Source organism: Cricetulus griseus (assembly GCF_003668045.3).
Source record: "Cricetulus griseus strain 17A/GY chromosome 1 unlocalized genomic scaffold, alternate assembly CriGri-PICRH-1.0 chr1_1, whole genome shotgun sequence".
NCBI classification, from domain to species: domain Eukaryota; kingdom Metazoa; phylum Chordata; class Mammalia; order Rodentia; family Cricetidae; genus Cricetulus; species Cricetulus griseus.
The window spans coordinates 175446586-175590764 of NW_023276807.1; the positions used below are offsets into that span (position 1 = coordinate 175446586).

Sequence of the window (144179 nt, forward strand, 5' to 3'; positions counted from 1 at the left end):
AATGGAGCTCATAGTCTGTAATCCAACACACCCAAGGCTGAGACAGGAAGGTCATCCTGTGCTACAACAGTGAGTTCCACTGCAATCTGCACTATAGCATGAGACCCTACCTTAAAAACAAAAACAAACAATAATTGCAAGAAATTGGATATGTGGGTAGATAGATAGATAGACAGGCAGATAGAAGATAGATAGATAAATAGATAGATAGATAGATAGATAATACATATTTTCTTTTTGACTGCTTGTGGTTTTGGGTTTTCATTTTGTGTTTTCTGTTGTTTGAGACAGGCCTCCCTATAGAGCCTAGGCTGGCCTGTAACTTGCTGTCCTCTTGTCTCAGCCTCTTGTGGAGTCTATCACCACACCAGGCTCTCTCAACACAGTTTTTAAAACTTCTTTGTCGACAAATAGAAAAGATTTCCTTTTCCTGTCAAGCAAACAAAACCATCTTGTGTTTGGAATTTTACAAGGGTTTCTTCAAAGAGGAAATCACTGTGGGCTTCACTTTATAATCTCCCTTGGCCAAACAGTTTCATGGGCTTTTTGTTTATTTTCATTTTGTGTTTTTAAAAAATATTTATCTATGTGTGTGTGTGTATGCATTCTAGTGAGTGGTGTGCACATGTAGGGAAAGGAGGACAACTTGGGGGAGTCCGTCCTCCTCTCCTCCTACCGCAGGGACTGAACGTAGGCCATCTCAACCTTTACCTACTGAGCTGTCTCATGGGCCCTGAACAGTCTCTGGTTTAACAAGAAGACAGGGAATGGTCAAAACATAAAAGTCTATCTTCAGTTTTAGTTTTCTCATAGAAAGGGAGAGGTAGAGGGGGAGAGAAGAGGGGATGGGGTGGGGACTGACAGAGACTGACACTTAGGAGACCCTCCACCCCACCCCTCTGCTGGTCATGAAGGCTGCCACCACAGGAAGCTGGGACATAGGTTATTTTTCTACCACATGGAGGCATTGGACAACCGTGAGATTCTTAGAACTTACTAAGGCGTGATAAGAGTTTTATGTTCTCTCGGGTGAGGGGAAAAAGGTTTATTTACTGTCTGAAGGTGGAGCAGGAGCTGTCTCCTTTTTTTTAAGATTTTATTTATTATGTATACAGTATTCTGCCTATGTGTTTGCCTGCAGGACAGAGAGGGTACCAGATCTCATCATAGATGGCTGTGAGCCACCATGTGGTTGTTGGGAATTGAACTCAGGACCTTTGGAAGAGCAGCCAATGCTCTTAGCCCCTGAGCCATTTTTCCAGTCCAGGAGCTGTATTCTCCTGGACTGGAAATATAATTATATTATATTTATTAATATAAAATTCAGCATATTTCCTCTGGAAGACATTTCTAAAGTTTAGGCTTTACGTGTGCATGTGTGGTCATATGTGCATTTGTGTGTGTGTGTGTGTGTGTGTGTGTGTGTGTGTGTGTGTGTGTGTGTGTGTCTTGAGGGAATGTACGAGACACTCTGTGTCATCATGGGTAGCTTGGAATTCACTATGTATCCCAGGCTAATCTTAAACTCACAGAGATCACCTGCTTCTGCTTCCTAAGGACTGCTAAAGGCGAGCACCATCATACCTGGCTAAATTAAGCTTCTTCATCAAGGCAGAGTATGTTGGAATACACTGGGTATGGTAAGAGCAGTTCAATTTTCAAGCCTCTGAAATGTTTTTTTTCTAAATTTAGCACTTTTTCGGTTTACTGAAAATTGTGGGAAATTAAATAGTAACAGAGAAGACTCATTTCATTCAGGAGGCTTAGATGGAGGACTGTGTGGAACTTCAGGCCAGCCTGGGCTGCAGAGTGAGACTATTTCAAACAAAATGAAGAGCCAAAACAACCATTTCTTCCTTCTCCCAGAGTTTTATGATGTTTCTTAAAATTATTTAAATGTCTTTATGTATTATATATGCATGTGGTGGAGGACATATGTGCTACAGCATGTATATAAAAGTGAGGCAACAATTTTGACCAGTTGGTTCTCTCCTTCCACTGTGGGTCCTTGGGAACTCAAATCATCAGACATGGTGGCAGGCACCTTTGCCCTCTGAGCCATCTCACTGGCCCTCTGTGGTGTTTCTATATGTGGCAAATCTACCATCAGAGATCCAGTTTTGGCTCCAGCATTTTTGTTTGTTTGTTTGTTTGATTGATTGATTGATTGATTTTTCGAGACAGGATTTCTCTGTGTAGCTTTGGAGCCTGTCCGGGAACTAGCTCTTGTAGATCAGGCTGGCTTCGAACTCAGAGGTCCACCTGCCTCTGCCTCCCAAGTGCTGGGATAAAGGCATGCACCACCAACGCCCAGCCTGAATCCAACATTTTTTAAGATTGATTTATTTATGTGTATGTTTGTGTGTTTTGTGAAGTTATATATATTTAAATGCAGGTGCCTACAGAGGCCAGAAAAAGATAGCAAACCTATTGGAGCTGGAGTTATAGGCTGTTGTGAGGCACCCCAAGGGGGTCCTAGGAACCCCTCTGTAAAAGTACCAAGTATTCTTAACCACCCAGCTGTATCTCTAGCCCCTGAATCCATTTTTTTTCTCCAATAATTGTAAACTTCAGAGACAGCAGCAAAGATACCAGTATTTTGTCACTGATATTTTGAGACAGGATCTCATGTATCCCAGGTAGCCTCCAACTCTCAGTGTAACTGAAAGTGACCTTTAACTTCTGATTCTTTCACCTTTAGCTCAGGCATGAGCCATCATACCTGGTTGAAACTTAAGAAGAAAGAAAGAAAGAAAGAAAGAAAGAAAGAAAGAGGGCTTGATCCCAGCACTTGGGGAGGCAGAGGCAGGCAGAAGTCTGAGTTCAAGGCCAGCCTGGTCTACACAGTGAGTTCCAAACAGCCAGACTACACAGAGAAACCTTATCTTTGGGAGGATGGGGGTGAGGGGGTCAGGGAGACAGGGTATATGCCTATAATTCCAGTACTTTGGAGATGAGGCAGGAGAATCACAGATTCAATATTGGCTACAAAGTAAATTCAAGGTCAGTCTAGACTAAAAAGCCAGGCCTTATTTCTAAATAAATAAATATTTTAAAAATTAAATGTATATATACATTGCAAAACTATTTTTTAAAAGTTATTAAAACAAACAGAGGAGCTGGGTGGTGGTGGCACACACCTTTGATCCCAGCCCTTGGGAGTCAGAAGCAGGCAGATCTCTGTGAGTTCGAGACGAGCCTGGTCTTCAAGAGCTAGTTCCAGGACAGGCTCCAAAGCTACACAGACAAACCCTGTCTCAGAAAAACCAGAAAAAAAAAAAAAAAAAAACAAAAAACAGAGGAGCTGATAGAGATTGCTCAGAGGGCAAAAGGGCCTGCTGCTAAGCCTGAAGACCTGAATTTAATCCTTAGGACACACATAGTGGAAGAAGAGAGCCAATTCCTTCAAGTTGGTCCTCTGAACACACACACACACACACACACACACACACACACACACACACACACACACACACAAATTAATTAATTAATATACAGAGTCAAGCATGATTCTATCTATATGCCTCAGGAGTCTGAGGCAGTACAATTAGGAGTTCAAGATTTTCATTTGCTACACAGGGAGCTTGAGGGCAGCCTGGGCTATGGGAGAATTTGTCTCAGCAACAGCAAAACAAAGGAGTTTTTACCTGTCAAAATGGCACTGGCATGGAAGACAAAGGAAAATTAAGATTCTAGACTATAAGAGTCTAGACAGACAAGGGCACTAACTGTGACATGTGATCCAGGACCAGAGCCTCTGTTGGATGGGAAAATACCAACAGAAGTAGGCCAATTGAAAACATTAGAGTATGAAGTCAGATTAGATAAAAGTGCTGTATCAATATTTAATTTCCCAGCAGGTAATTTACTGATGATTTGTTTTGTTTTGTTTTTAGGAAATGCACACTAAAATCTTAAAGGGGAAGGAGGCATGGTGTATGGTGATATATTATTATGGTTTATTTAAGCTTGCCTGAGGAGTCAGAAAGCAAAGTCAGCCACAAGCCATAGAAGTTAGGCACATACCTTTAATCCCAGCAGCCAGAAGCTAGGAGGTGGTGGTGCTCACCTTTAATCCTAGGACTCAGGATTAAGAGGTAGGCGGATCTCTGAGTTCAAGGCCACCCAGAGATACATGAGATTGAATCAGTCTAAAACAGTAACAGATCACATGCCTTTTTGTTTCTCTGTGGCTTTGGAGGCTGACCTGGAACTCACTCTGTAGACCAGGCCGGTCTCGAACTCACAGAGATCCACCTGCCTCCTCCTCTTGAGTGCTAGGATTAAAGGCATGTGTCACCACCGCCCAGCCAGATCACATGCCTTTAATCCCAGTACTAGAGGGGTATAAAGATAGACTCAGGGTCTTCAGTATTCAGTAGGTGTCATTCATTCTCCAGCCACACTGAAGATAGAAAGGCTCATTATCAAGGAGGATAGGAAGACATTGAAGTCTCAGGATTCTCCAGCCACTCTGCCTGAAGCAGTTTGAAGCTTGGTGTTCATGCGTGGATCAGCCCTTTCAGCCTGGGGTAGTGGTAAGAGCTAGTGACCAGCTGCTTTGCTTTTCTATTCTTCAGCTTGAAGAAGTTTGAACCCCAATATTAGTCTCTGGGTCCTTTATTAATTCATGTTACAATGGTGTTCATTGACCTCGCCAAATCTTTAAGACCAATGAACCATGGATGTGCATGTATATGTCCATGCTCACACAAGCAACAGGGTATGTATCCAAATATAACAAACAGATTGGGAAATATAGGTCTAGGGTGTGTGAATGTCTTTGCAAAGTCACAGGACCCTCTCCTCTGTACTGCAAACCAGACATGGCAGGTACACCTGTCTGTAATGTCAGAATATGGTATAGAAAAGAATCAGAAATTTAAGGTCATCCTTGACTACATAGGAAGTTTGGGCAGTCTAGAATATGCAAGATCTTGTCTCAAAATAAACAAATAGTTGAAAAAGAGAACTTTAAAAACTTGAAGAAAGAAACTGAAGAGGACACCAGAAGATAGACCTCCCATGCACATGCATTGGTAGTACTAGTGTTGTGAAAATGGTTCTCCTACCAAACATACTCTATAGGTTCAATGAGATTCCCCATCAAAATTCCAAAGCAATTCTTCACATAAATTGCGAAGAAGAATTTTAAAATTCTTATGGGAACACAAAACGTCCCAGATACCTGAAAGAACCCTGACTAATAAAAAACATTACTAGAAATATCATGAACCCTGATTTCAAGTTATACTACTGAGTCATAGTAATGAAGACAGAATGAAATTGGCATGAAAACAGAAACACTGAATAATGAAACAAGACTGAGGACCCAGATATAAACCCACTCACAAAGATGCCAAATACTCATTAAAAAAAATATTGTCAACAAATGGTGCTGGGGAAACTAGATATCTAGGTGTAGAATAATGAAATTGAATCCTTCTCTCTGTCAGAATAAAGAATTCCAAATGGATCAAAAACCTCAATATTAGATGTGAACATTACAGAGAAAAGAGTGGCGAGTACACTCCAGGATGCAGGCCCAGCCAAGGAAGCTAGGTCATGCAGAAATAAGACCAAAATCAAAATGTATGAGCTTACAGAATTAAAAAGCTTCTGCACTGCCAAGACCCTCCCTTTAAATCAGTAATGTTTACCTATTATATTTATTGTTGGATATTTGAAAAGTAGAGAATACAAAAAGTGGGACATCGGAAATCTTTTGATTTCTGTTCTTTTCTTTCCACATTTCTCATTTTCATCACTTGAATTCTCTGAAACCATTTTTATTTAAGTCACTCACTGCTGGTGTAGTGGTATCATGCAAGACTCCCATAGAAGACTAAGGGCAGAGACAGCCTACGGATGGGAGAAAGTCTTTGTCAGTTCATATCTGACAAAGGATTCATGTCTTGAATATACAAAGAACAACAACAAAGAAACATAAAGAAAACAAACAGCCTGGCTGAAAAATGGACTGTAGAATTGAACAAAGAGTTCCCAAAGACATGCAAAATGCTGAAAGATATTTTACAAAGTGTTCAACATCCTTAGCTATCAGAGCAATGCAAGGTAAAACTACATTGAGATTTCATCTTATTCTAGCCCAAATGGTTAATTGATAAGGCAGCAAATGACAACAGATGATGGTGAGGGTGGAGGAGCCCTTATTCAGTGTTGATAGTATTGAAAACGGGGAAAATATGGATGTGAGTGTGAAGCTTCCTCCAGAAGCTAAAAACAGAGCTATCATCTGTCCTGGGTATACATGTAAAGGCATATCTATATCCTTTTTTTTGTTTTTTTGTTTTTTGAGACAGGGTTTCTCTGTGACTTTGGAGGCTGTCCTGGAACTAGCTCTTGTAGACCAGGCTGGTCTCGAACTCACAGAGATGTGCTCATCTGTGCTCACTGTTGCTGTATTCACAAGAGATAGGAAATGGAATCAGCCTAGATGTCCATCAACTAATGAATGGATTATGTGATATGTGTGTGTATTATTCACCTGTAAAGAAAGATTAAATTATATTATTTGTAGATAAATTTGTGGAACTGTAAGAAATTATACTGAGTGAAATAACCCAGACCTAGAGGACAAATGTTCCATGTTCTCTTTCACATGTAGATACTAGTTTTGAATCCTTAGATTTATATGTTTAATTTGGAGTACATGGAGGACAGGGACCTAGGAAGGAACATTGGACTGGGGAAGAAAGGTCTTAAGGGAGGGAGGATAGTAGCACCTAGGAGGTATGAAAGGTGATTATGGTGAGGAAGATTTAAGTGGGGAGGGGAATAGGAGGGTAGAGCAGAGGAGGGCTTGAAGGACAGATAACTAACACTAAGGGTATTTGAAAAAGCCATTTGGAGCCTACTATTTTATAAGCTTACTAAAAATTATAATTAAAGTTTGAATTGTAGTGCCCTACACAAGGGATAATGCTTCTTCCAGAAGCCATGGGTGAGTAAACAGAAGTCCTACTGGAAGGTAATTTTGAGATGCTAGGGGGCTTTCCAGAGTCCTCCCAGACAATAAGGCTATTTTTATTGTTGTTAGCTGTACATCAGAACTTGAAGGTAAGGCTTTCTTGCTGAACACACCATCCCATACTTTGGTCACAGGACTTAGTTAAATCAAGCTTCTGCTGACCTGGAAGCTTCCTCCCCGATGGCTAGTTTTCATAGCACCAAAGAAAGAAATGTAGGTTGTTGTCAAGGAAGGGCATTAGTGGTATTACCCAGCTGTGTATGCAGTGAGATACAATAACTACCAGCCTAGAAAGATGGACTTAATGTGGCATGAATGTTATGGGTGGAGTGCCAACCAACTGCCCTCTGATTAGATTTAAGGCCTATTCTATGGAGGAAACTCATGCCTCATACTCTAAACCTTGTCAAAGGACTTTTGGGAAGATCATAGGACTTAAGAGAATCTACTACTACTATTTTGTTAAATGGATATAGTATCAACTGCCTTCTTTATACACCCACTTGTCTCATACCCAAAGATAGTGCTCCTTTAAGACTTGTTAGAGATGTTTCTTTTTGCACAGACAGTAGTTAATTTACAGACTCACACCTGGTTAAAATCAGACACTAAGAGACTGTGGAGAGATAGATTCTAAATAGCATTTCTACATAATCCCCCACCCCCAAAACTCAAGGAACAGTACGGAGGAAGAAGCAAAAAGTGTGTGAGAGTTGGAGAAATTGGAGTAGATTTCTATGAAACAGCATCTTTGGACAGGACCTAGTCAATGAACCTATGAATTCACTGTACCTGTTGAAGACATTCACAAGATTACACAAGATTGGGCCTGTCAACATTTCATCATTAAAGGGCTCATGAGGCCCACAGCATCCCGAGGGAGTTAAAGGTAGCTAGGGGAATGATTATCACTTTCTGCAATGGAGTAACCATGGCTGAGTGCCCATGCTCCAGGAAGTAACCTCTATCATGCAGACCTATCTAAACTAAGTGGGTCATATACACACAAAACCGTAAGAGTAGGGCTGGAGAGATGGCTCAGTGGTTAAGAGCACTGGCTGCTCTTCTGGAGGTTCTGTGTTCAAGTCCCAGCAGCCACATGGTGGCTCACAACTATCTATAGTGGGATGTGATACCCTCTTCTGGCATAAAGTTGTACATACAGAAAAAGCAATTATGTGCATAAAATAAACAAATCTTAGAAAGTCCTTTTTAAAAGCTCATAAAAGTACTGGGAATCAAGTTCTAAGATAACAGAGAATTTATCTGCTTAGGACTAGTTTGGAATTCAGTAGGTATGCAATAAGTTTAATGAAGGCCACACATGATGGTGGGTACCTATAATCTTAGCTCTGGGGAAGCTAAAGCAGGAGGACCTCCATGAGTTCAAGACCAGCCTGGACTACATAGTAGTTTTCAAGCCTGGCCTGGCCTATACAGTGACCCTATCTATAAATAAACAAACAAACAAACAAACATGTAAATAAATAAATAAACAATTCATCCACAAATGAAGATAGAGAATGAGAGCCTTGTCTCAGTAGCTTCACACAGAAATGACAGGCAGTGGACAAGGAATTTGTGCAGTGCTTGCTGTTGTTCCCTGGGGGTAGAGGGCAGGTGTGACTCCAGGGATCCCCATCATGTAAAGAAGCCTTAACCTTGACATCAGAATTTCTGAGTTCTGAATTGGAAGCACTCAGAGATCACCGATGCGCCCCATTCTGCAGACAGACGAGGCTGGAGTATAAAGAGAAGGCGTGTCTTCTCTTTGGGGAACCAAAAGGGCTACAGGGATTTTAGGGCTCCAGACCTCTATACCTTGACTGTAGAGCAGTGGCCAGAGATTGCAGAAGCAGCAGATGACCTCCATGCTGCAGGGAATTTGAGCTGGTCCAGCTGCCTGGGGAGCTGGGCTGTCTCCTAGGGCTGGCCACTAGGCTGGGCATAGGTTCATCATACACATGTGTGTACAAAGAAATGTGTATGCACTCAGTCACACACGTGTGTATGTGTATACACTAACACTCTAATGTGCACACACATGCAAATATACACATTCATGCATACATAAACTTATGTGAATAGAAACACAAACACAATTGGGAACTATTTTATGTCTTACAACGAAGCACAGACAGCTACTGCCTGATGTGGCTGAGAGGACAGACTCTGAAATCCCCTTTCTCACCCTTCACTTGAGGTCTCTTTCTATCTCTGAGGAATAGTACTGAGAAAGGAAATAGTGGGTGTGAACACTTTGTGGCTGGCTTCCCCTCGGGTTGTCAGGTGCTGAGAGTGGAGGGGTGTCCTTGTCACTTGCTCCCTCTGCTCCATGTCTCTATTGTGCCATCTTGGGGAGGTGGGAAGCTTAGGGAGGGCTAAGAGAACACAGGACCTGAGTTCCCACAGTTCTCTGGCTCTTCCTGGCTGCACGTGCTTGGGTCAGTTTTTAATCCACTGAGCTTTCTCTTGATGCGGCACCACTATAACTCATTCCTGAGTGTTTTTGAGGTTAAATGAGAAACATCTTTGAAATGCTTAGTTGAACACCCGACACAGACAGAGAACCCGATAGCCACTAACATCACTGGAGTGATACTATACCCTATTGCCCTAACTTCAACCATGTATTGCATCCCAACAGTTTTTAAAATTGACTTTGAACTTCCTTTGGTTGTCCTGAAGTCAAATTAGAAGCTTACATGTGGTCAAATCTCACCTAGATACTACTTCATTCTGTTCACTATCAATTGAAAAATGCTAAGGAATAGCAGAAAGGATACCTCCCTGCCCAATTGCAGCTCAGCTCAGTGCTAAGTTCATACCAGAAGCCGAAGAACCATCTGCTGGCTGACAGCAGCCACGGGACTCTCCAAAAGCACAGAAGCCAGCAGGTGAGCTGGAAGGCATCAGCCTTGCAAGGAAGTGCCCTTCTGTTCTGCTGTGCAGAATGAGTTAGAATGGCCTGATAGGCACTGCTTCTGCAGAGGGTCTTTGGAAAACTCTTGGGAAAAGGATTTTTGCAGAGTATGTGCATCTACTCCCTAGAATTCAGTCTCTTTCCCTTGAGAGAAAGGGGAGCCTAACCTCTTAGAATTATTAAATTAAAAGATCTGGGGAAAGCTGATTGTTTGTGAAAGAAGGGGTTTTCAAAGAAATTAAAATGTAAAGAACATCTCTATGAAGATTGTTAAGTACAACACAGGCAAGCAAGGGGAATATAGCAAAGCTGTTCGTGTTCCTGGACATGCTGATTCTCCACCAGAGGTCTGCATGGTGGATTATTGGAAACAGTGAACCTGCTGCAATCAACATTCTTGAAAGTTCTGGTTTCTGAAGCATCTGTGAGACATTCAAGTTCACCTTTCCCCCATATTAAGAGTGTGTGTGTGTGTGTGTGTGTGTGTGTGTGTGTGTGTGTGTGTGTGTAGGGCACAGGACAATCTGTCAGAGCTGGTTCTCCCTTCTATCACGTGGGTCCCGGGCTTGGATTCAGATTGTGGGAAGTGCCTTTACTAATTGAGCCTCTTATTATCTTCTCAGTTCTCTTTTTCTGCTGTTGCTTTTCTTTCTTTGTTTCTTCCTTTATTCCTCTTATTCTTTGTTTTAAAAGATTTATTTAGTTTTAAATAAAATATATTTTATTTACTTTTAAATATAATAAACTGTTTTAAAAGATTTATTTAGTTTATTTTATCTCTATGAATGTTTTGCCCTCATTTTTGTACATGCATGCCTGAGGAAGTCAGAAGGTGCCAGATCCTCTGGAACTCAGGGTCTAGAATTACCCAGCCACCATGTGGGTGCTGGGATCCGAGCTCATGGCCTCTGGAAAAGCAGCAAGCTGATCTCGACCCCTGGGTCATCTCTCCAGCCCCATTTTAATTTTTCAGATAGACTCTCACTCTTAACCCTGAGATGGCCTGACACTCAGTGTGTGAACTCAGACTGCTCTCAAAATTATGGCCATCCTCTTGCCTCAGCCTCCCAAGTGCTGGTCACGCATCATCACACACAACTCAGGATATTTTGCATACATCAATTTCACTGCTTGTATAATTTTTTTCTAACTCAGAGTCCTGGTTATGCAGGGAAACACTCTACCACTGAGTGACAGTCCCAGCTCTTCTGTTCAAGTATTTTCTTTTTTTAATATTCAAGTTTGTATTTATCAGTGTGGGTATATGTGTGCACACATAATGTGTGTATTAGTCAGGGTTCTGTAAAGGAAAAGAATTGAATATATATATATATATATTATATATATATATATATATATATATATTCATTTAACAGGCCTATGTGATATATTCTGGGTAGTCTAGCAACGGCTGTCTCATAATGGAAAGGTCCAAGAATTCAGCAGTCGTTCAGTCCATGGGGCTGGATGTCTCAGCAGTCTCAGTCTGGTGCTGAAGGTCTGCAGGGTTCTTGGAGAGCTACTACTTTTCAGTCTGTGTTGGAATCCCAACGAAGTTGCTTTTGATCTCAGTGAAGGATTGCCTCAGTGACAAGATAGAACTTGCCAGTTAGACACTTAGAGGACAAGCAGGCAGGCAGCAAAGCTTCCTTCTTCCGTGTCCTGTAGGATGAATCTTTCTGTTTCAAATAATCTGATTAAGAAAATCCCAAAGACACACACCTTTAATCCCAGCACTAGGGAGGCAGAGGCAGGTGGACTTCTGTGAGTTCCAGGCCAGCCTGGTTTATGGAGCAAGTTCCAAGGACAGCCAGGGCTACACAGAGAAACCCTGTCTTGAAAAACCAAAAGAGAAAAATAAAATTCCTTATGGAATTGCCCAGCCCAGCAGCTTCGATGTCAGTTATTTCACAAGGAGGCAAACTGACGTCCAAGCGGAGCACCATGGATGTGTGGAGGTGGGGCATGCAAGTGGAGGTCCTAGTGGAGCTGATTATCTCTTTGTACTTTTATCTGGGATCTGGGAATTGAACTCAGCCTGTCAGGTTTGGGTGGCAAGTGCCTTACCTGCTGAGCCATGTCGCTGGCAAGATGGCTTATTCTAATCTAGAAAAGAGATTTAGACCCAGCTAATTTGTTAGAATTGTCTTCTTTGCCATACAGATTTTTTTTTTTTTTTAGCTGAATTGAGGGTCTTAGAGCCTCAATTGCTTTGCTTTGAAAAAAGATCCCCGCCCCCATGAAAAGTAAAGATTTCTATTTATCAAACCTGAGTCTTCCTCAAATTCAGGCTTGCGCCTTGGCACCATGGGGTCCTTGGCTATGCTAGGGGAACAGACCAGAAAGATCCTTTTTGCACTGAGATTTATGTTACAACACAGAGTTTACTTAGCTCTAGTCATCCTAGCTTAAAAATACACCCTTACAGTGGTGGGTTGGCCTGTAGAGGGATTTATTTGAGATGTTATTTTTGGAAACTGTTAAAGAATAAAATGAAAACTCGTGATTTCCCATGAACTTGGCTTGGAAGTAAAAATAAAAATTTTATGAACTTGCAGGTGAATGTATTTACTGTCTTTAGATGTTCTTGCTTGCCGGTTACTATAGGCCTCCCAGTTAGGAATTCAGATTTGACAGCATTCAACCACCCACTCCTCCTCCCTGCTCTGAACCCTACTACCCTTGGAGCCCCCAACCAAGCTGTATCCCTGCTTGTGGATCAGTCTTTACTAAAATCATCAACTATCCTTTTACAAAAAAAAAAAACAAAAAGTCATGCCTATAATCCTAGCATTTGGGGAAGCAAATGGAGGAACAGTACGGGAAGTTTAAGGTCAGCCTGCCTTACAGAGGGAGTTTGGGGTCATCCAGGGATACTTAGGAAAACCTTGTCTACATAAGAAGGGAGGATGGAGGAAGGGAAGGAAGGAAGGAATGAAAAGAATGAGTGATGGAGGGAGGAGGGGAGAGAGGGCACACCAGGTGTGGTGGTGTGATGGCACACACCTGCAATCCCAGAGCTCAAGAGGCTGAGAAACGAAGATTGCTGGACTGCACAGGAAGTGTCAAGGCTATGTAGCAAGACCCTATCTTAAAAACAAAACAAAACTGTAGGTATGACAATGCACTGCCATAACCCTGATACTCAGGAGGCTGGGGCAGAAGCATCACAAGTTCAGGTCCAGCCTAGGCCGCAGGCCCTCTAGCAAAAACCAACCAAGCAAATAAAATAGTACTTCTGCTTCTAGATTTTTTTCATTATAAACATGTTATTATTATGAACTGCAAAGTCCAGTGCAGAATATGTGTTTCTAAATTGGAGATTTATAAATAACAACAAAACTGACCCCATCCCATCATTCATTCTTTACAGATCTAAACACTATGCCAATCCAAATTAGCCGATTTAGTTTTCGACTTTCACAGAAATGACTGAAAAGGTTCTCTCTGTGGGTTTGAGGGTTTTTCCCCCTCCATTAAACAAAGGACTTTTGTGTCCCTCCTCATGAAATGACACACAAAACAACTCTTAATTGTGTAACATTCAGAAAGCACGACTGGTCTCCAACAGACATTTGGATAGGGGTGATGCCACTGAGGAAGGAGTGTGTTAACCCAAAACCTCACTTACAGCTACTGTGATCTAAAAACATGCCTATTTACTTTTTATTAGGAAAATTTCCAAATGCTCATTAAGGAGTTACAAAGCACAATGCAAGGGTACTATAGGCTGGCCCCAGCAGTCAAGAGCTGGTCCTATTTTGCTGTATTTGCTTAATTTTCAAATGTTACTGTCATGGTAACATTTGATGGTAAATTTCATGGTAGCTGGTGAGGTGGAGCATGTACATCCAGAGGACTGGTTTCTAGGATCCAGAGTTTGGTTTCTAGTACTCACTGTTAGGTAGTTCACAACTGTCTATAACTTTAGTGACAGTGACGCCTCTTCTGGTCTCAAAAGCCACCTGCACACAAATGTGTATATGCACATATACACATAATTAAAAAAACGTTTGTCACTTTTTTATTCATTTACTTTTTACATTCTAATCCCGGTTCCCCGTCCCTCCTCTCCTCCAGTTTCCCCCACTCCTCAGAGAAGGTAAGGCCTACCCTAGGAAGTCTACTAAGTCTGTCCCATCATCTCATTGAGGCAGGACAATGGCACCTCTCCACCCCCCACCGCCCCTGTGTCTAAGCTGATCAAGGTATCTCTCCATATAGAATGGGCTCCACTAAGTCAGTTTGTGCATTAGAGTTAGATCTTGGACCCACTGCCAGTGAACTCATATACTGTCCCAGCTGTGCCATTGTCACCTATATTAAGGGAGTCTGGTTCGGTCTTATGCAGGTTTTAATTTAAATTTTTTTATAATTTTATTATGTATACAACATTCTGCTTCCATGTATATCTGCATACCAAAAGAGGGCACCAGATCTTATAATGGATGGTTGTGAGCCACCATGTGGTTGCTGGGAATTGAACTCATGACCTCTGGAAAAGCAGTCAGCGTTTTTAACCTCTGAGCCATCTCTCCAGCTCCTAATTTAAATTTTTTAAAAAAATCTTTAAATTACAGGTATCGAGACAATTTATTCTTAAAAGTTTCAGTGTGTTTCTTCAAAAAAAAAAAAAACATATACTATGTTCACATCTAACAAAACTACCAATATTTTCTTTGTCTTTCTTAGTGTTCTGCTCATATTGAGTTGTGTAATGTAAGGTCAGATCGGCATCCTGCTATTGGCCAGGCACATCACTTTTGTTTGATGTGTCTCTTTCAACCTAGAACAATTTTCAAACTGCCCTGCCTCCACCACCCTCCTTCCTCGCTCTTTTGATTGCAGCGTTGACCTATTGAAAAGATGTGACCAGCTCATATTCCAGAGGGCTCTGAATTGGCTGGATTGTTCTGCCTTAAAGTGAGCCCTCTGTCTCTTCTGTCTTATAAATTTGAGGTTTCATAGAAAAATCATGATTTGATTGCAATTACGTTTTGTGGCAAGACAATCAAGCCAAGGATGACAGGACGTACCTCCTTTAGCATCACATCATGGAATAATGACTGTTTGTCCCTTCAAAGGCATGAGAAACAGAAATAGCTACCACTTCATACCTGTCTTAAAAAAGAAGGAAAGAAAAAAGAAGAAGAAATGAAAAGAAAAAGAAAGCCTCTGTGGTCAGGAATATAGTTTAGTGGTAGAACACTCTCCTAGCATAGTAGAATACTCTCCTAGCATGGTAGAACACTCTCCTAGCATGGTAGAATGCTCTACTAAGCATGGTAGCACACTTTCCTAGCATGGTAGAACACTCTCCTAACATGGTAGAACACACTCATAATATGGGCAAGTGGGATTTGATCCTCTGTTCTGTGAAGCAAGCAGGCCTTTGGATCTAAAGCTAGAATAGTGAGCTGCCGAATCTCCCTTACCCTCTGTTTTCTTGTTAGAGACAAAAGCACGCCAACTTCAGTAGTTGTGCAGGTTGCAGTCCCAAGGACTACAAAAGAAAACACCAGCACTCCAGTAGCTGTCATTTACTGAGCAATCCACTCTGCCAAGCCCTACACAAGAGCTTCCCATTCACTATCCAGCTGATGCTCACAAAAACCAAGACTACATGGTGCTATCATACCATATAGATAGAGGACACTGGGACAGAGAGATGAAGCAAATTGACCAAGGTGAAACAACTATTAAGGGTGTAGATAGTATGCACAGCTGACCAGATAGGCTACAAAGCCTGTTTAGGAAGTCATTATAAGTGGCAGGGAAAAATGAAGTATTGGACCTATGAAATGACTCAGTGGGAAAAAGCCTCATCCCACCTGAGTTCAATTCCTGGAGTCCATAGCAGAAGGATGAGAAGAGAACTGACTCTCAAAAGTTGTCCTCTGACTTCCAGATGTATGCCATGGCATGCACACACACACACACACACACACACACACACACACACACACACACACACACGAAGAGAGAGAGAGAGAGGAAGAGAGAGAGTGGAAGAGAGAGAGAGAGAGAGAGAGAGAGAGAGAGAGAGAGAGAGAGAGAGAGAGAGAGAGAGAGAGAGAGAGAGGATTTTAAAAAGTGACCATTGATACTGTGATGGTTTGAATAGTAATGGCTCCCATAGTCACCAGGAGTGACACTACTTGAGAAGGATTAGGAGGTATGGCCTTGTCACTGGCAGTGGGCTTTGAGGTTTCAATGGCCCAAACTAGGTCTAGTCTGTCACTCTCTTCCTGCTGCCTGATGACCCAGATGTAGAACTCTTAGCTCCTTCTCTAGAATCATGTCTGCCTGTGTGCTGCCACACTCACTGCCATAATGATAATGGACTAACCCTCTGAAACTGTATGGCATCCCCAATTAAATGCTTCCTTTATGAGAGTTGCCATGGTCATGGCATCTTACTGAATTCACACTGATCTTGCCTCAGTCTCCTGATACTGTAATTACAGGGATGCACCACCATGCTCAATTCTTATTACATCACTATATAAGGTCAGTAAGATCCTTGAAATAGATTAAAAATATATACATCCTCCATTGCAGGAAAATAACCACTGAAGTATCAACATGCTAGGGTGAGGTGACTACATCAAAAAATTAAAAATTTACAAATGTTGCATTGCTTTACTATTATTGTTGTTGTTGTTGTTATTGTTACTATTTAACAGTGTCTCTTTATGTAACCCTGGGTGTCCTGGAACTCATTGTGTAGAGCATGCTAGCCTCAAACTCTTAAGAGACCCATTTGCCTCTGCTTCTCAAGTGCTGGAATTAAAAGTAAGCACCACCAGTGTCTAGGCTATCTTACTTAATGGTAACACAAAGACAAATGGTTTCATAAAAATGTCTACTTCAATAGTCCCAAAAGTTATCCTTTTGTTTTCCATGGAGGACTTAAATCTTTGTGATAGGGATGAGTATGATGATGCATGCCTTTAGCACTTAGGAATTAAAAGCAGGAGAAGGGGCAAGAGAGAGTGATGGCTTGGCTCACAGGATCTAGCACCCATATAGTGGCTCATAACCAGTTCCAGGTGATCTGACACCTTCTGCTGACCACCAAGGGTATCACACAAGTGCACATGCAAATATGTAGGCAGGACACTCATATACATATAATAAAATAAATACATATAAAAATCAAATCAATCAAAGCAGGAAGACTCAAGTTTAAGGCTAGTCTGGACCACATTGATGCTTTTGCAATTAAGAAAGAAAAAACATTCTCTGTTGTGTGTGGATTGCTTAGTATATTCTAAATATCTTCTGTGTATTAGTTCCTTTAATTTTGACACCAATCTTTTTTTTATTCTTTTATTAGTTCAAATTAGGAACAAGCTTGTTTCATATGTCAATCCCTTCTCCCTCTCTCTCTCCTCCCCCCAACATCCCACCTGCCCCTAGCCATCCCCCTTCCACTCCCCAGGCAGGGTAAGGCCCTCAAAAGGGGCTCCCCAAAGTCTACCACATCATCCTGGGCCAGGCCTAGGCCCTTCCCCATGTTTGACACCAATCTTTAAGGCATCAATTATCAAGCCTAATTGATGAATGGGCAAATTGAGGCTTAGAGAGGTTTAGCCAAGTCAAAGTCACACAGCAGTTAGGTGGTAGAGCCAGAGCCCAGTTTCTGGATATCATGGAAAATGATTCCAATGGCTGTTGACTAAATTCCAAACCCAAAGCATATATGAATTAAGAACTTAGTAGAATGTCTTTTCTTTTATTTTTTATTTATTTTTTTGTCTTTTCTTTTAATAGTGTTGAAAGTTAGGGTAAAAAATCATGGGCTTTGTGATGACATGTTCATATACATTGATCATTGTGGTTTTCTACCTCATGTAAAACACCTTTTGCTGAACTTTTGCTGAACCCACCTGAAATAGCCTTAGCCCAACCAGAACAGCAGTTCCCCCAAACTTCAAGTTAGGCCTGAGGATACCTAGTCTGTGTGAGACATCCTATTCCTGCTTGGTTTTCTTACCCTTCACTTCAAGTACTATGTGCTAGAGTCTGCTTCTCAGGTCTGTGTTTTCATGTTATAATGATGCTGGGAGATACTATCTCAGGATCCCAGAAGGTCCCGAGGGATGTGCTCTGGAAACTAGATACCACCTTCAGATGCTGTTACCATGTGCACTTATTGCTCTCTTGCTATTTGTGTCTAATTGAAGGTACTTTTGTACTTTCTCAAGAAAGGCAGTGGTGGGAGGGGATTCAGAAATCTCTGCTGCTGTCACTGGAACAAAACGAACTCCAATCAGAGAAGGGCTTTCTGAGAATCTAGCTGCTCTAGCAGCTCAGTCTTGACTTTGGAGACCACATGTCCAGAAATCACTTTGCTTTTTTTCATATTTTTCTCTCCCCCTCCTCCCCATGTGTGTGTGTGTGTGCGTGTGTGGGGACTGCTAGAGAATAACTGCAGGTGTCATTCCTCAGGTGCGGTTCACATTTTTTTGTATGTATGTTTGTTTGTTTTTCTAGACATGGTTTCTCTGTGTATCCCTGGTGTCCTGGAACTGTCTCTGCAGACCTGTCTGACCTCACAGAGATCAGTCTGCCTCTGCCTCCTGAGTGCTGGGATTAAAGGTGTGAGTCACCACCACTGGCTGTTCACTTTTTTATGACAGGGCATAGCTCTGGATGGCTTGGAACTCTGTCTATTATTTTTTGAAGACTATTTTTTTAAGACAAAATCTTTAAGACCTGATGTGGCCTCCCCTTCCTCTCTAATGCCATCCCCAAACTGATGATGAAGAACTCCTTCCTTTTCCTAACTCACCCCGTTATCCCAGCCTCCAACACCAACAGGCATTCCCTGGGAACACACCAATTGAGAAGGACAGGAAAAGACTGAAATTGGAAACAACCTAGATGCCCCTCAACAGAAGAATGGATAAAGAAAATATGGTACATTTATACAATGGAATATTACTCAACTGTTAAAAAATGACATCATAAAAATTGCAGGCAAATGGATAGAATTAGAAGAAATGATCTTGAGTGAGGTAACTCAGACCCAGAAAGATAAATATGGTATGTACTTACTTATAAGTGGGTCTCTGAGTCTCATGCCTTCTCTTGGAGCATTTTTCCTTCTGTTAGTTTGCTTTGTCCAAGCAAACTAACTTATTTGATGTGATGTTTTGGGATTTATCTTGTATTTTATTTTGTCAGGTTTGGTTGTTATCTTTTAGAAGCCTGTTCTTTTCTAATGAGAAACAGAAGGGGGGTGGATCTGGATGGGAGAACTGGAGGGAGGGGAACCTGTAATCAGGATATATTGTTTGGGAAGGGAATCTTTCAATAAAAGGGGAGAAAAAGAACAAAGGGGGAAAATGATGCTGGCACAGTTCTGTTACTGGCCTGGCTCTCATCAAGGAGGCTAGACTGGCTGGCTAGTCAGTGAGCTTCATCATCCTCCTGTTTCTACTTTTCCAGCACTGGGGATTGAGGGAGTGTGCCATTGCTTCCAGCTTCTATTTCGGGTCCTGGGGATTGAATTCAGGTCTCTCTTCCTGACTGATATTCTCCCCAGCCCTGCCACCCCCTTTTTTTTTTTTTGGAGATGGAATCTCATCCTAGGCTTTGCTACAACTTGCAATGTAAACGTTGCTATGGAGTCAAGGATGACCTTGAACTTCTGACCCTCTCAGGAGCTAGGATTCTGCATAGTTTAGACAATGCAGGAGACTGAGCCTAGGCTTCCTGCACTCCAGCAAGCCCTCTACCAACTGAGCTAAATCTCAACCAGCACTTTCTTCTTTTGCTTCCATCTAGGCTGCCACCATCTTTCCATCAAGGTTCTGTTAGTACCAATAGCCGTTAACCAGAGTGTGTAGTTAAAACTATGCGATGGCTCTTGAGCCAGGGTCCCAGCATCACTATCAGGAAGCATCCTCCCTTCCTTCCTTCTCCACCCACCTGGCAATAGATGGGAGCACAGAATGCAAGGAATTTTTTTTTTATTTCCAGAGGAATTAATTTTGATCCATATAATTCCTCCATGTTAAGTGCAGGCTAACTCTTAATATTTGCTTAGGAGCTCAAGTACCTCCAACAGGCTATGTCAGAGAAATGACACAGAAGCCAGAAGGCTAACTGGACACAGCCTTTGCTTTACCTTTCCCTCCTTGTCCTCGTCACTCTCTCTGTCACCACCTGTACCCTTTCAGTATCCATGAAACTGCCTTGGGTTGTTTCTCCCAACTAATGTGTGGGAGAATGCACTAATGTGTGTTTGTGTGTGTGTGTAGCACTTACTTTTGCTCATGCATGTGTGTGCACATTTGTGCTTGCCTGTCTTTGAACTAATTTTCAAAAGTTAAGTTTTCCCAGAAAATGGTCTTGGTGGTTAAGAACATAAATTTTGATTCTCAGCTCCCAGGCAAACTCTTTAACTAAGAATTCTTACTTTTTTGAAAAAGTGCACAATTTTCTCCAGCAAAGAAAGATCTAGTATTTTTTTCAGGTCTTCTGGCAAACAGAGGCCCCTTGGGCAATATTTACATCTCCATGTGGTTGACTCGAGGCTGTTCTTGGGGCAGCTGGAATAAGAGGGGCATTGAAAGCTTCCAGTAAGACTGGTGGGAGTGGAGAATGAGGATGAGGTAACTTGGGAATGGATACAAGGTTTGTGCTAGGGGGTAGCATTTGCTCTCAGAAGAGACCAGGCACTGGGCCCTGGAAGTCTGCATTTTAACAAGTCCCAGGTTAGTGTGGATCTTCTGTTGAAGTTCTTTATCTCTTAGTACATTGCTGCTTACACACCTGTCCACTTTCTGACCTCTTAGAAATCTGTTTTTGCCTTTTTAAGGCTCGTTCACTATGGTGGTTTGAAAGAAAATGGCCCCCATAGGGAGTGGCACTATTAGGAGGTGGCCTTGTTGGAGGAAGTATGTCACTGTGGGGGTGAGCTTTGAGGTCTCCTTTGTTCAGGCTGCACACAGTTCATTTCCTGTTGCTTGAGGATCAAGATGTAGAACTCTCAGCTCCTTCTCCAGCACCATGTCTGCCTGCATGCCTTTATGTCCCACCATGACGACAATGGAGTAAACCTTCAAAACTATAAGCCAGCTCAAATTAAATGTTTCCTTTATAAGTGTTGCCATGATCATGGTGTCTCTTTACAGCAATAGAAACACTAAGAAATCCTTTCTTTTTTTTCTCTTTCTTTCTTTCTTTCTTTCTTTCTTTCTTTCTTTCTTTCTTTCTTTTCCGAGACAGGGCTTCTCTGTGGCTTTGGAGTCTGTCCTGGCACTAGCTCTTGTAGACTAGGCTGGTCTCGAACTCACTGAGATCTGCCTGCCTTTGCCTCCCGAGTGCTGGGATTAAAGGCATGCGCCACCACCACCCAGCACTGAAATTCTTTCATCTATGAAATGAAGACGTGCCTAGGATTGTTGAAAGTTTAGACACTTGCCTGTAACCTTAGCTGGGGAGACAGAAGCAGGAGGATGATGATTTTAGGGCTACAGAGCAAGACTCAAAAGATAAAAATATAAAAAGAGACTTAGAGTTCAGGGAGCTGAAATGTGTTAGGTGACTGAAACTTTACAACGTTTTCCTAAGTGTTTACATAAGACTTTTAAAAAAAGGTTGAATGATCATGTCTGCACAAATGATAGCAATAAGTAGACACAGGACTTCAAATAATGAAAATATAAAAATGCCATCAAAATCTACCATCTTGGGACAAACTCAGAAGTAATCATATTTCTTTCCATATTTTCTTCCCACATATGTGTTTGTACACATTTGTACACACCCACATCCCACATCCCCACCCCCTCCCACACACACAATGCTGTAGGAATGGTCTAGTGTCTTTCTTTCTTGTCTCCATTGCCCAGTTCTCATTGCATAACTGGCACACAGGCAGCATCTGATAAATATAGTGGATAAAAAATGAATGCATTGGGGGGCTGGAGAGACGGCTCAGAGGTTAGAAGCACTGACTGCTCTTCCAGAGGTCCTGAGTTCAATTCCCAGCAACCACATGGTGGCTCACAACCATCCATTATAAGATCTGGTGCCCTCTTCTGGTGTGCAGATATACATGGAAGCAGAATGTTGTATACATAATAAATAAATAAAATCTTTAAAAAAAATGAATGCATTGATAAAGGATATAGTAAAAGAATGAAGCAGGGAAGGTGGTAACTGCCTCATGGTGTAAGTTTAGCATCTTCTCCAGGTCCCACCTGGTACCAGGTAGCTCCTCTCTATGTTTTTATATTTATCTATTTACATAAATTAATCACTTTGAGACACAATTTCATCAGGCCCAGGCTGGTCTCAAACTGCATATGTAGACTAGGAAGATCTTTAATTTCTTATCCTTCTATCTCTGTCTCCTGAGTGCTTAGATTACAGACTTGTACTGTCATGGCTACTTCATGAAGTGCTGGGTATGGGATGTAACCAGGCAAGCACAGGATCAAGTGAATAACATCTCCAGCCTCAGGATCTTGTTTTTTGTTTTTAAGAGCAGGTGACCCTGAATGAGTTGCATACTGCAAACAGGCTGATGGTGAGGCCATAGTCCAGTAGGTGAGCACAATCAGGACCATGGGAAGTAAACCAGCTTTCTAAACCAAACTTGATCTTTTTTTTTTTTTTTTTTTTTTGAATATTCAGCCATGTGGTCATCAAGGCTGCCTTCCAGGGAGTAAGGAGGCATCACCCTGCCAAGCTGCAGGGGCACATGGCAGAGAGCTGGAGCTTCTGGGAGGAAAGAATCTGTTCAAGAGGAGGACCCCATGTCCAGGAAACTGTGTAAGTGGACGTTTCTTTTCACCTGCCAGTTCCCAAATTACCACGCAGAGGCTTATATTAATTGTAAATGCTCAGTCGATAGCTCAGGCGTATTACTAACTCTTACATTTTAAAATAGATTTTTATCATTTAATTTTTATTTGTGTGCATTGGTGTTTTGCCTGCATGTATGTCTATGTGAGAGTGTCAGTTCTTAGAGTTACAGACAGTTGAGCTTCCATGTGGGTGCTGGGAATTGAACCTGGGTCCTCTGAAAGAACAGTCAGTGCTCTTAACTGCTATGCCATGTTTCCAGCCCCTAACTCTTACATTTTAAGTTAACCCATATTCCTTACTTACGCTCTGCCATGTGGCAGTACCTTTATTAGCATGGTACATTAATCTCCTCCTGTTCACCCTGTGTCTGGCTGACATCTCCTGACTCTACCCTTCTCCTTCCCATCATCCTTAATTTGGTCACCCTACCTATACTGCCTGCCTGGCTACTGGCCAATCAGCATTGTATTAAATCAATTTGAGTGACAAATCTTTACAATGTACAAGAGGATTATTTCACAGCAAGACGGTCTCTCAAGAAGGCTATTGAGGTGCAGAAGTGAACAAGGGTTGGGCAGAAAGATGACTCAAGAAGAGGCTAACCTGGGTCATCTACTTGAAGGATCCTTCTTAGCCCTTCAGGTGACAGCCTGAATCTAGGGAGGGGCCCAGTGTGCTCACGGCAGTCCATACTGTTTCTATCTCTGGCTTCTGCCAGGCCTGCATGGACAGATCACAGGTCAATCCTGCCACTTCCCCCTCAGAAGCTTCTATCCACTTTCTCAGTTCTGAGCAAAGCCGAAGGGAAACCTGCACAGTTCTGTATGGCTGCCACCAGTTCCTTCTGTCCTTGCCTACCCCCTCAAGCCACACCAGCCTCCTTGAGACCCATCATCAGCTCCAGTTACTTCTCCTCTTCAGGCCATTTGCTTGTATTTGCTGGTCCCTCTGCTTTGAACCTATTTCTCTGTTCCCCACTCTAACCCCCTTCCATAGCATCTCTCACCACATGGATAATCTGTGTCCATCTCCTTCTCAACTAGACTAAAAGCACCATGAGAGCAGGGATGCTTCTGTACCTTGTCTCTGCTACTACCAAACACCTAAGATGGTGCCCAAACTTTATTTCCAGTGAATATTGAGTAAATGCTAAAGAACAACAATAATATAATTTATTTTGATTTTCTTTTACAATTCTATTACCATTCTCAAAATAGTTCCTCTCTCCCCATTATTATTGTTATTGTTATTATTGTTATTACAGGGTTTTTCACTTCAAGGGAAAATTTAAAGTGTGAATGACTGACTGGCAAGTTGTCAATAGATTCCGAAGTGTAATAAAACATGTGATATTTTTTTATTTGCTCCACAAACAGAGGTAGACAACTGCTGGGATCTCTTTCTGCTTAATGCTCCTGGGTTTCCCAGATTATTTTAAGGAGGACAAAATGTTTCTCTTGTGTGTGTGTGTGTGTGTGTGTGTGTGGTTTGGGTGGTGTGTGTATGGTATGTGTGTATAGTGTGTGTATGTGGTGTGTGTGGTGTGTACGGTGTGTGTGAGGTTTGGTGTATGTGGTCTGTATGGTGTGTGTGTGTGTCTCTGTGTGTGTGTGTGTGTGTGTGTGTGTGTGTGTGTGTGTGTGTGTGTGTGTGTGTGTGTGTGTGTGTGTGTGTGTGTGTGTGTGTGTGTGTGTATGTGTATAAAGGGAGGGAGATCGATCACCTAATTGTTTCAGGTTTAGCCATTGACTTGGCCACAGGGAGCCGTTATTTAAAGGTAAATATAAAGTTCAGAGTACTCAGAGATTTGGGTGGTATCTTTATGTCTTTCCTTGCCTGTTTTCTTCCTTCCTTCCTTCCTTCCTTCCTTCCTTCCTTCCTTCCTTTCTCCTTTCTTTCTTTCTAAGGTGAATATAATGTTCAGAGTACTCAAAGATTTTCTTTCTTTCTTTCTTTCTTTCTTTCTTTCTTTTTCTTTTTCTTTTCTTTTCTTTTTTTATTTTTTTGGACAAGGTCTCATTTTGTAATAAGCCCCAACTGCCCTAGAACTCCCTGAGATCCTCCCAGCAGAGGCCTCCTTGGACTCTTCCCATGAGGAGGAGAGACAGAAGGTTTCAGGAAAGCCAACACTTCAAACTCCCCTGTGGACTGTTAGATTCAAAGTTCTTCCTCTTCCTCTTCTTCCTTTTCGTTCTTGGTTTGTTTCTTTTGTTTGTTTTGACTGGGGATCAATCAAGAGCTTCTAGCATGCTAGGCAAGTGCTCTACCATAGAGCTATGCCTCCAGCCCTTAAAATTTTTTCTTATGTATTTATTTAGAGTTAGATTTTACTATATAGCATTGCCTAACCTGGAACTTGCTATGCAGACTAGGCTGGCCTTGGACTCAGAGATCTGCCTGCCTCTGCCTCCTTCATGCTGGGATTAAAGGTCTATAACATCACACTCAGAAAATTTTCTATTAAAAATTTAGTTGCATTTAATCTCTCTCTCTCTCTCTCTCTCTCTCTCTCTCTCTCTCGTGTGTGTGTGTGTGTGTGTGTGTGTGTGTGTACATGTGCGCAGGAACACATATGCAAGCCACAGCCTGTGTGTGAAGGTTGAGGACAACTTGTGGAATGTTCTCTCCATTTAACATGTGTGTCTCAGGGATCTAACTCAGGTCACCAGCTTAGTGGTTGCACTTTGTATAATTTCAAAACTACTTTTTCCTGTTCTACACTATTTGTTTCCTGACTGTTGGGCAGGCAACTCAAAACACTATTAAGCCTTTCTTCTACAGCCCTGGCCACAATGGCAAGGAACAGAAAGAAAGCTATGCACACAGCCAGGTGTCAAGGGTGTTGGCTGCATGGCTCTTGAGGGCAAAGGTATGGGGGCACTATACAGGAGCAGTATGGTCAATATTCCTCCAAGGTGTTTCTGGAGGGGAATTTCCATTTTATCACTAGGTTCTTACATTTTTCTCAAAGAGCAAATTCCAGAGTCAAACTATGCTGCAGGGCCTCATCCTGCCCCTCTTAACCAGTCTCCTTGTAGATGGCCTAAGGAAAGTCCCTGCTCTTGTCTCTGTCCTGGGACTGTCTCATGCTTCCACCAAGGGGTTATTTTTTTGTTTGTTTCTTAAGATAAGGTCTATGTAATCCTAGTTAGCCTGGAACTCAGATCCACCTGCTTTGGCCTTTAAAGTGCTAGGATTAAATATCCTCTTGTCCTTCTTCTCCCTTCTTTTCTCTCTCTCTCTCTCTATATATATATAGATATATATATATAGATATATATCTATATATATATCTCCCTCCCTCCCCTCTCTTACCCACCTTCTCTCCTTCTCTCTCACCCCTTTCTTTCTTCTCCCCTTTTTTTCTCTTTCCCACCCAGTTTCTCCCTCTCCCCTCTTTTCCTCCCTCCCTCCCTTCCTCTCTCCCTCTTTCTCTCCCTCCCTCCCTCCCCCACCTCTCTTTCTCTCAGGGTCTCCCTACACAGTCTTGGAAGCTTGAACTTGCAGCCCCTTGCACAGCCTCTGGGTACTGAGATCACTGCTAACAGCAGCTGGTTTAGGGGAAACACATTGTTGAGTGGTGTGATGGCTATTCTTGATTGTCAACTTGACTACATCTGGAACTAGCTAAAACCCAAGTGGCTGGGTACAGCTGAGAGGAATTTTTTTCTTAACTAAATCACTTGAAGTGGGAAAACCCACGTTTAATCCAGATATCCTGAGAGGGGGGAAGACCCACCTTTAACATGGGCCATACCTTCTGCTGGCAGCCTGTGTAAAGGAGGTGGAAGATGGAAACAAGCTCTCTGCCTACTTGCTCTTGCTGATCAAATCCATCCCTTCACTTGTGTGAGAACACACTTCTATGGGATTCCAGTGTCTACTGAAGACCAGCTGAGACATCCGGCCTTGTGGACTGAACAACTATTGGACTCTTGGACTTTCTGCTGGTAGACAGACTTTGTTGGATTAGCTGGACCACAGACATGCTGATAAATCTCATATATATGTTCATTTTTCAAGTTCTGTTTCTCTAGGGCAGTGGTTCTCAACCTCCTTCCTAATGCTGTGACTTTAACACAGTTCCTTTGTGGTGACACCCAACCATAAAGTTACTGTCGTTGCTACTTTATAACTAATTTTTCTATCATCGTGAATTGTAATATAAATATCTGTGTTTTCTGATGGTCTTAGGTGACCCCTGTGAAAGGGTTGTTCTAAATGGATCAGGATGCACAGGTCGAGAACCACTGATCTAGAGAACCCTGACTAATATAGGTGGTAGGGTGCATAAAATTTTGCTGCTCACCTTACCCACAATTCCTGTCTGGCCTTACTTTCTGTAGTGCCCATCAAGCTTCCAGTGCTGTGGCAGGCTCCTGTGACTGACATATTCCTTCTGACACTTAAGAGGGAATGGAGGGGGAAAGGAGATGGATACATGCTTAGTTAGCTGAAAGCCCCTAAAGAATGGTGAAATTAAGAATTACACATTTCAAGCTAAGAAGGGTAGATGGTAGTTGGAAGCATAGCTCTGGGGAAGCATAACCCCAGTGAAGTTTTTGTTAGAAATAAAAGTACAGATTCAGGGGTAAAATGAAACTACTTAGTAGGAGTACCTTCTGGTACATTCCCCAAGAGCTATACTGTTCAAACCTTTGTTTGGGTTATGCGCTTCTCTGCCTCATCCTGGTCTCAGGTCCCCAGAACTATGGGGACCCAGAATGCTTCCAGCATTCACAAACATCCTCTGAGAGTTGACTTTTCAAGATCTTCATGGCAGGCTCTTCCCAGGGAAGAAATGGACAAGAAACTGCTGCCTCAGTGGTCTCCTTAGAATGGATAGATGGCTCCACTATCCATTGAACACCACTTTGACATTAGGTAAAGTGACAAGGTAGTAGTATTTCTACTACTCAGTATCTAGAAGCTTTGAAAAAATTATTCCTCCATTGGGCGATGTTCTACAGAGATGATTCTTCCTGTCATGTGATAATAGAGGCTGTGCTCTGTTTATATATTCAAGATGCAGATTCCAATGCCCCACGCTAGGGAACGGAGTGGCCGTCTGCATGAATCACTCCTCACAGAAAGGAGTCACATGCCTGTCTTGGGAAATTTGCAGCCTCACGCTCACTCCCAGAGGGACAAAGGATAATGACTTCATGTCGCTGGCTGCTCACTCACTATGCTCCTCAAGCACAGGTTTTCTTTTGAAGGAAAAGCTGCCTCGTCTTTTTAAAGGACATCACAAGACTCTTGGTGACACGATTCAGCTCTGGCATCCGCCACAAAGACATTTGTGTGTCCTTCTGGGGCTTGGAGCCAGGCTTCCAGCCAGCACAAACTTTCTGCCCGTCTTCCACATGAAGGGCAGAGCTCCTGCTTCTGCCAGGAATGAAGATGGCCACTGCTGCTGCCCCAAGCCTCCACAGCAGCTAGGTAAGGGCTCAAGCCTGCTAGTACCCCACCATGGCCATTTGTGGACAGTACAGTGAGAGAAGAAAGGTCAGCACAGCCAGACTGCTTTGATAAACAAAGGGACAGTGTGTTTTCCTTTGCTGGGGTGGTGACCATCTGTGCAGAGCAGTTACCTTTGTTATAGCACCCAAGAAGCCCCCTGCTTCTCCACTACTGCTTTGAGACTCTGCCAGCCCGAAGTACAGGAATATCACAGAAGCCACCAAATTAGGGAGGTAATTCTTCCTAGTCTAGGAAATTGGCTCTGTGGGAGACTCATCAGTTTTAACCTTAGCTCTGTGTTTGCATCCTTCATGACCGAGCTATAAGCTGCAGGCTGTCTGACCTTTTAGTAGGTTGAGTTCCTGACAGATGCTAACCCTACAATGACAGGTTGTTGGTCAGTGCCTGGGAGGGGAAGGGACAGATGGAGGGAAGGAGTGAAGCATTGTGGAGCCAGCTGCAAAGCAGGCTACTGCAGCTTGAGCCTATAGGGAGCCCAGGACACCTAGCTCAGCCCAGGAGAGGAGAGAGTAGGGAGTTGGGGCATGCACACTCACAACTGTGGGTACATAGGAAGGGCTTCCAAGGACAGAACTCATAGGAGTTTCTAGTTTGTCGTGTTTATAAGCAAGTGGATATAGATATAGGGGCTGGCCACTGGGAACCAGGCTGGGCCTGTCCAGATGGGAGGAGACTGGGCAGGGCAATGGGAGCCTTGGCTCTGGCTTCAGTTCCTTGTGGTATCAGAGAGGGTTCTTGCTTTTGTTGGCTTGTTAAAGACAGGTCTCAGCTGTGGAGCTCAGGCTAGCCTCAAACCCTAATTCTGAAGTGCTGGCTTACAGGAGTGCAATGCCATATCTGGCTCCCATGCACAATTTGGAAAATGCACATAAGGGCTGGTGAGACAGCTCAGGGAGTAAAGATGCTAATTGGGCAAACCCAGTGACCTGAGTTTGATCCCATGGTGGAAAGAAAGAGCTGATTCATGAAAGTTGTCCTCTAATTTCCACACTATGCCTCCGTACACATACACACACAGACACACAGACACAGACACACAGACACAGACACACACACACACCACACATACACACACACACAGACACCATAAACACACACACATGCCATATACATACACATCATACACATACACACCATGCATGCATATCATACACACATACCACACACACATACATACACACCACATAGATACACCATAATATACATCATACACACAGCATACACACATCACACACACATATACCATGTGCATACATCACACACACACCATACACACACATCACACACACACTATACACACACCTCACACACACAATTTCCCATAGACCACACATATGTACATCATACGTACACACCACACAAACATACCCCCACACACCCCATACACACATACCACACATGCATACACCACACACATACTCACCACACACACTCATACCACACATCATACACACATGTACCCACACACCACACATACACACATCATACATACACCATACACATCTACCTCCTCCCCCACATTAATAATAATGTTTTTTTTAAAAAATGAAACTCCTTTTGGCTTTTCTCTCCTAGGAAGGGCATAAGAAAACAAAGCCTGTGATGTCCTTGGTATACTTCCTCCAGTAGCAGCTCTCCTTAAATATTGCCCATTATTTCTGGGAACCTCTACTCAGAAGTTTGGGTTCTAGGGTTCCTTTTTCCAGCTCATTTATTTCCTATAGCATTTTGTGTCTCCACAATATAGCTCAGTGTCTCATTTTGTCCAGGACACATTAAAGACCTCAATTCTTTTCCTTTTTTATATTTATTTTTAATCCAGGTTGGAGGCACACACCTTTAATCCCAGCACTTGCGAGGCAGAGGCAGGTGGATATCTGTGAGTTTGAGATCAACCTGGTCTAAAAATGAGTTCTAGGACAGCCAGGGCTGTCATACAGAGGTGTCTTTGAAGGCTGTAAGATGGTGTCAGATCCCCTGGAACTGGAATTACAGGCAGCTGTGAGTTTCTTGTCTTGGGTGCTGGGACCAAATGAGTCATCGCTAGGTAAGCACTCATAAGTGCCTAGCAACCTCTCCAGCCCCTGATTTCTTCATTTTACAGTGCCACAGTCTACTTCTCCTATAGTGCTGTGGTGCTATGGTCTGGATGTTCCTTTCCAAATTCAGATTGTTACTGAACTTCATTGCAGCAGTGTGGAGAGGTTAGGTCTTTTAAAATTAATTCATTTGGTGTGTGTGTGTGTGTGTGTGTGTGTGTGTGTGTGTGTGTGATGTAGAGCGTGTGGAAGTCACAACTTGTGGGAGTCACTTCTCTCCTTCCACTGTGTGGGTCCTGGGGATGGAACCCTCTGAGCCATCTCACCAGCTCAAAGCTAAGTGTTAGAGGTTATCAAGCTATGTGGGCAGCAGCTTTGTGAAGAAATTAATGGTGTGTTAAGGAAGTAGCTTAGTTAGGAAATGCAGGATTCCTCTCCTCCCTTTCTTCCTTTTGTTCTTTTGCTAATTTTCTAATTTTTTTTAGTTTAATGTTTAATTATATATTTGTGTGTGGGAATGTTATGTGTATGTGAGGACAGTGCCCGCAATGGCCAGAAGAGGGCGTTGGATCCCCTGGAGAGGGAGTTAAAGGTGGTTGTAATCTGCCAGACATGGGTGCTGGAAATTGGCTAAGGCCCTCTGCCTGAGCAGTGTGTGCTCTTAACTGCTGAGCCACCTCCCTAGACTGGTTCTTTGCTTTTCTTTTTCTTTGTTTATTTTGAGATCAGGAGTTTTCTATGCAGCTAAGGCCAGCCAACCCACTTTGCCTCAGCATCTGTATACTGGAATTATAGGTGTTTGCCACTGTATCTAGCTTGTTTTCCTGTCATCCTTGTCATGTGATCCCTTTTTGACATACTGTGACAAAACAAGGAAGTCCTCAATCCTTAGTAGACCCCACCTTTCAGTTTTAACTTCCAGCCTCCAGAATTCCTGTTCATCAACAGGATCTGGTCAGGGTCAGATCTTCTGTTATAATGGCAGGAAATGGACTAAGATGGATGTTGAGAATATGGTACCTAAGTGACACAGAATATTGACTGCTTTAAACTGCATCATGGCTGACAGATCCAGAAGGCAACCCCACCTGAGAGAAGATGGTTGAGAGCAAACAAACATTCTGTAAATGTGCCTAGCAATGGTGACACACGTCTTTTATTCCAGCACTCAGGAGACAGAGGCAGGCGGATCTCTGTGAGTTCAAGGCCAACCCGGTATACAGAGCAAGTTCCGGGACAGGCTCCAAAACCACAGAGAAACCCTGTCTTTGGTTTCTCGAGGCAGGGTTTCTCTGTGTAGCTTTGGAGCCTATCCTGGCACTTGCTCTGGAGACCATGCTGGCCTTGAACTCACAGAGATCCACCTGCCTCTGCCTCCCAAGTGCTGGGATTAAAGGCGTGAGCCACCAACACCCAGCCAGAGAAACCCTGTCTTAAAACAAAAACAAACAAACAAACAAAATTCTGTAACCTTGAAAGGCAATGTTCTAAAATCCCCACCCATGGACTCTCCTTTCTGGGTGATTTTCTGTTTCTGTCAGGTATGGAGTGGCGGTGACACAGGTCTTGTCTGAGAAGAGGCACGGAAAACATGACTAGGGCAGTGCATTCATCCTGGGCTGCTGTGAGATCGATAGCAATCAGGCCTCCAATCTGTTAGGTGATTTTTAAGTTTCAGATATTGAGACTGGAGAGATGACTCAGCAGTTAAGAGAACTGACTGCGCTTGCAAAGGACCCAGGTTCAATTCCCAGCACCCACAGGCAGCTCCCAGCCGTCTATAATTCCAGTGCTAGGAGATCTGATACCCTTTTCTGGCCTCTGATGGCACCAGGCTTAAATGTGGTATACATACATATATGGGGGCAAAACACCCATACATATAAAACAGAAATAAGTAAATAAATAATTTTAAAAAGTTTCTCAAGGGCTGAGAGATGGCTCAGGGGTTAAGAGCACTGAGTTCAATTCCCAGCAACCACATGTGAAAGACCCCCGGAGGCTCAGTACCCCAGGATCTTGGTCCAGGACCTCGACGACCCCAATCACCAGGTGGAGGCGGAAATTTGATGTAAACAGCAAGAGGCTTTATTGTAGTTCTTTAACGAGCTAACCCCACGTTAGCTCGTGCCTTTCATCCATCCACCATGGTGGGTGGCTAGGAAAGACACTGCAAAGCCATTGCATAGAGATCTTATAGGGCAGCGTAAGGGGAGTGTCTAGGGGTATGCACAGGCTCAGGATTGGTGTGCCTCCAGACTTGCCCTGTGTTGATTGGTCAACTGATGGTTATGGCCCATAGGCCCTCCCAGGACGATTGCTATGCTCTGCGAGTCATTGCTGTGCACTTATCCAAAAAGCACACCCAGAGCCATAAAGCATAGCACCACCAGCTAACTTCTGATTGGTTCCTTGCCATGAGGCAGGCATCTGACCTCCTAGTGACCAAGGCAAGGTCAAGGCAAGCACCCACAGGCAAGCACCCACTGTCATGGCTGCTGAGCGGGGCAGGCATCTGACCTCCTAGTGACCAAGACAAGGTCAGGCAAGTACGTGTTCAGCTGTTATGGCTGCCGAAATGGGGAACTGGTCCCTTCACATGGTGGTTCACAGCCATCTATAATGAGATCTGGTGCCCTCTTCTGGCATGCAGGCATACCTGGGGGCAGAACACTGTATATGTAATAAATAAATCTTTTTTAAAAAAGTTTCTCTAGTTATTTTTTTCCTTCAAACTTTACATTATTGAAGATCAAACATAGGGCATTGTTCATGTGAAGCAAATAGTCCACCACTGAGGTATAGTCACAGCTCTCTTTTTAATTGGGGAGAGGGGTAAGGTCCCACTATGTGGCCCTGACTAGAACTATATAGACCAAGCTGTCCTTGAACTCACAGAGACCTACCTGCCTAAAGGCCGCACCACTGTCAGGTCCAAAAGAAACTCTACTGCTCAGGTTCTGGTGCCTGTTCCCTCTACTAAAGGAGCCATTTCCTTATCACTCTGGTGCCTATTAGCATACCAAATCACATGCTGGCCTCCAGGCTCTGCATATCACAAGTTCCTCTGGCCTCTCAGCTCTTCTCCAGCTCAAGGCTTCCTTCCCCAGCTTCTTGTTTCCTTATGATCCCGCTATTTTGGATGTCTGCTCTCTTTTGTCTTCCTCTTTCGGTCCCCTCTCTCTCTTGGCCCCCTCTCTTGACCTCCTTTGCCCACACTCTCTCTTTTGCCTTCCATCACTCACTCATCTCATGGCCTGATCCAGCTAGCCATGTTTCATCTACTACTTTCTCTCCCTGCTCTGGACTCCTATAGAGGACTCTGGCTGTACTCTCCTCATATCTATGATTTAAAAACAAAACAAAACAAAAACAAAACAAAACAAACAAACAAAAAAACTCCTCAAACATACCATGAAGCAGGAGCAGCCATGCCCATAGTTTATACATCTGTTGCTGAAACCTCTTGGTGGGGCATAAATGGACCTCTTTCAAGGGGTCTGGCCTCTCCAACTGAACCAAGCTGCTGATTAAATTCTCCTGAGTTATGTGAACAGTTGTTTCTGCTGGCTTCTTCAAATCACCATATTTGACTCCAAAATCTAGAGTCTGCCTCTTCAGTCACTTCTTCCCTGTACCTGTTATGCTTCTCCACTGTGATTCTGGGCATCTCTTGGTCTTTCTGGCTCCTGTGGCCTGCTATGCAGTCCTGGGTGCCTGGAGTTCAAGGCCAGCCTGGGTATTCAGTGGGAAGGCTCTGTCTATCCCTCCACCTGCTCTCTCCTTATCTAGCATGTAAGTGTCAACCTGGAGCTGCCTGCTCACTGGAACCTACTATTATTATAAAAGCCACACCAGTGTGTAGGGAAGCACCTCTTGACCTAAGGGGCCCCCATTATTTGGAAACATCTGTGAAAGGGGACATTTCTCTGTGACAAGTCTCTCAGTGTGCTTGGGGATGCCCTGGGTTGAAATCCTGGTCACCAGGACACTTAACCCTCTGGCTTCTTCCCTTTCCTCCTGGAGCTTCCTCCTGTTCCACTAGGAGCTGCCTGCTCTGTCTCTGTCCCTCCCATTGGCTGACTGGAGCTAGCTCCTGGGCTGCTATGCTATTGAAACCTGCCCTCTGGGAGAGTAATTGTTTTTCGAACCTTTCTCTCCTTCTCTAAAGTTTCTTTCCTCTTGGACTCAAAGATTTCATTAAAGCCTCCATGTCTTACTGCATATGTCTTGGCCCTGGGACAGTTCAGTGACTAAAATGGCACACTCGAGTTCTAAGTTCTTAAAAAATTGTAACAACTTCTGGTATTGCACAAGCAAATGATCCCAAAAATCTCTTACTTCTAAGCCTTTTCTACTTTCCACTTGAAATTCTTTTACTTCTTTGTTTTCTTGGCTTTCTGCTCCCAAAAAATTTTCTTAAGAGGCTCTGCCTGAAGACAGCCATGGGGCAGCTGGGGTCCTCATGGTCCAGCCAGCCTGAAGCATCCATAGGCCTGCCAGTGAGTGCCATTATAATGAGCAAGTATGTGGTGGAGAAATGGGAGAGAAGAAGGTGGCATGGTTTGTGTGCTGTGGAGAGAGGCAGTTCTGAAGAAGTGACAGCAGTGAGGAACAGGCTGATGTGGGAGGCCTGCTTGCCACCCAGGGCCATGGTGATGTCTGGGGCCTGGGCTGCTGCGTAGGGACATGTCTGGATCCACGGTCCTGCTGCAGCTGGGGGGTCTGTGATGAGTCTGTGTTACCACATAGTGGTCATAGGAACCATTCGTGTTGAAATCTGAGGGCTGTGCTGAGCCACTCACTGACCCTGAGATAGCTGGTCCTGCCCCTCTCTGGACATTGTACCAGGAGACTTGGTCCCATCACTCCATGAGAGAGCTGCCCTCCCCACCCCCCACATTCAGTAGAGATGGTTTCACCACTCTCTACAGGTATGGGAGAGCTAGCCCTGATGGTGTGTGCCTAGGAGACCTGGCTCCCCACCTCACCTGAGGGGGTGGTCCCAGTGGCCCAGAGTGACCAGCTCAGCTTCCATCCAGACCTACACCCTGGGCCTTGGGTTGTCCACCCTAACATCTACTCCATCTATGACCTGCTGGAGTGTGTGAAGGGTCTGGTCCTGTGGAATGATAACCACAGGATCTCCATGACTTGGGGCAGCAGCAGCTGGATATCCAAGAAGACTTTTGGTGAGGGCCCAGTGATGATGGTGTGCCGGAGGCCTTGGACCAGACCAATGACTCATTTCAATGAACATTTTTGTGGGTGGGGCTGATTGGACAAAAGGGGTATACTTCGTGGCACATAGTAACTCCCGATGCCACTAGGGCGAATGAAGAAGTGTTGGCATGACAGAAGTGTGAGGTAGGTTCTTTTGTTTGTTTGTTTTGTTTTTAATTAATTTGGGGAGAGGGGCATGCTGCAGTGGTGAGGGGTGGATATGAAGGGACTGGGAGGTGAGTGGCATTGGGGTGCATGATATGAAATTCCTGAAGCATCAATAAAAAATTATATTTTAAAAAACCTAAGAAACAAAAAAAATTAATGAGAAAACCCCAACAAATTTGGAAGTATAATAAATGTTCGTTAGATTTAAAAAAAATCTCTTTAAGACTATTGTGTAAATTCTTTATCTCAGGATTTGTAAGTTTAACAAGTATGGTTAAAAATCTTTAAAATCTATAACAGAATTATATTACAGTTTGTAACAAAAGTCTGATAGTTAAAAAAAGTCTATACATAGTTAATCTTAATTTCCTACAACATACTTGTATGTAACTTGGAATAAACTCTTATTTAGGAAAATAGATTCTTAAAATAGCAACCATGTGGCTTGCCTCCATCTTGGTTGATATCTTCATCAAGATGGAAGCAGTCGTGTGACTGGTGGACATCTTTGCTAAAGTTAAAAGAGAGTACACACTATGTAACTTCACCGTAATCTTGATTAAGTTGACCATATGGTACAAACTAACCAAGGCAGCACCTATAAAACTTTTTAGTCCTGTTAAGCCCTCTGTATCTCCTTTTAGACTAAGCAGGTAATAATGGCGTTCTCCAAGATATTTTGGATTACAATGGATTTTTGTGTGATGATTTTGTTTTCAGAGTAAAAAAAAAGTTTTTGTTTTTGTTTTTTTGAGACAGGGTTTCTCTGTATTGCTTTGGAGGATGTCCTGGAACTCACTGTGGAGACCAGGCTGGCCTTAAACTCACATAGATCTGCCTGCCTCTGCCTCCGCCTCCCCAGTGCTGGGATAAAAGGTGTGCGCCACCAACACCCGGCACCAGAGTAAACATTTGAATAGTGTATGTTTGATAAATAAGGTTTATAAATTCATATTCACCCTCAATTCCTCCCAGATACACCCCTATTTTGTGTCCTTCCCTCTTTTTAAAAATAACTTATGGACTCCAATTTGAGCTGCCAATATACTCCTGGGTGTGGTGTCATACATTAGATTGTGGCTGACCCTTAAGAGTCACACCCTTAAAGAAAACTGACTCTCCAACCCCAGAAGCATTAGTCAGGGGTGTGGGCTTATGAACCACTTGCCACTTCATGCTAGAATGTTATGTGAAATATTCTAGGATTTTGTATGAAAACATTGGCAATCTAATGACAGCCATTTTAGCCAACCTTGACAAGTGGGGACCTACTTGTCATTGCCTTCCCAGTAATCCTTTAAACAATCCAGAGAATCAGCCCATTACAAATATTAAATTAAAAGAAAAAGCCATTACTGCTTTAAAAGTACAAAATACCAAACAGGAGGCTAGAGAGGCAGCTCAGAGGTTAAGAGCACTGGCTGCTCTTCTTCAGGCAACTGTGGAAGCTGTGAGTTCCAGAATGCAGTGCTCCTGACCTCTCTTTCTGTCTGATCTTCCATGGTGTCCCTGAGTCATGGGAGGGTGGGAAGGCGAGTAGGATGTAGGCATCACACTTTTGGCTGAACACTCTACTAAGCCTGTTCTCTGCACTTTGACCAGTGTGAGTTTCTGCATCAATCACTATGCACTACACAAAGATTCTCTGATGAGGTCTGAGAGTTGCACAAATCTACAGGCAGAGAGAGATGCAAATTTACCTTGTAAATTTAGCAGAATAATAATAGTAAGTTTACTCCTGGAAGTTGTGAAAGTCCCGATGATGGTCCTTGGCCAGATTTACAGTATCAGGTAGACACACAGGAGAAAACACACACACACACACACACACACACACACACACACACACACACACACACACCTTTGTATCTTGTCTGAACTAGATACAGATTGAAAAATGACAACAACACAAACATGATTTTATGAATTGTTTCTCCATCAGCACAGCTGCTGCACCATAATCTACTGCTATTTCAGCCAGTAATTGCATCTCTGCAGTTACTGGCCTGCTTCTCAGGCAGTGGCCCTGTGGGACTTTTACATCCCGAAGGATGTGCTTCCTGCTGCTGCCACCAAATGTAGTGTTTAATTAAATCTCTATTGGTCAGTTTATCAATAAAATTCAGGATTCGGGAGTCAGAGGCTGGGATGAAAACCTGCTAGCTCAGAGAGGTTGAGGAGGTACTAGCTGACCTTCCCTGTTTGCTGGTGTCTTAGAGACCATCATTCTGTTCTGCCAAACCAAAAAAAACAAAACAAACAAACAAAAAAACCCACAACACTCAAAGTCCCTCCCTACTACTTCCTGTTCATCCCTCTATCCATCTTCCAGACTCCCTCTGACTGTGATTACCTTCTGTCAATTAGTTGCTGGCTCCCCCTCCTGACCCAAGGTTGATTTTATTTATGCAAATACAAATTCAGGCTTCACAGTGTGATCAAATATCCTGAAACAATGAATCAGTTTTGCCTGACCTTAAAAACAGCATAGGAACAAATGGAACGTCCCCCTAGACCCCGGCTGACAGCACCTAATCATAGTGGTGTGATGTGACCTGGGAAGGCCAGCACACCTGCTGCAGTTTCGACCAGGCTTTCTCTTCTGGGCCACCAATCAGCTTCTGAATCAATATTAGTTATGAAAACTCAGCCCTAGCTTATGCTCATTTCTGGCTAGCTTTTTTTCCCCTTTAACTTAAATTAACCTGTTTCTCTTCATCTATGTTTTGCCATGGGGCTTTTTACCTTTCTTTCTGTATGCCCTTCTCTGTGTCTGCTGGCTGGCCCTGGGCATTCACTCTCCTTATCCCTCATTCTCTCCTTTCTTCTTCTTCTCCTCTCACTTTCTAGATTTCCCCTCCTACTTATTCTCTCTGCCTGCCAGCCCCACCTATCCTTTCTCTGCCTAGCTATTAGACATTCAGCTTTTTATATTAGACTAATCAGGTGCCTTAGGCAGGCAAGGTGAATCAGCAACACATCTAAACATAATTAAACAAATGTGTCATAAACAAATGTAACACATCTTTACATTATTAATGAAGACAGCAGAAACAAATGTAATGCACCCTTACACAGTTAAAGTAATATTCCACAGCATCAGTCTTCCTGCCAGCAGCACAGAGCTCACCCCTGGGAACCACAGACGGACTCATTCTGAGAGCCTGCACAGGCCCACAGCCTGTGTTATTCAAAATGTCAGTGTCAAGGAAAGATCAAAATGGAAAGGGAAAGCACTGAAAGGCTGAGAGCGGTTCTAAAATAAAGGAGTGAGGAGACATGAGAAGGGAATACACCCTGTGGTCTTGGATTCCCAATCGTCAGGATAAGTGCTATAAACAGCACCACTGGGGGACGGCTGAAATCTGACCTTGGCTGTAACTTAAACAGGATCATCATAGGGTTTGCTATCCTGAGTCTTCGATTTCCCAGAGCTACATGAGAACATGCCTTTGTGTGTGGGGAATATATACATAGAGCTATTTGGTTACATTCTTAAATAGCTAGTTGTGGCGTCTGCCTTTAATTCCATCACTCAGGAGACAGAGGCAGGAGAATCTCTGTGAGCTTGAGGCCCGTCTGGTCTACAATAGTGGGTTCCAGGCCAGCCAGTGCTACACAGTGAGGCCCTGTCTCAAAATAAAATAAATAAATAAATAAATCAAAACAAATAACAACAAAACAGAAGCGCGAGCATGCACGCATGCACACACACACGCAGTAGAGCCTCACAGGTCTTAGTGCCCTTTTAAGAACTGGAGATGAAAATCATGTAAGCAAACCATGCATTTGAAGTGTACAGCTCCCAGATGGGGGAGATGTCTCAGTGATTAAGAACACTGCCTCCTTTTGGTGAGGACCCAGGTGCTTCCCAGCATCCTGCATGGTGACTCACAACTGTCTATAATTCCAGTTCCATGAAATCCCTCTTCTGACCTCTTTGGCACCAGGCAGGCACATGTACATACACATGAATACACACACACACACACAGAGAGAAGAATTCTTTTTCGTGTACAGTTCTGTGCCATTTGACATGTTTGTAATGTTGTATGATTACCTGTATTTATTCCAAAAGATGTTCACCACCTCAGAAACAAACAAACTCAGATCCTTTGAACAATTACTTCCCATTTCCTTTTCTGACAAGCCCCTAGCAACCACTAATCGACTCTCATCTATAGAGATTTAATTATTTTGTTTCTGGTTCCTTCCGTTTCCCCTCCTTCAATCCCTTCCCTTCCCTTTTGAGGCTGGGTCAGTTAGCGCTGGCTGGCCTGGAACTAGCAGCAATCCTCCTGACTCAACTTGAGTGCTGGAAGTACAGGCATAAGCAACCCCAGCTTGGATTCTTTAGATTTTAAGTCATTATATTATTTAGTTAGTGTGTGTTTGGGGGCATGTATAAGCCACTGCTTGTACAGAGGCCAGAGGACAACCGTGGGAGTTGGCTTTTTGTTTTCATCATGTGGGTTCCAGACAGGTGGCAAGCCACTTTTCCTGATGAGTGATCTCATCAGCTTAACATAACATTAAAAAAAATTGTCCTCATTGTAGCATATGTCAGTACATATCTGTTGAAATAACTGAATAGTATCTTACTGTATGGAGGACCTGTTTTATTTTTCCATTTGTTGATGGGCGTGGGTGGTTTCTGCTTCTGGATATTGCCATGCTGGGCATATAAATGTATAGAAGTACAACTTGTTCATATGTCTGTTTTCAGTTTTACTGGGTACATACCCTGGAGTGGAATTATTGTATCATTTGGTAAATTCATATTTAGATTTAAAAGAAGCTAACAAATTGTTCCTCAAAGTGGCCACATTAATTTCCCAATTTTACATTTTTATGAGTGTTCTCAAAGTTTGAAAATAGTTCAAAGAAAAAAATTAACAATAGCCCTTGCATCATGGCAGAAGGAAGGGAAGTGTAGTCTCCTCCTAGGATAGTGGGGCGAGATAGCAGGTGCTTGGTTATCCACGGGGGCAGACACATGTGAGAAAAAAGCTTGGAATGGAGGCATGGCTGCTTTCTGGGAAAGTCCAGAGGGGAAAGTGTGAGGGTCATGTCAGTGGAAAGTGACTCTAGAATATTCCATGAGTAAGAGTCAGTCCCTGGTAGGAAGAGAGGTCTTCTTTCCTTCTCTGTGGGTGTCACTAAGAGATTTCTGGCTATAGGTTCCACTTACCAGCTGCATGCAGGAGTAAGCATGGGCAGCGAACTGTGTGCTTGTGCATGGGCATCATGGGAAACAGACTTATGCAGGAGTGAGCATGAGCAGGGAACTGTGTGCTTGTGAATGGGCATCATGGGAAACAGACTTATGCAGGAGTGAGCATGGGCAGGGAACTGTGTGCTTGTGAATGGATACCATGCAACTGAGATTCCGTTCTGGAAATCTTCCTGACGGATGTGTTCTGAACCTGTGTAGGTTAAAATCAGCATCATCAGGTGTTGTGGACATACTCTTGCAACTCCAGCACTCTGGAGTCTGAGGCAGCAGGGTAAACTTAGTGACTGCCAGAGGCCCTGTTTCTAAAAGCAGGAACCATGTTGTCATTGCATGGTGGCACACACATCCCAGCACTTGGGAGGCTGAGTCAGGAGAATTCCAAGTTCCAGTCCAGCCTGGACTATATAGTGAGACCCTCTGTCAAAAACAAAAGAGATGTCAGGCAGAGATGACGCAAGCCTTTAATCCCAGCACTCAGGAGGCAGAGACAGGTGGATCTCTGTGAGTTCGAGGCCAACCTGATCTACAGAGAGAGTTCCAGGACAGGCTCCAAAGCTACAGAGAAACCCTGTCTCGAAAAATCAAAGGGGGAAAAAATGAAGAGGACTAGAAATCCTGTTGGAATTATCAGAAAGCAATTGTTCTGGGGAATTTTTCAACTCGACACAAACTAGATTCACCTCGAAAGTAGGAGCCTTAATTGAGAAAATGCCTCCATCAGAGTGGCCTGTAGGCGAGTCTGTGGAACATTTTCTTGATTGTTGTGGAAGGGCCTGGCCATGGTGCACTATACTTCTGTGCACATAGTCCTGGGTTGTATGAGAAATCAAGCTAAGCAAGGCCGAGGACTAAGACAGTAAGTACCATTCTTCTATGGTTCTGCTGCAGTTTGTACCCTTCTTTTCTTGATGATAGACAGTGACATAAAATGTCACCCCAAACCCTTCCCTCCCCAAGTTGCTTTCAGGCATGGAATTTATCACAGCAATAGAAAGCAAACTAGGATGCTAGTGGTTTAAATAGCCCCCCCCCCCGTTCATATATTTGAAGGCTTGGCTATCAGGGAGTAGTGGAACAACTTGGGAGGGATTAGGAAGTGTGGCCTTGTTGGAGTAGGCATGTCACGGGGGGTGGGGTGGGGGAATGGCCTTTGGGGTTTTAAGGGCCTGAGCAGGACCCAGTGTCTCTTCCTGTTACCTGTGAATAAAGGTGTAGAACTCTCAGTTCCTTCTCCTGCACCACATGTCCTGCCTACACACCACATGTCCTGCCATGATGATAATGGACTCAACCTCTGAAACTGAAAGCAAGCTCCAATGAAATGTTTTCCTTTGCAAGAGTTGCTGTGGTCATGGTGTCTCTTCACAGCAATAGACACTGACTAAGACAGACACCAAGGCACCGTGTTAAAACAGGAACACCTAGGTTTGGGGGACTCTGATTTAGAATGGTAACTAACGTATGCATGGGAAGATAGGTGTGTGAAGTAAATGCTAGGAGGGTTGCTCACACCAGCAAAAGTTGTAAAGATTACATGTTCTTTTACACAATCTTTCTCTTTCTTTTGGTATCACTGAGGGATTGCTGCCTATCAAATAACTGAGGAGAATTAAAGTTGTTTATTATTCTCCAGAGTGATTTAAATGAGAAGTGCCCCTTAGGAGGTTCATGTGTTTGCACACTTGGTTCCAGTTGGTGACACTTTTTAGATGGGTTATGGAACCGATAGGAGATGCAGTCTTGCTGGAGGACATAGGACACTGGGGTAGGCTTTCAGCGGGTATAGCCTCATTCTACTTCCTTCTTGCTGTCTCTGCTTCTCATATGTGGATATAATGTGATCAGCTTACCGCTCCTGCTGCCACACCTTGCTATCCTGCCATTATGGAATCTTTTCCTCTGGAACTGTATGCCAAAATAAACGCTTCCTTAAGTTGCTTTTGATCACAGTGTTTGTCCCAGCAACAGAAAAGCAAACAATGCACCCCCAAGAAGGCATTAGCTTTGTGCAGAGTGGGTTCTGAGCAGAGTGGAAAGGACCCCCAGGAAGCTATGAGATGCTACTTTGTGGTTTCTGACCCAGAAGTGGGAGGGAACCCTGTGCACCTGAGAGCAGAGTACTGGCAAGCTGACCCCCAGTGAGTCAGCCAGCTTTACTCTCCTTGTGTGCCAAGGTGGAAGGAATGCCTGTGATGCTGGCAGGAAAAATGCCCCTTCCTTAGCTGCCCATCCATGTCCCTGGGGTCAAGACCATGGGACCCTGCATGCACAGATGCCCATCCACTGCAGCTTTTCATTTTCAGGAAAACAAACACACTTTGAAATAGCCAGATGATCTTTATATGAATTGTATTTCCAGTGGGCAGGACCTAGGTTGGCACAGTGACATTGGGGCCACCCAAAGTTGGTCTGGTTTTGTTGTTGTTGGCCATGACAGGGATGGTGTGTGTGTGTGTGTGTGTGTGTGTGTGTGTGTGTGTGTGTGTGTGTGTGTGTGTGTAATTTCCTTTTCCCTTGCATACTTCAGATGCACCTCTGATCAGTACAGAGGGACATTATTAGGACACCATGGGCCTGCTGGGCTCCATGGGCTACTATGCTAAAAATAACTGGAGAGGTTTTAAAAAATGTGGAAGCAGATTTAGGGGCTCTTCTGGAAAAAGAAGCTGAAGCTGTGTCCTGGGTGGTTCTATTTAAAGACATGCAGCTCAAATCTGCTCCTGTGAATCTCCATGTGAGAACCTTGTTCCCAGCTGAGGGATGAGGGTCTGACCTGCATGAGGACTTACTCTTTCCACATCCTACTGCAAAGCAGTCACTGTCCATGGAGTGCCGGGCTCTGGGCATGACACGTGGTCCCCAACTGTCCCTTTGAATAGAGAAGGAGCAAAAAGAAGGCTTTCAAGGCCAATTCTATGAGAAATGAAGTCAATGAAACTACAAAAATTATGGGAGTGAGCATAGTAGGCAGGGGATGGGAGGAGAATCAGATTGCTTTGTTCGAAGCAGGGGCTTAACAAGCTTTTTTGAAGCACATCCGGCCCACATCTTCATATGCCAGTGGTCAAAAGTCATTAAACATCTCTGTTCACGTGTTGTAATAATGAGAGTCATGTATTTTCCATGGCTGTCTCTCTGGGTCCCAAAGCTCTTCAGAAAGAGCTGAGATGGAATTTACAAAGCAAGTGTTTGCTCCCCTGCACAGTTAATAACCTGAGAAAGGGATGCTCCAGGATGGTTGGAATTTTAGACTGGGTCTCATGTAGGCTGGCCTCAAACTTGTGATGTATCTGGAGATGAACTAGAATTTCTAATTTCCTGTGTCTACCTCCTGAGTTCTGGGATTACAAGCAATCATGGCCTTATGTGTAGTCCAGAAGATTTAGCCCAGTGTCTTGTACATACTAGGTAACACCTAATAATTGAACTATATCACCAGCTTCAGTTGGGAATTTTTTAATGCAGGTGTGGTGTGCATGTGTATATGTATGTTTGCGTGTGTGTGTGTGTGTGTGTGTGTGTGTGTGTGTGTGTGTGTGTGCACATGATTTTGAGGGCACACATGGTACATGTGGAGGCCTGAATTTGTCACTTTATGTCTTCTGATGTCACTCTCCATTTCAATGTTTTAATAAAGTAATTAAATAATTTTTATATATTTATTCTTTCATTTATTTATTGGGTGTGGTTTTTCCAGCAAATACACATGTGAGTGTATGAGTATGCATGTGCGCGCGCGCGCGCGCACACACACACACACACACACACACACACACACACTATGGTGTGCATGTAGAAGTCACCAGAAAATTTTTGGGGAGTCAGTTCTCCCTTTCTGTCATGTGGATTTTGGGGACCGAACTCAGGTCATCAGGATTGGTGAAAAGTGCCTTTATCTGATGAACTATCTCCTTAGTCCTCTATTTTTGAGCAGGATCTCTCACTGAACCCAGAACTCATCTAGCGTGCCTCATCCCATTTCTGCTTCCTGAGTGCTGGGATCCCAGGTAACAGGCACGCCTGGCTGTTATGTGAGTTCTGAGGACCCGGACTGTGTTCATCATGCTCACACAGCAGGCACTTTTGTTGTGGAATATTCCTTTACACTGTGTGAGCATGTCTCACTGTGATTGGTTTAATAAAGAGCTTAATGGCCAATAGCTAGGCAGGAAGAGGTTAGGTGGGACTTCTGGGGACAAGAGAGGTCTCAAAGTGGAATCACCAGTCAGATGAGAGGAAGCAGGATGGGCAGTACAGAGTAAAGGTGACTGAGCCATAGGAAAGAATGTAGATTAAAAGATATGGGTTAATTTTTAAGTTGTAAGCGCTAGTTAGAAACAAGCCTAAGCTAAGGCCAAGCTTTCATAACTAATAATAAGTCTATATGTCATGATTTGGGGGCTGGCAGTCCCAAGAAAAATCCACCTACCCACTTTATCTACTGAGCCATCTTCCCAGTCCTGTTTGGGACTTTTAATTATAAGGAACAGAAGTGAACCCAGCATAGCCTCAGTGAGAAAGAGAGGGTTTATGTAACTGGGAAACTGAAAGAGATGAATCTATCTGGAAGACTCAGTTGATTTCAAGATTCAAACAGTGCTGTTGGCTTTTCCCAAGGGCATTCTTTCAGGTAACAGTTGTCTCAGTCCCAATAGGTCCAGCAATAATCCCACAGTTCATTCTCATGTTTAAGGTGTCTATCCTTAAACAGAGGACAGGCTGAGGTCACTGGTCCCTTTCTGGGGGTGCTGATGGGGGTATGGTTTCTTAAACAACAGAATTGAGAATGAGGAGCAGTTGGCTCCAATATAGGCAGCTGGGCCTGTAGTGCAGGGTTAGCTCTGGCAATGGTCCAAAAGCTGCCAGTCACTTCTGTAGAAGGCCCACGGTGCTTGTCTCAGCCAGCTTCTGAAGGGCTTAGGCCCAGGGTCTGAGTGCTCATTTGTCAAGGAGGCATGATAAGCTATGCACGTCCCCAGCACTAAGGGGTCATGCATGTCCCTAGCACTAAAGGGCTGGGCACGTCCCCAGCACTAATGCACATCTTTGGAGAAAGAAATACCAATCTCTGGAGGCATCTGAATCTGGCAAAGGATGGAGAACTGCTAATATCATGTCTGGTGGGCAGGGATGAGGTAGAAGAAAGAATTGTATTTATTGCACAGCAGGGGGAAGACTGGAAGAAACCCAAAACCACAGTCCTCTTTTTCACCTGGCTTTGGATAGAAGGGAGGGGTCCTTAGGTGGGTCCCTTTGTCCCTGTACAGAGAAAGTTGACACCCCCAAACCACTAGCACTAGAGTGAGCATGCCCAGATGGTAAAGCACAGTGGGCTAATCAAGGAGGTCTGTGGACCCTTCCATTCCTTTTCCCTTTATACTCAGCATCCCACACCCAAGCTTGCACAAACACAAAGTTATGAAACAGTTTGGCCGCAAGCCATAGTTTAAACACGCTAGGCTAGAAACCACAGTGTGAATATGCCGGGTAGTCTGGGGTCAGAGCTGAGGATGTCTGCTATCTTTGCTTGTTTGCCACTGCTGGGGCAGTGTGTAGTAGTGCCACATTGCACCAGGGTGTTGAGCTAGAAGGCAGTGGCTGACATCTCACTTTAAGCCTGATTCACCCAGCAGTGGGTCCTACAAGTGGAGCTGTGCCATTCCAGGGAAGAGCAGGCCAAAGGAGCCATTCTCTTGCCAAGCAGTAAGCAGGCCATGCTTCGTCTGCTTGCCACAAATTACAATCACCTGAGAAGGGACCCTCACCCAAAACATTGTCCTGATTGACATGATTGATGGGAAAGCCCACCTTGATTGTAGGAAGCATCTTTTGATAGCAGTCAAGATAAAATGGCTTGGTCAGAGGGAAGTTTATATCACTGCCTTTTGGTCTTCCCTCTTGTCACTGAGGTGACTTGTCGCTGCTGCTTCCTTCACTGACAGTAGAACCAGTATTTCCAAGTTTTTGTTGTGGAATAGGGGCCAGTGGCTCTCCAGGAACTCTCTGGGCTTCTAGTGCTAGATTGAGACTACTGAGGTACACTGCCTTGTGGACTGAGTGACCACTGGCTGTGGCCCTCCAGTAAGAGACAGCTATTCTGGGATTACTCTGGCTGTTGAGGGTGTGTGTGTGTGTGTGTGTGTGTGTGTGTGTGCTTCATTCTCTTGGTTCTGTTCCTTTAGAGCAGTGGTTCTCAGCCTTCCCAGTGCTTCCCAGACACTTTAATACAGTTCTTCATGTTGTGGTGACCCCCAACCACAAAGTTATTTTTGTTGCTACTTCATAACTGTAATTTTGCTCTGAACAGTGTCTCAGCTCTTAAGATCATCGGAAATATGTGTTTCTCCATGTGGGTTTCTTCATGACCCACAGGTTGAGAAGCATAGGTCTAGAGAACCCTGACTGAAACAGCCCCTTCTGAGGCCTCTAGGGACAGACTGGACAAACTGTGCACTATCCTCTAAGGGGGCCATTTAGCAACCTGTTTTGCATTTTTAAACAGTAAAGTCTAGAACCACACAGATAATCTCAGTTCTCCTGTTACTTGTCAGAAAGCAAACTTCCAATTAAGAGCTTGATTATAGCCACCTGACCTCGGTATGGGACAGTAAGAGCCAAGTGATCTGAGAACTTCGGCCACTGAGCTGTGTGGAACGCACTCCAAGGTGAGTTAGTCCTCCGTCTGCTTTGCTGGTCTATGTTTTTTGGACAGGTCTCAATCTCTAGCCCAGGTTGACCTTAAATTTGCAATTCTCACTTTGCAGTCTCACCAGTGCTGAGATGACAGGTGTGACTACCACAGCTGCTCATCTGTTTCTGTCTTCCACAGCCAGGAGTCAGGGAGCTGATCTGAGTGGGATTAAGTAATGCCTATGAGTGCCACTGGGTGCCAGTAGTGGAGTATATTGGGGTCTAAGTATATTGGCCTGGAAGTGAACACACACACACACACACACACACACACACACACACACACACACACAAACACACACACACACACCACACACAGACAGAGACAGAGAGAAAAAGAGAGAGAGCCTTATTTCTTCCTCCTCTTCTTTTTTTGAGACAGAGTCATATAGCCTACAGGTTGGCCTCAAACTCCCTATACAGCCAAGGATAACCTAGAACTCCTAATTCTCCTGCTTTCTGGTATTAAAGATACAGAGTTACTACACCAAACTTATGCAGAACTGGGACTCAAACTCAGGGTGTTGTGCACAGTAGGCAAACACTCTACCATCTAAGCTACATCCCCAGCCAATGACATTTCTTTTGTTCCTGCTCTACTATTTCATGGCTGTTGCACTAGAAGCCCAAATGGGAAAGCATGATTCTAAAGATATTGGGGTCATCATACATCATCCAGTAAATACCATATAGTGAGATCTCATTTCAAAAGAACAAAAACAAAAATTAGATTATAATTTTAGCTATGGGCCAATTTTAAGAACAAAGAGTGCAAAAAATTTTTTCTCTTTCCTGTTAAGATTGTATAGTATTCATTAGACACAGCAGTATGTGTCTGCAAATCCCAGCTACTTAGGACATTGAGGAAGAAGGATCATAAGTTCAAAGCCAGCCTGTGATGTACTGTGAACTTCAATCTCATAACCAACAAACAATGGTATGGTATCCTTCACTTCATCATGGACTTTTTTTGTTTTCTCCCTTTTGACTTTCATTTCATGTACAAAAAAAAAAAAATCATTCCTACCCCTAAAACACTTGAGGGTCTTACCGAGTTTTAAAGGAGGTTTCTGGTTCCTGCCTGTTCATACAGTCTGCTTTTCTAATCTGATTTCTGTGGGTGGCCTCTGTCTAGCCTAACTCCAAGCTAGACATTGCTTCCCTGGGTTTCATTGTGCCCCTTGGCAAGGTTTGGACTTCACCTTGTGACCCAGTTTGCATTGAGTCTGAATTGTAATTTTGGATATTTCTAGCAACCATAGACGTGTCAGTGTGTTGGGAGGAGGTGTCTGCTGGCCTGCAGTAGGCAGAGATGGTACAAGACTGTGTTATGGTCTTCTGATAAATGCTTGCTTGCTTTCTTCCTTCCTTCCTTCCTTCCTTCCTTCCTTCCTTCCTTCCTTCCTTCCTTCCTTTCTATTTATTTATTTGCTTGTTTGTTTATTTTGATTTTCAAGACAGGGTTTCTTTGCATATCCCTGGCTGTCCTGGAACTTGCTGTGTAGACCCGACTGGCCTGGAAGACAGAGATCTGCCTGCCTCTGCTTCATGATTGCTGGGATTAAAGACATGCACCACCATTGCTCAGCTGTGAAAAATGCTTTCATGTTATGACAGCCATTGCTTCTTGATCAAGTCACCTGAGCATGTAGGTACAAATACTCAGATAACTACTGTCCCTTGAATAAAAATGCAGTCCAATGTTTGGGTAAACATAAATTTCTGTGGCCAGAAATATGACTGAACCCCCACCACCTTACTTTTTGAGACCAGGTTTTGCTATGTAGCTCAAGATAAGTCCTAAACTTGCAGCAGTCCTCCTGCCTCATCCTCCTAAGTGCTGGGATTAGAGATGTGTACCACCATGCACTGCTTGTAAACCTCTTTAAATAGACAATTATGGTGGGATGGTGGAAATGTCAAGGAGATCATAACAGATTGTACACAACACAGTAGGAAAAATGGTGCACTAGTCAGGGTTCTCTAGGGGAACAGACTGAAAGAATGAATATGTGTGTATGTTTACATATGTACATACATTATATATATATATTACTGTATTACACATATGGAGATTTATTAGATTGGCTTACATACATTATATAACACACTCACACACACACACAGAGAGAGAGAGAGAGAGAGAGGGAGAGAGAGAGAGAGAGACAGAGAGACAGAGACAGAGACAGAGAGAGAGACTAGGTTGCCTTTCATAACAGATAGTCTAGATATTCAAACAATGTCTTTTTTCATACCAGAGAGGCTGAACACTGGTAGTTGTTATGTGGGTGCCTTAGCAGTCCCAACCTGGTGCTGAAGGCCTGACAAATTCTTAGAGAGTCACTGGTTTTCAGTTCACATTGAAGCCCCCAAAAGGTAGGTTCTAATGCCAATGGAGAAATGTCGCAGCCACAGCAGTGGCACCAGCAGCAGTAGCATGGATGTATTCACCAACAGGTAGATGAATTCACCAGCAAGAGGTTCAGGCAAGCAGGAAAAAAAGCAAAGCTTTCCCTTAGAATATACAGATTCCATCACACACACATGCACACACACACACACACACACACACACACACACACACACACACCAGCTGGATGGTGCAGCCACATTTGGGGTGAACCTGGTCAAGAAAATCCTCACAAGTGTGCCTAGCAACTCATCCTTTAGGTGACTCCAGATTCAGCCAAATTGACAACCAAGATTTAACCATCTCAGATGAGGGACTCCTGGTCCATTCTGAATAAAAGTGATGAGAAATGGGACATTTTCATGGGCTCAGGGGTTTTTCCAAATGCTTACAGGAGGAAAAGAGTCATTGAGAAAGAGCCTGGCTGGTATCCAGGTTGGGGGGGGGGCAGAATGACAACATGAACCACACAATAAGCTTCAATGAACAGAACCAAGCACCACACCTACAGTAGTCCTGCCTGAATCTCATCAAGGGAAACCAAGTCACACCATGATGGAGTGGCATTCTACTCTAGTCTTCAAAAACATCAAGGACATAAAAATCCATGTAAAAGGATGAAGGGCTGTTCCAGTCTGAAGGAAGGTGACGAGAAGACAAACTAGTGGGATCCATGCTGTAGAACAGTTCTGTCACTGTTAAGATGAAGTTATGGGGCAGCTGGCAGCACCCAGTGGAGCGTGTGGTTGTGGTAATGTACCCAGGCTAACTTGCTAACTTTTAAAATGACCATATTGTGCACAAAGAAGCTTGTCCTCCTTAGAAGGAAATGTATTCTGGAACTTTCAGGCATCCGTGAGGTCTGCAGCTCTCAGTTTGTTAAGGAGCAAAGCACTCTGGGTGTTCCCTGCACCTTTCCTGTGAGTGTGAGATTCCTGTTATTTTAAGGAAGGAGTTTGTTTCCGCTGCATCTGTGCAGACCCATCTGAGACACGTGGATGGAGCAGAACAGGGCAGGAAGTGGGCCTGTGTTCTGTATGGAGATGCTGCTTGCCACTGTGTATAGGAATGGGGTTGGGAGACTGGAGACTGGGGAGATGGGCTCGGGCAATGACAGCCAGTAAAGCAGAAGACAGATCTGAGACTCCTGGAGGAGTTCCTACAAATCTCAGAGGCTTGAAGAAACGGAGAAGCTAAGGGTGGCTCCCAATCCCAGAAAAGATGGTGTGGCATTAGGAATTGCATTGGGCTTGGAGCATGGGGTTTTGTGGTGAGACAATGGTACCTTGGGATGTGTCAAACTGTGGAGCAATCTGGCAGTGACCTTGAGCTCCAAGCTGGGCTCTGGGATTTCAACCCTTGTGACTCATCTTCCTAGATGTGGAATTTGACTTCAAGGGATGGTATTTTTACCAAGATGGAGTATGAACAGGAACTCAGAAGAAAGATATAGCAAGTGCATGCCTTGGGACTTACTTGCTTGAGGCCAGAGAACATCTGACACTCAAGAAGGGGGGAGGAGGCTTTGGAGAAGGCTGGGGTGGGTGGGAGGAGCCTGCAAAACAAGAGAAGGTGGCCTAGAGTCTCCCAGGGAAACCAGTTCATCTTACTTCTGAACATAACAGAAAACAAACCCATTTTCTTCTGTCCTCTAAACCAGAGGGGCTTCCTACTTATTTTCTCATATTCTGAGATACACACACACCACTAATGCCAAGGTTAGAAGTAGGTCCTCCCTCTACCACACACAGTCCACATAGCTCCCTTTAGTTTAATTTTAGCAGAAACTTTGGTTAAGTAGCACCAAGAAAGGAGACACACTGTAGTAATGAAGAGCCTGGGGTCTTCCTTCCCTCTGCCATTCACAGGTCGTGTAACTCTGGGGAAGCTACTGAATACGTTGGTGCCTCGCCCTCTTCATCTACACAACGGAGACACCAATATTCCCTACTCCCAGAGTTATTGAGGGTTAAAAAGTATTACTATTTGATAACATGGGCTGGTGGCTAGTGTGCTATGAGCTTCGTGTTACTGAATTGGTGTGGCCCTAAGTGAGCCCCTGATTATGCAGTTCAGCTATTGGCTCTACTGGCCAGCGTTTCTGAGTGACTTGCAGGTTATATTTTTAAATGCCTTTCCTACAGGTTTCAAACCCATCATTCTTAGGCCAGCTTGGCCATCCATCATTCATGTTGAAGTGTTAACTCCAGGGATGTGATTCCACATGGAGGACTTCAGAGGAGCAGGCAAAGCCTGGGCTCCTGCTGAGACTGACCTCTTGGATTTCCTTTTCTCCCCCATCAGTTCCCAGGAAACACTCATATGAAGCATACAAGGAAGATCTTGTCCGGGTACAGCATTTGCTTGTGGCATGCTTGTTCATGCCTATAATCCCAGCTTTTGGGGGAGTTGAGGTAGGTGGAGCAGGAAGCTGGGACAGGTAGTGTGAAAGTTTAAAGCCAGCTGGCTGGGCTACAATTAAGTTTATGGCTCTCCTGGGCAACCTAGGTAGATCCTGTCTCAAAGTAAAACTTTAAGAGGCCTAGAGGTGCAACTCAGTAGTAGAGCACTTGCCTGACATAGAGAAAATTCTGGGTTTAATTCCCAGTATGGAAAAACAAACAAAAAGCCAAACAAAAAAAGAAAAAGAAAAAAAGAAAGAAAGGAAAAAGGAAAAAAGAAAGGGCAGACTTTGTTGCAATGTTAAGAGCCTCTGAGGACATTGGTAACTGAATGAACCAGTCATGTAAGTCCAGAAACTGTGATTCTGCTTATCCAACATACTTGGAACACTCAAACCTATACAGATGGAAGGAAGCCTGCAGTCGGGCATGGAGGCACATGCCAACCATTCTAGAAACTCGGGAGGCTGAGGAAGCAATATCATAAATTTAAGGTCAACTTGGGACAACTGTCGGAAAAATTTATAAAGGACTGGTGTTATAACTCAATGGTGGAGGACTTCCCCTACCCTGTGTGGGGGCCCTGGGTTCTATTCCCAGTACACACATGGGACAAAACAGAAATAACAAGGAAGAAAGAAGAATGAAGAGACGGAAAATGTGAATTTTGTTGTTTTACAGCAAACAACTGAACCTTTTTATTTTATTATGATTATTGTTGTGTGCATAAGTGCTTGCACACATGCCATGGTGCGTATGTGTGGAGGTCACAGAGCAACTTGTAGGGATCATCTTTCTCCTTTCCAAGTGTGGATGCTGGGGGTTGAACTTGGGTCACCAGGTTTGGTAGCATGGTCTCTATCCCATGAGTCTATCCCCTAGCTGTACAGTAAACAATGCAGATTCTGGCTCAGGGGTTGAGTGACTGCCTGAGAGTCCACATTTTAATGAACTTTGAGGGGAGATGGATGCTGTTTGAATGATAGTTTGTGACCAGGACTACACTTGGAGTTCAAAGCCTGGTCAGTTCTTTTTGTTTTTTTGAAACAAGCCCAGTAAAAGGTTCAGGCATTATGCTGGCCTGCCCCTGTTACCTGGTGGAATCCACTCAGGCAATACCCTGGTCAGCCCAAGGTTCCATGGGAAAGAAGTCTGCACGCAGGTGCAGAGGACCCCTTTAAAAGATAGGCCCCTGCCCTCTCTCTCTCTCTCTCCCCCTGTTCCTGCTCTCTGTCCCCTCTCTCTGTTTCCCCGCTCTGTCTCTCTATGGCGACCGGCCATGGCAGTCAGCCATTACCCTGTTCCTCCTCTTAGTCTCCCCATTCTGCCGGTCCTTATAATAAACTTATAGTCAATATGTCTGTCTCAATATTTCTCTTTTCTTCTTTTTAAACAAAAGAATAACACCCAGCATTAAAGCTATAGAAATATTTGAATGAAATGGAACTGGACTCCAGGTCCATTGAGAGTACTGGCCTTTTCATGCTGCACCCACCAAAGGTGCTAAGAAAGTCTCCATTATAACAACCGCAATGAAAGCAAAAACACTTCCAGTGTCCAAATTACTTTCTGGTCTCTTGTGCTGGCCTACTCACTAGATACTTCCCTACAGCCCAACAGCTCATCTGGTTGGTTACTACTGCACGGTTGTTTTTTATTTGCTTAGTGTGTGTGTGTGTGTGTGTGTGTGTGTGTGTGTGTGTGTGTGTGTGTGTGTGAATGCTATGTGTGTGTGCTTCTGTGCACTGCACATGTATGGAGGTTAGAGGGCAACTGTGAAATCAGTACTTTTTCTTAGCTAAATTTATGTGAGTTCTGGGGATTGAGCTCAGGTTGTAGGGCTTGCTCAGCCAGCGCTTTGCCACAACACTATCTTGCTGGCCCAAGTTCCTTGGGTTCTTAGGAGAAGAAACATCCAGCAGCTTCCTTTGGTTCTCACATGAAGAGTTGGTGATGCTTACTACTCTGTCTCCTGGTAGTAGGTACTTAGTATTTGTTGGGCACATCAGCACACAACTGTAGTTCAAGATACTCTGAGATCCATGATTGTTTGAGTCTAGAATTTCAGGGTGAGCCTGGCCAACTTAGCAAGAACCTGGTATCCTAAAAAATGCTGGTGGGCTAGAGAGGTGGTTCAGCGGTTAAGAGCACACATTGTTTTTGTAGAGGACCCGAGTGTGGTCCCTAGCACCTAGCTTAGGTAGCTCTATTATTCTAGTTCCAAGGGATCTTACACTCACTCTCTTCTAGTTTCTATGGGTACCAACACTCGTGTGCATATGCCCTCACAAAGACACACATATAACAAACATAATAATTTTAAGGTCTTGAATGAAAATAGATAACAAATAGGTATAATACTAACAAAACTAATGTCCTGAGAGTTTTATATAGTACATTATTGTGGAGGTTTAAGTGAGAATGGCCTCCATAGGCCTCCATGTTAGAATGCTTAGTCCCCAATTAGTAGAACTATTTGGGAAGGATTAGGAGGCATGTCCTTGTTGGAGGAGGTATGCCACTGGGGGTGGGCTTTGGGGTTTCAAAAACCCACACCAGGCTCAGTCACTCTCTCTTTCTTCTTGTAACTTGCAGAGCAGATGTGAGCTCTCAGCTACTTCTCCAACACCATGTCTGCCTGCCTGCCTGCCTGTCTGCCTCCATGCTCCTTACCAAGATGGTAATAGACCAGCCTTCAAAAACTGTAAGCAAACTCCAAATTAAATGCTTTACTTTATAAGCTGTCTTGGTTATGGTGCCTCTTCACAGAGGAGACAGAAGATAGCTAAGATGATTATATTTTCTGAAAAGACTGTACAATATCATCTGTACTAGTTGGGTGTGGAGGTGTGTGCTTCTAATCTGTGAGTTCAAGGCTAGTCTGGTCCACAGTAAGATCTCTCAAAAATCAAAACAAAAACAGTATTACCTGTCCTAATTTCCTTTAAAAAAATATGACTTGCTAGTCTCCTATTGAGGAATTGAGATTATAAACTATAGTGACCACATAGGCACCTTTATTGAAAAGGAAAAGTTTGTACATGTTTTATCATTGGAGAAAATATTTTTCTACTATAGGAGGTACCTTCTTCTGTATTGATCAATCACACACACACACACACACACACACACACACACACACACACCCTTAACCAACCAACCAAACAACCAACCAACCAACCAACCAGGGAAAAAATAGCCACTGCATGTGGTACCTGCTGTAGAGCTCATAACACTTTATTCTCTTGTATCTAAAGGTTGTCTGGGTTGGCTTGACAAGGCTGGGTTTAGGCAGGGTGACTCGGTTTGATGCATGTGTCTGCTATCCTAATCTAAACCAAGGGGCAAGCCTGAATGTGTTTTCATAGTGATGCCAAAGAGGTCAAGAGAGCAAGTTAAATCCTGCGTGTGCGTGTGCGTGTGCGTGTGCGTGTGCGTGTGCGTGTGCGTGTGCGTGTGCGTGTGCGTGTGCGTGTGCGTGTGTGTGTGTGTGAAAAAAGACAAAGTAGCCGGGCGTTGGTGGCGCACCCTTTTAATCCCAGCACTCAGGAAGCAGAGTCAGGCGGATCTGTGTGAATCTGAGGCCAGCCTGGTCTCAGAGCAAGTGGCAGGATAGGCTCCAAAGCTACACAGAGAAACCCTGTCTCGAAAAACCAAAAAAAAAAAAAAAAAAAAGACAAAGTAACAGGCCCTTTTCTTTGCATTGTACTGTACTGGGGATTGAACACAGGTCCTCACTCATGCTAGGCGACTGTTCTACCATTGAGCTATACCCTTTACATTTAAAACATTTTAAATTACATTTTTAAGTGTTTGTTTTGCATGTTGTGGGGCAGAGGGAATGAGCATGTATGAGCATGTGGAGGTCAAAGCAAAACTTGTAAGAGTCTGTTTTCTCCTCATACCATGTGGGTCCCAGGGATTGAACTCAAGTCATCAGCTTGATATCAAGCATCTTTACCCACAGAGCCATCTGGCTGACCTCTCCTTTTATTTGTTTATTTATTTATTTTTTAAAGAGAGGCTTTCTATTGTCCGGGTTGGTTCTGAATTCATCCTGTAGCCCAGACTGGTCCAGTGGGTTTGCTTATGACATTTGCATACATAATTGCTGGATGGTCCCTTCCTCCTGAAGACAGTCCACTCCCTGCTTTCATATGTCACATATATTGTCTAGGTTTTACATATGAGAACATGCATACTTTTCTTTTTCCTTCCTATTATCCTCCTGCCCACCTCCTCCTTCACTTTAGACTTCTCCTCACACATTCTCCTGTTGCTCTGATAAAGCATATGACCAAGGCAACTTATAGAAACAAGAGTATTTGGGCTTATTGTTCAGAGGGTGACAGCAGGGCAGAAACAGCAGGAAGCTGGAGGGTTCACATCTTGAACTGCAAGCAGGAAGCAGAGAGAGTCAACTGGGAATACCATTAGCCTTTAAACTCTCAGAGCTGAGGCACCTCCAGTGACATGCCTCCTCCAACAAGGCCACACCTCCTAAGCCTCCCCAAACTGCATCACCAAGTTCAGACTACACATTCAAATGCCTGAGACTACCATGCACATCCCATTGCAACCATCGCAGTCCCCATCTACTTTCACATATTTAAGGGTATAAAATCTAGATTCCACATATGAGAGAAAATACACTTATCTTCCTGAGTCCGGCTTATTTTGCTTAACACGATGACATCCAGTTCCATTGCTTTTCCTGCAAGTGACATCATTTCATTCTTCTTTCTGGATGAAACCCCATTGTGTACATAGTGCATCTTCTATATGTATTTTGAATATTTTGGATAGTACAATAAACACAGGTATGCAGGTATCTTTGAGGTATGCTGCTTTTGATTTTGGAGGGAATATGCCCAGAAGTGAAACTGGGTCATCATATACTGTTCCCTTTTTAGTTTTTTTTTTTTTTTTTTTTTAAGAACCTTTTTAGTGTTTTTGAGGAGCCTCATATTGTTTTCCATAGTGGCAGCACCAGTTTACATTCCCATCAGTAGTTCATGAATGTTCCTCTTTCTCTACACAATTGCTAGCCTTCTTCTCTCTCTCTCTCTGCCTGCCCCTCTCTATTATTTGTTTATTTTAAGAGCAGGTCTCATACTGGCTGCCTGCAGAGCAGTCCTCCAGCCTAGGTCTCCCCAGCGCTGGAATTACAGAAGGATACCACCATGCTGGCTACTGTGCCCCACCCACCCCAATGAGTGCCATTCTGACTGAGGTGAGATGGAATCTCAGTGTAGCTGTTTTTTAAACATTTGAAAAATTGTAATTAGCTAGGCAGTGGTGGCACAGGCCTTTTAATCCTAGCACTAGGAGGCAGAGGCAGGCAGATCTCTGTGAGTTCGAGACTAGCCTGGTCTCACGGAAATCTGCTTGCCTCTGCCTCCTAGGGCTAATATTAAAGGTATGCACCAATATGCCTGGCAAGAGTTTTTCTAGGGAATATCCCTATTAGTCATGGATCTCTAAAGTAATAGAGTTGATAGAATGGAAAAAATATGCATCAGGATTTATTAGATTGGTTCATAGGCTATGGTCCAAGTTCAACAACAGCTGTCTCATATTGGTAAGGCTGAGAATCAGTGACTGTTCTGGCCAAGACTCTGACTGTCTCAGCAGTCTAGCTCTGGTGCTGGAGTCCTGGAGGATCCCTGGAGAGCTGCTCTTTAGTGTACTTTGGAATCCAAAAGAAGTTGGTTCCAATATCAGTGAAGGACCACCTCAGAGACAGGACAGATGCCAGTGGAGTGAGGGCAAGCAGGCAGACAGCAAAGCTTCTTTCTTCCGTGTCCTTTCATGTGGGCTGCCACCAGAAGGTATGGCTCAGATTTAGGGGGGGTCTTCATGCTTCTAATAATTTGATTGAAAGAACCCCTCACTGGAGTGCCTGGAAGTTTGGATGATAGCTGATTCAAGTTAATGACCAAGATTATCCATCACAACGTCAAAATTTAGATTTTTGTAGGGAGATCTTCCGTATTTTGAAAATTGCAACTAATATTTACATTTCATGTAAAATGCTCTATAAAACAAATCAAAGCTGGTCTGAGCTATGTCAGTTTTCAACCTCTCAAAACAAAGGGAGTCTATTCTATGGATTGGCTTCTTTGCAGAGGACACATGGGCAGGCTGCTAACTCTCTCAGCTTCACTGGTAGCCAAGCCTTCTGGACTTGAAGGCCAGGCTGCCTTCTCCCTTCTCCCCAGAAAGAGGGGTGAGGGGAAAATGCTTTTCATTCTTAAGGAGGAGCCAGGGAGAGTCAACTCTCTCAGCCAGTGTGGTTGCTGTAGTATAGTACAGCCTTGGTAATTTGGGTGGCTATTAGCTGGCGAGTCAGACATAAATAGCTGCATGCAGTAATTACACTGAGGTATTCAGACAGGCTCGGGAGTCTAGGCTGCCAGACTAGAGCCACTATAAGCACTGCCTCAAGGTGGGGATGCTGGCTGCTAGGAGGGTCACTGGGGACATGGCATTCAGAGAGACTGGGGCCTAATTGAGCAGGCAGGGCCAGAGCTAAGCACTTTTGGCTTCTGTCTTTGCAGAACAGAAAGCCAGCCAAGGCCTTGGCTATCAGGGGTGGGGTGCCATCGTGTTGGCAGCTTTGAGTCATCTGTGCTAGGGGGAAGGTGGGTCAGGAAGGAAAAGAAGGGGATGGGTGTGGGAAGACCGGTTAGGCTGTGTCCAGGTGTGAGCTAAAGCAGACAGGGTGTGGGCAGGGGGAAAGGAAAGGACGGTCACAAGTACAGTGACCGAGGACTTAACAGGAAGTAAGGCAGCAGGGTGGAGAAGCAATCATATTACAATCTGGGTAGTTCTGCCCCTTCTAGGAGGGGGACAGTGCCAAGGGAGCAGGCTTATGAAATGTGTGCTCATTGCCACCGAAGTATGACAAAGGGATGATCCTCTGCCCCCAGGCCACTGGGAAGGCCAGCATCAGGATATGTGGGCTGCTCATCTCTCATCGCTACCTTGAAGACACATTACAGCCTGCTGCAGCTTAATTCATATGTCTTCGGGCTGAACTCCACACCTAACAATTCAGAGTCCATGACTTTTTGTAACTTTTTCTTTGTTAAACTTCTTTCTGATTAAGAGAGCTAATTTATTACCAAACCAGGATAATTAAAAGAAAAAAAGAGAGAGGATGCTATTAATAATTACTTAGGGACAGCAGAGATATGTGACACTGTCCCAGGCAAGCAGTGACACGTGGTAGTCATCCTAACCCTGACCCCCTTGAGAGTGTTAGGAGAAGAGTGTGTCTCATACCTGAGGGCCTTTGTTTCTGGAATTCCTTCTGAGTCTCTCTAGCTACCATTCATTAAGATCCTGTGGTGATGTTGTATTGGCAGAAACAGTCAAGCAAGGTGCTCTTTGGTCCAAAAGAAAGCACTAGACTCAGGGTGGCTTTTATTTTAAATACCAAAAGCAAATATTTTGGTGGCGTAATTGGATACATCCCTAGGAGGGCCTGCCGATACCAGCATTTTGTCCAGTTGATCTGTCACACACAGGAAGTTCCCAGAGCTCTTTTTCTTTTGAATGAAAGCATCAGGGAATGTTATCAAAATGTGACAGAGAAAAAAAAAATTACCCATGATAGCATGGTGAGCTGTCATGCCTGGCAAGTGAAGGCTGACAGGGAAGGCCATCCTCTGAGTGTGGCAAAGTTGACATTTGGTCTGATAGACCAAGGTTCTCAGGCTACCTTGCCATAAGCCTTTCTCCCCTCCCCTCCTCTCCCTTTCCCTCCCCTCCCCTCTTCTCTTCTCCCCTCCCCTTCTCTCTTCTCCCCTCCTCCTATTCTCCCATCTTCCCTCTCCTTTTTTCCTTTCCTTTCCTTTCCTTTCCTTTCCTTTCCTTTCCTTTCCTTTCCTTTCCTTTCCTTTCCTTTCCTGTGATGGTTATTCTTGGTTGTCAACTTGATTATATCTGGAATGAACTATAATCCAGAAACGGAGGGCACAGCTGTGAGAGATTTTCTGCTTGGTTTGAAGTGAGTGAATCCACTTCTAGTCTGACATTTGAGGTAGGAAGACACACACCTTTGATCTGGATCTTGAGGTTGGAGGACACACCTTTAACGTGAGCCACACCTTTTGCTGGAAATTGATATAAGGACTCGGAAGGAAGCTTTTGCTCTTTGCCGGCTTGCTCTTGACTTGCTAGCACATCCATTACTTCACTGACATTGAAGCCTACTTCTCTGATTCCAGCCGAGATATTCAGCTGAGATATACAGAAGACCAGCTGAGATATTCAGCCTCATGGTACTGAACAACTACTAGATTCTTGAACTCTCCATTCACAGATAGCCATTGTTGGATTAGCTGGACTGCAGCCAGTAATTCATCCCAATAAATCACACACACACACACACACACACACACACACACACACACACACACACAGAGAGAGAGAGAGAGAGAGAGAGAGAGAGAGAGAGTCTTCTGTGACTCTGAAGAACCCTAATACACCTAATGCACCTCCTATCCTTTTCTGTTGGCACTAACTAACTTTTTGTTTTGGATTTGAAATTGTGTCTAATTATATAGCCCAGATTGACTTTGAACTCTCTGTGTAGCTGAGGCTGGTCTTGAAGTTTTGATCATCTTCTTTCTGCCTCCCAACTGTCTGGGCTTACAGGCTTGATCCACCATGCCTGGCCCTTAAGCAAATCTATATGCTTATCCAGCTCACAGATCTTCTCTCTTTGAAGTATTTCTTCAGTACTGTTTAATATGTGAGGATGGTTGAGTGGGAAAGTGGAGAACCATCTGGAATGAACTAAAATGAGGGATTCAGGGACAGACCTTTGGGTTTGTCTAATGCTGTGTCTGTATTCTATCAGAATTAGACCTTCTTCAATGATTTCCCCGTCTCTTCCTTCCCTGCCTGCTGGAACATTACCAGTAAGCCACAGCAATACATAGATGAATAGAAATGGGTTAATTTATAAAAGAGAGGTAGCCAGTAATACATCTGAGCCATTGTCCAAACAATTGCAATTGATTTATCAGCCTCTGAGTGATTATTTCATAAGCGGCTGTGGGGACCCGGCCAATAGGAGGGAAACAGAGAAAAACTTCCAACTACACCTGTCCTTCCTTCCTTTTCTTTCTTTTTTTCTGTATGTGATTTTATTTTCCGAGTGTTTTGCCTGTATGTATGCCTGTGTGTGCACTTGGTGTCTCTGAGACTGAAAGAAAGTATTGGCTTCCCTAGAACTGGAATTATAGACAGTTGTGAGCTAACAGTAGGTGCTGGGATTCAAACCCTGGTCATCTGGAAGAGAGGTTCTTTGAGACAGGGTTTCTCTGTGTAGCTTTGGAGCCTATCCCAGCACCTGCTCTGGAGACCAGGCTGGCCTCGAACCCACAGAGATCCACCTGCCTCTGCCTCCCAAGTGCTGGGATTAAAGGCGTGTGCCACCAACGCCCGGCGAAGCCAGAGTTCTTAAACCACTCAGCTATCTTCTTCCTCGGTCATCATTAAAAGAATTCATACTCATTGAGCACATCCCCCCACCTACCCTGCCTTCCATTTTGTTAGTCTCTGTTATTTCCCTAGATGCTTTCATTTCTCTTTTCCTGTCATATATACACACATGCTGCTTTTTGAGTTTTTAAAAAGTTATGTGTATGTAGTGCATCAGGTGGGAGCTGTTGGAGGCCAAAAGAGGGTGTCTGGTCCCTCAAAGCTTGAGTTAGGTCATTGTGAGCTGCCCATGGTAAGTGCTGAGAACTGAACTCAGGTCTTCTGGAAGAACAAAACAAATGTTGTCTTTCTGAGAATGGCTTAATTTGCTTAATATGATTTACTGCTGGTTGTATTCATTTTCTTCAAATGACAAAACTTCATTCTTTTTTATGAATGAAAAAATCAATTAACTATATATATCTATTATATATAACTATATATATATATATAAATATAAAATCACATTTTCTTTAGCCATTCTTCTGGTGTGTGTGTGTGTGTGTGTGTGTGTGTGTGTGTGTGTGTGTGTAAGTTACAGGGTCTTCCATAACCCAGGCTGTCATTGAATTAGGGTGATTGAATCCAGGACCTCAAGCATGGAGAAGTGCTCTACCCATGAGCTACATCCCCAACTTACCATCAGATTCTTTAAATGGCATGTATAGAAATTGTAAAGTTAGTTCAAGGTCCAGGTGGGAACTCTGATGTTGTTGTTTGGTAAAACTGCAGTAGCCAGGCAAACCTTCCTTGCATTTTCCTTTCAGAAGAAAATTAGCACACAGGAAATCAAAGTTACAAGAGACAAGGTCTGGGAAGGGCTTGCTTTTTCTTCTTTACACTGGTGCCTGGAAAGACAAAAATGTAGGTTTCTCCTCAGCCAGACACATCTGCATTTTATCTTGTAAGACCTCCGGAAGCTCAGGCCTCCAGGATCTCAGCCCAAGACCTCGGTCATCCCAATCACCTGGTAGAGTTGAAAGCTTGATGCAAACTGCACGAGGTTTTATTGTAGTTGTTTAATGAGCTAACCCCATGTTAGTTCGGGTCTTTCATCCACCCGCCATGGTGGATGGCTAGGAAAGACAGCTCAAAGCGTTTGCATAGAGATCTTATAGGGCAGCGTAAGGGGAGTGTCTAGGGGTACGCACAGGCTCAGGATTGGTGTGCCTCCAGGCTTGGAGGGCTTGCCTTGTGTTGGTCAACTGGTTGTTATAGCCCATAGACCCTCCCAGGGTGGTTGCTATGCTCGGCGCATCATTGCTGTGTACTTGTCTGTAAAGCACACCCAGAGCCGTAAAGCATAGCACCACTAGCTAATTTCTGTTTGGTTCCTTGCCACAAGGCAGGCACCTAACCTCCTAGTGACTAAGACAAGGTCAGACAAGCATGTGTTCGGCTGTTATGGCTGCCGAAATGGGGAGCTGGTCCCTTCAATCTCACAAGTGAACTCCAAGCAAGACTGTTAGGCGTCCCTTGCCCCAGGGGTCAGTCATACCGCTGTGCATGGACTCACCCAGACTTAGGCTTTCTGGGGAAGCTGTGGAGAATTCCTAGTGTTCTTCTCTGGCGTCTTGAGCCTCTTTCTAAGGAAACAGCAGTACAGTTCCCCTTTGCTCATTACTCAGGACTGTGTTAGAAGACAGGGTCTGCCCTGCAAATAAGACAAGACAGTGAAGACACTCTGGGAGACTAGGACAGAAGCAAATAAGCTACATATCTAACAAACACACAGTTGCCCAGCTTTGAGCTGTCTTTTTGTCTTAGGGTTCACAGCAACCAGGGCTCTGTCATGTTAGTGTCCATTTTCAGGCCCCAGGTATTCCAACTGACTCTGGGATAAACACTATATATAATGTGCACCTTTGTTGCTGGGGAAAAATGAACAGGAGAGAGGGAGTGAGGGGGAGGGAGAGAGAGGGAAAGGGAGGGAGAAAGAGAGGGAGGGAGTTGAAGGGACCAGCTCCCCATTTTGGTAGCCATGACAGTAACACGTGCTTGCCATGACCTTGTCCTAGTCATTAGAAGTCAGATGCCTGCCTCGAGGAACCAATCAGAAGTTAGCTGGTGGTGCTATGCTTTACGGCTCTGGGTGTGCTTTACAGACAAGTACACAGCAATGACGCACGGAGCATAGCAACCACTCTGGGAGGGCCTATGGGCCATAACAACCAATTGGTCAATCAACACAGGGCAAGCCCTCCAAGCCTGGAGGCACACCAATCCTGAGCCTGTGCCTACCCCTAGACACTCCCCTTATGCTGCCCTACAAGATCTCTATGTATCTGGTTCGAGTTGTCTTTGCTAGCCATCCACCACGGCGGGTGGGTGAAAGACCCGAGCTAACATGGGGTTAGCTCGTTAAACAACAATAAAGCCTCATGCAGTTTGCAGCAAGTTTTCGAATCCACCCGGTGATTGGGGTGACCAAGGTCCTGGGCTGTGACCCCGGAGGCCTGAGTTTTCGGAGGGTCTAACAGGAGAGAGGGAGAAAGGGAGGGAGGGAGGAACCGTTTTCTGGAGAAATCTAATTTACTTGCATTTTTCGTGTGTGTGTGTGTGTGTGTGTGTGTGTGTGTGTGTGTGTGTGTGTGTGTGTAGGTGTGTAGATCAGGAGACAACTTATGAGAGTCAGTTCTCTCACTTCTGTCACATGGGTCCTAGGGAGGATAGGGCTCAAGATAGGCTAGGTGGCAAGTACCTTTCTGAACCAAGCCATGCCCCTGGCCCCTAATTTGCATATTTTAATGATCAGTGAGAACTGGTGCTGTAGTTTGCTTTCCCTTGCTGTGATAAAACACCATAACTGAAAGCAACTCGGGAGGAAAGGGATTGTTTCATCTTACAACTCTCAGGTCACAGTCCACCAGTGAGGGCAGTCAGGACATGACTCAGGTACCTGGAGGCAGGAGCTGATGCACAGGCCATGGAGTAGCGTGTGCTACCCTGGGGAACTCACTATATACACCAGGCTGGATTTAAACTCACAGAGATGCACCTGCCTCTGTCTCCCTGGTGCTGGAATATTGTGATTAAAGGTGTGCATACCATGCCAGGCTCAGGCTGCTTTCTTACACACCCAGGACCACCTGCCCAGGGTAGCACCACCCTCATGGGTTGGGCCGTTTCATATCAATCATTAATTTAAAACATGCCTCATATACTTGCCTACAGATCAGTCTAATGGAGGCATTCTCTGAGTTGAGGGTCCCTCTACCCAGATGAACCTTTCTTGTATCACGTTGACAGAACACTAACCAGCAAACTCAGAGAAGTCAAACACAAACTGGATCTGGTTAAAAGTTCAGGTGACTTTAAGTTACTATGCAGTGCCCTGTCCAGACTCCTGGTTCCCTATTTTTGTCCTTCCTGGGGGAACAGAGTTTATTAGCACCTTCCTCGGGTGTTAGAATGTGAGAAGTGAAACTCTGGCTCAATAATTTATTTTTTGTTTTTTTCCCCAGCTCTCCAGGTGAGAAAGAAATCTGAACTTTATGGTTAGAGTCAGTTATCTGGAGTATCTCAGGCTTACACATATACACTTTTTTTTGACTAATACAGTCCCCTTCCTGATTTTATGTCACATTGTATAAAGTCAAAATATATTCCAGTGACTTTCTTTCAGATATCTTCTTTCTCTCTCTGTAACTCCCACTTGCTTTTATGTCCAACATGTATGAGCACATGCATACAAACACATAGAAACACCACATACATCCAAATTTAAATCTAGATTTTGCATATGAGAGAAAAACGAAATATTTGTTTTTCTGAATCATGTTTGTTTTGTTTCTAATGATGATTTCCAGCTCTATCATTTACTACCAAAGGCTTTAATTTCACTTTTCCAACAGCTGGCTAAAGTTTCCCTGGGAATCTGACTATGTTTCCCTTATCTGTTCATGTGTGAACAGACATCTGGGCTGGTTCCACACCTTGAACAAAAGGAGTGTAGCACAAGGAGCAAACAAGATGGATCTCCCACAAGCCTCTCTACACCCTCCTGTATATGAGAACATACTGGCATCCTGACAGTGTGTTCACCCTGGAAGTAAATCCTTGGCATTCATTCGCACATCTGCCGAGACTGGAAACTTCAGACCACTGAGAGATGGACTCCTGGCTGCTGCGGAAGACATGCTGGACCTGCAGATGGGCAGACAGGTGGGAAGGGTGTGCACAGTGAGCTAGGCTGGTGGGGGACTGGGAGTTTGGCCCCTGCTCTGATGACTAAGCCTCTCTGTTCCCCATCTTTATCACAGGCTGGAAAGAAGGTCCCAGTCCACAACTCTGTACCAAAGACACACAGTTTCATTTTAAAACAACTCACTAAGCTCTAGTTTAGGCTTCTATTGCTTTTAGGATGCTGGAAACTCTGTCTAAATCATTTCCTCTTTGCCTGGGAAAGTATTGTTGCCAAGCAGTGGGGGGTGGGGGGGGTCATTGGCCATTGGCTGTCACTATATTCAGATTGTCCCAGGGTAGTGTGTCCCGTGTTATAGATTGCCTGTGGGGGTGTATACAGAAGGACTGGAGTAGGATCTTGGACATACTACAGAGCCCTTTGCTCCCTGTGCCTTCTTCCATGTGGGCCTCAGGGGAAGCAGGGTGAGGTTGCTTCAGATTGCGAATTTCACAAACTCCTTTAGGGTACCATGGTCTCCCTGGAGTATTCTAGAAATCAGGCACATGTCAGGTCTCCTATCGGGACAGCTCTGGAGGAACCTCCTAACCAGCGTCTTCCCCTTGCATCCGTCTTTTGCGTTTGCCTCACACTTTCCACTAGACTGCTCTTTCGATAGACCAACTAACCTCACTGAGGGTGAAATCCCAGCACTTAAGAGGCTAAGGCAGGGAGACGGTGAGCTTGAAGCCAGTCAGGACTAAACAAAGAGATCCTCCCTCCCCAGCAACCTTGAAAGCTGGTCGTGGTGGCATAAGTCAGCAATTCTAGTCCTCGGCAAATGGACTATTAGGAATTCATGTTCATTCTTGGCTACATAAGGAGTTCAAGGGTAGTCTTGGCTACATAAGGGGGCCATCTCTTTTCCCTCTCCTCATTAAAAACCAAAAGTAATCCTGAATGTAAGAGGAGCAGACAGGAAACTCGCTCAATTCCAGAACTATAGAGCTAGAGCGCCCCCCCCCCAACTCCCGTGGATAGGTCTAGAAATATTTCTACTGAAGCTACAGGTGGTGGCCTGGGGCTGTCATCAGCACAGGGAGCTTGGGTGAGGCGTGTTGAGCATCATGGAAATGGAGTTAGCAAGCTCTTCTTGCCAAGGTTTTAGGATCTTGGTGGTGGATTTATTACACCAAAGATAGGAAATTTCCGTGGATGCTGACTCTCCATTGGCAAGATTCCCGTCTTCACTGAGAAATAAGGAGTGAGCAAATGAATTCAAATGCATGCCATTGGGTTGCACGAACTGTCATCAGCCGCTATGCTCCTAACCCCTGTTCACTAAGGGTGCCGTTCAACAGAATCATGAAAGCTCTGTATGTTTACTTAGACATGATGTACTGGAAATCACGATAAACGAAACACTTAAAACTCAACAAACGAATAGAATTCAGATAACTCGTATCTGTGTTTGGCTGGGAAGGCAGCCAAGTGATAATGTGTTTGGGATTAATTTTCTTTAAGGGAAAACAAATTAATTACTCAGTAAATATAGTTTGCTAGACAAGTTCTCTCAAAACTTGGGAGGAAAAAACTGATAAAAAATGCTCATTAATGATTCAGACAAAGTTTTTTTTTGTTTGTTTAAAAGTCGCCTACTTTACCTCAAGAGGCAAATATTTGCTTTTATGTGTCAGCCTTAAAATATTGATATAATTGAATAAAGATCAGGCTGACAGTTAATCAGTATTAATGCCCAAGGTTCACCTGAAGCTGGAATTAACCGAAGGTGGGGTTCACCAGTGAGGGGGAAAGCGTGTGTCTTACCAGAGTCAAAACTCTCGGAGGGTTGAGGACGACAGGTGGGTAGGTCTTTCTGGGAACCTGACTCCATGATTTGACTTTACCTAAATGCCTGTTTTATTCCACTGCCTGCCTCCCTGTTATGTGTGGAATCAAACCTAGGCCCTCATGAATGCTAGGCAAGCGCTCCTCTTCTGAGGTCCAGGCCCAGCCTGAATGTGTTTTTCATATGTGTAAGCAGGCCCAAGTTCAAGACTCAGGTCACTCTGCTGGGCTCTGGGAGATTCCACTTCAAAGCTTGTTCTTAGTCTGCAGCTGAGTATGAGAGCCCCAACTTGGGGCTGGCACATTGGTAAATAAACATACTTTCTCCACTGGGAGCCATCAGACAAATGTGGCTCCAAGGGAAAGAAAGAAGAGCAGAGGTATGGGATACTTTTGTCTTTTAGATATAAAAGTCTTGGCTTTTCATCTGGTCCAAGCTCTGTGTCCTGACATTCAAATAATATTTGCTTATTGCACATGAAGAAGAAATGTGTACATTCCCAGAACAGGAGTCAAAGCAAGTTTGAACAGACTGCCTTTTTCTCCTTCAGGAATTCAGGAGTTCTTGGACTCTTAAATACATTAATATTTACTTAAGATCTGTAAGAGGGAGCATGGGCCCCCTCAAAAAATTCTGATAGTCTGGCACATGGGTATGCTGGTCTGTCCAGCTATTCGGAAAGCTGAGGTAGGAGGATTACTTGAGCCCAGGAGTGCAAGGCCTGCCTGAGTAACACAGAGATACTTTCAAAGAGTATGTTTTCTTGTTCCATCTTGTTTTTTAAGGGCGGGTCTGCCCTCACAAGCCCTCAGGGGGCTCTCCTGTCTACATTTCCACCTTCAGTGTCTCACCTTAGCGGTGCTGGGATTACAGACAGAAGCTGCCACATCTGGCATTTTTTTTTTGGGGGGGGGCTGATAATGTTTATTAGGCTTGCTTGTCAAGCACTATTGCTGAGGCATCCCCCCAGCTCTGGCTTCTCTCTTTTAAAGACCTCAATTCAGTCTCCTCCACAGCTTACAGCAAGCAGCCACTGGGTGTAGAATTTACTAGATACCCACAGAAATTCCTTTGTATAAACCAGAACCTAGGACTTGGCATTTTCAAAGCAATTAATTGTGTATGTGTTAGTTAATATCCCATTTTTGGTTCTGGAGCAATATTTTGTTACTTAAAAATTAATAGCAATATCACAAAGGGCTTATAAAAAGAGATGCATTGCCCTGATAGGCAATTCCACACAGTGCTAAGTTTTTATTTGCCATTACTTTAATTACTCAGATATGATTTTATATGTTTTCATTATTTTAAAGTGCCTTGGGAGTATGAAAGATGTCTTGCAGATAATGTATTCCCATTTTAGCCAGAGTAGGCTAATCGTAAGTAGCTGTAGATTAATGCATTTATCACTTAAAATTTCTTTTTGATGTTCTGTAAAGCAAGTAAAATTGATATCTCGGGAAGACCGATTCACTCATGCCATACAACTCCTCCTTAGCAAATATTTCTTCATTAGATTATGAATCTTCCTGGAACCAGGAAAGAATAAAGCCACAATGATTATAAAGCCACCCTGCTCAACACCGCCACTGAGAGCTGGCGCTGGAAGCAGCTCCACCTTACTGACATGGAGCACCTGTTTCAAGACAGCCCTGGTCTCAGCACCCTGGCACATACATCCTCTGTATTTCCTCACTGGGAGCTGGCGTGGTTGGTTCTGTCCATGGGGCAATGTTTCAGAAGGTTGAAAATGTCCACACGGCAGTGTGGTTTCCCTTCATCAGAGAAACTCTGGAGAAAACTGACTCATAGCCAGGAGGGTTTTTAAAAATAACCTATGGTCTCTATTTTTAGAGAGCCGTGAAGCTGCCCTACTGCAGTGGACTTCCTTTTTGTAGAGTAATTAAGCATCTCTCATCCAGCAGGAGATGGGTATTGGTCTTAATCAATGGCCCTGGCTTCTGAAGTAAAGGAGGCCACCCATATTCCACCATCGAACTGGAAGGAGCTGGTGAATCCCAGAGTCAAGCCAATCTGAGGAGTCTTAGTCTTGGGACAGTGTTATATAAACAGGGGCTGAAGCAAAATGGTTGAAAGCGTTCCCACCCCACCCCCACCCCCACCCCAACAGCTTCCCTGCTCAAGCGGACATACGCCCTAGCTGTCACTTCTCTGAAGGTGAATATAAGCAGAGCTCCTACGGCTGCATGGGTGCTGTGTTTGCCCGGTGAACATTGCTTTTTTCCATGTTACACTCCACCTCTGGTGACTGCTTCTCTTCATTGCAGCTCTTCTTAAACTATATTTTGTTCTCTGTCAGCTCGTTCTTCAGCCATTGTCTCACATGCAGTTTTGTGACTGCCATTTTCCCTTCCTCAGCCATAGCTGGCACATTTGATGCCCTGGCACAGTACAGATTTTGTCATTCCTCTTTGGACCCTGGTCAACCAGTTTTGGTGGCTCATACTTGTGATCACAGCACTGGAGGTGGGAGAGAAGGATGAGGCTGGAGGATTACTGTGTATTCAAGACCAGCCTGAATTATGAGTACCAGGCCAGCCTAGGCTATGCAGTGAGAATGTGGGCGCCTGTCTCACAAAACAGCTGGCTTGGTATGGTAGTTCGTGCCTGTAATCCTGGCACATGGGAGGTAGAGGCAGGAGGATCAGGAGTGCAAGGCCAACCTGTGCCACAGGAAACAAAAAAACCTAAATAAACAAACAGCATGGTGATTTCCAATATTTGATGCAGGAAAAGTATATGGGGGGTCTTGGTGACTTTATTTACTTATTATTGTTGTGGCTTGTTTTTTGGAGACATGCCTTATGTAGCCTAGGCTAACATGGAAGTCATTATTTAGCCCAAGATGACCTTGAACTCTTGATCCTTTTGCCTCCACCAAAGTGCTGAGATAAGGATGGGCTACCTCACCTACAGTTCTCCTGCTGACTTTAACAACTCCCTCTCCTCTCTCCCCACCTCCCCTCCCCATATCTCCTCTCTCCCTCCCTTTGTCCCTCCCTCTTTCCCTCCTCCCTTCCTCCTTCTCTTCTATCTCCCTCCCTCCTCCCCTCCCCCCCTCCATTCCCTCCTCCTCTCCATCCCTTCTACTTTGCCTTCCTTTCTCCTTTTCTTGTCATGGGCATTAGGACTTAAATTTAGGGCCGCATCTGCACTAGACAAGTTTTCTACCACTGAGCTATATGCCCAACCTTCTTTAATTTGGGGGCAAGGTCTAACTAAGTTGCCCATGCTGGCCTTGAGCTCACTCTGTATCCCAGGCTATCCTGGAACTCTGGATTTTCCTCCCTCAGCTTCCTGTGCGGTAGGATTTCAGGCATGTGCCACCACATCCAGAAAGCCTATGCATTATTCTCTAGGGACTTAAAAGGGAGTCTAAAACATATTCTCAACCTGCCATCTTGGTCCAAACTACTTCTGTTTTAATTAACTAATCAATTAATTTAGTGTTTGTGTGATATGTGTGTGTATTTGAAAGTATGTGTGCACGTGGAAGCCAAACATTAATGTTGTGTGTTTTCCTCAATTGCTTTCTATCCTTTTGCGACAGAGTCTGTCACTGAACCTGGAGCTGGAGCCAGTGAGCATCTGAGATCTTCCTGTCTCTGACCACGCCTTCAGAACTGGGGTTACAGGCACATGACATTTATGTAGGTACTGGGGATCCGAGCTCAAGTCTTCCTTTTAAGCAACAAGTCACTGAGCCCTCTCCCCAGCCACCTAATCTACACTAGCTTCAGTTTTAGTTTTGGATCATAAGCCAAAGCAACAAAAGCAGAGCATTGCAAAACATTCACTCCAGACTGTCCAAGTTCTGTTCTTTGGGGAACAGCAAATTTACTTGAAAATCAGTATTTTAAAAAATGTAAAGAGTCATGTTTATCTGTATGCCCCTGAGTGTAGGGATGTGAATGAGAATGCAGATGCCCACAGAGCCCAGAAATGTTGAATCCCCTGAGGCTGGAGTTACGCATATATGTGACCTACCAGAGATGGGTGCTGGGAACTGAACTGGGATCCTCTGCAAGAGCAGTGTGCAATTTTAACCACTGAGCCATCTCTCCGGCCCTGAAAATAAAAACTTTTTTTTTGTTTGTTTTTTTTTGTTTTGTTTTTCAAGACAGGGTTTCTTTGTATTGCTTTGGAGGCTGTCCTAACCAGGCTGGCCTTGAACTCAAAGAGATCCGCCTGCCTCTGCGTCCCGAGTGCTGGGATTAAAGGTGTGTGCCACCAACGCCCAACAAAAATGAAAACATTTTTGTCATTACGTGTTATACACAGGTCAGAGGACCACTTTCAGGAATCAGTTAACTCCTTCCACCATGGCTCAAATTCAGGTCATCAGGCTTGTGGTGAGCATCTTAACCCTCTAAGGCAGTGGTTCTCAACTTGTGAGTGGCGACCCCTTTTCAGGGTTGAATGACTCTTTCACAGTAGTCACCTAAGACTATTGGAAAACACAGATGTTTACATTATGAGTCATAACAGTAGCAAAATTACAGTTATGAAGTAGCAATGAAAATAATTTAAGGTTGGAGGTCACCACAACATGAGGAACCATACTAAAGGGTCACAGAGTTAGGAAGGTTGACAACCACCATTCTAAGCCATCTTACTGGTCCCTGAGAAATGAATCTTACAAAGAAAAAGCATGGGCTAGAGCACTGGCTCAGTTGGTAAAGGCATGCTTTACTCTTCTAGGGGATCCAAGTTCTATCCCTAGGATCCAAACCAGGCAGCTCGAAACTGCCCAAAATTCCAGCTTTAGGGGATCTGATACTGTAAGACCCTCAGAAGCTCAGGCCTCCAGGATCTCAGCCCAGGACCAGGGCCATCCCAATCACCATGCAGAGGCGGAAACTTGATGCAAACAGCATGAGACTTTATTACAGTTGTTTAACGAGCTAACCCCATGTTAGCTCAGGCCTTCCATCCATCCACCATGGTGGATGGCTAGGAAAGACAGCTCGAACCGTCTGCATAGAGATCTTATAGGGCAGCGTAAGGGAAGTGTCTAGGGGTATGCACAGGCTCAGGATTGGTGTGCCTCCAGGCTTGGAGGGCTTGCCCTGTGTTGATTGGCAATTGGTTGTTATGGCCCATAGGCCCTCCCAGGGTGGTTGCTATGCTCTGTGCGTCATTGCTGTGCACTTGTCTGTAAAGCACACCCAGAGCCGTAAAGCATAGCACTGCCAACTAACTTCTGATTGGTTCCTTGCCACGAGGCAGGCATCTGACTTCCTAGTGACTAAGACAAGGTCAGACAAGCACGTGTTCAGCTGTTACGGCTGCCGAAAGGGGCAGGCATCTGACCTTACTGACCAAGACAAGGTCATGGCAAGTGTGAGTTTGGCTGTTATGGCTGCCGAAATGGGGAGCTGGTCCCTTCAATACCTTTGCCTTCCTTGGATACACACATATACCATACCCTCACACAGACATACAAATTTACATGATTGAAAGTAGAATAAATCTAAAAAATAGTTTACTATATTTTGTGTGTATATGTGTGTGTGCCGAAGTATACTTATGTGTACTGTGTGCATGCAGGAGCCAGAAGAGGTCAGCAGAAGACATCAGATTCCCTGGAACTGAGCTACAGATGGCTGTACATTGCCACGTGGGTGCTAGGAACCAAACCTGGGACTTCTGCAAGAGCAATAAGTGCTCTTAACCACTGGCCCATCTCTCTGGGCCCTGAAAAATCAATTTTGAGCTATAAAATTTGAACCCAGAAGTCAGCAACTCACTCTTATACTGGTTGTTTACTGTGTGGCAGGTACTGACTACACCCAAAGTACAGCCAATTAGGATACAACCTTTCTGGTGTTATTTCTGCCTGTTTCCCCCCTTTCTTTCTCAATCCAGCTTCTTTTTTTACCTTTGATCTCTTATGTAAATCAGTTTGGCAGCTTGCAAAACAAATTCTTAAGTGTTCCCTTTGACCCATTCATTCCCTACTTCTGGAAATTTAGCCTAAGGAAATTATGGGGAATAAGAGAAAAAAGATATATGTGTAATGATGTTTATGTTTGTAAGCATGAAAATACAAAAAAAAAAAAAAAGAAGAAGAAGAAGGAAAGGTTAACACTGTATATTATACCCAGTGAATATATAATAGAGCAGACACTGAAAGTGAGGATGGGTCAGGCTACAGTAGTTATCATGGAAATGCCTGTGATGTTAAATGAAAAGAGCTGACTGCAAATCGTAAATAGTGTTTATAGTCTGTATATGAGACACATGTGCTTGTAGCTCAGATCACTGATAAACACTAGAAATAGAATCGGTGTCAGAGTAGTTAGAATATAAGTGATTACGCTCTTCTATTTTCAAATGCCCTTTGCTTTTGGTTTTGCTTATTTATAAAACATTTTCAATAATTGATTCTTGGAATTGGAGTCTGGCTCTGGAATTATTACACTGCTGGCTGTTTCTTTACATTTGTGGCCAGGTCACATGCCACCTCTGCCTTCAACTCCCTAGAACACTTCCCCCTCACTGCCACTTCTCTTTCTTAAGGCTGGTGTATTTCCCTAGCATTCTAACTTAGGTACTTCTCCACTGTTTACTGTTTTTCTCCCAACGAGAAATAAACCCATAAGAAAGACAATTTTAGTCAGGCAGTGGTGGTGCATGCCTTTAATCCCAGAACTTGAGAGGCAGAGGCAGGCAGTTCTCTGTGAGAACAGCATAGTCTACAAATACCAAAAATGAAATAAAAGCACCAAGTTGCTTAAATGCTCAAAAATATAATTACCTTTCATAACCATCAAAATGAGCTAGTTCCAAACACCACACCCTCAACTCTCCAGGACAGCCAGTGTTGCTACACAAAGAAACCTTGTCTTGAAAAAAACAAAAAACCAAAACAAAAAAAAGACAATTTTAGTGACTAGTTGTCTTGGAATTCTCAATGCCAAGTTTAGGCGAATCTATCTATTCATCATCCATTCATCCTATGGGGTTGGTAAGCCAGAGATAAGACCTCCTTTGCATCATAGTCATAATGTCTGTCATTTGCCCTCGCTTTTCATCCACCCTTTCTGGCCCTTCCAACTTCAAGTTTGATGCTTTAGTCCTCTCTGATTGCTGGGGTTTCCTGCACCCGCTGCTGTGCTCACCCCGGAGTGCCACTGCTCAGCATGTTCTTTCTACCACCAATTTCTGTCCAGTTATCATGCCCTCCAGCTCTCATTGCTGCTCTGATCCCACACTTTACAAAGGAATTTTTGTCATGTCTGTTAGAACATGAGCCAAGGAAAATGAGAGTGGCATCTTATTCTTCCTTATCTTGGCCTACTTTCTGGTATTCACTAGGTATTCCTTGAAGTTTTTTTTTTTTTTTTTTTCCAATGTCTAAATAATTAATACTGAATCCCAGAGTGAAACAAGTCAGTTAGTTTCACTTCCAAATGAGGGTGTGGTGTTTGGAACTAGCTCATTTTGGTGCTTATGAAAGGTAATTATATTTTTGAGCATTTAAGCAACTTGGTGCTTTTATTTCATTTTTGGTATATATTATGTTTCAAACATTTTTCAGGAAAAAATATTTGGACACACTTTATGATATGGAATTCTGGTATTTCTACGATGAATGTTTCCTGAGTTGAAATGATTTGTATTGCTAGGGGTTCTGATGTGTGCCACACAGCATGGGATGGCATAGCATATTAGGTAAAGGACAGTTTCCTCAACCTGACTCACATATCTCCAGAGAGTTCACAAGTCTCTGGAGAATGTACAAAAGTAAGGTTTTTGCATAAAACCCTACATTACTATCTTTTTATGAAAATACATAGTTCTGGCAACAAGGCAATGATGGACTGTAACTAAATGGAAGTCTTTTCTGGTCCTGTAGACACATAATTGCTGTTTTCTCACAGACTGTACTGCTCCCTGTAGGCTGCTCAGTTAAAAGAAGGACAACAGCCTCACGACCTTTCTGGTACTCACCTTGTACATGCTGGGCAAATGCTCTACCACTGGTCGATATCTTCAGCCCTTTTTATATTTTATACTCTGAGACAGGGAATCACTAAATTTCCTAGGTTGACCTTGAACTCACTTAAGAACTTCATGCCACAATCACCCAAATGCTTAGGAGTACAGGTGTGTGCTACCAGCGGGGCTAGCATATCCTTTCCATTTCAAATCACACTCTGCTGAGGCAACACAGCCCTACTACCCTGTTCCTAGTTAAACTACATATAACTGAATTAAAAAAATAAAAGCCAGTTGTGCAGTCACATCACCATGTTTCGAGGCTTCTAGGCACAATGAGCCCTGGGGTGTGGCAGGTGAGTCAGAACAGGTGTAGAACACATGACTGCAGGAAGCCCTGCTGAAGAGTGTGGATCTGGCAAGTACTATTGTTAGGACCCAGAATCTGTGACAGGTTCATGTGTTCACTTAGAGATTTTTGCCCAAATAGATTTCTGTCTTTGGGAAAAAAATTACCCAAAGGTAACAATTTTCTTGTCCAGGATGACATTAACAATTCACTTTTTGAAGTTATTTCAAGTGGAGACAGGAGGATGATTAGGAGTTCAAGGCTAGCCTCGGCTACACAGGGTGTTTGAGGCTATCCTGGGCTACATGAGACCCTGTCTCAAAAAAAAAAAAAAAGACAAAATAAAAGTTTACTCTTCCTTCTCCAAATTGTTCATTGGTGTTGAAATTTATGTTGTTATATTCTCTTTTCATGTTTGCTTTCCTTTTCCTTTTTGAGACAGTGCCTCATTAAGTAGCCCAGCCTATTCTGGGACTTGCAGTCCCCCTGTCTCAGTCTCCCTAGCACCAGGATTACAGGCGTGTGTCATTACATCTGATGGCATGCTATTCTTTCCGCTCACATTTTTCTATTTGTTTCTATCACCTTGGCCATGACTGTGTTTAAGATGAAAACTGATAGCTGAACTTCACATCCCAGCAGGTAGAAACAGCTCCAAGACAGACAAAGCAGGCAGAAAGAACCCTGCAATGAAGAGGCACTTTTCAGCCCTGACAGCAGATTCTAGAGGCAGCCTGCCTGGGGTTAAATGCTGGCGCTGTGTATGGTGTGTCTACCTGTCCATCCCTTGGCTGAGGCTTCTGTAACTGCAGACAAAAGTAACTATGAGGATGGCCTTCTACATCTCTAAATGATAGACACAGAGATGAGCCAAGATGCCATGTATAGCACATACCGTCAATCGGGTTTTGAAATAATTTTATAATTATCTCATAAAGCCCTGCTCTATTACACTTTACTTTTTATGTGTTAAGGGTGTTCATACACAAGCCCCAGGGAAGCTGACTTCAGTAGATTGCTCATATGGGGGCCAGCCCTGGTAAGAGTTCCCTGGAAGGAAGCAGAAGGGCATAAAAGGAAGTCAAATGAATGAGGGGCAAGCTGAGCTGAGCCACCAGGGTAGCCATCCACATGACTTTTTTTTTTTGTTGTTTGTTTGTTTGTTTTTTGTTTTTCGAGACAGGGTTTGTTTCTCTGTGTAGCTTTGGAGCCTATCCTGTCACTCCCTCTGGAGACCAGGCTGGCCTTGAACTCACAGAGATCCGCCTGCCTCTGCCTCCCAAGTGCTAGGATTAAAGGCGTGTGCCACCATCTCATGGCCAATCCACGTGATTTTAAGAGCTGTTCCCAGTGGAAACAGCCTGGCCTTTCTGCCCCTGTTGTCCTTCGCTGCTTGTGGGCCACTTGGAAGTGTGACATGCTGAGTTGATGACTGCCCAGGCAGTCTGTAGGGGTTGATGGTTGAGGCTCTCCTTTACTTTTTATGTGTTAAGGGTGTTCATATGCAAGCAGTTACACCTCAGGACACCTCCCCCCAAAAGAGGCCCCTCTCCCAGCATTAAGACAAAGCAAAACAAAACAAAAAGCAACAACAAAAACAAAAAGCCTGTCATTGACAGGGCTCCAGGCAGTGTGCTGCTAATCAGCCACCCTGTGCTCATGTTTAGCAGGCAGTAGCAGAGTCAGCAGTCATGTTGCAGGGTGGCCTGATCATGCTTCTGCATCCCTACCTTTCTGCACAACAGCCCCATTTCTCCCATCTCATTCCTCTCTTAGCCCCTCCTTCCTCCAAGGCTGGTCTTGGTGTACGCTTGTGCAGACATGGAGAAATGTCAGGTCTGAGCCGAGAGCTCCCTTCCCAGCACTGTCTGGGCTTGCCACGCCCCAGGATACATCAAGGTATGTGTTCCTTGATTCCAGCACAGGCCCACAGTGTGAAGAGGAGCCTTGTCTGCAAAGACAGGTCCTAAGGGCCCCCTTTCCAACAGCCTGAGGAGCCATGCTTTGACAGCTAAAATTCCAGGGGGATTATTCCTGTCAGTGGAGAAGACTAAAGGAACCCACTTCTGTTAACACGAAACGAAGATGAGAATCAGGTCTTAAAAGTAAAGGTCAACTAAGGCGCAGAAGGTGGGGAAGCTTGTTCATGCTGCTCCGGCACCACCCTTATTTCTGCTCTGAAGGAGAAGCATGCACAGTGAACAGGCTAGTGTTGCAGTTGCTCCCTGGAAAAAGCACAGTGAGGAATGAGGCTGGCTGAAGCATCCTTGTTGAACTTGTTAGCAGAAGCAGAGAGCTGTGCGTTTCTACATTGTATCATTCATTCATTTGTGTGCACAGGCAGCATAGTGTGCACATGGAAGTGAGAGAACAGCCATTGAAAGTTGACTCTCCTTCTTCTACTTGGGGTCCAGGAAGCATCTTTATCTGCTGAGCCATCTTGCCAAACCATGGGCTGAATATTTCTTTCTTGTTATGCCACCACACACATGGCAGAAGCTGGTTGTCAAAGCCACGGGCTGCAGTGAGCATAGTGCCACCACAGGCTGCAGTGAGATGGCCCTTGTGATGGTTAGTATATATTTAATTTTTTTCGTTACATTTTTATTTGTTTACTGTGTGTGTGTGTGTGTGTGTGTGTGTGTGTGTGTGTGTGTGTTCACACATGCCTCTGAGCCTGAAAGCAGCACTGCTGCACTTGTGTCTGTCCTATTGTAAGCATTACAACCTAGTTTCTTCTGGTTGCAAGATGGACTGAAGACCAGCGGCTCTCCAGGAATCCTCCAGGCCTCCAAACAAGATTAGGATTTTGGAGACAACCATCTTTATGGATTGAGCAGCTGCCTGGGTTCTGGAGCCTAGCCTTATCATTCGAGCAAACCTAATAAACCTGTCTCCTCAGTCAGCGACCCAGGAGAGTTGCTGTACTCCTCCATAGTCTTGTAGCTGTGTCCAAATGCCTAACCAGAACCCAGTTCAAGGGAGGGAGGCTTTTTTCTGACTTATAGTTTAAGAAAGCACAGTCTATCATGGCAGGGACGGCATCTCAGCAGGAACTCTGGGTGGCTGGCCACACTGTGTCTGCAATCAGGAAACACAGTATAAGTAGGAAGTGAGGCTGGACCCAAGACCCATACTGACTCAAGGCCCATCCCCCCTCAAGGTCCACCTCTAGTGACCCATTTCCTTCATTAGTGGCTCCACTTCCTAAAGATTCCACAGCCTTCTGAAACACCACCGGTGACTAAGGACCAGTTCCAAACACATGAAAATACAGGGTACAGTTCACATTTAAACTGTAATGCTCACTGACCTGGACGGGCCTTCTAAACAATGGGCACTATAACTAGCACATCAGTGATGTCTGTGCTGCAGAAACCAAGTGCCTGCAGCAGCAAAAAGAGGGAGCTACTGGAACTGAAGTAAGCCCAGCTACGTGGATTAGGGCAGGAAGCCAGGGTTCACAGTAAGCCAGTGTGAGCGACAGCAGAGGTGGCAGGCACACAGGATCTTCTTTGCACCCCTCATTTCTCCCTGTATTTGGTCTTTGTATCACTCATTCATCCCCAAAACTCCTGAAAGAGAACATTACCCTGGCCAGGCCCAAGTCTTCTCTATCAAGAAAGAAGTTCTGATTTCTTGTACTTCCTTTTCTCGTAAAATTACATGGGATGACAGACCTGGGGGTGCCGGGGCTAAGGGCTGGCATCACAGAGTAGAAGACAAAGTTACAAATGAAGATCCCACACATGGCCAGGACACTTAGGCAGGCTCTAAGAAGAACTTGGCTTGTGGTATTTATGATAGTCAATGTTCAGCCAGTGATCAGCAAGCTGTGGTTTTTTTGGTTTGTTTGTCCATTGTTTTTTTTGTTTTGTTTTGTTTTTTTGTTTTTTTGTTTTTTTTTTTTTTGAGACAGTGTAATAGGACTCCAGACCTTAGTACAACTGACACCATGATGGAAGTACATTCAGGCCTTAAAACCCAGCACATAGGCAGCACCACCTGCCAAATAAGAAACTTTTGGAGGTGCAGCAGAGATTATGAAGGAGAGATGGGTGAGTGTCGTAGAAGAGCATCCTTGGGGCTCTCGTATCTCCCTTCCATCCCATGAAGGTACAGGGAGAAGACATTGTCTATGATGCAAACATGTGAGCTGCTGGTGTTGGACTCCCCAGCTTCTAGAACCATGAGCAATAAACTTCCATTGTCTCTAAGCATGATAGTTAATTTTAATTGTCAATTTAACTGGATTAAGAAGTGCCTAAGGTACTAGTGGGGCATACCTCTGGGTGTATCTGTAAGGATATTTTCAGAGAAGATTAATTGGGGGGGTTTGCCTTAAATGTAGTCTGCACCATCCCATGGGCTGGATTCCCAGACAGAATAAAAAGGGAAAAAGGAGAAAGCCAGCTGTTGCCTGGTTGCTTAAGCCACATGAACAAGCCGCTTCATGTTCTTGCAGCCACAGCCCTGAAATGTTCCTGCTGCCATGCTGACCCCACCATGGTGAACTGTAGCCCCTTAAACCACAGGCCGAAACAAATTCTCCCTTCTTCAAGCTGTTTCTGTTGTGTATTTCCTCACAGTGAGGAGAAGAGTAACTGATACCATAAGCCACTCAGTTTACAGACATTTTATCATAGCAGGTTAAGTGTGCTACAACAACAGGCTTGGTTCATGACCTCTGTCTCTGAAAACAACATGCATGCTGTGGCAAGTTGGCCTTGCTACACCCAAGCTTGTGGTCAGAGGTCTAGTCCTGAGCTAGGGATGGGGTAGGCTGGTGCATTAGTTGCTCTTCCTGTTGATGTGAGAAAACATACCAGTGAAGCAACTTATGGAAGGAAGGGTTTGGCTTTCAGTTCAAGGGTATAGTCAGTCCGTCATGGTGCTGAAGTCACAGCTACAGGAGCTTTGAGGCATTACTATTCCTATAACGAAAACACCATGACCAAAGCAACTTGGAGAGGAAAGGGTTTACTTGGCTTCTATATCAGAGTTCTTCATTAAAGAAAGTCAGACAGGAACTCAAACAGGGCAGGAACCTGGAGGCAGGAGCTGATGCAGAGCCAGGGAGGGGTGCTGCTTACTGACTTGCTCCCTTTGGCTTGTTCAGCCTGCTTCCTTTTAGAAGCCAGGACCACCAGCCCAGGGATGGACCCCACCCACAATGTGCTGGACCCTCCCTCATCAATCACTAATTAAGAAAATGTCCTAATGGCTTGCCCACCAATGGATCTATGGAGGTGTGTTCTCCACTGAGGTTCCCCCCTTTCAGATGAATTTGTTTGGGCTCATGGTTCCTGTTGATAAGTGAGGGCATTATGTTGGCGGGGGTGGGGTGGGGAGGGTGGGTGGGGGGGGTGGGGGGGGGTGGGGGGGAGGGGTGTGGCAGCACAGCAAGTGGCAGCCACAGTGGCTGGAGCAGCAAGCTTCAAATTCATATCTTCAAACACAATCATGAAGCAGAGAAAGCAAACTGGAAATGAGGCAATATAATCTCGAAGCCTGTCCCTAAGGATGCTCTACTTCCAGCAAGGCAATGTCACCTAAACCTTTCAAACAGCACCAACAACTGGGAGCCAAGTGTTCAGATACCTGTGCCTCTGTGTGTGTGTGGGGGGGCATTTCTCATTCAAACAACCATACCCTTTAGACCAGAAACCAAGATAAACCCTTCCTTGTGCAGCTCACATGCCACCCGAGGTGTACTGGCATGCACTCCCCTGCCCTGCATTGTTTCTGTGGGGCCGAAGCACAACTGAGCATGCTCAGCTGGTCTTTGCTTTTTTTTTTTCTTAATTGATTTTTGGCCTAAGGCTTCTGAATAAATAAACATAACTGTCAAAACCAGGGTATTTCTGCCCTTAGGCTTGTTTTCCTCTCTGGAAGAGCCTAGGCAAAGAAGGCAAAGGTACAAGAGGCCTTCTCTTGAGAGCCTAGAAACACTTCTGCCCTAAATGTTCCAGTGCAAGGCCTGACCTTTGTGTCTTGTCAAACACAGAGATGGCTAGTTGCCACCCCTGTATCTCTCCTCTACTTCCTCTTTCCTTATTGGGTACACTATGACCAAGAATAAATAATGATTCCCTAGGGCTTGGGAATGGCTTTAGCAGGGTCCTTGCCTACCTTACATGAAGCCCTAGCTTTCATCCCCAGTATCAAAATCAATCAATCAATCAATCAACTAATCAATCAATTTGATTACTTAGAATCTCTTGCTGCTAAAAGTGAACGTGTAACTTGCTTTTGATCAAGGGGATGGATTTATTAGGCATTCCAGGAAAGGAGTCTTGACAAGAGGCCTCTTTCTGTCCTTGTGTGTCTTGCTCTGACTTGTGACACTGGCAGCCAATTTTGGATCGTGGGGTCACCTTGAGGGCAGACATACGTTTTAGAAAGTAGAAGATAAGAAAGTCTAGGTCCAACCAGCCTTGAGACATTAACTATGCTTTAATTCAAGCATTGCTATAAGATTCTTTCATTGTATATGTACAGTGGATTTGTCATCTAAATCTGCTTTGGAAGGCTGCTGTGTAAGCATGAGTCTCTTTCTACTTACTCCACTTACTTAGAGACAAATCTCACTTTTCAGTCTTGGCTATTCTCAAAACTCTCTCTACACAAGAACCAGGCTGGCCTTGAATATACAGAAATCTCCCTATCTCTGCTTCTCCAATGCTAGAATTATAGGTAGACATCATTGCACCAACTTTGGACCTATTTTTCACATCAGGCGTCCCCAATGAGGAGTCTGGGCTTTATCACATGTACACTGCTCTTCCACATGCCCTTCCTCTTCTTGTTTCAAGCCATTTCAGGTTCTTTGTTCTCAGCATCTTCCCAGTACCCTCTGTCCAGTCTCCTCAAAGGGCTGAGATGGACCTCTTGTGTCTACACTGCAGCCCCAGGACACACACACATTCCTAGACTGATGGGATTCCTCTAAACGCTTGTCCATATAACTGTCCTTCTCACGATGGAGCTTAGTGGCAGAGAGCTTGCTCACATATACAAAGCCCTGAGTTCAATTGCCATCACTGCACACATGCAAATGGGAAAAAAATAGAAGAGCAAATAAATAAGGAAGTAGCTGTAGTAATCATGTCAGATTTTCTTCATCTAGTCATCTGTGGATAGACATTTACTGTCTGAGTAACCTTATACCACGGCTGCTGCTTTCCCTGCTAGGAAGCTGTAGCTGAGAGGTGGAAACTGTAATGTCTTTTATGCTGTGGATAGATCCTACTTCCTTATTTCTGAGTAGGCCAGCTCTACTCAGCATGTGTGGGAAGGGGGATGGAGGATGGATGACACAGGAAGTCTGAACCCTAGGTGGGTAGGTTTTGGGAATCACTGGGAACATCTTGAAGGCTCCTAAGCCTCCAATGTGGCTTTAACAGGAACATAGAACTGAAAGCCTCTAATCTGAAAGAGGCGAGAATAAAGAGAAGCACAGGGAGGAAATCAGAGAAATCAACATTGGGAACAGAAGGAAATCTAAACAGGAGAGGTAAAATATCAGAGAAAAAAAGGAGAGCCACCACAGGGCTGGAGGTAGTAAAAACGAAAGTGAAAATGAGAAATCGGGGCCAGCAGGATGGCTCAGTTCAGGAGGCACTTGCTGCTGAGGCTGACAGTCGGGGCTGATTCCTGGACCCACGTGGTAGAAGGAGAGAACTGACTCCCAAAGACTGTTCTCTGACCTCTACAGGTCTTCAGGGGCATGTACCCTGCCCCTAAATAATAATAATAATAAGAAAATATACACGGATCCCTATCAGAGGATGTATGGAGTCAAATATAGGCAGATAGATGAACACAGAAACTCGTGCAACCTTTAAAATAAACATCCTGGCCGGGCATGGTGATGTGTACCTGACAGCCAAGGTCTCATCTTAGGAGATGGAGACAAGAGGATCATAAGTCCTGGGTCATATTTAGCTACATAGTATGTTTGAGGCCAGGCTGGACTGCTTTAGTTTAGACTGTGTCTAAACGAAAACAGCAACAACAACAACAAAAAAAACCAATCATCCCATCCATATATGATGGCACTGGTCTTTAATCCTAACACTCAGGAGGCTGAGGCAGGATGATCTGGAATTTGAGGCCAGCCTGGGTTATATAGTTTGAACTTTTTGGTAAGACCCTATCGCAAAAAAAAAAAAAAAAAAAAAAAAAAAAGAAAAAAAAAAAAAGAAAAGGCTGGTGAAGTGCTTAGTGGGTAAAGGGGCTGGCTACCAAGACTCACAACCCAAGTTTGATCCTTGGGACCACATAGGTGTGTGTGTGTGTGTGTGAGAGAGAGAGAGAGAGAGAGAGAGAGAGAGAGAGAGAGAGAGAGAGAGAGAGAGAAAGAGAAAGTTGAAAATAAGTACTAAAAACAAAATAACCATTCCAGAAGGTAGCTTCTATGGCTATGTTTATTTTAAGTACAAAAATGTAAAGTTGAGTCCTAAGAGCTGGGTTTTTTTTGGAGAAGGCTTTGCTCAGATCTGTGCTCAGAACCCTGTCCAGTGGCTCAGGAAACAGCACGACATTCAGAAGTTGATTAAACAGTTGAACATCAGGGCCACATCTCTACCACAGTCTGGGTACAGCCTGAGGGATGGGATGAAGGTTTTGCGATCTGTCACTAAGGATGAGGCAGAAGGAAGGGTTAAATAAGTAGCTTGGTACCTTATCAGATGGCAGGGCAGTTCTCTGTGTGTCATTTTGGCCGTATTACTCATGGGAGCTTAGAATAGAACAGGAGATTTATGGTTTACAGAAACTGGAAGTCCCACTGAACAACCTTCACCTGGGCCTGATTTCAATGATAACCGATGTCCAGGAATCACTCAATCAGACCACACTACCAACCATAGGCCTGCTTCATGGACAAGGAAACATTGGCCAAGCCTTTGCCTGTCCTTATGTGACACCTTTCTCAGTTTTGTCTTCATTCTCTAGTTTACTGTATCTAGTACTTTGGCTAACAAACCACTAGCATCTGTAGTGTTGTCAGAGGCCTGAGATGTGTTTCTCTTCCCCTGAACTGTTAGTGACTCCTCCAAGCCAAGCTCCTGCCATTTTGAGAGTTCAGTTGTGCCCCCTTGCAAAAGGATTACAGCAGCTAGGCTTGTTGATGGTTTAATACTCACACATGGAGAGGTGGGGAGGGTTAGGAGACCCTTACCTGAGATTCCAGCCACTCTCTATCACTTGTGTGAAGCTCTATAGCACATGGCCTCAGGGAGGGGCTAGGTTATAGAGTCCCAGGAAGACTAGGCTAGGGGACTGTTACAGAATAGCCTTCATTCCTGCTAGATAAAGGTTTTCATCCCATAAGTAACCACTCACCCATGCTCTGTAGAGACCCAATGAACTCATTGGCTCCCTTGAGTGAACTTTGGTGGAACTGTGCCTTAGTTTAGCGTTGGGAACTAGGAGGAGGGGTAGACATTGTTTAAGAAACAGCCACTATGACAAGGACCTTCCTAGGCTAGGCCTCAGATCCCAAGAGGAATAAGGAGACAAAAGCAACAGAAATTCTGTCATCTGACTTCCTGTTAACCCACACGACCATGGGAATAATTATGGCTGCAAGCCTTTGAATTTGGAGTAGCTGTCTACACAGCACCATTGTGGCACAATCTGTGTTGGTTGAGGTTCTCTGGAGGAACAGAACCAATAGGAGATTTTGGTTCTGTTCAAAATCTGAACAAGGGGGAGCACATGGACCCCAGACTGATGGCTGGGAGGCCAGCATGGGACTGATCCAGAACCCTGAACGTGGATGTCAATGAGAAGGCCTCAGAACTCTATGGGGCCTCTGGTAGTAGATCAGTATTTATCCCTGATGTAAGAAAGGACTTTGGGAGCCCTTTCATGTGGGGGGTGCTCTCGAAGCCTGGACACATGGGGGAGGGACTAGGCCCCGCCCAGGATGATATGCAGACTTTGGGGATTCCCCATGGAGGGCCTTACCCTCCCTGGGAGCAGAGGGGGGATGGGGTGGGAGGCTGGTGGGGAGTTGGGGGAGGAGGGAAGGGAGAGGGAGAAGGGATTGGCATGTGAAACAGGCTTGCTTCTAATTTGAACTAATAAAAAAAAAGATGGAGCTAACAGCATGTGCCCCATGAAAATAAAGCAAAGCCTGTTCTACAACAACAATAAAATAAAAAAAGATCCATGCTGGGCATTGGTGGTACAGGCTTTAATCCCAGCACTCGGGAGGCAGAGGCAGGCGGATCTCTGTGAGTTGAGTTCAAGGCCAGCCTGGTCTACAAAATGAGTTCCAGGACAGGCTCCAAAGCAATACAGAGAAACCCTGTTTCGAAAAACAAAAAAACAAAAACAAACAAACAAACAAAAAACAGAAACAAAAAGAAAATAACAAAAGATTTGCCAGGTTGGCTTCCATGATTGGAGGTTGTGTGGCCTCACCATGGCTGTCTGAATGAGGGAAGAGTAGAGAACCTAGCAGTGCTCAGTGCAAGAGGCTGGAAGCCTCAGAACGAGGCAGGCCAGTGGTACAGCTCAGACTGAGGGAATCCCTGGAAGCTCCTGGAGAACTGTAGCATGAGTCTGCATTGAAAGGCTGGCATCCTCTATTCCCACTTTTAGTTTATCTGGGTCTCCTAACCTACTGGGCAGTGTCACCCACATTCAGGGAATGTCTTTCCTTCTCAGTTACTGTCGCACATGTCAGTGGGAAACCCCTCACATGCATACACAGAGGTTAGCCTTACTACTCCTGGGTATCATTTGGTCCAGTCAGGTCAACAGTCAAGATTAATAGCAAGTAGAGAGCATCTCTGCAAAAACTTTGAGACCTCCATCTTCCAGGAAGATCTCTGTCTTAGTCAGTGTTTTACTGCTGTGAAGAGATGCCATGACCACAGCAATGTTATAAAAGCATTTAGCTGGGGGCTGGCTTACAGCTTTAGAAGGTCAGTTCATTATCATCAAAGCAGGGAGCATGGGGGGTAGTGTGGGAGTGGGGGATGGGAGATGGAGATATGGGAGTACTGAGCAGTGAAATCCCACGGAATTAACAGAACTTAGTGAGTGTTGAGTGCAGAGGCCCTCTGCTACAGAGCCAAGTTGGCCCGCCTCTCCCTCCTTCTCCCTCTAGCAGATCCCAGCAAGCTGCTCCCTTTGCACAGCCTGATTGGCTATTTGTGAGAGCAGTTGGCAGCTCAGTCTAGGAGGAAATCCCATGCTGTCAGCCAGCAGCACAGATAGTTGCAGGAAAAATGACATCCTCTGGGCAGAGGTGCAAATTATTACACATCCCCCACCCCTCCACCACAGCTGGTGGAAGAGAGTGGAAAATTTTCCATGGAGACTGCAGACTTTTCCTTGCTGTGATGTCTGATGATCAAACAAGTCCTTATTACTCTGAGTCCACATTCACTCCTGGCACCCTGTTCTCTGACACCAAAATGACTTATGTAGGCCCTGGGGACAACCATATAAAAGAATTGAGCCTGAGTTTCCCTGTTACCAAGTAAGATTCCTGAAAAAGGCAGGCACTGTTCAGCTGAGATCCCAAATCCCCAGATAAATGACACCATGGCAAACACACATACAAAACACACAACACACATACACATACCACACACATACATACAACACACACACAAAACACACACAACATACACAGACACAACACACATGCACACACACCACACGAAAAACACATATGCAACACACAGACACATACATACAATACATATACACAGCACACACATACACACAACACACACACAAAACACACACAGACATCGTAATACAACATACACAAAACACAATGCACACACAACACACATACATGTATAACACACACACACAATACACACATCACACACATACACACACAACACATATATACACACACAACACACACAATACATACACAAAAGACACAAACTGCTTATTGGTGCAAAATGGTTGTGACATAAGCCACATTCCACTCACTGAGGCCTGAGGTTGACCTCACTACTAGGAACTCTGCTCTGACACATTGCTTTCTCAGCTCACTCCATTGTTTCCGTCAATTTCGAAGACTGTCCCACTTGGATTCAATTTTATTTTTTCAATAGGGTTTCACTATGCAGCCCTGGCTGGCCTAGGACTTGCTAGGTAGACCAGGTGGCACCAATCTCACTTGGATTCATTTTAATGACTACTTACTGAGCTTCCACGTTGAGCAGAGCTCTGTGTTGGGCTCTGGGAGAACACAGTAAGTAATTTACAATGCGCAGGATCTGCCCGCAGAAGTTTGTGGTTTAGACTGAAGTGGGAGCTACCAAAATAGTGCATGTAAGGAGACCAAATGGGACCAGCACAAAACGGTAACATGGTGGGAGGCAGGGGGGCTGGAAGGATGCCCCCAGGCCATAAAGGGAATTCAAGAGCATGAAAGCATCATGGAAATAAAAGTATGGAGGGAAGGTTGCCCAGAGCAGGGGAATCTTAAGTGGGGCAATGTGTTGGGAGCCAAATCTTAGGGCTTGGCATGAGATCCTAGGCCATTCTTGGCAGGTCACATACTTAACCTTTACATGGCAGCTCCTTAGAACCTCAGATCAAGAAAAGAAACAACTTAACCCAGTCCTCCACCCACAGGCTCAGTCACCTAGGCAACCCCTTCCTGGACCTCTTACTCATGAACTCTTTACCCTGCCAAATTTCTTCTTTGTGGCTTCCTAATATCCTGCCTATACTAACACCTGATGCAGAAACAACCCATTTTGCCCCTCCCCATATCCTGACTATATAAGCTAGCCTGAGAAACGTGAAGTTTGCCACTTGATCAGAATCCTGTCTTGTGGTCATTCTTTCTGCGTCACTTGTCCCCATTCCCTATCCCTGACTCTCTTGCCCCAGGTTGATGTCCTGCAGGTCGGGACAGCAATGGACAAGGTGGATTTTTCTGTGAGCTAAGTAAGAAGTAGGAGCACTTCCCTGTAGTAGAACACACACTGGTTTGTGATGCTAACTGCAGGAGATAGGCATCCCTTTCCCATAGTGCACAGCTCAAAATCCCTTCCTCTCTTATTTAAGGGATATATTCTGAAATAGTTTACCCTTGTGGCTTCAGGGATGGATATTAATTGTTAATATCCAAAGTTAAATTAAGATCACTTATCCTTAGAGTTCATTTTTTGGTATTTCTGGGGTTGAACAAACATCTTCACGAGTGAAGTCTGGGTGGAAATGACATTCCCATCTAATAGCTGGAGAAAATTGGATACAACTCTTGCAGTCACACAGGAGAGGTGCTAATTTCTAGTCTAATGATTCACCCATCACATCATCCTCACAGTTACCTGTGATGCAGGGCAGGAACCCTGAATTCCTCTTTTCAACTCTCTTGTATTTCCCTAAGTGGCTGGGTTGTAAGTTTTTACTATAGGGAAACAGAAACCTGTCACTCTGTGACACATCCTTCTAACCTCTCTTACTCTTGTTCAGACATGTTTTCTTTTTTCTTTCTTCTTTTTGTGAGTCCTTTTTTTGTGTGTGTACAGACAGGGTTTCGCTGTGTAGTCCAGGCTGTCCTGAAACTCACTCTGTAGACCATGCTGTCCTTGAACTCAGAGATCTACCTGCCTCTGCCTCTGGAGTGCTGGGGTTAAAGGAGTGCATCACCACTACCTCACAACTGAATTTTTAAGATTTAAAAATATTTTATGTGTATCTCTCTCTCTCTCTCTCTCTCTCTCTCTCTCTCTCTCTCTCTCTCTCTCTGTGTGTGTGTGTGTGTTCCGTGTGTGCCACATGTGTACAGGTACCTAAAGAAGCCTGAAGAGGGCATCAGATCTCCTGGAGCTGGAGCTATAGCCAGCTGTGAGCTACTCAACACAAGTGCTAGGATCTAAACTCAGGACCTCTGGAAGAGGAGCCGGCGCTCTCATCTGTGCACCTTTTCATTATCCCTTGGTACGTTGTTTTTACAATTTGCTGGGTGCAGCAACCATCTTTACTACCCAGCTGCCAAGGCTGTTATATCTGCAATCGAATTACTTGGTGGGGTAGGTTAATAGTGGGCTTTCTTTACCATTTCTAATAAAATGTTTGCACAGCACTGTATGGGGAAATGCAAAGCTACAGCAATAAAAATGAACAAGGATAATTTGTGTGTTGGCATTTCCACAATAGAATGTCAAATATTTCATACCCAGTGATACCGAGCCTTTACATGTTCACTGCTATTTCTTTTATGAAGTGCTTTGTGTTTGCTTTATTATTAATAGTAAGTGGTATGTGTATATTATATACTTTCTTCTTCAATGATATGTTTCTCAGTATTTTAAAGGCTGTCATAAAAATATATATGTCTTGAGTGCTGAGACAATAGAGTGTCAGACGAATGAACAGGCGATTGTAACTGAGCTTTCTTCCTGGAGACATTCCAGCTCACACTGCAAGCAATGACTCATCTTTTTCATCATGTAAGCGACTTGGTTGCTCTTTGTAGAACATGGTAATTAATTGATGTTGGCTCATTTATCCTATTATTATTATTATTATTATTATTATTATTATTACTATTATTATTATTTCATCTATTTGAGATAGGGTCTTATGTAGTTCAGGCTAGCCTTGCAGCTGAAGACAGCCTTGAATTCCTAATCTTCTTCTTCCCAAGACTTGGAATGACAGGTGTATGCTACCCTGCCTACATTCTCCCATTATTTTTAGTATTCTTCTTTGTGCAGAATTTTTACAAATGGTGGATAAGGTTTTTGATAGTTTTAATTATCATTTGACACAGCTGAGAATCACATGTGAAGAGTGTTAATGTGGGGTTTTTCTATCTTAGGTCGTCCTGTTGGCACATATGTGGGGGATTGTCTTGATCACCTTAACTAATGTGAGAAGACCCATCCCAAATGTGGCCAATTCCTTCTGGGAACAGCCAAGATAAAAGGACATGAAAGAAAGAAAGCTTTTCATGTTTTCATGGCCTGGCCTTCCCCCACACTGCTGAGTTCATCTACCCTGACACTGGAACCGGCTTCTTTGGACTTTCAAGGTGAGTAGCCATGTGGATTCTGGGAATCCGACCCAGATCCTCTGGAAGAACAGACAGTGATCTTACCATGGCACCATCTCTCCAGGCCTCTGGGCTTCTGATATGGACTGGAGACCAGCAGCTGTCCAGGAATCCTGCAGGTCTTTGGTGTTAAGAGTGGGACTGTTGAGGTACTCAGCCTCATGGATTCTTGTCTGGCTTCTCTGATGGGAAACTGCCAATGTTGGATTGTAGCAACTCTTTCTGAAAGCCAATCTAATAATCACATATTCATCTTTTTTAGTTCTGTTCCTTCAGAGAATGCCCAGTAAAGGATAATCAGAGCCCAGGTTAAACTGGATCATCACCTTTGAAAATTTATTTACTTATTTGTGTGTGGGTGGGTGGGTGGGTGTCACTGGTGCCATGGCTTGTGTGTGAAGGTGTGAGGACAACTGTAGAAGTTGGTGCTCTTCTTCTGCTCTGTGGGTTCTGGGGATTGAACTCAGACCCATCAGACTTGGAGGCAAGCCCCCTTACCCTGCTGCGCCATCTCACCAGTCCTCACATTTTAAGGGTACTCACAAGTCACATGCTGTGAAATGAAATAAGACGACACAACATCAGCTGTATCTTAGGCTTTTGAATTCTTTTCACTTAGGTAATTTTCATTAGCATTGTTAATTGTACATGTGCCAGGATTCTGAGTGCTATTTCCATACATACATTGACCTGCACTGGCTAAGAAGGGTAGACCTCTTCTACCCTTCCCTTATCCCAATCTCAAGGGACTCCTATTTTCAGGTCAACTTCTAAAAATATATGTATTTTAATTTTTTTTTTTTTGAGACAGGGTTTCTCTGTGTAGCCCTGGCTGTCGTGGAACTCACTCTTTAGATCAGGCTGGCCTCAAACTCAGAGATCAGCCTGCCTCTGCCTCCTGAGTGCTGGGATTAAAGGCGTGCGCCACCACCGCCTGGCTCTAGTTATTTTTAATTATATGTATGTGGGGGCGTGGAAGGGGGAGAGGCTATGTGGACCTGAGTGCAGGTGTCTGCAGAAGCCAGAAGCACGGGCTACCCTGAGGCTGGAGTTTCCAGTGTTGTAAGCCATCCTGTGTGAATGTTGGAGATTAAACTCTATTTCTCTGCAGAATAGTATGCACTTTTAACCTCCGAGCCATCTCTCCAGTCCCTCACATGTAATTTTTTTTCCTTTTTACTCCTAAAGAAGGTAAGGGGCTGGTCAAGAGCACTTGATTTTGCAGAGCACCCAGGTTTGATTCCCAACTCCTATTTGGCAGCTTATAACCATCAGTAAGTCTAGTTCTGGGGCCCATGCTCTCTTCTGGCCTCCTTGGGCACTGTATGCACATGGTTCACAGCCATTCATATAGAGAAAACATCTATACAAGTAAAATTAAATTAAGACATAAAAAAAGGGGAAAGGGGGAAGGAGGCAGGGAGTATGGGGTAAAGCAATCGGGGAAAGGGGCAAATTATAACAACTAAAATGACATACACATATGAAAATACTATAATGAAACCCATTACTTCGTATAATACTTAATATTAATAATAATGAACTAACTTTTAAACCAGGTATATTGGTACATGTATGTAATCCTGGAACAGCACACAGGAAGCTGAGGCAGGAAGATTACAAATTCCAGATGGAGCCTGGTGGTGGTGGCACATGCCTTTAGTCCCAGCACTCAGGAGGCAGAGGCAGGTGGATCTCTGTGAGTTCGAGACCATCCTGGTCTACAAGAGCTAGTTCCAGGACAGCCTCCAAAGCCACAGAGAAACCCTGTCTAAGAAAAAAAGGAAGAATTTCAGATAGGCTATAGAGTGAGAACCTGTTCACAAAACAAAAAATAGCAAACAGAAAAAATGAACAGTTTTAAAACTGTTTTAAAACTTCCTTTTATGAAGGAAGGAAGGGAAGAAGGAAGGAGTGAAGGAAACAAGAAAGGAAGAGAAAGGGAAGCCAGGAGAAGAGCTATAAGAAGATCAAGCTTTGGCATTTCAAAAAGAACCTCAAAAGCACAAGCGACGGCCTCAACTCTCCTGGGAACTCAGCAAAGACTTCACATGGTTTACCTGATGGCTCCTCAAATTCACAGCCTGTCTGTAGACGTCAAGGAAGAGGCTCCCACGGCTGTCCCCAGGACAGGGGGTAAAAACTGGCTGATGTTTGGGGAATTGCCAAAGAGCTCAGGTAACCGCAGAAGTGGGTACAGACACCACAGCTGTTATCAGACCGTTCTTTTAACTCTTGCACACAAAGAGAGGAACAAAGTCCCTTCCGTATCCAGGGGAAGGCTATCACCTGTGATCTGCTAACTGAATGCCTGGCATTTAGGTCATGGACTTAAATGGTGTTTGAAACATGGCCCCACACAGTCTTGTCCTGATAATTCCCAGACCAAAAATTGAATACTACATTATATGGCAAAGGGTGTGATCAAGTTGAGGAATGGAAGGGGAACTTGTCCCAGATCAAGATGGACCTTGATGCACTCAAAGTCATCCCCACACCAGTTTGAGAGGGAGTGGCTGACACAGACCAAGGAGAAAGTGATGGGAAGGCAGAGGCATAAAATGAAGCTGTGCAGCCACAGCCAAGGAATGCCATCCCCACTCCCCCGGCCACTAGAAACCCAGAGAGGCCCGAACCCCCAGAGCCTTTCAGAGATGGGGCCTATGGCTCCTGGGCTTCATTCTGAGCATCGAGAACAGAGAGGGTAAAGGTCTGTGATCCTCAGCTCACTAAGCTTGTAGCCACTTGCAGTGGCAGGAAGGAAACGGGTTAACAGAACTGGAGAGCTAAGGAGAGAAGGAAGGCTTCCTCTGCTTGCATGGTCAGTGTGATGACTGGCTTTAATGTCAACTAGTCGCAATCTAGAATCTTCCCTGAAGACTCTGGAGGAACTGTGTAGATGAGGTGTGCATTGTGGGCATGTCTGTAGGGCATTGCCCTATTATGTTAATTGATGTGGAAACCTTGCCTGCTGCCTATAGCATCCCCATGTTTGGGTCTTGGACTGTGTACAAGTGGAGAAAGTGAGTGAGCACTGGAAATGTCTATTCTCTCTGCTCTTAACTGTGATGTAGATGCTTCAAGCTCCTGCCTTGATTTCCCTGCATGAAGGACTTTAGCTTGAAACCATGAGCTGAGGTAACCCTTTCTTCCCCAAGTTGCTTTCTGTCAAGATTTTTTTTTTAAGCATAACAATGGAAATGAAACTAGAACACTCAGGGAGACTAGATCCCTCTCCGAAGTCATACAGGTGTATGACTTCTCCGAAGTCCGAAACATACAGGTGCTTTCAGAATTGGTAAACAGCAATGATTCCATTGGTGGTAGAATTTCAAGAGAGCCTGTGGTCCACTTCCTGGTATTAGCCCCAGTTCTGGCATTTGGCATGGTAAGTGAAGGTTGCAGATACCACTAAAGTTCCTAAATATAACCAAAGCCCTTTAGACACAGAGGGTTTTCTCTGATTGATGGCAGAGGAAGATCCAGGAAGCTGTGCTCCTGTTGGCCTGGGAAAAGGCAGTGTCTATGTGTGAGTGGCTCTTCTCTGACAGCTAGCAGGAAAGTGGGCACTTGAGTACTAGAGCCAACAGGAAATAAATTCTGCCAACAACAATATTGTGTAGCAGGCCATGGCACTCAGACCAGAAATAGCCTCACTGACTGCCTTGCATTCCTTGGGAAAGAACCTAGCCCTGCTCAACAAGCTAGAAGCTGCCAAGTTAGTGCAATTTGTTCCCTAGCTGTAGATAACTTATACATACTCCTGTGTGTGGGACTGACCTGAATGGGCAGGGAGAGTGCAGGAAGAATTGTTCCCAGGGACCTCTCCTCATTCTCTGTCTTCCTCCACCCATCAAATACACACTACTTATGCCTGGACTGTCAATGCTACCCCAGTCCCTGACAGTTTATCTCTAATTTACCAAGACTGATCCTGAAGAAACAAGTTCTTACTCCAGCAGAACTTGTAGGCAGGAGAATCATGTGATACAGAGAATACAGGTATCCATTCCCAGATGGGTTTCCATCTATAGACACGCACATACACACAAGCTCCAAGTGCAACACCACACAGTATACACACACATACAACAACCCACAAACACAACCCCGCAACACACACACACACACACACACACACACACAAATGATGACCCAAAGAACTCTGCCTATCTTCAAGGGAACACCCTCAGAGACATGCACCACTCTAAAGAGCAGAAAAACCCACACTAGACTCAACTCAGAATAACCCTTCTTCATGGTCCAATACCACAAACTTCCTGTGAGTCTCTGGGATGACCTGAACTCTTTGCGTTATTTCCCTTGTTCCTCGAAAGGCTGATTCCTTCTCTTTAATGTTTCATCTGAAGTAGAATCTCCTCCCCCCCAAGACTCTTTTCCCAGCCACCAAGCTGAACACAGTCCCCTTGTTTGTCTCTGACCTCATCCTTCTGCATTGTCGAGGTAGTTTTTCACAGCTTGTAATTATGTATTGATTTCTTTGTCTTCATGTTTGACCACTAGACTATAGCTTTATGTATTATTCAATACTGTTCGGGTTGCGAGCAACAAAATCCCCTCTTGGCTTGGTCAAACTATAAAACAAAGTGCCTTGTGGAAGTCAAAGAAAATCCCTGTCTCAGCAAGCTCAGGAATGATGACCACTGTAGGAGTCCTTAGACCCTTGCTTATAGTCCCAGCCACATTCTACATTTGTGTAGTCTCCACTCACATTTCAAGTTCTCCAGGCATCTGTCAGGTCAAGTGAGGACATCTCCAGGCATTCCTACAATAGGCCAGTGTGAGGTCCAGAAAGCATAGTGCAATATGCTCTTATCAGAAGAGGTAGGGTGGGAGAGGACCGGGAGGGAGACTATCTAATCAGGGAATAGCTGAGCCACACCATCAATCTAATGTGGCTTGTCTGAGGGCTTGGGTTAAGCAGCCTCGCTCTTGTGATTTCTTCAGTTTCTGCTGCCCTTGCATGTCTTAGAGGACCCACCTCCCCCACCAGCAGTCAAGGTTACTCCTGCATCTAGGAAAACAGGTATACAGCAAGCCATCCTGTTGGATTCCACAGGGTAGAGTGAGAAAAACTGAAGGTCAGAAACTGCATGTGAATCTTGTTTTGCCACTGTGCCAAATTGCTTAGGCCACCTGAGGCTCAGTTTCCTCATCTATAAAATGGATACAACTCTATATGTTTGCATGTAGGCACTTATGTGTGTTTGTATGTGTGTAGTGAGGCTAAAGACACTTGACCAGCTTGTGAGGCCTGGATGACAGCCCCAGAGGTGCCCTGCCTCCAAGTATGGGAACATTGCTATAAATGCTCGAGAGGCCTTTCCACTATATCACTGCATTTTATTTTCTGCAACCAGCCTCATCACATATATGATTGAAATAGGCATTTCTCCATTTGCTTACAGTGACCCCACCAGGCAAAAGTCCTAAGAGGACAGGAAGCCTCTTTTGTTTAAGGCTATGTTTCTAAAATATAGAACATGACAGCTACTTGATAGATTGTTTTGGTCTTTGTTTCTTTCTTTCTTTCTTTTTTTTTTTAAAAGAACATTGATTACATTTATGTCTTAGTTAGATTTCTATTGCTGTAATTAAATAGAATCAGGACCAAAAACAACTGGAGAAGAAATGGTTTATTTCATCTTACAACTCTCAAGTCACATTCCATCATTTAGGGAAGTTATGGCAGGAACCTGAAGGTGAGAACTGAAGCAGAAGCCATGGAGGAGTGCTGCTTACTGGCTTGTTCCTCATGGCTTGCTCAGTCTACTTTCTTAGGTAAGTGAAGAGATTCTGCCCAGGGGTGGCACCACCCACAGTGGATTGGGCCCTCCCACATCATTTATTAACCAAGAAAACGCCCCACAAGCTTGCCAATATGGAGACATTTTCTCAATTGAGGTTCTCTCCATTCAGATGACTCTAGCTTTGACAAAATGACAAAACAAAAACAAACAAACAAAAACAACAATAAAACTAACCAGCACAATTTACTTATGTATGGGGGGCAGGGGCAAGCATGTGCCATGGTACCAGTGTGGAGGTCAGAGAACAGCTTGTGGGAGTCAGCTCTCTCTTTCTACTATGTGAGTCTCAGGGATTGTGATAAACCAACCTGTCTCCATTTTGGGCTTAAAGTCATCTTATAGTGAAGACAAACTAAGTTCAATTCTTTTTAGGATTAAACTTGTTTCTCAAGGAGTGGGCTATGCCCCACCTTGTAACCTTAACTACAAATGGTTCTGTTACTGCCTGTTCCAGGAAATGGCAACCATGTCTTGGTTTCAATGGGTTAATGTGACCACCTTGTTATGCCCACCTTGCAACCATGTCTTTGTTTCTGGGGTCTGTGTAGGACTAACTTGTTATGTTTATGTTCTGCAGCTGTAACCCTGCCTATTTGCCTGCCAAATAACCCCCTACTCCTGAGATATAAAACCCCTGTCTTCCCTATTTCCAATGCTGATCTCCTGAACCCCTCCTTAGGGAAAGACAGTCTGTGTACACGAATAAAAAGCTTGCTTTCATTAATGAATTGCTTACTTTATTTAATTTGGCATGATTTGAGTCAGTGGCCTTTTTCCTTGCATCTGTGGGATTAACAATTGAATGTCAATCCTTGGGTTAACCATCTCACTGGTGTGGATAAATACTTTTGAGTAAGTGGATGCAGGGATGAATAAAATGGGACCAAGAGGGAACAGAAGAGAATATAAGAGGGGTCATGTTTCCGACCATCTTGTGTGTGTCTTGGGTTGATGTGAGCTCCAGCACTGTGCCTCTCTCCAGTCTGCATGCTATGAAAACCACCTTTTACTTTATTATGGCTTGGTGCCAGCCCTCAGTAGCTTCTGAACAGTCCAGCCTTGACTCAGCAGGGATACAGGGCAGTGAAGGAAAGAAAGGGCAGGTTGGGAGTGGGTGACAATAGAGATCTCCAGGGTGGCCCTCTGCTCCCGGGAAGTAAATTGGGAGACAGAGGCAATTTCCTTCACACTTCCTTACAGGTGTGAGGTCAAGGCACTTAGCATAATTCATATAGCACACAGTAGGTCCTTCAGAAGTACCAGTTCTAGAAATTAGGTCAAGACCAGCCAAGCCCTTCGTTTTCTTTATAATACTGCAGACACCTGCTGAGTGTGTGTTGTGGTTGGGGTGACTGCCTGTTGAAGTGCTGGTGGTTCTTTTGTCAAGACTGAAAGACCCAAAGGCTGGGCTGTCGGGACTTACTGGAGCCTGGGAAATGCAAAGGGCAGGTGAGCAGTCAATCTTGCTGTCCTGTAGGCTCTCCTGAAATCAAGTTCATCAAACAACTGAGTGCTTGGCAAGATTGGCCTGCACCTTTTACCTGCCCAGTTCTGTAAGTGAACACACCCACTTGAGGCATCAGAAGCGCAGGGCACACCTCTGAGTTGCGTGGTAAATGGTGTGTGTGTGTGTGTGTGTGTGTGTGTGTGTGTGTGTGTGTTCCATTCGCCTGGTAAATGGAGTGTGTGTGTGTTTTCTTGCAATTGTGAGCCACAATCCTGGACTGCAAGAGAACTTGAGGGATACACGCCAGTTCACCTGCCAACCCCAGCTCTAAAATTACTAACGAAGATGTTTTTACTCTTTAAAATCCCAAGAAAACTGCAGGATCCCACTAGGATTCTCAGGTTCCTGGACTTCAGCAATCCATGGTGTTTGGGGGAGGGGGTGATTTCCAGTAGATTTCCTTGGCTGAACCTGCCTTTGAGAACTTGGGGAGGAGGGAACTAATTTCCCCTCTGTAAAATGGCAGTAATAATAACAATAACAATCTCATTGTTGTTATTATTCATGTAGGTAAAACAAGTATGTAATGACTTAGAAACAGTGCCTGGCTCATGGTATTGATAATTCAGTATTTAGGTCTCTTTTCCTCTTTCTCTGACTTATCAAAATAAATGGCTTAGCTGATACATGACTTTGATTTCAGAACCCCAAAACTCACTGATGGACCATAGTGAAAAGTGGCTCTCACTTTGAGTCTCCTTCCCTTCTGGATTGGGTTCTAATTCCCTTTACATCCATCCAGATAATCATGACAAGTACATATTTGGAGTTTTATGTATGCAGCTTTAAAATGACAGATGGTGGCGCACAACACATTTCTATGACATGATTTTTAAAAATAACAGCTTTATTGAGATATAACCCACAAAGCATACAGCTCACTCGTTTAGAGTGTACTTTGTCTTTTTCCATATCATTGATCTAACAGTTTTGTGCATGTCCAACTATATACACTACTATCTTCTCTACAAATATACTCCATTCCCTTGTATGGCTGGTCCATGGTTATCTATCTATCTATCTATCTATCTATCTATCTATCTATCTATCTATCTATAGATATGTGAGAGGGGTGTGATGGAGAGGATCCTGTTTAGCTTGGGCTGGTCTTGAACTTTCTAAGATGACAATGAACTTCTCTTACTCATGCCTAATGCTAGGATTACAAGCATGTGCCACCATGCCCTGCTTTTGTAGTGCTGGGGGATGAAACCAGAGTTTCCTACATGCTAGGCAAGTGCTCTACCAACTAAGCCATGTCCCAAGCCCTTTCAGTCTTATATTGATGGACATCCAGATTCCTGCCAGTTGTGCCCTGAATGATTGATTCTAATGGGCGGTTTTCTGGCAGGATGTCCAGTCTTTCTCTGAAATCTACCTGTCCATCCCTCAACCGGCAGCTTGGGCTTGCATCCCAGTTATCATTAGCCATAATGTCCCTACACACTAGGAGATATATGTCCTCATAGCCACTGTAGTTTTAACAAGTCCTTTGTGACTAATACAATGTTATTAGTAATTATATGACTGCTATTAATGAGACTTGACATCATGATAGGGGCTTGGTGGGAAAGATGTCGAGGAGCACTAGGGAGTATTTGAGTTTTTATTTTAATAGAACTCTAATGGTCAAGCTGTGTCAGCAAGTTATAACGGTCGGCACATGATTCATCTGTAAGCCAATTTCTCACTATAGCGCTCTTAAAGATGAGTGTGCACAAGAACACAGGTTACCTACAGGTCAGCCATAGTTACTGGTGCAGATCAGGACAGCCTGAGACTAAAGTGGAAGTTCCTCAGAGATCAGAGGCATTTTTCAGTCTTTCCTATAATCACAACAGGAAAAGACTGTTTATGTTTGTGTGTGTGTGTCCTAAGGCAGGCTTTCATGTAGCATAGCCTGGCCTTGAACTCTCTGTGTAGCCAATGGTGACCTTGAACTCCTGATCCTGCTACTACTGCCTCCCGAGCCATGGATTTACTGGCAAGTGGCACCATACTTTGTTTATTCATTGCTGGGAATTGAACTCTCGGCTCCTTGAACTCTAGGCAAGCACATCCTCAGAGACAGAAAAGGCCTTTTCCACGAGGCAGGCACAATTCTTGGTTCTTCCTTCACAGGACTTAACAGAATTGCTCCTCCCACACCCACCGGAGACAGGCACTCCTCTCACTATGGTCCTTCGGATCTTACAGAACAGGAAGCTGGCGCATGCTGAGGTTCAGTCACTTGTTGGAGGGCAGCATCCCAGGTCCTTCATGCTTTTCCCCAGTGAGAGAACAAACATCCTGTATCTGAGTCATAGGAAGGGCAAGAAACCTGACCGCACATAGGACCTGCCTCAGCAGCCATGTGGAGCTGCAATGTTTCTGCTTGATTTTCCCATCTAAGGCTTGTTCTCCAGAAGGCTTTTGACAACATACAAAGAAAGTACAAAGTATGTGGAATGACAAAGGGCCTTGGGTTCTGTTCAGCTTGCTGACTGTGGGACATCTACTATATCCCTTCATTTTAACCAAGTCTTGGTTCCTTCCCTGCCTCCCTTCTGTGGAACTCACACCTGCCAGGTGGGTATTCTGCCACTACGTTACACCTACAGCCGTGAGCTTGTCTTCTTTTCAGAAACGGTAAAGTACTGAGTCTATAGGCTGGATTTTTTTTTCTTTTAAATTTCAAAATATAGTCTCATGAAACGCTGCCTCAAAGTGGGGTATCAACTGAGTAAATTTGATCACCTCTTAAATTCCTGCCAACATTAAGTAATGAACTTGAAGTTCTCAACATGGGCTAACCTGGGATTGTACAGAATGGTGATTGGCACTCAAACCTTGACTCTATCCACTTGCTTACCCACAGACCCACGCTTGACAGATCATTTCTTTTCTCCCTGCACCCCAATACCTCAAGTGGAAGTGGGGGCTCTTTCTCCTTTTGAGCCAGGCATTGAATACCCAATCTTCCTGCCTCAGCCTCTTGGGTCCAGATACACACCACTACACCCAGATTTTGGGCTATTAATGGGACTTCCACAGTAGTGTTACTTTTCAACAGGTAATTGCTTGAGGTGTGGCTATTTTGCTATCCACTGTATGCATTTACTAAGGCTGATGCAGCAAATCCCAGCGTCTGGGGCCTTGAGCAGGCTAGAGGCCAGAGACTCCTACAGGCTTGTGCGCAATCTAGGGCCTAATAGGGCAGGTTTCCCAGATGCCACTTTGGACTCACAGATGGCCGATTCTCCCTGTGTTGTTATCTCTCTTCTTCATGTGCTGGCCTCTTTGTCCAAATACCTTCTTTTATGAAGGACACTGGTCCAGCTGAACCAAGGTTTACACTGATGGCTGTTTCCAGTAAGTCCTGTCCTTTACAGACCCCACCTAGAAGGATAGTCATACAGTGAGGTTACAGAGGGCAAGGCTTTGATTTGCAAGTGTGGGTGTGGAGCCATAATTCAGCTTGCTATCTTCTTGAAAGGGATTTGGAAGATTAGAGATGCAAGGCATGAGGCCAGTTTGGGGCTGTGCGAACAACAGGTGCTCAACAAACACTGCCTTTTCTCAATGGGAAAACCTTCAGAGTTACAGCCATCAGACTGGTCCTTCATTCCTGGGAACCAGAAGGGGTTTTAGAGAAATGATGTAAATTTTTGATCTGTGCATGAGAAACTGTCCTTTCCAGGACTTGATCAACACAGAGGTTCCCAAGTGTGAGCTTGCTCACCAACCCCCAAAGGTTTGTTAACACCTCCAGGAAGCCTGGGAGGCCAGAGAGTCAGAGTTTGTAACAGGTCCCCAGGTGGTACAGGTACAGGTCTTACTTGGGCCCCACTTTGAGAACTCCAAGCCTAGGGCACTCCTTGTTTGACACAGGCTCAGGGTCAGTAACACTGGACATTCAGTGTCTGGGGAGTGCTCCAGCAGACCACCGTTTCTATGAGGATACATGACATCACTTCTGGGGTCCAGCAGGATGACCCAGAGTTGTCTACTATCCTCTCTCCTCTAAGGAAAGGAACTAGAAAGGTTTTGCCTGCCATTTGCCAAGAGCCCATCCTTTTGTCCCACTCTCACTCCCATTTCCACCGAACCCCCGCTGCACAGCTAGCTGGCTCCCAGAGAGAGAGGAAGCCACAATTCTCGAAGAAGGAACTGAGGCCAAGCCTGCACTCGTTAGCTTCTCCCAGAGCTGAAGGGGTGGTGGGAGAAGAGGAGCATTTAAATGGTTTGCATTTAAATGGTTTTTATGTGTCTAGGGATGTTTTATGTACCTGATAGAATGCCAGCATTAATCCACCCGATTTATTCAAAGGGGACATTTTCACAGCACCTCAACTCAGGAATGTGGGGCTGATGGATAAGGAATAGTAGAGGACAATTTCACAAGATTCAAAAAAAAAGGCAGGGGTCTTTCCAATTTATTTATTGATTTTCTGTGTGAGTAAGTATGTCTTTTATCCTAATAGTATTTAATGAAATCACCTTTGCTAAAGTCCAGAAGGCATTTTAAGAGTGGGGCATTTTTTTTTTTTTTTTTTTTTTTTAATATCTGCTTTAGAGATTCAGCCAGCGGGTAAGCAGCCTGGCCTGGTCTGGCAAGTATTTATGGAGCCCCACTGTGCATCCAGCTCTGGACTGTGCTCTGAGAGGTTCTGAGTTGAGTCAGGGAGCCAGCCTGTGACAATGACATGACAGTGGGGCAGAGCTCTTGGATCATGAATTAATGTCACCTTATTAAATCTCGGTGTAGTACCTGGGCTGCTTAGCTGTGTGTAGGATAAGGAGGCATGCCTCCATCTCACCTGTACAGGCATCTTCCCAATTTCCCATCTTTCTCAAGAAGGTTCCCCAGTGTCTTTACACTTAGGGAAACAGCTTTAATGCCATTGTCTGAGGCATCTTATCTGCATGAGGTCTCTGGTTTAGAACATACAGATTCATGGCCAGTGAGGTGGTTTGGCTGGCTGAGGCACTCCATTCATTAATCAAGCCTTATGGTGGAAGGAGAGCACCGATTCTTAAAGTTGTCCTCTGACCGCCACAGGCATGCCATGGCACACATATACTTAATAAAAAAAGTATGTGGATCCATTTTTATTTTTAATTCGTGTGTGTGTGTGTGTGTGTGTGTGTGTGTGTGTGTGTGTGTATGTGTGTGCATGTATGTGGTATATATGTGTGTGTGGTATATGTGTGTGTATGTGTGTGTGGTATGTGTATATGTGGTATGTGTGTGTATGTGTGTGTGTGGTATGTGTGTATGGTATGTGTGTGGCATAACTGTGTGTGTGTGTGTGACCCGTCCCGCGGGTCAGTCATTCAGGGTTCCGAAGGGGAGCTGCCTGAAAGAGTCATGGGCGAGAGAAGGGAAGGAGACCAAGTGTGCAAAAGAGGGGACCAGAGTCCATCTGTGCAATTGTCAAGTCTCGATTTATTGGGGCTCAGAGTGGGCTTATATAGCCCTGCAACAAGGAAATTAGGCAAGCAGGGGGATAGCAGGAAGGAACGTCTGGTATTTGCTGGGGCTGGGACATTCTTGCAGTATCTTCGAAACAGCAGGCAGAAAGGCCCACGCCTTTTCTCGGAACGCAGTCGTTAGCAGTCCCGCTTGGCCAAACTTATCTAATAATGGGTCACTCGAGGCTCACAGGGTTGTCTTTAAGCCACAAACTTTAAAGGTCATAAAAAGCTTACAAAAAGTGGGCTTTAAAACCCATAGTTTAGGGCCCACGGCCCTTAACATGTGTGTATGTGTGTGGTATATGTGTGTGTATGTGTATGTACATGCATGTATGTGTGGTATATGTGTGTATATGTGTGTGGTATGTGTGTGGTATAACTGTGTGTGTGTGTGTGTGTGTGTGTGTGTGTGTGTGTGTGTGTGTGTGGTGTGCAGGTGTACTTGTCTGTATAAATATCTGTGGAGACCAGAAGTTGATGTCTGGATGTTTTCTTCAATCTCTTGGGCTTCTCCATCTCATTTACTCATTTGTAAAATTTAATGTGTATGGATGTTTGTCTACATGTATGTTTGTGTACTACAGGCATCTAGTACCTGTAGGGGCTAGAAGAGGGCATCAGATCTGCTGAAGTTACAGATGGTTATAAGCTACCATGTGGGTGCTGGGAATGGAACCCAGGTCCTCAGGAAGAGCAACCAGTGTTCTTAACCTTTGAGCCATCTCTCTAGTTCTGTTTACCTTATTTTAAGTAGGGTTTCTCAATGAATCTGGAGTTCACCTTTCGGGACAGACTAGTAATTGATAAACCCAGGAGATCTGTCCATCTCTGAGTCCAGCACTGGCTACATACATGAGCTGCCATATTTAGCTTTTACATGGGTGCTGAGGGTCTAACTTGTGTTTTATGCTTGGCCAGCAAGCATTTCACCCACTGAGGCATTGCCCCAGCCCTGATTAATTTTTAAGGAAACAAATCAGTGGTTTATTACTAGCAACAGTTAAAATGTCATAGTTGTCAAATGACTGATTTTTTGAGATGGGAGTCAGTACCTTTCATTCATTTACATTATAGACTTGCTGACAAGCATAGTCCTCACCAGATATCTAAGAATGTACCTCTTATTACGAGGTACTTGGCTTGGACTGAACAACCAAGTCAAGGCCCATGGCCTAGGTGGATGGGCCAGAGCTTTAAAAGCTGGAATCTCAGGCACTTGTGAAACAAGCTGAAGGCTCTAATTTAATCAAGTTAACCCAAGAGGCACTGAAAGGAAGTTAGGAGTGTGGAGAGAAAGGATTGCATCATTGGATAGAGGGAAGAGTGGGGAGCTAGGGCACAACAGAAGGAATGTTTGTTCGATTCATCCTGTTGGGAATCCAAACTGTCTGGGATATAGTTCACAAAGGTCAGAGGTCACCAGTCTTTCCTTCATGGCTGGTGTGTATGGTTTCATTACTGATGAACAGTGTGATGATTAGTTTTAACTGTCAACTTGACCTAGTAGGCTCATCTGGGAAGACAGTCTTAATGAAGGATTATCTATACTAGGTTGGCCTGTGGATACATCTGTGGGGGATCATCTTAATAAAGTTAATGGATGTGGGAAGACCCAGTCCACTGTGGGCAGCACTATTCCTTAGCATGGGTCCTAAACTGTTGGAGAAATCAAGCTGAGCAAGTAATCATCAATGCTTCCATTCTCTCTGGTCTTGACTGAAGATGTGATGTAAATTGCTGTTTGTAGTTCCTACCTTGACGTTCCCACAGTGACAGACTATAAGCAGAAATTGTAACTGAAATGAACTCTGTAGGGGAAGCTGTAGCCACGCCTTCTTAGGGGCTGGCTACAAGAGTACCTGAGGGCTTGTGAGGGCGTGGTCAGAGTGAGTAGGGGGACTGCGTTTTCGGTTTCGGTCTCTCTTTGCTTCTTGCTGTACAGACTACCACCGGCTGGCTGGTTCGCTCTGTAAGTAAGGCTTTTCCCTATTAAATACCCTTATATTTCTACCTGACTCCGTATTGGTAATTTCTTACTATAGAACTCTTCCTCTTAAGCTGCCTTTTGATAGAGTATTTTATCAAAGAAACTGAAATAAAACTAGGACAAACAGCATCTCCAATCCATGAGCCAGAGTCAGCATTTCTGAATGAGGTCTGAGGTGCTTTGAGAGTTACTGGATAGGAATGTGTTTAGCAAGAAAGTTAACAGAGTCATCATTTCATCTTGTGATCCTTTGAGGAAACCTGTGCCTAGGTCGGAGCTAGTCATCCTGTAGGAGGTTATGCAAGCAGGAGCTGCTGTCCTGACACTCAGTGTAGACTGACCTAACACAACTCTGAAGTGGGGTAGCAGCAGGGTGGGTAGCTCATTTCCTTTTCTTATCTCTTCCTTGAGTGATTTTGGCTTCCTTTCCCTTGAACTAGTTACCTCCCTTTCTATTTCATTCTCTCTCTTTTCCCTGGATACATAGGCCAATAGGGCAAGTGTCTTCCATGGTGTCCCCACTCCGGCTCTGTGTTAGAGCAGGAGTCATGGAAGTTGCCTAGGAAGAGCTGGCTGCACTTAATCTTGCAGGGGATGGCCTCAATTGTAGAAAGGATAGCAGATCAGAGGATACAGGAGAAGGTCTAGGCATAGACGATGCAAGGTTGATGATAGTGCTGATAGAGATCATGAGATTGCACAGCCATAGTGTCCTGTGTCCTGAGTACCACAAGAACAAGGGTGATTGGGTTATAGCTCTTAGAAGGAACCTTCTGGCTATACTTGGAGACTGGGGGGCAGGGGGTTCAGGGGAGGGGTGGAGGGGATGTGGAGTGGACAGGCTGGTAGGAAGGTTTGTGGATCTTTGTTAGATTGCTCCTAAAGTTACTTTTCATTCCAATTGTACAGATGCTTCTTGACTTACTATGGAATCACAATCCTGAGAAATCTGTTATAAGCTGAAAGTATCAGTAAGTGCAAAAAATGTACTGAGCAACTGAGTATGCTCCAAAGCCACCCAAGGCCCTATTGCCTGTTGTCATCTGTTCTCACGATCATGTGGCTGACTGGGAGATATGAAGTATTTAGGACACTGGAATTGATGCTGGCCACTGTATCGAATCATTCCTGGATTTGAAATTCCCCAGGAGGCAAAGCAACCAGAATATTTATTTTGAACTATTCCCCCACTGTCTGTTTACTGTATACAACCCATTTAAGGCATTCAGGGTATCTCAGTGTGTGTATCTGTGCCATGGGCACAGCCTTTAAATGGCCTTTTGGTCTTCCCCTGGTATGACTCACACCCTTGCAGAATTTCTTCCTCTTGTGTAGGTGACCTGGTGGCTGGCTTCTAACTAATAAAACACAACAAAGCAATGGCATGCCACTTTGGAGATCAGGTTATAAAAGGAGTGTGGCTACCTATCCCTGCCCTCCTTCTCATGGAGCTTTTGTACTAGGGGAAGTAGCTTTCAGTGTTGTAGGTGGTTCTAAGCACAGCTCATGTGACAGGAAGCAGAGCTCCACCAAAGGCATGGCTCCGAGGTGAGTATGTGAGCATGGCAGCAGGTGTTCTAAACTGTGCACTCAGATGACCTTCATGATCAAACCTCACAAGCCACCCAGCATCACTTCCAGAATGTTCCATTGCTTGGAACTGTCCTAAAATACCCAGATTCAAAAGCACACTCTCAAGTATTAATTACACTGTAAATTATTTGAAGATTATATATATATATAGTATGTAAATATGATATGTGTATTATATAAATCTCACAACATAGCACATAAAACCCCCTGAGCTACTTTTCTCTACTTTAACATTAACTAGTGTGTGTATGTGTGTGTGTGTGTGTGTGTGTGTGTATGTGTGTGTATGTGTGTGTATGTGTGTGTGTGTGTTCCTGTGTGGGTAGGTTCATGTATACATGTATGTGTATCGAGGTGAGATTGACATTGAATACCTTACTCTATTGCTCTGTGTCTAGTTTTTGAGATAGGGCTTCTGACTAGACCTAGAGTTCACATAGTTCACCGACAGGCTGGCCAGCAAGCTTTGGGGACTCTTTCTTCTGTCCCTAGTGCTGGGATTGCAGACATGCACCCCTGATTTTTCCTAGGGATCTAAACTTAGGTCCTCATGCTTACATACCGAGCACTTTTCTGACTAGGGGTCTCCCTGCTCTGCCTTAGGCTTTCTTATTGGTGTGTGTTCTCATTTTGCATTTGGCTTCCCCTATGCTACATAAGCAACACAAAACCAGAGAACTTGTTAGCCTCAGATGTTTGTGACAGTTAGCCTAACTTGGCCAAGAGGTGCCTAGACTAAACACACTCCTTTAACAACTCCTTACGTTTAAATCAAAGTGTGTGTGAGACAGAACAGCTTCTGTAGAGCAGACCCTTCCTCTTGACACAATAGCTGTGACCAGGGCATGGCAGCTGTATTTACTTAGTTATCCATCTTTGCACAGAGCCTTCTGCTCCAGATTGTCATTGTCGTCAGAGCTGGTGACAGTCAAAATCATGGCTCCATCAGGCAGGATGGGGACAGCAGGGCCAAGGTGGAATCTCAGGGCTGACTTGCCTTCCTTCCTTCCTTCCTTCCTTCCTTCCTTCCTTCCTTCCTTCCTTCCTTCCTTCCTTCCCTCCCTCCCTCCCTCCCTCCCTCCCTCCTTCTTTCTTTGATAGGGTCTCACTAGGTAGTCTTGGCTGGTCTAGAACTTGCTATGTAGACTACATTGACTTCAAATTCACAGAGATCTGCCTGTCTCTGCCTCTTGAGGCTGGGATTAAAGGCCCAGCTTCAGGACTGCCTCTTATGTGATTCAACCTTTGGAACATCATTTCCTTTGGAAATCCTCATTTGTGCTTTCATTTTTAATTTTTTTTTTATTTTTGGTTTTCTCAGACATTCTCTCTCTCTCTCTCTCTCTCTCCTCTCTCTCTCTCTCTCTCTCTCTCTCTCTTTCTCTCTTTCTCCTTGAATTTCCAATCCTTTTGTCTCCATTTGCCCAAGTGCTGGGATTCCAGGTGTATACTACCACACCCTTTAATCTGTAAAGTGGAGATAAGAGCAAATAGCATTTAGGGCTGTGGTGAGCAGGTAGGAGGACTCTTGGACAGCATGTGCCAAATGATAGGCTCTTCAGGAGATCTCCTTCCTAGGCTGAACTGAGAGGAGAACTTGAACCAAGTGCCTCAGAACTTCCTCTCTTATCTGGAAAAGCCCAGGCTCGCCTTAGGCTGGGGTTCCTGAAGCCAGCCAGGGCAACACTAAGAAGAGCCTAAAGGGTTAAGGAGGTCTGTCGTTGGAAGCTGGAGCTGTGGGGGAAGCAGGGGGCAGCTGCAGGACCAGTCGGCATTAGCATGCAGCTGATAAGTGCCCACACAGGCACAGATGCTCCTCCTCCCAGAGTCAAGGAAACTAGGGAGAGCCTCCCCTGGGGTTTGTTCCTCCCTGCATAGAGCCCAGACTCAAATTTGAGGAGGCCCTAAGGGTTTTTTTTTTTTTTTTTTCCTAAGCAATGCTAATGAATGCCTTTGTTACACTTGAGTTCAACGTTATAGCCCCTCTAGGATTGGAGCATTTTCCCTCCAAGGCATTTAAACACCCTTGCTCCGCTGTATTGTCAGCCAAGTGCAGTGGGCAAAGGGGCTGGAGGGAGATCAGGTGGAGACTTTGGCTTCAGACAGTGTGAGGTGGGCAACACTTTCTAAGCAGGATCTCCTTGAGAGTTTTCGTTTCGTTTAAACCACTCTGGCTTCCTTAGGTATGTTCTAGTGGCTGGAGCTTTTTAAAGGAAAAGAAGGAAAACCCCAAACCAATGGACTAATCTTGAGAGAAGGGAAGCCACCCGAAGATGCTGTCTAATTTATGCCAAATGGCGTGCAAAAAGCAGTTCCAGACAATTCCAGCTCCCTCTGCCAAATGCCTGGACTGTGTGGGAGCCAAGAAGGAAGGCAAGGACTGCATCAGGAATCTGGGCAGAGATCATTCCTGCCAACCCACAGAACCAGCCCTGCCTCACCCCCAATCTGATCCCAGGGTGCGTGGGGGTGATTCAGAAGAGAGTCCAGGACTTTGAGGATAACTGAGAATTTAGACTGACTCACCAGGCTGGACTTGTGCCAAGCTGAGAGGCGATAGCGGCCAAGGGTGAGTGCACAGAACTGCACCCAGCCAGCATTAAACCTGGATCCCCAGACAGAGGGACCCTGGAATCTGGACTTTTGTCCAAGGGGCAAAAGATAGGTGAAGTTCAGGAGGCCAGCTGAAGAAGACATTTGACCTGCAAGGCTGAGCTGAGAGGAAGGCTCTGACATTCAAATTGCTAACTACATCTTAAGGGTGATAAAATGTGGCTGCCCCTCTAGGGACAGTGTGTTGGGGAGAGGGCATGGGGGAGGGTGGGGCTGAGAAATAAGAACCTAACTATTTTCAGTGAGCTCTCCAGTACCACAACCACTGAGAGATCCAACAAGGTTCCAAGCTCTTGAATTGTGACCAAAGTGGGATCATGAAACACTAGGTCACAAAGACTAGGAACAAACAAGGTGAACTATTTCATAATTATCTATGTGGATTGCATATTTAAATAAAAAAAAAGCCATACCACTGTGTCTTAGTTAGGGTTTATATTGCAGTGATGAAACACCATAAACAAAAGCAAGTTGGAGAGGAAAGAGTTTATTAGGCTTACACTTCAGCATTGCTGCGTATCAGTGAAGGAAGTTAGCATAGGAACTCAAACAGGCAGGGTCCTGGAAGCAAGAGATAATGCAGAGACCATGGAGGGGAACTGCTTAGAAGCTCCATGGAGGGAATTGCTTCCCATGGCTTGCTCAACCCACCTTCTTATATAACCCAGGACCACCTGCCCAGGGACAGTACCACCCACCATGGGCTGGGCCCTCTTGCATTGATCACTAATTGAGAAAATGCCTTACAGCTGGATCTCATGGAGGCATTTCCTCAAATTTTTCTCTGATGGCTCTAGCTTGTGTCAAGTTGACACACAAAGTCAGCCAGTTGTCTGTCTTCTGTGCTGTTCCTGTAAGTTTGCTATTAAAATACATTAAACTATTTTAGAAAAGAAAAATTACCAGGTAAGAATTACATTTGCAATGTCCAGTTGGCCAATTTGGAGAAAATACTCTATTATCTATGCTATTTTGGTAAGTCCAAAGTTTTATACCTAAACCACTTTTTATCATAACTTGTATTACCAACATAAAAATAATTTTTAGAGCTTAAGACATTTTCTTAGACAATGTAAGCTTTTATGTTTCTCAATCTTTGTATCTCTTTTGTAAGTTTCTTCTCTGAATTCGGTAACAAAGAAAATGGTATAACTATCTAGTCTTCAACCACATCAGAGACACAAGAAGGATAAAATATTACCTGAGTAAACAGGAAGTGCAGAGCAAACAACTTTCAAAGCTGTAGAAATGACAGAGGCAGGTGGTTGCCTGGGCAGTCACTCAAGTTTCCTCTGCAAGATTGGGACATCCATCTTCAGTCTACAGGGCTAGAATATCTGAGAAACTTTTCTGTGAAGCAGGAATTTTGAAGGACTCTCCTACCTTGTTTTGGCATGTCTGATTTGGACAGCATGCTGTCAGCAATGAAGGCAAGGGTAGTTTCTTGCCCAGGGCCTGACTTTGCCACATTGAAAGCAAACTCTATATGGAGGTTCTTTGATGTCCATCATCCCTTTCTTTAAAGAAGGTTAGTGCAGGAGCAGACATGTCTCCCTGTCATGAAAAGCCTTATGTTATTATTTAAATGGCATATTCTGTAGGTTTCTAAAGTGTTTGAAGACCATCTATCTATCTAAAATATATCTCCATTTGAACTTGAAAACGTATCTAACATGACTACAAATTTGATTGCTATAGATGACTAACTCCGACCTACCTTACATTTGTAAATGAGCTGCATAGGTACAATACCTTAATTTGTACAGGTATCCCCATAATAGATATAACTTTTAATAAATATATAATTACATAATCAGACTTTTCAGAACTTAAAGCAGTTTCCCATCGAAATCCTGAATATATATCTATGGTATGGTGCGTGGCCTTAATTTTCCAAAGTCTACAAAAATGAAATTCATCTATTTGTCAAATTTTGTTTCTTTGAGTACCTTTTGGGTTACTACAGGTAATGGAGTTTTGTTATACAGAGGACAAGAAGGACATTTCCTTATAGTTTATTTGGCTTGTTTCCAAGTGATAGAAAATTTTTTTCTTCGAACCTTTGCTAAAAACATGGTGTTTCTTCTGAAATTCTGAAGCTTCTAGCACATTTCCTACTAACAGTTGATCAGTTTCATCATTACCTTGTGCTAGAGAACCTGGTAGACCTGTATGGGATCTGATAGGTGTTATATACAATGGATGATTTCTATTTTTGATAACTTGCTGTAGTTGAATGGATAACAAAGTTAATTCTGAATTATCTAGAATAAGTTCAGTTGTTTCAATATGCAAAACACCTCTTTCTGCATATTGAGAGTTAGTAACTATATTAAGAGGTTCTGGAAAAATCTAATAATACTGTAAGAATAGTATATAGTTCTGACTTTTGAACTGAATCATAAGGGCTCTGAGCCAGATTAATTCCTTTTAAACACTGAAGTCTTTTGTTTTGAGGATATTTGTTGTTAATCTCTCTCAAAATGTTATTGTAAGCTTTTTGTCAATGTTCATTTTCTCCCCTTAATGAGCTCATTTCAGCATTAGTGAAAGGTATCACAATTTTTGCTGAGTGTAGTTCTGCTAATTAATGGTTTCAATTTTTCTTTCAGAATCCATTTAGAAAACTTTTCTGCATAGGTCTTTAATTTTTCACTCTGTTTGTGTGGTAAAAATATCCATTTTAAGATATTATCTTCTCTCTGTATAAGAATTCCTGTAGGAGAATGAGTAGAAGGTATAAGTACCAGGATACAATCAAGCTCTGGATCCAAGTGATCCACATGTGCATCCTGTAAATTCTTTTCTACCAGAGCCAATTCTCTTCCAGTTTCAGTTGATAAATTTTGGACTATTTAAGTCCTTATTAACTTGTAAGGTTTGGAATAAATTACTTAGTTCTTGAGTTATTAATCCAGTTGTGAACAATAGCCAGCAAATATCTCCCAGCAATTTTTGAAAATCATTAAGAGTTCATAATTGATCTCCCCTTATTTGTACTTTCTGTGGTTGAATTTTCTATAAACCTATCTTATATCATAGATAATTAATAGAATCTTCTCTTTGTGTTTTTTCAGAAGCAATTTGTAATCCCCAACAAGGCAAAATTCTTTTTACTTCATCACATGTTTTTTCTAAGTTATCTGTGTCTGAATCAACGAGGAAGATGTCATTCATGTAATAGTAAACTATAGATTGAGGAAACGGTTTATCAATTATTTTCAATGGGTGTTGTACAAAATATTGACACAAAGTGAGGCTGTTTAATATTTGTGTGTGTGTGTGTGTGTGTGTGTGTGTGTGTGTGTGTGTGTGTGTGTGTCAAGACCATTCATTGGTATCTTTTAACAGATTGAGAATTATAAGTGGGCACTGTGAAGGCAAATTCTTCTCTATCCTGTTCTTGTAATGGAATAGTAAAAAAGTAGTCTTTTAAGTCATCATTATAGTAGACCATCTCTTAGGTAATAAGGAAGGCAAAATTTCATTTCATACTGTAGCCGACGTTGGTGGCGCACGCCTTTGGTACCAGCACTCGGGAGGCAGAGGCAGGTGGATCTCTGTGTATTCGAGACCAGCCTGGTCTACAAGAGGCTCCAAAGCCACAGAGAAAACCTGAAAAACCAAAAAAAAAAAAAAAAAAATTTCATGCTGTATAGTGTCCATTGGCTGGATCACATTATTTACAGCTCTCAGATCTGTTACCATTCTCTGTTTTCCAGATTTCTTTTTAATGACAAATATAGGAAAATTCTAAGGACTTGTCAATTCTTCAAAATTTGAGCATTTAGTTGTTCCAGTGCCTGTAATTTTTCTGAAGTCAAAGGCCATTGTTCCATGCACACAGGTTTGTCAGTTAACCATTTTAAATGTAGTCTGTACCTTTGAGAGACCAACAGCTGTTGTGCCCTCCTTATATACAACCTGAATGGTTGGTGACTGTTCTTGTTAATAATTTTAGGATTTCTTTCCAAATCATTCTTTATCTTATGTTTTGTTTCTGAGATTGGAGGGATGTTTTACATTGCCATAAAAAATTATGTCCCCATAAATTCATTGCTATGTTAGCCACATACGGCTTTAATTTTTCTGTCCATCTGACCCTATATACTAGACCCACCTTGTACTTTGTTTTATTTGAGATAGAGTTCAAATCCCTAGAAGTTGAATAGTTATCTCTTGAAGAGGCCAATCTGGATGCCAAGATTTTGGTGAAATTGTTATTACATCTGTTCCTGTGTCTACCAAGTCTTCAATTGTAAGGTCATTTATTAGTATGTTTAGCTTTTGTCTTTGATCATTTATGGGAGTTTGCCAAAATATTTGTTTTATGGTCTCTCCTGAATTTTTTTGTTTTATTTATTGAAGCTGTTCTGTCCTTGATCACATCCAGAGCAGTATGGGTTTTCACAACAGGCATTAAGTCTTTTAATTGCTCTGTGAAGAAATTTCCCCAATGCTGACAGGGAATGATAGAACCAAATTTGATATTGGCACCTGTGGGAAGTCCCCTAAGGTGTTTCCCAATGGCAAAGGGTTACCTTGCCTGTCCTGTGTTGATCTGCATTCATTAGTCAAATATCAGCCTTTGCCACAGCTTTTGCATACTCCAGAAGTGTGGGGCCTTCTGTTTGGTTTATCTATAGAAAAAAATTGTTTGTAGGAGCTGATTGCCTACAATCCATATTAAGTGACCTTGTTTACCGCAATTAAAACACTTGGCATTTGAGTTTTAAACAAAAATTTAGAAATCCCTTCTCCTATCAAAGCAGAATCATAGCATTAGATCCTATAGCAACTGTATTTCTAGTTCATCCATTCATCTATTGGTCCTGATTTTGCCTTTAAAGGCCGAATCTCTCTTTTGCATTCCTTTTTTAATTTAGAAACAATCATTTTACATATCAATACCCCTGTTCACTTGTTCCAACTCCCTCCCATCCTCCCATGCCCATTCCCAACACCTCCAATCACCCCACCCAATCCCCAAGGACATGAGATCTTTCATGGGGGATCACCAAAGTCTGTCACATCATTTGGGGGAGGGTCTAGTCCTATGTAGACCAGGCTGGACCAAGGGAGTGGCAGCAAAAGTACCATTCCAAGATTTTCTATACATATTTATTGGAGCGCACATCATGAAGTCAACATCATAAATATACATACAGTGGTGCTCACCACATATCTGGGGTTCTCTCATAGCACTGATGGCTTCATTTCTTTACCTATATCCACTACCTTCCTCTAACCAAAGTTTAATTAGGTCCCCATGCCTTCATTCATGGCTGGCTTTCGTGTAGTTTGGCTGGTCTGGTCGTGTGCCAGTCTTAAGTAATGAGTGCTTATGTCAGAAGCACAGATAAGCATATTTTTGTCTTCTCACCCTGATCCCCCATGAAAGATCTCATGTCCTTGGGGATTGGGTGGGGTGATTGGAGGTGTTGGGAATGGGCATGGGAGGATGGGAGGGAGTTAGAACAAGTGAACAGTGCTAGGATTTATTGAGTAACAATAAATTTAAAAGATACAGTGGTTTTATTGTAGCAGTTTGCCAGCTAGCCACTCTTCCCTCCATAGTCCTGGCTGAAGCAGACACAGGTGCCTCAATTCCAATCTTAAATGCTAATATTAACACCCAGATTACACTTTACACAGCAAGAATATAGGTATATGTAGGTTATAGGATACAAAGGTTTAAAGATGTAAAGGGTTTCAAAACTGGCCTGAGGAGCTGAGCTCATGAGATAGTTTAATGGGTGAAAGTGCACTTCTCTACACAAGCCCGGTGACCCAAGTTCAGTCCCCCAGGCCCTCGAAAAGGTAGAACAATAGAATCTGATGCCTCAAAGTTGTCCTCTGACCTCCACATGCTCAGCACCCCATGGCCTTCACACACACACACACACACACACAAACACACACACACACACACACACACACACACACACACACACACACACGGTGGGTAAGGAACCATCTGGAAGAAAGCCAGCTGCCTGAGAGCAGCTGTAGCTGCTGTGCTGAGTCAGGCTGTGGGCCAGAGCTGAGCTTCCGGAGTGAGGTGAAGGGAAGGGCAGACCCGATGGATGGACACAGGACCATGCAGGCAAGCAGGGCAAGGAGATGTCCCTGAGTAGATCACATTAACAGTAGGGACTGATCTGACCTGAAACTTCTGGGATATTAGAGAATTCTTTGCCTGTCAGTCCCTTGACACACATACGTGGCCATCAGATGACAGGTTGGTGGGACTCCTAGCCATTGGGGTGATAGACATCTACTTCTTTATGAGGTTCAGGTACAGGAGTCTGCTGTGTCTGATAAGGTCTCAGGCCTGGCTTTCCTGATGTGTGATCCTAGAGTTCTACTTCACTCTGATAAACTTACAGGGTGACACCATTTGTACTCCCAGAAAGGCCATTCTGCAATCTGTGAAGGGTACTGGGCAGACTATGCATGTGTGCACGTGGGTACATAGTCACCCTGCATCCTCAAAATGGAGTCAAAAGCCGCTTGTAGATATCAATCTCATTATAAGGGAAGGACATCAATGGCATCCTCTCCATCACTGCCTGGATTCTTAGTTGGGGTCATCCCTGTGGATCCCCTAACATTTCCCCTGTGCCAGTGTCTACCTTGGTTACCATTCCTAGAGCCTTCATTCAGTATCTGTTCAAAGCAGAAACAGGCACCCACAGCTAAACACTGAGCCATACTTCTGGAATCCAGTTGTGTAGAGGAAGGAGGGATGAGCAAAGGAGTCAAGATGGTGCTAGAGAAACCCTCAGAAAGAGTTGACCTGACCTACTGAGACCATGGAGACCCTAATCATAAAGCTGGGGAACCAGCATTGGACCGAACCAAGCCTTCTGAATGTGGGTGCCAGCTAGGAGGCCAAGGCAGTCTATGGGACCTCTAACAGTGGAGCCAGTGTTTATCCGTAGAGCACAAATGGACTTTGGGAGCCCATTCCCTATGAAGGGATACTATTGCAGCCCAGATACAGCAAGCAGGGCCTAGGCCCTCCCCCAAATGATATGATGGACTTTGAAGGTCCCCTGTGGAGGGCCTCACTATCCCTGAGGAGGAGTTGGGGGGGTTGGGGGGAGTTGGTGGGGAACATGGGAGGATGGGAAGGCAAGGGAATGGGCGGGATGGATATGTAAACATGACTAGTAATTAAATAATTTAAATAAATAAATAAAAGAAATGATAGAAAAAAATTAAAAAGAAAGTAAATATAATTAAAAAAAATTAAAACATGGGGGGAAAAATGAAGCCAAGCAAGGTGGCACAGGTTTGTTTGTTTTTTTTTTTTATAAGAAAAACACAAAAACAGAGAATTCAGGTTTATTATGCAAGAATATGTTCACAAGTCCGAAAGCTACCTCACATCTCATTCAAAGGTACTAGTTAGACAAACTGAATCCCAGGTCTCAGAATTAGGAAAAGCCTCAATTCTTCCCAAATAATAAGCAAACATCCTAAATAGGCACCACTGATGTAATAATCATGACCCTACCCCCTTTTCCTGGCTGTCAGCATATTTTAGACCCTAGCTTCTTTTTTTTTTATTCTTTTATTAGTTCAAATTAGGAACAACCTTGTTTCACCTCTCAATCCCTTCTCCCTCTCCCTCCCCTCCCCCCCAACACCCCACCTGCCCCTAGCCATCCCCCCTCCACTCCCCAGGCAGGGTAAGGCCCTTAAAAGGGGCTACCCAAAGTCTACCACATCATCCTGGGCCAGGCCTAGGCCCTTCCCCATGTGTCCAGGGTGGCGCAGGTTTGTAATCCCAACATTTCATAAACAAAGACAGGGAGTCACAAATTCAAGATCAGCCTGAGTGACCTAGTAAGACCCATATTTTATTTATTTATTTATTTATTTATTTATTTATTTATTTATTTTGGTTTTTCGAGACAAGGTTTCTCTGTGGCTTTGGAGGCTGTCCTGAACTAGCTCTTGTAGACCAGGCTGGTCTCTAACTCACAGAGATCTGCCTGCCTCTGCCTCCCAAGTGCTGCGATTAAAGGTATGCTCCACTAATGCCCGGCAAGACCTATATTTTATTTTATTTTTTATATATTTGAATTACAAACAAGATTGAATTACATGACGATCCCAGTTCCCTTCTCCCTCCCTTCCTTCTCTACCACCCCCCCTCAACTAAAATCCTACCTACATGTAAGACTCATATTTTAAAAATGGAAATTAATAGACATCAACATCTTTCTTTTACTGTATAAACTCATGATTAAGAATAATAAATAGGTCCCATTAAGATTTCATTCCTTGGGCTAGAGAGATGGGTCAGTGGTTAAGAGCACCAACTGCTCATCCAGAGGTCCCAGGTTCAATTCCCAGCAACCACATGGCAGCTCACAACTGTCTGTAACTCCAGTTCCAGGGGCTCTGATGCCAATGCACATAAAATAAAGTTAAATACTATTAAAAAATAAGTTCTTAAAAGAGAAAAAAAAAAGCCGCTTGTGAGTGGAGTCTCTCAGAGCATGGCAAGGTCAGCAAAACCACCTTTTTCACACTGTGGAGGAACAGGGCCAGCCGACTCTGGCTGAACTTAACCAGAGCCTTGCTTTCTTCTACTTAGAGTCTTGTTTCTGGTGCCTGTATAACCCGGGTGGGCCTCAGTCAAGGCTGACTGAATAAAGGCCTAAGGTGGACACCATATCTGTCACTGGGTGTCCACCCGTTCAAATAGGACTTGAAGCAGCTCAATGAAGAATACTTGCCTAGAAAACAGAGAACTCATTGCCACAAACAAAACAATCTAATATGGTTTGTAGAGGTCATACAGTTCAACCCAGGAAGAAATCAAACAAACATTTATTGACTTTTAACTGAGTAATAAAGAGGGTTGGGAAGAGAGAGCAAGATCCAAGATCCAGGAAACTTTTTTTTTTTTTTTTTTTTTTTTTTTTCCTGAACTGTAGCACAAGTTAATCCCAACCAGGATATCTTATGGGTTTTAGAGCCACTGAGCCAAAGCGTGCAAGCTGTGTGGTTCTGATAGCCTTCCAGCCTTCCATCTACAAGGGGATATCAGTGAGTAATGCAACGGGGCCTTCAGGAATTGTCTGTCACTGTTTCTGGCATTAGCATTGACAGGGCTGGCTTGGGTTGAGGCTTAGACGCTTGTTCTCTGTGCAGGCTGGCCTTGGTATATAGTGACTCAACAGTCTAAGATCCTCAATGTCTCCCTCTGAGAGTGAGGAAGGACTGTCAGGCTGACCTGGCAGTTGTGGCTGTCTCTTGGGGCTTCCCAGTCATAATCTGAAGAGGAAAGTTTTAATATATCTGTAAAATTTCACTTTCAGATCTCTAGTTGAATCTTGGTAGAAGCACAGTGTTCCTTTCTCACATCCTAAGTCAAGCTGACATTTATTAAACTAACTGTGTGTCACCTTGGTCCTCACACTGTCTTCAGTTAGGGCAGCAGGATTAGTGCCAGTGTACAGAGAGGAAACAGTGACTCAGTGCTCACTGTGTGTGCCACCTAACCAGGGCATGCAGAACTAGGAAGTGAGTTTGGGACCTGGTGGAGGTTCCACAGGAATTCCTGACCTCACCATCGGACTTCATTCCCTTTCTTCCTGGTGCTTAGATGATGAACCTGCCTAGTAAAGTATTGGGCTGTGGGTTACTTGTTAATTTGAAAACTTTTCAAAAGATTTGTTTTTGTTTCACGTGTGTGTGTGTGTGTGTGTGTGTGTGTGTGTGTGTGTGTGTGTGTGTGTGTGTCTGGAGTTACAGGTCTTTGTGAGCTGCTCCACATGGGTCCTGGGGTCCAAACTGAACTGGTTCTCCTAACTGAACAGCAAGTGTGCTTTGACAGTCTGCCATCTCTCTAGCATCCTCATTTGAGGAACTTTAAGCCAGTCTTAGCCTCTCATTCTTTTGGACCCTTATTTTGTTTATTTATTTTTGTTCTTTATTTCTTCACACATTTTCATTAGTCTAGAATTGAATTACACTTTTGTCTCTGACTCCTCTAGCCTAAATTCTGTCCCTTCTCTGACTTGTTTAATCATTTCAAGGGTTTGTTGACTAGGAAGCACCAGCTTTGCACTTTAAACTTTGTCTGCATCATCAGCTCTATGGCTACAGACAATTGCTGCTTCTGATGTGGAGAAGTGCTCACTGATTAGAAGGTAATTTCCATCTGCTCATAGATGCATTATCTACTTTTTATTATTAATTAAATTTATTCATTTGTTTTACAACCCTACCTGTTTCCCTTCCCTTCTCTCCTCCCATTCCCTCACCCACATCCCTTTGCCCCCCATCCATTCCTCCTCTGTTCCCATTCAGAAAGGGACATTCCTCCCATGGGTATCAACAAAGCATGGCATAACAAGTTGAAGTAGGACTAAGCTTCTTCCTTTCTGTTAAGGCTAGGCAAGGCAACCCAGCATGAGGGATAGGTTCTCAAAAGTAAGCCAAAGAGTTAGGGACAAGCTGTTGCTCTTTCTGCTAGGAGTCCCACAAGTAGACAAAGCTATGCAACTGTCACTCATCTGTAACTGAGTATGTGGTTAATTTTGGAGAAAGTTCCACGAGGTGGTGAGAAGAGAGTATATTTTTTTGTTTTTAGGTGACATGTTCTGTAGATGTCTGTAAAGTTCGTTTGAGTCACAACATCTTTTAGTTCCATTTTCTCTCTGTTTAGTTTCTGTCTGGATGACTTGTCCATCGGTGAGAGTGGGGTGTTGAAGTCTCTAACTATTAATGTGTGGGGTTTGATGTGCTATTTAAGCTTCAGTGATGTTTCTTTTACAAATGTGGGTGCTTTTACATTTGGAGCATAGATGTTCTGAATTAAGAAATTATCTTGGTGAATTTATCTTTTGATGAATATAAATGTCCTTCTTTATCTCTTTTGATTAATTTAGATTTGAATTCTAATTTGTTAAATATTAGGATAGATATATCAGCTTGCTTCTTAGGTCAATTTGATTGGAAAATATTTTTCTAACCCTTTACTCTGAGGTAATGTCTGTCTTTGATGTTGAGGTGTATTTCTTGTATGCAGCAGAAGAAAGGATCCTGTTTTCATATCCAGTCTATTGGCCTGTGTCTTTTATTATTATTATTTTTTATTTTATTCTTTTATTAGTTCAAATTAGGAACAAGCTTGCTTCACATGTCAATCCCTTCTTCCTCTCCCTCCCCTCCCCGCCAACATCCCACCTGCCCCTACCCATCACCCCTCCACTCCCCATGGCCTGTGTCTTTTTATTGGCAAATTGAGTCCATTGATATTGAGAGATGCTAATGACCAGTGATTATTAATTCCTGTTATTTTTGTTGTCCTTGGTGGTGGTGGTAGTGTGTGTATGTTTTCCTTCTTTGGGTTTTGGGGTATGAGATTATCTATTTCCGGTGTTTTCATGGGTGTAGCTAACTTCTTTGGGTTGGAGTTTTCCTTCTAGTACCTTCTGTAGGGATGGATTTGTGATAGGTATTATTTAAGATTGACTTTGTTCTGAAATATCTTGTTTTTTCCATCTTTGGTGATTGAAACTTTTTCTATTTGAATTAGAAACAAGATTGTTTTACATGTCAATCCCAGTTCCCTCTCCCTCCTCCCCTACCTCCCCCCCCAGCTAAAACCTTACCTATCACATATCCTTTCTGCTCCCCCCCCCCCCCCCCCCCGCTGCCGTGTGTCTTGGCTCAGGTAGTATCCTTCTATGTGGAATGGGCTCCCAAAGTTCACACCTATGCTAGGGATAAGTACTGCACTACTACAGGAGGTCCTGTATATTTCCGAGGTCTCCTCACTGAAACCCACATTCCTGGGGTCTGAATCAGCCCCATGCTGGTATCCCAGCTGTTAATCTGGGGACCAAGAGCTCCCCGATGTTCAGGTCAGCTGTTTCTGTGGGTTTCACCAGCCTGGTCTGGACCCCTTTGCTCATCACTCGTCCTTCTCTGCAACTGGATTCCAGTTCAGTTCAGTGATTAGTTGTGGGTGTCTGCTATCATATATCCTTTCTGCTCCCCCTGGATGGTGAGGCCTTCCATAGGTTGTCATCAGAGTCTACAGGATCTTTGGGGATAGGGCCTAGGCCCACCCCTGTGTGTCTTGGCTCAGGGAGTATTCCTCTATGTGGAATGGGCTCCCAAAGTTCACACCTATGTTAGGGATAAATACTGAACTACTACAGGAGGTCCCATAGATTTCCTAGGTTTCCTCACTGAAACCCATGTTCCTGGGGTCTGGATAAGTCCCATACTGGTATCCCAGCTATCAGTCTGGGTACCAAGAACTCCCCAATGTCAGCTGTTTCTGTGGGTTTCACCAGCCTGGTCTGGACCTCTTTGCTCCTCACTCATCCTTCTCTGCTACTGGATTCCAGTTCAATTCAGTGAGTAGTTGTGGGTATCTGCTTCTACTTCCACCAGCTGCTGGATGAGGGCTATCAGGTGGCATATAAGTCAGTCATCAATTTCATTATCAGGGTAGGGCATTTAAGGTAGCCTCTCCTCTGTTGCTTAGATTGTTAGCTGGTGTCATCTTTGTAGATCTCCAGATATTTTCCTTGTGCCTGATTTCTCTGTAAACCTAAAATGTCTCCCTCTATCTTGGTGTTTCCATTCTTGTTATCTTCCTTTCTTCCCCTAACTTCTGCTCCCTCATGTCCTCTGTACCCCTCCATTTCTCCCCGCCTCATTCTCCTAGCTCCCTCCCACCTCTTTCCATGCTCCCAATTTACTCAGGAGATCTTGACCCCTTCCCCTTCTCCAGGAGACCATGTATGTCTCTCTTAGGGTCCTCCTTGTTTACTAGCTTCTCTGGCAGTGAGGATTGTAGGCTGGTAATCCTTTTCTCTATGTCTAAAATCCACATATGAGTGAGTGCATACCATGTTTGTCTTTTTTAGATTGGTTTACCTAGCTCAGAATGGTTTCTTCGAGTTCCAGCCATTTTCCTGCAAATTTCAAGATTCCATTTTTTTTTTTCTGCTGAGTAGTACTCTATTGTGTAAACTATCCATTCTTCGGTTGAAGGGCATCTAGGCTGCTTCCAGTTTCTGGCTATTACAAATAGTGCTGCTATGAACATCTTTGAACAGATGTCCTTGTTGTATGAATGTGCTTCTTTTGGGTATATGTCTAAGAATGGAATTGCTGGATCTTGTGGTAGACTGATTCCCATTTTCTTGAGGAGTTGCCATACTGATTTCCAAAGTGGCTGTACAAGTTGGCACTCCCACTAGCAGTGGAGAAATGTTCCCCTTTCTCCACATCCTCTCCAGCATAAACTGTCATTGGTGTTTTTGATTTTGGCCATTTTGACAGGAATAAGATGATATCTCAGAGTTGTTTTGATTTGCATTTCCCTGATGGCTAAGGATGTTGATCACTTTCTTATGTGTCTTTCAGCCATTTTAGATTGCTCTAATTAGAATTGTCTATTTAGTTCTGTACCCCACTTTTTAATTGGATTGTTTGGTGTTTTGGAGACTAGCTTCTTGAGTTTTTTGTATATTTTGGAGATCAGCCCTCTGTCAGATGTGGGGTTGGTGAATATCTTTTCCCAGTCTGTGGGCTGACGTTTTGTCTTGCTGACTGTGTCCTTTGCCTTATACAGAAGCTTGTCAGTTTCAGGAGGTCCCATTTATCAATTGTTGATCTCAGTGTCTGTGCTACTGGTGTAATGTTCAGGAAGTGGTCTCCTATACCAATTAATTCAAGGGTATTTCCCAGTTTGTCTTCTAATAGGGTTAGTGTGGCTGGGTTTATGTTGAGGTCTTTGGTCCATTTTGACTTAAGTTTTGTGCAAGGCGATATAGGCTTCGGTCTATCTGCAGCCTTCTACATGTCTGCATCAAGTTATGCCAGCACCATTTGTTGAAGATGTTCTCTTTGTTCTACTGTATATATTTGGATTGTTTGTCAAAAATCAGGTGTTCATAGGTGTGTGGGTTAATATTAAGGTCTTCAACTCTATTCCATTGGTCTACCTGTCTATTTTTGTGCCAATACCAAGCTGTTTTCAGGACTATAGCTTTGTAATAGAGCTTGCAGTCAGGAATGGTGATGCCTCCAGAAGTTCCTTTATTGTACAGGGTTGTTTTGGCTATCTTGGGTCTTTTGTTTCTCTTATCAAGTTGAGAATTGTTCTTTCAAGGTCTGTGAAGAATTGTGTTGGGATTTTGATGGGGATTGCATTGAATGTGTAGATTGCTTTTGGCAAGATTGCCATTTTTACTATGTTGATCCTACCTATCCAAGAGCATGGGAGATCTTTCCATTTTCTGGTGTGTTCTTTAATTTCTTTCTTTAGAGACACACAATTCTTATGGTACAGGTCTTTCACTTTTTTTGGTGATTAAAATTTTGCTGGGTATAGTAGTCTGAATGAGTATCCATGGTCTTTTAGTGTCTGCAAGATGTCTATTCAGGTCCTTTGGCTTTCAGAGTTTCCATTGCGAAGTCAGGTGTAATACTGATTGGTCTGCCTTTATATGTTAGTTGACCCTTTTCCTTTGCAACTTTTAATATTCTTTCTTATATTTTTGATTGTGAACATAGCCTTTAATAGCCGAGCCATCTCTCTAGCTATTAATATTCTTTCTTTATTCTGTATGTTTAGTGTTTTGGCTATTATGTGAAGAGAGGACCTTTTTTTTTTTCCTTGTTCAATATATTTGGTGTTCTGTAAGCTTGTACCTTTATAGGCATGTCCTTCTTTAGGCTAGGAAAGTTTCCTTCTATGATTTTGTTGAATGTATTTTCTGTGCCTTTGAGCTGGATTCTTTTCCTTCTTCTAGTCCTATTATTCTTAGGTTTGTTTTTTTCATAGTGTCCCAGATTTCCTGGATGCTTTGTGTTAGGAATACTTTAGGTTTAAAAAATAGATATATCTATTTCTTCTATTGTATCTTCATCACCTGAGATTCTCTCTTTCATTTCTTGTATGCTGATGATAATGTTTGCATTTGTAGTTCCTATTTGCTTACCCAGATTTTCCATTCCCAGAATTCCATCAGTTTATGTTTTCTTTGTTGCTTCCACTTCCATTTTCAGGTCTTGAATAGTTTTATTTGTTTTGTCAACTCTTTGTTTATTCTTGGCTTTCTCGACATTCTTTAAGGGATTTATTGATTTTTTGGAATTTTTTTATTTGTCTTTTCCTCCTTTTCTTTAAGGGAGTTTTAATTTCTTTTTTTTAAGGACATCTATCATCTTCACAAAGTTATTTTTAAGATTGCTTCCTTGAACTTCAGCTGCATTGGATTGTTCAGGGCTTACTGTTGTCAGATAGCTGTGTTCCGGCAGTGCCATATTGCCCTTTCTGTTATTGTGTCCTTACACTGGTGTTTAGGTATCTGGATTTATGATGATTATAGGTGCTGGTGTTGATTCTTGCATTTGTCTTTGTTGGATGGGTGCTTTGTTCCTTTATTTTCTATTTCCTCCCTGGTCTTCTGGTCTATGTGGTCAAGAGTTCTGGTGACTGGCAAGTCTTCAGGTCCAGTAGGGTGTCTCCATTGAGGTTTTGGGGGCCTTGGGTCCCTAGATTCAGGTTTTCTCTTGTAAAGCCAATTCTTCTTCTGAAGACCAGGGTATGGAGCAGAGAGGAGGGGATGATGTTGTTCTGAGTGGTGTGGACTGTACCTGGGCCTGTGGACTCTGCTGGAGTTGTGGGCAAAGGTTGGCCACAGGGATGATGATGAGGTGAGAGGGGGTTGAGCCACAGAATCCAGGGGGTGGCAATAGTCCAGCTGGCAGGTGGGTCACCCACCTGCTCATTGACTGGTGTGTTATCTATTTTTACTTTTACGTGCTTACTTTGTCATATGGCAATCAAGACGTTTAGCTGTCTTTATGACATGATGGGAACTTGGTGACTACAAGACTCTTTTGTTTGTATCAGGAAACTAGTATCCTCCTGGAGACAGGTATTTTGTTTGTTTTATTTTATTTTAGAGACAGGTCCTCATGAAGTTATCCAGCTGGCTTCAAACTCACTGTGTAGCCCATTCTGGCCTTGAGTTCTTGATACTCCTGGGTTTAGCTGTGTTTTCAGACCTACTCAGGTTGAACCAAGCTTGAACTCTTCAGGGTATCCCAATAGATACCTCAATGAATAGAATAGAGTTGGGTTTGGTGCTTTTTATAAACAACTTGTGTTGAAAGATACCCATAGTTCTAAAGAGCTTATTTAGCAGACAACATTGCATCAGCTAGGCTTTGATCTGTCTATCACACAGCATATGGTTCATGCTAGCTACCTGTGAGTTTGGTGTAGATTAATTATTACTGGCTTAAATCATGGGAAAGAATGTGACACTTGAGATACAATAAAACGTGTATACAACCTCTGCTACTGATTCTTACCATAGCATCTACTTCCTTGAAAATATGAGCAACTTTTGTTTTTAGGGGCTGTTTGGCCAATATCCAGGCAGGAAGTGTAGATGAGGCTACCAGATGAGGAGAATTCTAGGGAGAGGATGCAGAGAGGAGCCGCCAGAGAGATGCCATCTAGCTGCTGAGAAAGAAGGTGGACCGGGCATCACTGGTAAGCCCAAGAGCATGTGGAAATAGATAGATTAATAGATATGGGTTAATCATTAAGAGAGAGCTAGCCAATAATCAGCATGAGCAATCGGCCAAACAATTTATGGTTAATATAAGCCTCTGTGTATTTATTTGGGACTAAACTGCTGTGGGACCAGGAGGGATAGAAACTCCATCTACATCCTTTGTCAATAAATAAAAAATTTGTCTAATAAATAAAAAATTTGAAGTTAGTGTTCTTCTAGTTCTGAAAGCTGTGTGGTTCAAAGCTAATTGGTGGTGTGTTGGCATTTGGCATCCAAAGTAGACTGGGCTTGCAGGCTTGAGCCCTTTCCTAGTGAAGTCTGATGTTAACTCCAGTGAGACAGTGTTAGATGTATTTTGGCTTGTTAACTTGATGGGGTTTTAGAATCTCTGAGAAAATCTGTGAGAGATTATTTGGTTTGTTTAATTAGAGTAAGCAGTGTCATTCCGTGAGCTGGAGTGGGGACCTGAATTAAAAAGAGAAAGAGACCTGAGCACCTCTATCATTCTTTCTCTGCTTCCTGACTAATGACACAGTGTGACTCGCTTGTCCACACTTCTTCCATCCTGCCATGACAGACTACATCCATTTAACAATTGTACCCAAAATGAACCCTTCCTTCCTTCCTTAAACTGTGTCTCTTCAGGCATGTGCTCACAACAATGAGAAGAGAAACAAATGCAGATGTGAAGAATCCTGGAAGTCTGAAGGGTCATGAGTAGGGCTAGATGAGAAACAGATGTTTTTTATATAAGGGCTGTTGAAAGGCCTGCGTTCTGTAGCCTGACCCAAATGAGCACTGCTTCTGAAAGCCATGGCAATCATATTGGCAAATAGTGTGCTGGGATCTTAGTGAGAGGCTCCTCTCCATAAGCGCCAGACAAAGTCATGTCTGGTAGGTGGTCCCACCATGAGGGTACGGGGGTTGGGAAGCGGGGATCACTTGGCTCAGCATCAACCACCTTTACCTGCTGAGCCATCTTGCCTGGCACAAGAGAAGGTCATCTGCTGACCCCTAGAGAAAAAGCCATGCTTCATGTCTCCTGTAAAGTTCTTAGCCAGTGTGCACAGGTCTCCGAGCCCTTCCTTTGTGTGCTAATTGTGCTTTCCCCAGCTCCAAATGAGAACTCTCATACTTCAGCTGTGTACCTTTCCTTGACAGCTACACTAAGAATCAAACCAATGACTAATCCAAGTTTTTCCTCAACAATGTGCATTTAGTGTCCCATTAGCTTCCAGTGTAGAGTGGCGTAAATGGACACTCTGGGAATAGTACCATTGTCCTCTGCCTAATAGCTACTGACACTCCATTGTTCTTTGCCCCTCTGACTGTGGCCTCTGTGTGGTGGCTTTGGACAAAGAGGGCATGCAGCAGCACCCATTTGCTTTCTTCTGCCATCACATGGCTGAGATGGACAAATAGGCCTGTCAGCGCACTGCACACTCACCTGACACACTGAGGAATTAACTTGCAATATTATCATGAAAAACAAATTCCTTTGGACCAGGCTGGAGAAACCCACAGAAACAGCTGACCTGAACAAGGGGAAGCTTATGGACCCCAGACTGATAGCTGGGAAACCAGCATAGGACCGGCACATACCTCCTGATCGTGGGTGTTAGGCAGCCTGGGCAATCTATGGGGACTCTGGCAGTGGATCAGTATTTATCCCTAGTATACGAATGGACTTTGGGAGCCCATTCCACATAGAGATATACTCTCTCAGCCTAGATACACAGGGGAGGGCTCAAGCCCTGCTCCAAATGATATGACAGACTTTGAAGATCCCCCATGGAAAACCTCACCCTCCCTGGGGAGCAGAAAGGGGATTGGATAGGGAGTTGGAGGGGAGGGAGAAGGAACTGGGATTGACATGTAAAACAAGATTGTTTCTAATTTAAATAAAAAGTCTTAAAAACATTCCTTTGGAAGACAGGGTCTCATATAGCTCAGGTGGTCTCTGACTTGCCATGTAGTCAAGGCTGGCCTTTAACTCTTCATTTATTCTCTTGCCTCTTATTCCAAAGTGCTGGGTTTGCATGTGGTTCTCCTCTGTGGTCTGCTATATTATCAGTGAATTATTGTCCTCACCTTCTACCCTGCCCCCTTTTGGAAATAGCTTTTCTCATATAACCCCAGCTGGTCTTGAGATTATATTGGGATTACAAGTGTGCACCCCCACAACCAGTTCTATGATGGTTGATCTTCATTGTTAGTTTGACTGGATCTGTGATCACCCAGGGGACACTTCTGGGTGTATCTCTGAGGGGGTTTCTAGAAAGGTGAACTAAGCAGGGAAGAACTCCTCCTGAATGAGGGACAGAAAAGAGAAGCAGGCTGAGCACCAGGGTACCCTCTCTGCTTTCTGACTGATCATCTGCCTCATGCTCCTGTCGGTCCCCACTAGGAAGGACTCTACCTTCAAACTGTGAGCTAAAATACATCCATGACCCCTTCAGTTCCTTGTTATTGGGTATTTTGTCACAGCAATGGGAAAACAAGAGCTCTTTTGGGGCCTTTAAATTTGAGTAGAGGATTTACAGCTAGTTGAATGCACTGTAAAACACCTACTGTTTTCCACAGTTGTGATGCAGTAGTGGTTTTCTCACACAGCCACCACAAAATAAAACTCAGACTGAGCACAGCATGATTCCAGACTACCTCAGATTCAGGAGTCTCCAGCCAGTGTATCCTACCATTCTCCCTTAAGGGGTGTAGCCAAAGCCAGACTTGTCTCCAAACAGCAGCAAAATGAAACTTCTGAAATTCCAAGTGAGAGCTAGTGTGGAAAGGGATCTGTTGGGCAGGAGGCAGGAGGCAGGAGGCAGGAGGCAGGAGGCAGGAGGCAGGAGGCAGGAGGCAGGAGGCAGGGCAGGCAGGAGGCAGAGGCAGGAGGCAGGAGGCAGGAGGCAGGAGGCAGGAGACTTCTCATCTGTGTCACCCACTATACTAGAATTAGGATAGATTTGGGAGCCCCTAGGGGAATGTAGAGCAGCCAATGTCACATCAACATGTGCCATCATCTTCTGTCACCCAAGCAGTTCTCCCAAGCAGTTCCCAGGGTCACCATGGCTTCTCTAAAAACCTCCGGAGAAAGGCAAGCTGAATTCTCTGTCACCATTCAGGAAACTGTAGCTCATAGAAGAGACAATGGATGTAGAGGACATCTCTGGAAGACGCAGAGGCTTTCTGCCTGAAGTGTGTTGATGTCAGTGTAAAACTGGATGGAGATGTCATTTCTAAAAAACAATGCTAAACTTATATTAGCTCAAAGTGCACAAGACAATGCTGTCCTTCAGTTTGGAACCAGGGACATTTTGTCTCCTGAAACAAAGCTGTGCACTTTTCGTTTTGTTTTTTGATACAGGGTTTCTCTGTGTAGCTTTGGTTGTTCTAGAACTTACTCTGTAGACCAGGCTGGCCTTAAACCCACAGAGATCTGCCTGTCTCTGCCTCCAAGTGCTGGGATTAAAGATGTGTGCCACAACCACCCATTGCTGTGCACTTCTTTGAAGATAGGCTGTTTAGTTCTAAGATGAGAAGAAATTTAATATAGAAGTAAAATAGTGCAATAATAAACAACTCCAGGCATTGGCAGTATCCATATCCTTGTCACTTTACTGAATTTGTTTTCTGATCTAGTCTACCTTACTCCCTTGTGGTTTCATGTAAGCTCCCCTGTCCCTTCCAGAATAGGCTACCACATTTTTAAAAGGAGGTGTAATTGAAATAGTGACTTAGCCAGACATGGTGGCTTACACTTGGAATACTAGTACTCAAGAAGTTGGCACAGGAGGATTGCCACAAATCTGAGGACAGCCTGGACTTCATAATTGAATACCAGGTAGAACTACATAGTAAGACCCTGTCTCAAAAAGCAAGGCAAACTGGGCTAGAGAGGTGGCTCAACCATTAGGAGAACTGACTGTTTTTGTGGAGGACACAAGTTCAATTCCCAGCATCCACCTGGAAGTTCACAACAATCTGTAATTCTAGTCCTGGGGAAATACACCTTCTTCTGGCCTCTGGCGGTACTGTACACACATAATGCACAGACACACATGTACACATAAAATGAAATATAAAATGAAATAAAAAATTAAAGCAAGCCCTATAGTTACCATACATATATATTAGAGTGGGTAAAACCCCAAAGCCTGAAGCATAAATTGCATCCAAGATGAGATTTCTGGGGTTGGAGGGATGGCTCATCAGTTAAGAGCACTGTCTGTTCTTCCAAAGGTCCTGAGTTCAATTCCCAGCAACCTCATGGTGGCTCACAACCATCTGTAATGTAACCCTCTTCTGGACTACAGGCATACATGCAGGCAGAACACTGTATTAAAAAAAAAAAAAGATGAGTTTTCTGTCTGCATATTGAAAGTAGAAGAGGAAAAACCACCTGTGCCAGAATTGTTTTGGCCACAGGCCTTTTATTGTATGAACACCATATTGGTACTCTCTTTGCTCAGTAGTGTGGCTTAAGGTCATTGGCCTTGCTTGATATTAGAGTGAAATTGATGAAAGTCACGAATGCAGGCATGGTCAGTAAGACCTGGTCCTTGAGGAGTTCTCAGACAGCAGAAAACAAAGAGTGTGATAAGTGTTGGTTTAATTACCAGAGTGTTGGGCCTGTTGCCAGAAGCTGGTCTCACCTGGGGAGGAAAACTGAATATTTATACACTGTGTGAAGATGTGTTCCTGTGATTGGTGTAATGAAAACACTGAACAGCCAATAGCTAGGCATGAGAGTTTAGGTGGGACTTTTGGGCAGAGAGGAAACTCTGGGAGGAAGAAAGTGGAATTAGTCAATGAGACATGGAGAGGAAGCAGGAGGTATGATAAGGAAGAGAGGTAACAAGCCAGGTGGTGGACATAGATTCAAAAATATGGGATAATTTAAGTTATAAGAGTTAGTTAGGAACAAGTCTAAGCTAAGGCCGAGCTTTCATAAATAATAAAGTCTTGCCTGCCGTTGGTGGCACATGCCTTTAATCCCAGCACTCGGGAGGCAGAGGCAGGCAGATCTCTGGGAGTTCGAGGCCAGCCTGGTCTCCAGAGCGAGTGTCAGGATAGGCTCCAAAGCGACACAGAGAAACCCTGTCTCAAAAAACCCAATAAATAAATAAATAAATAAATAAATAAATAAATAAATAAATAAATAAGTCTCCATGTCATTACCGGGGTCCAACTACAGAGGAAACCTTGCACATTAGCTGATTTCTACTTCGCTGTGATCAAATCCTGACAAGACGCTACTTAACAGAGGAAGGGTTTATTTCTGCTCAGTTTTCCCTCACGGTGTAGGGGAAGGCATGGCAACAGGAGGGGCTCTTGGCTGTAGCAGCTGCTGGGTCACATCTGGTGAACAGGAAGCCCAGAGAGGAATGCCAGTGCTCAGCTGGCTTTCCTTCCCCCTTTAGCCAGACACCCCAGCCTGTGCCATGGTGCCACCCATATTCAGGGTGGATCTTTTAAATCTCTCTGGAATCACCTCACAGACACAGTCAAAGATACACCTTCTCAACGGCGTGTGAGTTTCTTAGTCCAATCAAATTGACAATAAAGTTAACCACCACATCCCCTTCCTCTCTCCACCATGTTTCTAAAACAATTGACGCCCTCCATCTGGGCTCTGCTTACCTATACCCTTGCATTCACATCTCACAAATAGCTTACAGCTATCACAGCCTCAGCTTCCAACCTTTGGAAAGCTTCCAGGCAAAGGCAGCTTCAAGTTGGGCCAAATAGAATCCAAAGAATCCAAGACAGGAAGGCGTTTGATCCCCAAAGCTTTTCTTGAGTAGACAGGTTTTCCTGAGAGCTCCTCACAGACTTTTCTTGGCAGTGTCCATCCTTTTCAGAGTTTTCAGTGAGCTGCCCTACCTAGTCCCGTGATTTGAAGTCTCAGTCGTCTCAGACAACTCCTTACCTGTGCATTTATGAAGCTCTTTGTTCGATGTGAGATGGAATTTTCAGCGCTGGTCATGGCTGGACACATGTGTTTTCCACACCAGCTAACAATGGCTTAACTCTACCAGAGCTGTGACAGCATAGCTGTGCCCTATTTAGCCCAAGTTTAATGCATTCCAACTTTTCTCTGCCTCCATGCTCTTAGGCAAGGATCTTAGGCAAGGATGTCAGAAAGAAGGGAGTCTTTTTTGTTTGTTTGTTTTGTTTTGTTTTGTTTTTGAGACAGGGTTTCTCTGTTGCTTTGGAGGCTGTCCTGTCTTAACCCAGGGCAGTTTTTAAAAGTGCACAAAATCATGATTGTATGATAGTTCACTGGGTCTTTTTGGAACCTCCCAGGGCAGACCAGGGCTTCTGAAGCTCTTGTGTCAGCCGTCACCTCCACGCCCATCATGAGTCATTCCTGTGGAGGAACTGAGTTCTGCAGAGTGGTTCCTCAGAGGACCAGGGTGGAAGTTTTTCCTGGAATGTATTTAATGAAATCACGTGTAGCTTTCCTTTTTCTTTAAATCTACAGCACTCAGCTTACAATTTGCTAGCCTGTCCTTGTTTAGGCTCCACAGGTCCTGTATCCTAGGTAGAAGAGCAGGAGCTCAGTGGTGAAACACTTGTCTGGCATTCATGCAACCCTTGGTTCAATGCTCAGTGCTGGTACATCAACAAAACCAAAACCCTCCATCACATTCCAGAAAGACCCTGATGATTCACGACCTTACCTCTGGCTCTCAGGTGGAATGTATAAGAGGTGTAGGTCTAACCTCCAGAAGGATAGGACAGTGTCCCTCTCTGTCTTTGCAGACAACCCTGAACAATCCTGACCAACTAAGCAGAGACAATCAGCTGACTGATTTAAGCAAAAAGTATTCATTGAAAAGGTGTTTTTCCTCTCTCAAGTGATTGCATTCTTTTTGCCTTTGACTCTCATGTCACAGTCCTGGGTGGAAACCTCTGACTTTCCAAATGGACACATGTACTCAAATTTGGGTCTGGGGAGGCATTGATTCGGCAAGAAACTTCCCTCTCCCCAATCTCCACATACATAAGGTATTTAGTCCATCCCTGCTTTAGGCTAGGCATTTATAAGCAACAGACCTGCTCAGTTCTGGAGGCTGAGTGGTCCAAACTTGAGGTGCATATAGATTTGGCATCTGACAAGGGCTTGTTCTCTGCAGATCAATCATCCTTTCTTTCCTTTTTTAAAAGTTTTTTTTTTAATGTGTGTGTGTGTGTGTGTGTGTGTGTGTGTGTGTGTGTGTGTGTGTGTATGCACACACACGTGCACACATACATGTGTGCACGTGTTTGTGCATGTGCCTAAGAAGACTGGCAGGGGGTGTCTGATCCCTTGTAGCTGGAGTTCTAAGTGGCTGTGAGTTGACTGGCATGGGTACCCAGCTGCAAAGGTGGGAGGAACTCAGAGCAGGAAGCACCCGTAACCACTGACCCATCTCTACAGGCCCAGACACAGCCTAGACCTCCAGGGTACTGATTTCTTTATGAGGGTGGCTCCCTCATGACCAAACCATTTCTCTAAACCTCTAGACCTTAATATCGCCATCTCAGAGGGCAGGTTCAACATGCAGATTTGGAAGTGCACAATATTCAGATCAGAGTGTAGGAATTCTCCAAATTTAGGAATGGAGTTCAGGTGATTGTCACAAAAAGACATCATGAAGTTAGAAACCAAGAGTTAAAGCACAAACAGCTGCGGGACAGAGAGTAGGAGGCAGGCTACAAGTGCCAAGGCCAGTGAGAGCAGCTTCACAGAGGGCAATGTGGGGGTGCTGGGCTCTGGTTCGTGTTCTCAGGCTCTATATGAGTGAAGGACAGTTAGTAGGGAGGCCTGATGGGGTCAGGACCAAGGTGACATGTGATCAAAGGCTTGACCTAGGGGCAACTGAGATATTATGGGGACTTAGGGGGAAACAAGACAAGATGGTTGGTACCTCTTCAGTGGCTTGCTAAGTTAGCTAAGGCCTTCAAGCCTGCTTTATAGTGGAGATAACGTGGTAGAGGCAGTAAGATTGGGCAACTTACATTTTTCTTCCTACGAGGGGTAGCTCAATATTTTCTGCTCCTTTGAATTTATCAAACTCTCCTGTACCCTGGGACCATCATCAGCTGAAGGGGAAGCACGTCAGTACCTCCCCGAAGCTAGGCAGCTTTACTTATTCATCCTATTTTTTTACCCCCTTCCCCAAAGTCCTCAGGGTATAACTGTGGGTCTATTTCTATCGTTAGCTATAGAGTTGCACAGACAAGGCTCTAGATGTTACCAGAAAACAGACATCTTTTTTGGGGATGAACTCCAAGCTCCCGTGCACTAGCTTGGCTGTGTCTGCCCCCTTGTGACCCTCATTTGTCCTCCCAGCAGAAGGAAATGTTGCCACCTCTGAAGATTCAGAGAAGTCCCTACAACCCAATGATGAGATGCCTCCTGTGTCCTTGAGATCTTGACCTTGCCACTTCTGGGCCAGTGATATCAGTATCCAGAGAAAATGCTGGCCTTCAGCCCTGCCCCAAGCCTTTTCTTTAAGAAGAATCCTGCAGTTTGTGGAAATCTGCAAAGCACTGCTCACCAGGCCTGCTTTCCAGCCTCAGCATCAGCAGAATTCCCCAAGATTTAAAAATCAGCTGGACACTCTGCTTTAATTTGAGGTTTCAGTTGGACATTGGCGTCCTAGAAAATTTTCAAGTGATTCTAACAGACAACACGGTTTGTGAACAATCCACTTAGATGTGACCAGCCTAATCCTTGTCCCAGCCCCTCTGAAATCCAAAGCCTTAAATTAGACCTTTGTTTGAACCTGTCTTGGCCATGATGGAGAGGCAGGATGTAGCCACATTTCCTGAGCCATCACTTCCTCCTAGCAACCTCTATCTCTGTTCATAGTGTCCCTCTTTAAATATGCCATTCCTATGCAGCCAAAGAAAAACAACTCATTATTTTAGTTTGCTTCTATTGCTGTGATAAAACACCAGAAACTATCTGGGGGAAGGAACAGAAGCTGAGGCAGGAATTGAAGCAGAGGTCACGGAGGGATGCTGCTTACAGGCTTGCTCTCCATCTCTTGCTCAGCCTGCTTTCCTATACAACCCAGGATCATCTGCTCAGGGATGGCACTAGCCATAGTAGGCTGGGCCTTCCCCCATCAAGCATTCATCAAGACAATGCTCCACAGACTTGCCCACAGGCCCATTTGATGGGGACATTTTCTCAACCAAATCTCCCTATTCCCAGATGATTCCAGCTTGTATCAGGTTGACAAAAACCTAACCAAAACATCATGTAAGCTGCCTGTGAGTATGACTGACTCAACAACCTGGGGATGTAGCTGAATTGGGGCAGGAGTTTACATAGCAGCAAAACACCACCAAGAGGGATTCTGCCATCACACGAAGACACTGATTCTTCATGTACATAATACTTCTGGAATGACTTACAATTTTCTGGGCATCCTGGTGGCAAGCATGGGTTTTGTTAATGACAGGCTTCCTTGGTTCTTAGATCTTGCCTAGGCATAGAATTCAACCCCACCCCCACCCCCACAGCCTCATGTATTAGCTGCTGGCTCTCTGTTGTAGTGTTAGTGTCTGAATTGGAGAGGAAGGCTACTGGGGGCACACCTGTTAGAGTGAGCACACAGACCTACTTTTGCCTCTGTTTCCTGACATACCAAGGCATGAATAATTCATACCACATCCCCTGTCACCATGCTCCACCAGCTGCCATGTCTCCCTCGGCATGATGGCCTGTTCTCCCTGGAAATGTGAGTCAGAACACATCTTTCCTTCTTTTATCCATTTCTGTCAGGCTCTTTGGTCCTGAAATTGATGAAAGAAGTAATGGATATAACACTAAACAAATGACAACTAGATTGTTGAATTGTTGATTGTTGAAACCTGAGGGCTTGGGAGCTTGGAAATGAGAGGACCAGATCTCAGGTGACTATTTGAAGATGGAGAAACCATTCAAGGCAGAGGCAGGAGGAGAATTCTGAGCTTAGAAAGGCCACAGGTAGGATATAAGACCAGAGATTTATGTGCTAATCTGTGTGGTTCAATGCTGTCACTATTTTGGAGCTCAGAGCACTTGAAAAGGGCAAATCCAGACAGGTAAAATAAACACCAGACGCTAATGAGATCAGGGGAAAAGTAAAATGTCTCATTGCAATTTTGTGTTAGGGTGGTGTTTTGTTTTATTTTTTTAATTTAAAAATTGTATTACTATTGTGTGTATATGATGTGCATGTGAGAGAACAGGCACACACATTTAATGATGCAGGTGTGGACATCAGAGGACAACTTTGGGGAGTTGGAGCCCTCCTACTTTTATGAAGGTTCTGAGAGCTGGGCCCAGGCCATCAATTTTGAGCAGCAAGTGCTAAAACACTGGCCTTTTGGCATTGATTTTAGATGCACGGAATTGAATAGGACATGCTATTAAAATGAATGTCACTTCTTTGTGTGTTTACTCTTTAATGTGATTACTAGGGGATTTAAGATTATGTCTGTAGGGGAAAAAAATCACGCACATGGTTCATATTGCATTTCTATTCAATGGTACTACTTTAAAACCCCATAGCCCAACACAAAGCTGGGTGAATGAGGTGGACAGGGACTGACTTAGAAACTCGACACTTTGAGACCACACTGTGCTGGCCCCACAATCAACCCATGCCATCAGTAGTATCAGCTACAGTTTATGGATGGCTAAGTGGGGGGGCTCAAATGGTGAATTCTGTGCTCTGAATTGCATAGCTCATAAGAGAAAGGGATTAGGTGTGGGAATTCTTAAGCTCAAAGTCAGGTGAAATCTGCAGGGAAGGTCAAAATCCAGCTCTGAGGGACTGAAGGAGTGGTAGATGTTCAGTGACAAGGGTCGGGAAGGATCTATGGGTGGTCTTCAAAGCTCTGGAAGCCCATGAGGGCTCGGCTTTTCCAGTGTGGCTCTGTGGGTGGGTGAGCAGTGAGGAAAAAGAGCTCTCCTCTGCCAAGACTGAGGAAGAACTTGGCAGTAGGTGGAGCCCTCCAGTTTGATCTATTTGGAAGGTAGTAAGTATTAGGTGCTGGGGAAAGTCAAGCACAGGGCTTTGACGCCTGTCAGGGTCCCCACACTGTGGCCCGGTCAGGTGGCTTTCTGGCACTGTGAGGTCAGGCGTCACCAGGATCACCTGGACAAGACTTAGGAGAAACACGCCCACCCAGGTGGCAGGACCAGAGAATCTCACAGGTGAAGCCAAGTTTATTTGGAACATACTTGCTGTTATTTTGATGTGCAGCCAGGTTTGGGGGCCACAGCTGCATGGAGGACACTCAAGCACCCATTGGATAGTTGTTCTAAATGACTTTTCAAATCCCTTCCAATGCTGGTATTCTAGTTTGTCCATGTCAGCTGAAGCCCACCAATGAAATTATGGTGCATGGACTTGGAAAAATAGATGGTTTCCTTACTTGGCCTCATTTGAGCCCTAAGTTTCTGTGACCAGAATTGAAAAGCATCTGGTTGCTCACATTAATCAATATGAATTAGGCTTTACTGGTCTGTAGTTTTTGGCATGGGAAGGGGGAAGGGGGAAGGGGAAATGGGAAAGAAGAAATCTTTTCTGGCTGTTATCGATGTTAATTCTTTATATTTGTTGCCAGAAAGCAACTCCTGGCTCTGTAATAAAAGCCAGTCTGGCTTTCTGGGCTGGCCCACTACACATGAGGGTAGCAAAGGGCTATGGGACACCACGGTGGCAACAGTTTCAAGGAAGTGGCTTTTACAAATTTAATGCTTCATGCCAGCCATTCCCAAAAGTGCAGAGCCCTGTCTATTTGAGGAATTGTTGAAAATAGAGCCAGAGGAAAAGGGTCACTTAATTATGAGGAAGACTTCTGTTCTCAGAGCATCTGGGAATCTTTGAGTCCTGAATCTGAGGTCACAGAGTGGCTGAGTTGCCAAAGTCAGCTTTGGCGTGTGGTCCTCTTGGTCCCAGCAGGAACCAAAAAAAAGAGGAGACCCCTATTCCAAAAAGCAAATGAAATTGCCACCTCTTTTCCAGAAGGGTAATCAAGGTCCATCATTTCAGTGCCTTTCTCATTAAAGGGTGACTGCATGATGGACAGGCCGTGCACTCAGTGACAAAGGGCTTGACTCCACGAAGATTGGCCCCTGGCAGACGGGAGAGAAAAGTCATCAGTGTGCAGTAGGCAAACCTGCTTCTGGCTCTCCTCCCTGAAGGGAACTGTTGGCTCTGTGCTGCGTTCAGTGGCTAAGCATTGTCTTTTGAGAAACACTAGCTGGATTTAAGATATGTGGAAGCCATTTTCTCCCCAGAACCTTAGTTGAGTCATTTGTCTCTAGTCCTTCAAGCTTGTATTTTTGGCAGTAATGGCAACCATTACGGCCTTTCCTACAGGGTGATTTGGTTCTGGTCCTCAGGATACTTTCTGCTCCCCTTCACATTTCCCCTTTCTGGTCTGTGGAGGCTGTAGTCATTTGGGAAGAGTGATTTGTGTGCCTCAGAAAGCTGTTGCCATGTGGACTCCACTCAGAAAAGTGCCCACGGGGGAAAGAAAGGGTACTAGGTCGTGTACCCAGTTGGTAATAAATGCAGCCAAATGTTCCCATGCTCAGGTTTCTTCCAGAGATGTGGTGCATGGGGTCTACATTCTTCCAACCAAGGCCTGCTCCAGGGTCTCCACCAGTCCAGGAGATAATGGCAGGGCTGTCTTTTGTATCTGAGACACAGGTTGTACATTGTTCCAGTGGCTTATTAGGAACAGTGAGACTAGGAAACCCTTTGTCTCCCTGCGGCTCAGTCTCCTCATCCAGAAGCAAATGATAATTCCTGTTCTGCTGTGGTGTTGCTGTGGTGACAAGCTTGCAGGTGTGGAGCACCTGGGCCCTGGTGAGATCCTCAACAAATATATGCTCCACTGCACTCCCTCATTTGGTCTCAGCCTGGAGCTCACAGGCGCGGTGGTGAAGCAATTTCTCTTAGCCAAGAAGCACCAGTTTCCCACAGGAGATGGCTTGGCCTGGCTGAGGTAAAGCAGAAAGGTCAAGGTCTTTGGAGACAGTGGGCTGACAGTCAGTATCTGTCCGTGTCTGTGACTAGCTCGAGATGGGCTTTTCAGCCCCAGTGTGCTGAGCTCCCCATGTCTCCTGTTTCCACCTGTAAAAGTGGGAGCAAGGTCAACCTCATTTCACAGTGCTGCTGAGGTTCAACAAGCTAACCAGCTAGGCCTGACAGGCTCTGTGCCAGCTCCCACCCCCAATCTGATTCGTTGCTTATCAAACATGTACTAAACCGTACCCAAGAGATGTGCAGGCCTTCTTGAACCTTACCACTTCCCATGCAAATTTTTATTACAGCAAGCAAGCATTTCACAGAGCAACTATATAGAAGAACTCAATATAAAAGAAGGGTGGGTGGGCAGAGAAGAGCTAAATAAGGCTCAGACACTGTTCTAGACATATTTCAGACTTTGAATGTAGTTGCTATTCCCCAACAAATCAGGATCGGTTGGGACAGCTGGCTGTCCAAATAGAAAAAAATAAAAGTAGGTCTCCACTTTGCCTACCATATGGAAACAACTCTTGGTGGTACTGAAGTCTCACATGCACAAAATAAGACTTCATGATATTCTTAAACACCTAGGCACAGTCATGGATCTCACAGACATGATATACAAAAAGTGGAAAGAAGGATGGGCCTGGTGACACACCTTTGACCTCAGCATTCACAAGGCAGAGGCAGGCAGATCTCTGAGTTGGAAGCCAGCCTAGCCTACAGAGTAAGCTCCAGGATAGCCAAGGTTACATAGGGAAACCCTGTCTTGAAAGGCAAAAGCAAAAACAAACAAACAAAAGTGTAAAGAATCTGGGTGTGGTGGGGTATACCTGTAATCCCAGCACCGAGGAGGCTAGGCAGGAAGATCATGAGTTCCAGGCCAGCCCGAGACACATAGCTAAACCCTGCTTTAAGATAATAATAATCATTTTTAAAAAGTGTATTTGTTGAGTTCATCAGAACCAAAACCATCCGAAGACATCACAAAAGTGTTAAAAAACTGATGACAGACTAAGATATTTGCAACAAATAAAACAGATGAACTATTATATTGAAAATATAAAAGAAGCATAAGTTAACAAGAAAAAGAAACCCCCAGAGAAAGAACCAGCCAAGGTCAGGAGCAAGAGGGAACATTCAAGAACACACAGCCAGCCAGTACCAGTTGAGCACGGACCCAACCCTTCCAGTCACTGGGAAACTCAAGTTAAGACTAGACTGGGCTGAAGAGATGGCTCAGAGGTTAAGAACACCGGCTGTTCTTCCAGAGGTCCCAAGTTCAATTCCCAGCAACCACATGGTGGCTCACAACCATCCATTATGAGATGTGGTGCTCTCTTCTGGTGTGCAGATATACATGGAAGCAGAATGTTGTATACATAATAAATAAATGAAATCTTAAAAAAAAAAAAAAAGACTAGATAGCACCGCTCCTCAGATTTGCCAGAATCAAAAGTCTACTTAGCAGGGTGTGGTGGCTCACATGCAGACCCGGTACTCTGGAAGCTGAGCCCAGGAATTCAAGTTACCTAGATACAACATAGCAAACCCCCCCACTTTTCTCTCTCATACTTCCTAGAGCAAAGTAGGAATTTGAGCTTTTATCCAGAAGCTGTGGGTGGGACTGTAAACTGGTTAAGTACAGTTGGCTGGGCAATTTGCCCTCACCTACAAGTTGTCAGCAACCAGGATGGCCTTTAAGATGGAATGAATCCACTAGAATGTCTACAAGGTAGAACACTGTGGGGCAGTTAAAGGGATGAATGTCTGCACTTTATACTTTAGAGGGATGAAAATACATGCATGTGAAAGGTAAATTAATAATGCATTAGACATTTAGAGCTAGTGGCTGGGTATGCCATGGGAGGGAGGAGGGCATGATTAAATCAGCGCCAGAACCTTTCATTTAATGTCACATATGTGGCTTCTGATTATTGCTATTTTCATGATTTTGAGACAGGTTCTCACTAAATTACACAGTCTCTCTCTCTCTCTCTCTCTCTCTCTCTCTGTGTGTGTGTGTGTGTGTGTGTGTGTGTCTGTGTGTTTGAAGATCAGCAGACTACCTCTAGGTGTTAGATCTTGCCTTCCCATCTTCCTTCGAGACAGGGTATCTTAGTTTCATTAGTTTCTGTTGTTATTATGAAAGGAAGTTAAAGGACAAAGAATTTATTTTATCTCACACTTCTAGGTTAGACTTTGGAGAGGTCACAGTGGCAGAAGATTGGGACGCTAACATTACATTCACAACCAAAAGCTTGGAGAAATGATCACTTAGTCTCTTGTTCATACTCAACTCCATTTACACAGTTCAGGATCCCCTGCCTAGGGATGGTACCGCCCACACTGGACTGGTCTTTCCACATCATTTGACATTTCCCCCAGGCCTACCAATAGGCTAACCCAATGTAAATAATCCCCTATTAGACTCTTTTTCCAGGTGATTCTAGGCTATGTCAAGTTGACAGTGAAAACCAGCCATCAGACACCGTCTTTTCCCTACAAAAGTCAGGCTGCCAGCTCTCTGCCTTCCATCTCCCTGTATGAAGTGCTTAGATTACAGAAACTTGTGATAGTATATTGGCTTTTCTGTGGGTTCTGCAATCTGAATTCAGTTTACCCACCAATCCATCTTCCTCCTGCCAAGCTGGGCTAGAACTCTGAGGGTCAAGGCTCTCCTGACTGCCCTTCTCTTGAGTAGCTGGGACAAGAGCTAATGATCATCTTTTTCATAATAAAATGTCAACCTTTTTTCATTCTAGTTCATGGCTGTATTGGCATTTTTTTTTTTTTGGTCTGCTATGCTTATGACATTTATTTCAAGTAAATCAAAAGTATTACTTAGGCTGCAGAACTTTGAAAATGAACAACAAAGATTAAATATGAGGTTTACCTGAGGGGAATTCCATTTAGAATGTTTTCAGGATTAAATTCACTTTTTTTTTTTTTGGTTTTTCGAGACAGGATTTCTCTGTGTAGCTTTGGAGCCTATCCTGGCACTTGCTCTGGAGACCAGGCTGTCCTCGAACTCACAGAGATCCACCTGCCTCTGCCTCCCGAGTGCTGGGATTAAAGGCGTGCGCCACCAACACCCGGCTTAAATTCACTTTTAAAACTTTTTGGGAACAAAGAGAAAGGAAAGAGATAAAGAAAATCAGGTGGGCTGAGGTCATGCTCTGGCAAAGCCACAGGGCACTAGGAATCACAGTGCCAGAGCTGGGAATTCAAATCCCAAGACCACCTCTGTTTCCAGGCTGGGTGCAGTGTGATCATCCACCATAGTGGGTCTAATTACTGTTCACCTCTGCTAAGACACTGATGACAAGCTCTTTCCACCAGCATGGAGTTAGCAAATGGTGCATCTAATCTCTCCTTATTCCTTTTAATAACGAAAATAGAGCTCCATTTGTTTTTCCCTAATATTTCTAGCAGTTTATAACCAGGGTTTTTACAATTGCTTATCCTGATATTTGTCTGCTGACACGTAATCCATAAATGAACAGCAGACGTGGCTCTGTGCTACTGCCAAGAGCTCAACAGGGACCACATGGCAACCAGAAGAAGCAAGGAATGGACATTGCCCTTGGCTCTTTATAAAACACACAAAGTCCTTGTTGGGCATCAGAGAGCTATGTGGTTTTATCCTACAGAAACAGTGTACTACCATGGACCTGTTCGAGGTCTCTAAGGACAAATGGGACCTCAGGTTCGTCAAGGAAACAGGGGACTCTTCACGCCAAGAAGAAGAGAGGGGCTGAGCCAGGTCCTGACCACTGAGATTAAGTAAGCTCTTGCATACTTTTATGCATGTAAAACCTTTGCAGGAAAAGTCCTGTTATTTTATCCTAGAGTTTCTTAAAAAAAAAAAATCAGTTCATGCTTAAAGTCATATAATGCTGACTTAAACATAGATTAGGACTTTGATACTGCTTCCATGAAAAGCCTCCATCACCAGCATCCTTTAAGGGCTTCCTAGGAGCCCCCCACAGTGTTCCATGTGCACAGCATCCTGGTAGAGCAGTCCACATGCTTTTATTGTTGGATCTTGATTTATATGAAGCTCCTCTCCTTCAAAGCACCCAGGGATCTAATTACATGGTTGTAGCCAAGGACTTAAATGTGTAATAGGTCTAATAACTTGTTATTAAGTATGAAGATGTGCTAATCACTTGCATAGAACAGTAGGGTATTGGCATTTGTACAAACTAGGGAAAGGAACCTACAGAGAAGTAGGAATCTCTTGCCCACTTCCCTCATCACACCTCAGCAAAGCGTTTTGTGCTTGAAATCTCTGTAATTGTTAAACACTTTGTTTCGGTGGGGAATAATATCCAATGGTAAGTTCCAAAG

At 44.0% G+C, this 144179-nt stretch overlaps 1 long non-coding RNA gene across 1 annotated transcript; it reads left to right on the forward strand.

The window, feature by feature from the left end:
- The first annotated feature begins 27435 nt into the window (after positions 1–27435).
- Positions 27436–97769, forward strand: LOC113832570. Its single transcript, XR_003479872.2, has 6 exons — positions 27436–28184; positions 54990–55098; positions 65744–66053; positions 89962–90113; positions 90997–91209; positions 93123–97769. It is a non-coding gene; the product is annotated as an uncharacterized LOC113832570 (long non-coding RNA).
- The last annotated feature ends 46410 nt before the right edge of the window (positions 97770–144179 follow it).